The following is a 140,784-nucleotide window of genomic DNA, read 5'->3' as shown; positions in this document are numbered from 1 at the left end:
TGCCCTTTTCCCACATTCTCCGCACTTCTCCGCCCCTCCTTGCCCTTGTCCGCCCCTCTTTGCACTTGTCCGCCCCTCTTTGGCCTTGTCCGCCCCTCTTTGCCCTTGTCCGCCCCTCTTCGCCCTTGTCCGTCCCTCTTTGCACTTGTCCGCCCCTCTTTGCCCTTGTCCGCCCCTCTTTGCCCTTGTCCATCCCTCTTTGCCCTTGTCCGCCCCACTTTTCCCTTATCCGCCCCTCTTTGCCCTTGTCCGCCCCTCTTTGCCCTTGTCCGACCCTCTTTGCCTTTGTCCTTCCCTCTTTGCCTTTGTCCGCCCCTCTTTGCCCTTGTCCGCTCCTCTTTGGCCTTGTCCGCACTTCTTTGCTCTTCTCCGCACCTCTTTGCCCTTGTCCGACCCTCTTTGCCCTTGTCCCGTATTCTCCGACCTTGTCCGCCCCTCTTTGCACTTGTCCGCCCCTCTTTGCCCTTGTCCTCCCTTCTTTGCTCTTCTCCGCACCTCTTTGCCCTTGTCCGCCCCTCTTTGCCCTTGTCCGCCCCTCTTTGCCCTTGTCCCGTATTCTCGGCACTTCTCCGCCCCTCTTTGAACTTGTTCCGTATTCTCCGCACTTCTCTGCCCCTCTTTCCCCTTGTCACGTATTCCCCGCACTTGTCAGCCCCTCTTTGCCCTTGTCCGCCCCTCTATGCACTTGTCCAGTTTTCTCCGCAATTCTCCACCCCTCTTTGCCTTTGTCCTGTATTCTCCGCACTTCTCCGCCCATCTTTGCCCATATCCCCTATTCTCCGCCCTTTTGCGTCCCTCTTTGCCCTTGTGCGCCCTTCCTTGCCCTTGTCCGGCCCTCTTTGCCCTTGTCCGCCCCTCTTTGCCCTTGTCCCGTATTCTCCGCCTTTGTCCGCCCCTCTTTGCCCTTGTCCAGTATTCTCCGCCCTTGTCCGCCCCTCTTTGCCCTTGTCCGCCCCTCTTTGCACTTGTCCCGTATTCTCCGCACTTCTCCGCCCCCTTTGCCCTTGTCCGCCCCTCTTTGCTCTTTTCCGACCCTCTTTGCCATTGTCCGACCCTCTTTGCACTTATCCGCACCTCTTTGCTCTTCTCCGCCCCTATTTGCCCTTGTCAACACCTCTTTGCCCTTGTCCGCCCCTCTTTGCCCTTGTCAGCCCCTCTTTGCCCTTGTCAGCCCCTCTTTGCCCTTCTACGCCCCTCTTTGCCCTTTTCCGACCCTCTTTGCCCTTGTCCCATATTCTCCGCACTTCTCCGCCCCTCTTTGCCCTTGTCCGCCCCTCCTTGCCCTTGTCCGCCCCTCTTTGCCCTTGTCCGCACCTCTTTGCACTTGTCCGTCCCTCTTTGCCCTTGTCCGCCCCTCTTTGCTCTTGTCCGCCCCTCTTTGCTCTTGTCCGCCCCTCCTTGCCCTTGTCCGCCCCTCCTTGCCCTTGTCCGCCCCTCTTTGCCCTTGTCTGCCCCTCTTTTCTCTTCTCCGCCCCTCCTTGCCCTTGTCCGTCCCTCTTTGCACTTGTCCGTCCCTCTATGCCCTTGTCCCGTTTTCTCCGCACTTCTCCGCCCCTCTTTGCCCTTGTCCGCCCCTCTTTGCTCTTCTCCGCCCCTCTTTGCCCTTGTCCGCCCCTCTTTGCCCTTGTCCGCCGTTCTTTGCTCTTCTCCGCACCTCTTTGCCCTTGTCCGCCCCTTTGCCCTTGTCCGCCCCTCTTTGCTCTTTTCCCACATTCTCCGCACTTCTCCGCCCCTCCTTGCCCTTGTCCGCCCCTCTTTGCCCTTGTCCGCCCCTCTTTGGCCTTGTCCGCCCCTCTTTGGCCTTGTCCGCCACTCTTTGCCCTTGTCCGTCCCTCTTTGCCCTTGTCCGTCCCTCTTTGCCCTTGTCCCGTATTCTCTACCCTTGTCCACCCCTCTATGTCCTTGTTCCGTATTCTCCGCCCTTGTCCACCCCTCTTTGCCCTTGTCCCTTATTCTCTGCACTTCTCCGCCCCTCTTTGCCCTTCTCCACCCCTCTTTGCCCTTCTCCGCCCCTCTTTGCCCTTGTCCGCCCCTCTTTGCCCTTCTCCGCCCCTCTTTGCCCTTGTCCCGTATTCTCCGCCGTTGTCCGCCCCTCTTTGCACTTGTCCGCCCCTCTTTGCCCTTGTCCGCCCAACTTTGCCCTTGTCCGACCCTCTTTGCCCTTGTCCCATATTCTCCGCACTTCTCCACCCCTCTTTGCCCTTGTCCACCCCTCTTTGCCCTTGTCCGCCCCTCTTTCCCCTTGTCCGTCCCTGTTTGTCCTTGTCCCGTGTTCTCCGCCCTTGTCCGCCCCTCTTTGCTCTTCTCCGCCCCTCTTTGCCCTTGTCCGCCCCTCTTTGCCCTTGTCCGCCCCACTTTGCCCTTGTCCGACCCTCTTTGCCCTTGTCCGCTCCTCTTTGCCCTTGTCCCGTATTCTCCGACCTTGTCCGCCCCTCTTTGCCCTTGTCCCGTATTCTCCGCCCTTGTACGCCCCTCTTTGGCCTTGTCCCGTATTCTCCGCCCTTGTCCGCCCCCCTCTGCCCTTGTCCGCCCCTCTTTGCCCTTGTCCGCTCCTCCTTGCCCTTGTCCGCCCCTCTTTGCCCTTGTCTGAACATGTTTGCATTGTCCGCCCCTCTTTGCCCTTCTCCGACCCTCTTTGCCTTTGTCCTTCCCTCTTTGCCTTTGTCCGCCCCTCTTTGCCCTTGTCCGTCCCTCTTTGCCCTTGTCCACCCCTCTTTGCCCTTGTCCGTCCCTCTTTGCACTTGTCCCGTATTCTCTGCCCTTGTCCGCCCCTCTATGTCCTTGTTCCGTATTCTCCGCACTTCTCTGCCCCTCTTTCCCCTTGTCCCGTATTCACCGCACTTGTCAGCCCCTCTTTGCCCTTGTCCGCCCCTCTATGCACTTGTCCAGTTTTCTCCGCAATTCTCCGCCCCTCTTTGCCCATATCCCCTATTCTCCGCCCTTGTGCGTCCCTCTTTGCCCTTGTCAGCCCCTCTTTGCCCTTGTCCGCCCCTCTTTGCCCTTGTCCCGTATTCTCCGCACTTGTCCGCCCCTCTTTGCCCTTGTCCCGTATTCTCAGCACTTGTCCGCCCCTCTTTGCCCTTGTACCGTATTCTCCGCCCTTGTCCGCCCCTCTTTGCCCTTGTCCGCCCCTCTTTGCTCTTGTCCGACCCTCTTTGCCATTGTCCGACCCTCTTTGCACTTATCCGCACCTCTTTGCTCTTGTCCGCCCCTATTTGCCCTTGTCAACACCTCTTTGCCCTTTTCCGACCCTCTTTGCCCTTGTCCCATATTCTCCGCACTTCTCCGCCCCTCTTTGCACTTGTCCGCCCCTCTTTGCACTTGTCCGCCCCTCTTTGCCCTTGTCCGCCCCTCTTTGCCCTTTTCCGCCCCTCTTTGGCCTTGTCCGCCCCTCTTTGCACTTGTCCCGTATTCTCCGCACTTCTGCGCCCCTCCTTGCCCTTGTCCGCCCCTCTTTGCCCTTGTCCGCCCCTCTTTGGCCTTGTCCGCCCCTCTTTGGCCTTGTCCGCCACTCTTTGCCCTTGTCCGTCCCTCTTTGCCCTTGTCCGTCCCTCTTTGCCCTTGTCCCGTATTCTCTACCCTTGTCCACCCCTCTATGTCCTTGTTCCGTATTCTCCGCCCTTGTCCACCCCTCTTTGCCCTTGTCCCTTATTCTCTGCACTTCTCCGCCCCTCTTTGCCCTTCTCCACCCCTCTTTGCCCTTCTCCGCCCCTCTTTGCCCTTGTCCGCCCCTCTTTGCCCTTCTCCGCCCCTCTTTGCCCTTCTCCGCCCCTCTTTGCCCTTGTCCCGTATTCTCCGCCGTTGTCCGCCCCTCTTTGCACTTGTCCGCCCCTCTTTGCCCTTGTCCGCCCAACTTTGCCCTTGTCCGACCCTCTTTGCCCTTGTCCCATATTCTCCGCACTTCTCCACCCCTCTTTGCCCTTGTCCACCCCTCTTTGCCCTTGTCCGCCCCTCTTTCCCCTTGTCCGTCCCTGTTTGCCCTTGTCCCGTGTTCTCCGCCCTTGTCCGCCCCTCTTTGCCCTTGTCCGCCCCACTTTGCCCTTGTCCGACCCTCTTTGCCCTTGTCCGCTCCTCTTTGCCCTTGTCCCGTATTCTCCGACCTTGTCCGCCCCTCTTTGCCCTTGTCCCGTATTCTCCGCCCTTGTACGCCCCTCTTTGGCCTTGTCCCATATTCTCCGCCCTTGTCCGCCCCCCTCTGCCCTTGTCCGCCCCTCTTTGCCCTTGTCCGCTCCTCCTTGCCCTTGTCCGCCCCTCTTTGCCCTTGTCTGAACATGTTTGCATTGTCCGCCCCTCTTTGCCCTTCTCCGACCCTCTTTGCCTTTGTCCTTCCCTCTTTGCCTTTGTCCGCCCCTCTTTGCCCTTGTCCGCCCCTCTTTGCCCTTGTCCGCCCCTCTTTGCCCTTGTCCACCCCTCTTTGCCCTTGTCCGCCCCTCTTTGCCCTTGTCCCGTTTTCCCGGCACTTCTCCGCCCCTCTTTGAACTTGTTCCGTATTCTCCGCACTTCTCTGCCCCTCTTTCCCCTTGTCCCGTATTCACCGCACTTGTCAGCCCCTCTTTGCCCTTGTCCGCCCCTCTATGCACTTGTCCAGTTTTCTCCGCAATTCTCCGCCCCTCTTTGCCCATATCCCCTATTCTCCGCCCTTGTGCGTCCCTCTTTGCCCTTGTCAGCCCCTCTTTGCCCTTGTCCGCCCCTCTTTGCCCTTGTCCCGTATTCTCCGCACTTGTCCGCCCCTCTTTGCCCTTGTCCCGTATTCTCAGCACTTGTCCGCCCCTCTTTGCCCTTGTACCGTATTCTCCGCCCTTGTCCGCCCCTCTTTGCCCTTGTCCGCCCCTCTTTGCTCTTGTCCGACCCTCTTTGCCATTGTCCGACCCTCTTTGCACTTATCCGCACCTCTTTGCTCTTGTCCGCCCCTATTTGCCCTTGTCAACACCTCTTTGCCCTTTTCCGACCCTCTTTGCCCTTGTCCCATATTCTCCGCACTTCTCCGCCCCTCTTTGCACTTGTCCGCCCCTCTTTGCACTTGTCCGCCCCTCTTTGCCCTTGTCCGCCCCTCTTTGCCCTTTTCCGCCCCTCTTTGCCCTTGTCCGCCCCTCTTTGCTCTTGTCCGCCCCTCTTTGCTCTTGTCCGACCCTCTTTGCACTTATCCGCACCTCTTTGCTCTTGTCCGCCCCTCCTTGCCCTTGTCCGCCCCTCCTTGCCCTTGTCCCGTTTTCTCCGCACTTCTCCGCCCCTCTTTGCCCTTGTCCGCCCCTCTTTGCCCTTTTCCGCCCCTCTTTGGCCTTGTCCGCCCCTCTTTGCACTTGTCCGTCCCTCTTTGCACTTGTCCGCCCCTCTTTGGCCTTGTCCGCCACTCTTTGCCCTTGTCCGTCCCTCTTTGCCCTTGTCCGTCCCTCTTTGCCCTTGTCCGTCCCTCTTTGCACTTGTCCCGTATTCTCTGCCCTTGTCCGCCCCTCTATGTCCTTGTTCCGTATTCTCTGCCCTTGTCCACCCCTCTTTGCCCTTGTCCCTTATTCTCTGCACTTCTCCGCCCCTCTTTGCCCTTGTCCGCCCCTCTTTGCCCTTCTCTGCCCCTCTTTGCCCATGTCCGCCCCTCTTTGCCCTTGTCCGCCCCTCTTTGCCCTTCTCTGCCCCTCTTTGCCCATGTCCGCCCCTCTTTGCCATTGTCCGCCCCTCTTTGCCCTTGTCCGCCCCTCTTTGCCCTTGTCCCGTATTCTCCGCCCTTGTCCGCCCCTCTTTGCCCTTCTCCGCCCCTCTTTGCCCTTCTCCGCCCCTCTTTGCCCTTGTCCGCCCCTCTTTGCCCTTGTCCCGTATTCTCAGCACTTCGCCGTGACTCTTTGCCCTTGTCCCTTTTTCTCCGCACTTCTCCGTCCCTCTTTGCACTTGTCCCGTATTCTCCGCCCTTGTTCGCCCCTCTTTGCCCTTGTCCCGTATTCTCCGCCCTTGTCCGCCCCTCTTTCCCCTTGTCCCGTATTCCCCGCACTTGTCAGCCCCTCTTTGCCTTTGTCCGCCCCTCTATGCACTTGTCCAGTTTTCTCCTCAATTCTCCGCCCCTCTTTGCCTTTTTCCTGTATTCTCCGCACTTCTCCGCCCATCTTTGCCCATATCCCCTATTCTCCGCCCTTGTGCGTCCCTCTTTGTCCTTGTGCGCCCTTCTTTGCCCTTGTCCGCCCCTCTTTGCCCTTGTCCCGTATTCTCCGCACTTCTCCGCCCCCTTTGCCCTTGTCCGCCCCTCTTTGCTCTTGTCCGACCCTCTTTGCCATTGTCCGACCCTCTTTGCACTTATCCGCACCTCTTTGCTCTTGTCCGCCCCTATTTGCCCTTGTCAACACCTCTTTGCCCTTGTCCGCCCCTCTTTGCCCTTGTCCGCCCCTCTTTGCCCTTCTCCGCCCCTCTTTGCCCTTGTCCGCCCCTCCTTGCCCTTGTCCGCCCCTCCTTGCCCTTGTCCGCCCCTCTTTGCTCTTGTCCGCCCCTCTTTGCACTTGTCCGCCCCTCTTTGCCCTTGTCTGCCCCTCTTTGCTCTTGTCCGACCCTCTTTGCACTTATCCGCACCTCTTTTCTCTTCTCCGCCCCTCCTTGCCCTTGTCCGTCCCTCTTTGCCCTTGTCCCTTATTCTCTGCACTTCTCCGCCCCTCTTTGCCCATGTCCGCCCCTCTTTGCCCTTGTCCACCCCTCTTTGCCCTTGTCCCGTATTCTCGGCACTTCGCCGTGACTCTTTGCCCTTGTCCCTTTTTCTCCGCACTTCTCCGTCCCTCTTTGCCCTTGTCCCGTATTCTCAGCACTTGTCCGCCCCTCTTTGCCCTTGTCCGTCCCTCTTTGCCCTTGTCCCGTATTCTCCGCCCTTGTTCGCCCCTCTTTGCCCTTGTCCCGTATTCTCCGCCCTTGTCCGCCCCTCTTTGCCCTTGTCCGCCCCTCTTTGCCCTTGTCCCGTATTCTCGGCACTTCGCCGTGACTCTTTGCCCTTGTCCCTTTTTCTCCGCACTTCTCCGTCCCTCTTTGCCCTTGTCCCGTATTCTCAGCACTTGTCCGCCCCTCTTTGAACTTGTTCCGTATTCTCTGCACTTCTCTGCCCCTCTTTCCCCTTGTCCCGTATTCCCTGCACTTGTCAGCCCCTCTTTGCCTTTGTCCGCCCCTCTATGCACTTGTCCAGTTTTCTCCGCAATTCTCCGCCCCTCTTTTCACTTGTCCGCCCCTCTTTACCCTTGTCCCGTATTCTCCGCACTTCTCCGCCCATCTTTGCCCTTATCCCGTATTCTCCGCCCTTGTGCGTCCCTCTTTGTCCTTGTGCGCCCTTCTTTGCCCTTGTCTGCCCCTCTTTGCCCTTGTCCCATATTCTCCGCCCTTGTCCGCCCCTCTTTGCACTTGTCCGCCCCTCTTTGCCCTTCTCCCGTATTCTCCGCCCTTGTCCGCCCCTCTTTGCACTTGTCCCATATTCTCCTCACTTCTCCGCCCCCTTTGCCCTTGTCCGCCCCTCCTTGCTCTTGTCCGCCCCTCTTTGCTCTTGTCCGCCCCTCTTTGCCCTTGTCCGCCGCTGTTTGCCCTTGTCAGCCCCTCTTTGCCCTTTTCCAACCCTCTTTGCCCTTGTCCCATATTCTCCGCTCTTCTCCGCCCTTCTTTGCACTTGTCCGCCCCTCTTTGCCCTTGTCTGCCCCTCTTTGCTCTTGTCCGCCCCTCCTTGCCCTTGTCCTCCCCTCTTTGCCCTTGTCCGCACCTCTTTGCACTTGTCCGTCCCTCTTTGCCCTTGTCCCGTTTTCTCCGCACTTCTCCGCCCCTCTTTGCCCTTGTCCGCTCCTCTTTGCCCTTGTCCGCCCCTCTTTGCCCTTGTCCGCCCTTCTTTGCTCTTCTCCACCCCTCTTTGCACTTGTCCGCCCCTCTTTGCCCTTGTCCGCCCTTCTTTGCTCTTCTCCACCCCTCTTTGCACTTGTCCGCACCTCTTTGCCCTTGTCCGCCCCTCTTTGCCCTTGTCCGCCCCTCTTTGCTCTTTTCCCACATTCTCCGCACTTCTCCGCCCCTCTTTGCCCTTGTCTGCCCCTCTTTGCCCTTCTCTGCCCCTCTTTGCCCTTGTCCCATATTCTCCGCCCTTGTCCGCCCCTCTTTGCCCTTGTCCGCCACTCTTTGCCCTTGTCCGTCCCTCTTTGCACTTGTCCTGTATTCTCTGCCCTTGTCCGCCCCTCTATGTCCTTGTTCCGTATTCTCCACCCTTGTCTGCCCCTCTTTGCCCTTGTCCCGTATTCTCCGCACGTGTCCGCCCCTCTTTTCCCTTGTCCAACCCTCTTTGCCCTTGTCCCGTATAGCCGGCTATAATGCTGCCTAATGCCATTCGGGTGATTGGGTTGATGATTTTTGGGTCGTTTTCATTTATAGGTACAGAGCAATAGTATGGCTTTGAAGAAGGCGTTTGTTGAGATGTGCATAGGGTTATGGCAATTTGGTTGTTGGAGAGTAGTGGGTGTGTGCGAATGAGTAGGAAGATTCCAGCTACAACTATTGTGCTTGAATGTAGCAGGGCGGATACTGGGGTTGGGCCTTCCATGGCGGCGGGTAGTCATGGGTGAAGTCCAAATTGGGCTGATTTTCCTGTTGCGGCCAAGATTAGGCCTAGCAGTGGGAGTGCTGGGGTTTGGTTGTTGGAGAGGGTTTGTTGTATTTCTCAGGAGTTCTCGTGTGTTTGAGTTTTGGACAGTGGTGATGTGGGTTGGGGTAGCTCCTCGTTGTGTTTATGGTGGATGCAAGTCAGGCTATGCTTAGGATACGGTTTCAGGTGTACTTGTCTGCTTTTTACCTCCTCCTGGTAACTGTCCCCTTGAGTCACTCAGAAATGGGGATTAGAAAACTGTACTCAAATTACCATCTTACATTTCCAAGTTAATTGGAAATATTTATTACGGTATTTTTTCTTATTAAGGTAGCCAGCATCATCCTGTGCACTACTGGCTAGATGTTATGGTACACCCTAATGCATTTCCTTTGAAAAGCCTTTTGTTTTCCCTTGATGATTGATACAAAAGTCTTCCTCTGAAAAGCAATGCAATGTTTACACATGATTGAAAACAGCGAAAATTTATCAAAATACTTTTGCTCAACAGTTTGCTAACTCTGTGCATATACATGTATTTATTTCTCTAATTCTATTATAGAAGGATGCAACTATCTTTGGTTCTGCCATTCCTAAGGTTATACAGAATGAAAAGTATAGCCAAACTTCACGTACTCTCCATATCCTTTAGGAAAGGAAGTAGCAGCCTTAATGGAAAACAATAGAAAATTTGATGCTAGAACCTGTTGCACATGCACTTTTCTGGAAAATCATTTGTAGCTGGGTTTCGTGTAAGCTACCTGCATAATACTCACCAATTTTGACCCACTCAGTCATGTTTGCAGACTAATATTGCCTTGCACTAAGCACCAGTAAATTTAACCTCAGTAACACTGCAGGGTAGATTTATTCCCATGTCTTTTTCACAATAAAGAGTGCTGTTTGTTAGGCTCTACTGTTGACTTTTCCTGACAGATGTAGGTGATGTTTCTGATGCTTCATTACATTTTCAGTAATTTTTTAAGCAAAGCAGGGAAGGGAAACTTAAACATAAATGTAAGCAAGGTCCTATCCTCCTCTTTGAAAGGTTGTTGGGTTTTTTGGCAACAGGCATAACTTGTCTTTGAAATCTTAGCACTAGCATGAAGGCCATTTTCAGGACAAATGTTCATCTTGCCTTCTGGACCACTGCATTTCAACATGCAATCTACAAAACACATTAATCTGATCTTCAAAATGAAAGGGGTAACAGATACAAAATATATTTTCATTTATTCTATTCTCTGGCAGGCAGCATTCAAAAACATAGAAAGCGGGAAAAATAACCCAAAGAGATTACATAGGTTTCAAGTAAATAAACCCTGAGAAGCATTGTTTAAGGCAAAAGTAAATGTAAATATATAAAACCCTCTATACGTTACATAGTGAGCTACACTTAGGAAAAGCACTCAAGGAGTTGCATTAAGCTCCCTAGGGCTAGAAGTGCTGATGAGTAGGAAGACAGATCTCTTGTGACCCCATGCTAATATCTAGATTTAGACATGACTTAATTTTATTTATCAGCTTCTTAAAAAATAGTAGTTATTGCTCAGGTAATTTTTGGTGTCCAATTGATTGTACAGATTGGGTATAAAGGCATTTTAATATAAAGAAATGGGGAAAAAAAAAGAGTACTAACAGTTTCAGACTAGGATCTTTCCTTGTGGAACTTTTAAGACAAAAGAGAAATTACTAAGTACATCTTGTCAAAAAGAAAGACTCTTTTCCAATTTTATTGGCATAACTCTTTTCAAGCACAAACGCTTTACAAGTGATATAATTTAAGTAGAGAAGTAAAAACATAGCTATATTTCTATGCAATATTTACATTTTAATTCACCTCTGATGCTATTAAAACGTGGGGGCCCAATCTAATAGCAGTATTAAAAGGACCATGTTCTGCAGTGCTTATCATTTAATTGCCTTTCCCTTAAATATTAAATGATAAACATGAATTTTATATTTTTTATTTATATTTTCCTTTGATAGGAATGGTTGGACTCGATGATCCGGTGGGTCTCTTCCAACCTGGTTATTCTATGATTCTATATTTTCAAACTATGAGATTTTGAAATAATTATGCACTTAATTTATGTGCTCAGTCTGATATCTGAAATCATTACTTATGTTTAATCTGATCAATATTCATTTTCTTTCGCTATTCTCAATTGCAGAAGTTAAACCTAGCAGACAACAGAGCCACGTTTAGCAAAACATTTCCAAGAAGCAGTAAAACATACTAAGAGCTGTAATTTGCTTCCTGCTACTGCTGCTTTGTCTGACTCTAGCACAGCTAGATTTCCACTGTCAGGACCAAACCAGACAGAACAGGTTGTGAACGCAAAGTTGTATCTGACTAGTGATAAAGTGGCTGTGTCTAAATTCCCCTGGGAGAAACTACATCTTAGTATCAGTATTCAGGTAATCCAGTTAGCTAACAAAATGAGCTTGAGGCAAGAAACATTTACCAGAAATAGAAAAAAAAAAAAAAAAAAAAGGGAAGCCAAAAAAGTCATTTTTGACAGCTACTTTGAACATGAGATTTTAGCCCATAGCAAACAAAGTGCATGAAAAAGACAGTGGTTTTCTCCACTGTTCTGCCACTGTGTTCATAATTTTTTTTAAATGATAGAGACAGGACTTTTAAATAATCTACTTAAGACAAATTTCTGGAGGCAGTATGTGAATGAACAATACACTTTTGCCATAGTTTAGTGTCAGAAAATAGGGTATTCCACGCTGCAATGCTCTGGTGTCTCAAATGAGGGAAAGAAGAAAATGCAGGAGAAAAATCACACTCTACAAAGAAGAATGCCGCAAGTATGTAAGTTGTGAGGTCTAATATATTTGTCTAAATGAGCACATATGATCATGGACTATCCATGGAAATATCCCAGGGATCACTATTAGGGAAAGCTGCCAGCAGTGGAGGATTAGTGGAATTTGACATCGGAAACAAAGAGGGCGATGAAGACAAAGGAGATGTTTACAAAGGCTTGTAGCGATAAGACAAGGGGGAATGGGTATAAACTGGAGAGGGGCAGATTTAGGCTAGACATAAGGAAGAATTTCTTCACCATGAGAGTGGTGAGGCACTGGCACAGGTTGCCCAAGGAAGTCATGGCTCCCCCATCCCTGGAGGTGTCCAAGATCAGGTTGGATGGGGCCTTGGGCAGCCTGAGCTAGTGGGAGGTGTCCCTGTCCATCACAGGAGTATTGGAACTAGATGATCTCTAAGATGACCTTCCAACCCAAACTATTCTATGATTCTATGACTTGATATTTGCTACAACTACGTACAAGAAGTTACTGGCTGCTTACTTTCCTAGCTAGTTTTGTATAGATACCTAAAAATCAGTCTTAGCACATTCATTTACATTGCATTACATTCTAATTAGCAAATAGTTAACTATAAATTTAGCTAAAGGGGAAGAAAAGTAGTCTCAATTTATTCTTTCAGAAAGGTTTAGTCCCACGGAAATGAGAAGGCTTCAGGGATGGTCCGATCCCAGTTCTTAACGTGGATGTATTCACCCACAGATCTCCGCTAATCTGCAAAGACACACACTGTATCTAGTCCCTGGCCACGGAAAATCCACAGGGAAAAGCTGGCGGAAACAGCTCTCTGCCCCCTCAACATGCACAGGTAAGGCGGGGGGCAAGAACACCCTAGAGCAGCTCCCAGGAGCCTGGAACAGACCCCAACATCTAATTGAAACATAGCTGTGTTGGTAGGTGATGGCCATCAGACTCCTCTGCCTGATCTTCTCCAGAAGCCTCAGGATGATCCCACAGGTGAGTCATGAGTGAAAGAGCATTTACATTTTAATATTCTGTTCCTATGAAATTTAACTTAATGTTTTCTTGGTGGGTGCTCAGAAACAGTGAAGAGCAGAGAGAGAATGGGTTGGCTCAGTGATGTGCCCAGAGTGCTCTGCCTTCTGAAGTTGTCTTTGCCAGCCTCTCCCACCCTGCACTCTTCCCAGTGCTGGCTGCAAAGCCAGCGGGTTTGTTAGGGTTGAGTTTAGAGCAGATTTGAGCTCCAGGGAATCCTTCCTCCGGACAGTCCCACATGGTTTAATTTGGATCAGTATCGTCCAGACACCCAGTAGCTGTGTGCACAATGCTCCCAGATGGAGCCACCTCTCAACATCCTTGTGGCTCCACAGGCTCTTCCCCTGGTGCCACTACTGCACACCATACTCAGCACCGGTGAGGCCACCCCTCGAATCCTGGGTCCAGTTTTGGGGCTGTCACCAAAAGAAAGATGTTGAGGTGCTGGAGCATGTCCAGAGAAGGGAAACAAAGCTGGGAAGGGTCTAGAGCACAGGGGTTATGAGGAGAGCTTAGAGGGAACCTGCGCTGTCCCTCTGCATCCTCTGTACCTGAGCCGTGCTGAGGCTTTACCTTTCTCCAACGATGGGCAGTGCTGTCCCACCCCGGGGAAGCCCACCATGCCAGGATAAATGATTGTTTTCAAGACAATCCAGGTCCTGAACCATCTCGTGGGAAGGCATAAGTGGGACACAAGTCCTGAAAATTAGAAGCATGCAAGCAGTGCCCATGCTGGAGAAAAGGCAAAGGGGAAGAGTGGGGCTAAGGGGGTCTCCTGAGAGGGCCTGGCTCCATTCCCTTGGGGCGTGGGAGAATCGGGGGTGGCATTCCCTGATGCAGGGATGATTTTTGTTGGTGTCCCTCAAAGGAGCAACTGGTCAAACAGCTGCCATCTCCCATGCACTCTCCATTCAGCCTTCTGAGCTGTGTTCAGTGGGACGACTTGTCCCAAAGGGTCAGAGGGAGACTCCATGCAGCACCCTCCAACAGCCTCAGAGAGTAGACGGGGAGAAGGGTGAATGGTGGCCAGGAGCGGAAAGCAAACCCATGGCAGTGGGAGAATGGGGTCATGGCTATCCCGGAGTGTAAGCAAAGCTGGGAGGAGAAAGAGAGGCCCCAGAGTGCTTTGATTTGCGGTGGCTCTGGGAGTTTCCTTTGTTATACTGAAGCCACAGAAATGTTGCAGCCCCAGGATGCTGAGTGCTTCAAAGGTGCTGACAAAGTGAGAAAGAACCTTTCCTTGCCATGTGTCCTTGCAAGGCTTCCTGTGGGATCACCAGGAACGCACAGGACATGCTGACATGCAGAATTGTTCCCCTAGGTGTGGGCAGCCAGAAAAGCTCCAATGCTGTGATTCTGGGAGATTTCTGGAAGTACTGCACTGGAGGAGGTGTGGTCATCTTGGGCTCCGTGCTGTTCGGGATGCTGTGGTGGGTTCTTATCTGTCTGCAGAGGAAGAGAAGATGGTAAGTTGTGGGGAGGAGTTTTTGCAAAACTTTTGCATTAGATGCTGCTCCTGGCCAGGAAGCATTTGGAGGCTGAGTGTTCTGGAGCACCCAGGAACTTCCTGGCCAGGCTCTGCTGAGATCACTACTGTACAGCATTTGAACTGGTGTTGATTCAAGGGTTCTCTTGTCTGAACCCCCTTCTCACTGAAGGCAGCATTAGTTCAAAGTGGCTCTGCCTGGATAAGAGCTGCCGCAGTGACAGCCACAGACAGAGCAGGGACAGAAAGGAAAATAACAAGGGGTGGCTTTGCTGTAGGAAGTGAGAATCACAGGGGCCACATCTCCCCCCAGGGAACCTCCCAGCAGAAATCACCCTGAAATCACAGATTTTCACATCAGCCAAGATATCCCAGCAGCTCAGACAGTGGTGAGGAAGCTTCCCAGCCTTACTTTGGAGAAGGAGATTGGCTGTGTCCTATCTGCACCCAAACACCACCAGCATGCATGTTCTCAGCACAGAGAGGGGGTTTGTCTGTGCATCTCTTTGGAGAGATGACAGGCCAAGGCTGTCATGGTGTCTGGGCAGGGGTGGGCAGGGGACCCGAGTGCTGGTCTCTGCCAGGCATGCTGAGGAAGGAGAACAGGAGGCTCTCCTGGCCCTGCAGTGCCATGCTCAGAGCATTTGCAGAGGGCTCAGGCAGGCACAAGGAACACAAAGAAACCCTGCAAGTGTTTTGAGCCCAGGTAACTGAAATGAATGATCAGTATTGGAAGTGAAATGAACAATGCCAGCAGCTCTGTTGAGAACTTAAAAGGCTGGGAAGTGAACGATCCAACCATATTATTTCCAGGATGCTCCAGGCTACCCTGAGAGCACAGAAGGAGTCCGTCCTCCTGGAGGCTCTGAGGAAACAACCGGCACAGCTGCGAGCATTCCTAGTTCAATACAGCTATGACCCTTTCCATGGCCCCAGTGAGCATCCTGAACTGGAGCTTCCTCTGGTTGCTGGACAGTATGTTTACGTCTTTGGAGACATGGATGAAGATGGATGGTATGTGGGAGAGCTGAGTGATGGCACAAGAGGATTCATCCCCTCCAATCTTGTTCAAGAAGTTTCTACCGATGAACCGCCTGTTGACATCAGAGTCTCTCCGGAGACCTTGGTGTAAGACAGAGATGCTGTCTGTCCTGTCTACCTTTATTTCCTTCTTATTCTTTCTTCTTCCTTCCTTTCCTTCTTATTGAAGTTTTATTAATGATTTCTGTGCATAATCTCGCTCTCTGTCCTCTGTATCTGGGAGCTGAAAGGAATATGAGCCAGCTACTGGGGACTGGTGTAGGACTGGGTGCCAGGTGCCAGAGTCAAGCAGAGCATGTAGGCACCCGTGGCTTGTGGTTCCCAGTGCAGCTCCTGGCATGAGCAGGGGATCTCAGTGAAGCTCCGGGAGTGAGTGAGAGTCTGTGTGTCTTGACAGTCACCAATTGCTGAGCAGCAGCACAAGTGAAGTGAGTGAGGGGACCTTATCATAGAATAACCAGATTAGAAGAGACACACTGGATCATCGAGTCCAACCATTCCCACCAGTCTCTAAACCATGCCCCCCAGTACCTCATCCACCCGCACCTTAAACACCTCCACGGAAGGCGAGTCAACCACCTCCCTGGGCAGAACCTAATGACCAGTGCCTAATGACCCTTTCAGTGAAGAATCTTTTCCTTATGTGGAGCCTGAACCTCCTCTGGTGGAGCTTGAGGCCATTCCCTCTCATCCTGTCCCCTGTCACTAGGGAGAAGAGGCCAGCACCCTCCTCTCCACAACCTCCTTTCAGGTAGCTGTAGAGAGCAATGAGGTCTCCCCTCAGCCTCCTCTTCTCCAGGCTAAACACCCCCAGCTCTCTCAGTCACTCCTCGTCAGACTTGTTCTCCAGCCCCTTCACCAGCTTGTGAGTGTCTGCATTTTCCCCAGACCTGGTGTGCACAGGCTGGGCATGCACACTCACCAGCAAACTTGAAGCAGGACCAGCTAGGGTCTCAGGGAGGTCGGGTTCGGGCTGAGTTACAGGGAGGGAGAGGGCCCCTAGGAGATGGGTGAGTGTGCGGTGCCTGCAGGAGAAATGTCTGAGGGCTGCTTGTTGGCAGGGAGCATCAGGACAGAGAAGCCAGTGAGCAGAGGACCCATGGGGTGGGCAGGAGGGATGGGATCTGGGCAGGGGGAATTAGGGACAGAGGGGCCTTGGCAGCATGCGAGGTATCTGTGACCATGGTGCTCGTGCACAGCAAGTGCTGTTTGTGCTGCACTGGTCTCCTGCTGCCCCTGCAGCCCCAGGGCAGGAGTGGACACAGCTGTCTCTTGGTTTGATGCTGATCCTGCCCGTGGGTGTTGCTGCCCAACAATGCTTCACTGGTAGCAGTCAGTGTGCCTGGCCATGTCCCTGCCCTCTCCCCTCTGTGTCTGTGTGTGTAGCTCAGATGCTGCCTCAGCCCTGGCACATGAAATCACGCCTTGAATCACGAGATCTGGTTCTGATGAGTAATGCACTGCGGCTAGCGGGCATTTCTGGGTGAAGCGGCTTTTCCTTTCTGTTTCAGCAAATCCAACACAAAAGGTTTATTGCCATCTGGCTGGGTTGACAGAGAAGCTTTCACAACTGCTGGGTTTGGATATTTCAGTGTCTGTTGTGTTTCCAGAGTCAGGAACCTCTTCCGATTTTAGTGTCCTCTGTACCTGAGGGATGGTCATTGCTGCTGTTTGTGTTTGTTTGTCATAGAATCATGGAATCATAGAATCATCAGGTTGGAAAAGACCTCTTGGACCATCCAGTCCAACGATTCCTATCTGCCACTAAACCATGTCCCTGAGCACCTCGTATATACGCATCTTTCAAATACGCCGAGGGATGGTGACTCAACCACCTCCCTGGGCAGCCTGTTCCAGTGACCAATGACCCTTTCTGTGAATTTTTTTTTCTGATGTCCAGCCTAAACCTCCCCTGGTGCTGATTGAGGCCATTCCCTCTTGTCCTGTCCCCTGTCACTTGGGAGAAGAGCCCAGCTCCCTCCTCTCCACAACCTCCTTTCAGGTAGTTGTAGAGAGCAATGAGGTCACCCCTCAGCCTCCTCTTCTCCAGGCTAAACACCCCCAGCTCTCTCAGCCGTTCCTCATAAGGCCTGTTCTCCAGCCCCTTCACCAGCTTTGTTGCTCTTCTCCGGACTCGCTCCAGAGCCTCAACATCCTTCTTGTGGTGAGGGGCCCAGAACTGAACACAGGATTCGAGGAGCGGTCTCACCAGTGCGGAGTACAGAGGGAGAAGAACCTCCCTGGACCTGCTGGTCACATTGTTTCTGATCCAAGCCAAGATGCCATTGGCCTTCTTGGCCACCTGGGCCACTGCTGGCTCATGGTCAGTTGCTGTCAACCAACACCCCCAGGTCCTTCTCCTCCAGGCAGTTTCCAGCCAGACTTCTCCTAGTCTGTAGCACTGCACAGGGTTGTTGTGCCCCAAGTGCAGGACCCGGCATTTGGCCTTGTTAAACCTCATCCCATTGGTCTCAGCCCAGCGGTCCAACCTGTTCAGATCCCTTTGGAGCCTCCCTACCCTCCAGCAGATCCACACTTCCACCCAGCTTAGTGTCATCCGCAAACTTGCTAAGGGTGCACTCGATGCCTTCATCCAGGTCATTGATAAAGACATTGAACAGGGCTGGACCCAGCCCTGAGCCCTGGGGACACCACTTGTCACTGGCCTCCAGCTGGAGTTAACTCCATTTTCCACCACTCTCTGGGCCCTCCAGCCAACCAGTTTTCCACCCAGGAGAGTGTCCACCTGTCCAGGCCAGAGGTGACAGTTTCCGAAGCAGAATGCTGGGAGAAACTTTGTCAAAGGCTTTACTGAAATCCAGGAAGATACATCCACAGCCTTTCCCTCTTCCAGTAAGTGGGTCACCTTGTAATAAGAGGTGATCAGGTTAGCTTGGCAAGACCTGCCTTTTGTGGACCCGTGTTGACTGGGCCTGATCACCTGGTTCTCTTGCATGTGCTTCATGATAGCTCTCAAGATGCTGGCCTCAAGCTCCGCCAGGGGAGGTTTAGGCTGGACATTAGGAAAAAATTCTTCACAGAAAGGGTCATTGAGAACTGGAACAGGCTGCCCAGGGAGGGGGTTGAGTCACCTTCCCTGGAGGGGTTTAAGGCACGGGTGGACGAGGTGCTGAGGGACATGGTTTAGTGTTCGATAGGAATGGTTGGACTCGATGATCCAGTGGGTCTCTTCCAACCTGGTTATTCTATGATTCTGTGATTCTGTGATTCTATGATTCTGTGATTCTAAGATCACCTGTTCCATGACTTTTCCTGAGGTCAGACTGACAGGCCCTGGATCTCCTTCCAACCCTTGTTGTAGACGGGCACAACATCAGCCTCCAGTCCAGTGGGACTTCCCCAGTCAGCCAGGACTGCTGGAAGATGATGGAAAGGGGTTTGGCCAGCACATCCGCCAGCTCCTTTAATACCCTTGGGTGGATCCCATCCGGCCTCATAGACCTGTGAATGGGGATTGCAGCAGGGTTCCATTTAGAACGAGGATTGGTGGTCCACCAGGTGGTGCAATAAACAAAAAAACTCTGACAAAATATAAAATTTGTAAAACACCTTGTTGCAATTAATGTTGTTCTTGAGGGTGTGAGAAGTGGGATGAAGTGATGTATGCAGATATGTTTTTCACTTTGCAAAATCACCTGAAGTGGCGAAAGAATGTGGTAAAATAATGTGGTCCGGGATTAAGAAACAACTGGTGTGCACACTGTATAGGACACGATCACCCAGGACCTGGTGTTGTACCTGAGCTTGAACGATGGGGACCTGAGGAATTTACCCTAGAGCATCCACTAGTTAAAATAAAGCTAGTGAATAAAGGTGAAGAGGTTATATTTTTGATAGATACAAGAGCCTCTGTGTATATCGGCAACGGATTCCTGAAGATAAAACTAAAATTTTGTGATTGTAATCAGACCTTCTGGCCAAACCAAAAAAGCATTCTTTATGCAGTCTGCTAAGTATTAATCGGGTGCACACAAATTTGTTTGCTAGAAGCCCCTAGACCACTGTTGGGAGGAGAGTTATTAAAACAATCAGAGGCAGAAATAATATTTGGATCAGACAGAATAAAATTTAAAGTGAGAGATCATCAACTAATGAAAGTATTGAGTTTGTCTTTAATACAGGTGGAAAAAGAAACAACGGTAAAAGCAGAGAATTTTGGAACAGGTTTATCCAGCTGTGTGTGCTTCTGAAATACCTGGCAAGGCTAGAAATATAGAGCATGTGAAGTTAAAATTTACCCCTGTGAGTGTCAGGCAATACCTTCTACAATCAAGTAGATTGCAAGGGGATAAAAAAATATTAGTGACAAATTTTTGCAATATGGATTATTAAAAGAATGTGAATCAGAATATAATACTCCAATGTTGCCTGTAAAGAAACCAGATGATAAAAAGCTACAGATTAGTGCAAGATTTAAGGGCCATAAGTACAGAAGAACTACATCCAGTGGTGGCAAATCCCTATACCTTGCCAGCCAAATTAAAAAAGTTCAAATGTGGTTTACCATACTGGATTTGAAGGATGCCTCCTGTAAAGTCAGACTATGTTTATATCTCTTTGCCTTACACATTTTGTCTGAGGACTCCCCACCTGTGGCACCAGCTTGTCTGTAGTGCCGGGTGCAGCAAGAGGGCCGTGCGGGAGCGGGCATGGCTCTGCTTTGCTCAGCTGAGATCGGGACCCAGGGCTGCCCGCAGTGGGTGGAGGGGATGCAGGGCGGCTCCTGCCCTTCCTGGACCCGCCAGGCTGCCAGGGCCAGACTCGCCAAAAAGACACGTGCAGATGGGGGTCAGACGGGCCTTAGAAAAGGACTCTCAAGGAACCAGGCAGGTGGTCGGTCGGTCTCTCTCACTCCCGTGCTCACTCTCACTCCCACGCTTCGATTGGACCAGCCTGGACCACGCGGCTTGGAAGAAGCTGCTGCTGTCACCATAGGTTCCCGAGATCTGTTGTCGCCGCCAATGTGGCACAGAGTCACGGAGTTACGGAATGGCTGGAAGGGACGTCAGACCCACGCAGTTCCAACGCCCAGCCATGGGCAGGGACACCTCCCACTGAATCCGGTTGCTCCAAGCCCCATCCAGCCTGGCCTGGAACACCTCCAGGGATGGGGCAGCTATGGCTTCCCTGGGCAACTTGGCCCAGAGCCTCCCCACCCTCATCATGAAGAATTTCTTCCTAATCTAAGTCTTCCCCTCTCCAATTTGAAGCCATCTCGCCTTGTCCTGTCCCTCCAGGCCCTTGTTTAAATTCCTTCCCCAGCTTTCCTGGAGCCCACAGCCAGGCTGAACAACCCCAACTCTCTTCTCCAGGCTGAACAACCCAAACTCTCTCAGCCCATCCTCAGAGCAAAGGTCGTGGTGCATTTCCAGCTTGTTCCCTGTCAGACAAAACCAAGCAGGGACCAGAGTGCAGAGAGCAACTGCAGGGTATTTCACTCCTCACACTCCAGGAAAGGACATCTGTATCCTGCAAAACAAAATGCAAATAGAGCACTGCACCCACCCATAGCCCGTCCTCCACAATCCAATCCCCTCGCTCCTTCCCCTCCGGTGACCAGCACCTCCCTGTCCAGACTGAGCACACAGCGGCACCAACTTCACAGACGGAACGCAGCACAAATGCTCCTCAATGTACCAAGGGGCTGCCTGGCTTCCCCACGCCCTTCCAACACTTACTCCCCATTAACACTGCCGGGGTGGAAGGCTGCTGTGTGCGGAGCCTGAATTTCAAGGGAGACTCGGGAACTGGAAATTCAGAGTTCACAGCGCCGTCCTGCCTCCTTTGCCCCTGTCCCAGCAGCACCTGATGCTGCTTCATCTCCAGGCTTTCCCATTTCTTCCCCCAAAGAAATGCAGCAACAAATTGCCAGGACAAGGGCTTCATGCAAGGGCAGGGGGAGCAAGCGATGACCATGCCTTTTTTTCCTGGACCTTGAAGAAATCATTTAGCTTCCCCTGTGCACATTTATTCATCTGAAAACTGCATTAACGCCTGCTGTTCCGAAGCACAAGAGCTTTACACTGGATGGACAACGAGCGTTTTATTTGGCACCTCCTGGCACTTACATGGCTCAGCAGGAGGCGCTCAGCGGCTCAGCGAGACGAACCGGCCAGCTCTTGTACTGAGGCCCCGAGGACTGGGACTGCAACGCGGGTCTCAGGACTGGCCCGTGGGTTCTGCTTGCCCTCTGGACAGAGCTGGTCAGAGAGGCCCAGAGGATGGTTGGTTAAGCCACATGGCACAGCAAGTTAACCTACACAGGACAGTGAGTTAACCCAGACGGCACGGAGGGTTAACCTACAGGGGATGGTGAGTTAACCCACATGGGACGGTGAATTAACACACAAGGGACGGGGAGTTAACTCACACAGCATGGCAAGTTAACCCATGTGGTACAGCAAGTCAACCCACGCAGCACAGTGAGAGCAGCCCTACGGAAGGGAGAAGTCCACGGGGTCCGGCAGCATCTCAACAGGTTTGTGCTGAAGAAAAGGCAAGGAACATTTCTCATTGACTCAGGTGAATTAACCATTCACATATATTTGCTGGAAAAGAAAAGATTCTATACATCTGAGCGAGGCTCTGCTGAGCCCGAGAGATGAGCATCATCTGGTCACTGGATTAAAAAAATAAAATCTGACTTTTAAACCTTTTTCTTTCTATCCATGTCCACGAGCACAGAGAGTTTATTTCATTAGCACAGTTGGTGATGAATGTATGTTTGTGTGAGCAGCCATGAAACCCCATGAGGATTTGGCATTTGGTTTGGGTAGGATGGAAAAGAAGAAGCAGCCTGTTACACCTTACAGTCTGAATAATCCACAGAGATACCGGGTGCAGAAGGGTCACAAAGTAGCAGTCAGAGAGAAGCCTGAACACCCCGAGATGCAGCATACATGGCTGAGAAGGAAGAACAAGGTATAGAGCATGCTGGCTAAAATCTAACTTTAAACCCTGTTCCTTGCGTACGTAACTCTGGGAGACCCATCCCGTCACCAGAAACGGACTCTGAAGAGGTTTCAGTATCCATTCACAGTAAGGCTTTGGAAATAGATGAAGTTTTATAGCATTTGTATTTTAAGGATTTAGGGTAAGTACATGTTCCTCTACTGAATAAAAAGAAAGTTAGTACTTAAAAGATTCAAAAATATATCGATCGTGATTTTTTTTTTACATAAATAAATTATATTGATTTTGGATTTAACAGCTGAAAAAAACCTTTCTGCTTCCACTGGAGGCAAAACTGAATAAAATGTTAGTTAAATAGAGATAGCAGCATTTCTAAGAAATCTGTCGATAGGGATACAGTATCTATGCTAGAGGGGTGTTATTAAATAGAACATGTTTCGTTATCGGGGCGGGGGGGGAATTATGACTGGTTACATACTTAAAAAAATCATCCAATCCAGGAAACTGGGGAAAAATTCCATGAAAATAGAAACCAAATGCTTTTAGACCATGGGTAACAGACTTCTTTGAGATGCTAATTTTACCATGTACATAATTTATAATCCCAAAGGTATAAAAGACAATGACAAAAAGCATCATAAATAAATAATGCAAACTGAAATAGTTATGTCAAAACATTTGGACCATCTGATAAATTAGCACAACTGTAACAGAAAATAAGTAAAAAATACAGTAAATTGTGAGAACCAAACGTGAAACTAATGCCTAGCGCGCTCCCAACTCCTCCCAGCCTCTCGCCGCTACAGACCATGGGGTTATCTCAAGTCTCAAACCATGAGTTGCAAACAAGAACAAACCCAAGTGAAAGAAAAGCAAACGGAAGAGTGAGGGGCAGGGGAGGTCAAGGAGTTGCCTGCGGAGGTCCTCCAGAGCCGTGGGGCTGGTGGCACTCAGACCTGTCAGTGTAAAATGCAGACGGCAAAAGCATTCGCCAGCGGGGTGGGACTGGGAAATACTGTTCAACAGCAAATGTGATGGACAGAAAAAGCCAAGGTCGTCTCTTCACCATCTAACGCTACAGACGAAGGGACTCAAGCTCTGAAGGTCTCAGCAGTCCCCCTGTGAGGGCTGCCCGGAGGAAAGCCTTGCCTTGCTTGCTGGAAGGATGCTGTGTTGGGGTAAGGAGTGGAAAGTATAAAAAAACCAAACAGCCTCAGTGTTCATATAAGAGCATTACAATCAGCGTGGCCTGTTGGCGGCTGGAAAAAACCACCTGGAGAGCACGTAAAGCTATAGCTGAGAACTACTGCCACGGAGAACAAGGGGTGGGCAGGGGGTGACCGAACCGGCAGCTATAGGTACAGGAAACCCAAGAAAGTCATGCAGATGTGCAAAACCTTTCCAGCTCAAGCCAAAAAGTGCTTTTAACTATCAAGGAAAGGGCAACTAAACCCCACTTAACGTAAAACCAAACTTTGGTTTTAAAAAACACAAAGAACGTCTGCATCGTCATTGCACTTGCTGCAGTTTGTCTCCAGACCTCTGAGGTGGGGGCCGATAAAGAAACCATATCACTACCAGGTACGCTTCTGCCTTTCAAAGAAACAAATATATGCAGTTTCAATCATTAGTTATATACTTCTGTCTATCTACTATTCTAGTAACCATGATAAAATAGGGAAATACTTTAAATCAAAAATACACATCAGCACTTACTATAGCTGTGCTTTTACCCCCAAAACAGGCTGTATCGGTCAGTGTCGCTGTAGAGAGAAATACCCTTCTCTGGGTGTAGACCAAGAGGTAAAGATTTGTCTTTTGCTCTTGGTTTGTTTGCTGCTTTTTCTTCTCAAAGGAGTGAGCAATTAGGGGGGTGACCGAGTACTGGATTTGCTACCGCTGGCTGGGATGAACAGCTGGAAAACAGAACGAGAATTCGGTGCCTCCCATACTAGCTAGACAACACTGTTATCTAATAAAGTGGCAAGACCCTGCAACTATTAACATGTAGTATTGTCACCAGAGTTTTTTCTGATGGGGAATTAGGTAGATAATATTACTCATGGAAACACAGGTTTATGAAGGCGGAGCGGGGCAGGAGGGTCAGTAACAAAGAGTTTATGGGATAAGAAACTCACAAGCCACAATCTTTCTGTGTGTTTGTTTTTCAATGAAACAAGAGTTCTAATTGGTATCACGAGCTGCTTCACGCTCCTCCTCTGCTGGTCCACCCTGCTCCCTCTCTGCCAGCAAAGGCGGAGTTGGCTCTGTACAGTTCTGACCATTCGCAGCTTTTTTTTCCGTCGGCAAGACAGTTTCTGGGTCTAGGTTTGCCAACTCCCCTTTCGCTTTCTTTCTCTTCCGCTTCTGGCTTTCCAGGTTCACTGCATCTGAGTGCCTGGTTTGCTGAATGCCGGGCAGTGCCATGCCGATGCCAGGGGAAAGGAACATAGAGGGATAGATCAGTCCAGGAGACATCCCTGGGATAAGAAACGGGTTAAAAGCTACAGGACTACTGGTAGTTATTGCGGATTCTGTCTGATTAGAAAATGAACTAGGACCAGGCTTCTCTTCTGAGACAGTTTCTTTTTTCACCTCCTGGCTGCTCTGTTTATCCTCAGTAGCTTTCTCTGCGCTGGCTGTACCACCTTTCGTTGTGCTTGTTAACGAAGTCGGTGCAGTCGCAGTACAAGTAGTTGCCATGGAGGGGTTGAGAAGTCCTCCAACGCCAAACATCTGTGGGACGGTGGCCATGCCCGGCAGCATCATAGGCAACATGCTCAGGGTGCTTTTCACATCCTCGCCAGAGGGCACCGCCGCAAATCCAGCAGGAAACCCAACCAGCCCAGTCAGAGGGATCCCTTGCATATTTCTCATGTTCTGAAGTCCTACCAGATCCATCCCAGCAATCAGTCCATTCATGAACAATGGTCCCATTCCAGAAGAAGAATCTGCTACTATGCCGGGGCCTTTAATGAGTTCACTGCGGGGCCTCCTGCCCCTCCGTCGGGGCCCTGTGTCACGGAGCACAGGCTCGGCTAGGATGCGATTGAATTTGCTTTCTGGTAAGTAGCCCTGAAAACGAAACACACACAACAGAAAATACCTGACAGTTATTACTGCATCAATACAAATCTGGTGTCTCTGTGCTTGCATCTGCGTCCCAGATAGTGTCAGCACAGAAATGTTTGTCTACGTGATATGGAATTTGAGAGGTACACACAACTTTTCCCCAAGGGATGCTGCCAAATGCAAAACCACCCTCGCTCTGCCCTGGGATGATGCTGCAGCGTCAAAGTGCACAGGAAGAAAGGAAGGAAACACATTGTTACGCCACATTTCCACCCAAGCAGCTCAGCACCTGTTCACAACACGAGAAGCACCGGGGCAGCTCTGTGTCAGGCATCAACTTAGCTCCCTTCCCAGCTTTAATCAGTATCAGGTGAAAAATCATATCTTTTAGGTGCAAAGGGCCAAATTTTCAATGCTCTGCAGGACAGCAAAGCTGCATGGGATGACACACAGAGAGTGGACATGTTGGCTGAGGAGCTCCCAGCTTGAGCTTTGCTCAGATGCCAGGAAGGTTCTTCTGAGCATTAAGACATGAGACCAAAACCCAGCGGCCACAACTGGGCAAGACTGACTAGTTACCCAGAGCAGTGAGGGGGATCCAAAGCACAGTTTAAAACTCCATTTTTTCACCATCCTCATCACAGACATTTAATCATTTCCCTTTGTGGCTCCCTTGGGTTTCAATATTACCGCTCTTTGAATCATTTCCAATAATAGTAGGTAGGAAAAGTATTTCCCATCGACACCTGCAGTGCACAAAGTTGAATCTGCCCAAAAAGGGGAAGAATCTTCTGCTCTGCTCTCACTGGCACGGGGAAAAACCTGCACGGGACCATGATGGCACCTGGGCTTCACGAAGCAGCCGACTGAGCAGCTGCCCGAGCGCCTGGAGCAGCCAGACGTCCCTCCGCATGCCCCTGCCAGGAATGATGCGCGCTCACCAAAAGCACTGGGGTGATGGGGCTCAGGGTACGAATGCTAACGGGCATGTAGCTGCCAAATCAGGGTGCAGGCGTGGTGCCAGGCACCCAGCCATTCCTGCTGGCACAGAGACCATCCCTGCAAATGATGGCATGGAAGAGCTGCCAGCTCACGTCGTGCTGGCCGCCCCAACAGGGCGCTGCCGTCAGCCCAGACCTGGGGTTGTTTCCTGGGGAGTGGGACAGACCATGCCAAATCTCTAGTGCTAATTAAAAACAAATTTCAGATCAGTACAAACCTCTAAGCCAACTGATTCCCTCCTCAGCCCCCTGCAAGGGCATCACAGAAACCACTGCAGCCCCTAAACCAGGGAGCAGGCGAGAGGATAAGGCCAGCCTGCAGGGCAAGGAAGGGCAATCTAGCAGCTCCATGTGCCAGAGAGGAGAGCACTCCTCCTTTGCAGGCTCTGCCATGCACCAGGGCAGGGACAGTGCGAATGGAGGTGGTGAGGTGAGGCTTCATCCTACCACTCTCATTGAAAGTGCCTGAGCCTTCAGGCTTGGTGCTCTGGGGGACTTTCAGCAGGCCCAGAGCTGCACTGAGTTTGCAGGAACTGATAAAAAGCCTCAGTCGGGGATGCATTTAAAAATCTGACCTCTGAGAATGTGTTTTGTCCACTCCCTGTTGCCCAGCACCTGAGCTGGGTTGCTGCTCCTAGGGCGTTTCTCTTGCCCCTGCTATTTCTAAGCAAACCAAGGCTTTCTGGACAGTCCCCATGAGCTGCTGAGCCCTGTGCCCAGGGCGCTGAGCCCCTGCCCTCCTGCCCCTGGCCACACTGCTGAGCTGTGCCATGCGTCCAACCTCCCTCTCTGCCACGCGAGCATTCCCGGTGCTGCCAGCCCTGCAGCTATCCCCTCCCACATGCGGAGCACAGCTCCTGCCTTGCAGCTCCCAGATTCTCACTGGAGAAAGGTTGTGGGGATGGGGAGGGGAAAGAAAAGATGACATGATACAGATTTCTCCAAAAGCTCTAACTTACTGAAAGCTTAACAATGTCAGCCCAGTCAGCTGCAACAGCATACTCCAAGTTTGCATCAAGCCACCTTGGCAATTCCTTCAATGCTGGTGCTGTGGCTCCCCCTAACTATAAAACACAGCAAAAGGATGACCTCTATTGCAGAAAGAGTTATGTAAAATAACACAAGAAATATGATTACACTTCCCCTAGCACCTCGCTTTGGGCTGCAATTCAGCTGTGGCATAGACTCTCCCCTCGCTATGCATCTTTGCAGGACGTGGTGCGCACCCGCTGCCTCCAGGTACACGGTTCAGGGAGAAAGGGCAAGTCCAGCCTGTGTGGCCCATCACATCTCCCTCCCTGCAGCAAGCAATAGGGACAGAGCTTCCTGGAAAGCCACATTTGGAACCAGGCAAACCCCCCAATTCACCCAAGTCTCCAGCCATCACGGGGGTAACAGAAGGAGACATAGACCTGGCTGAAACAGCCTCATTCTGTCTCACTCTTTGGTTTTGGGTTTAGATATGATGAATGTCACATCGCTTTCTGACTTAGTTCAGCCCTGGCTGAACTGAATTTGAAAACTGAAATTTAAAAACTCAATTTAGGTGAAAAAAACCCTGAATGCCCCTGCTCACTCAGAGAGGTGAACATCAGTGTACTCGAGATTAAACTGCCAATAAGGAAATCCATGTTCCTTGCTCTGTAAGCAAGGAAAAGCCCTTCACACCCCACACTTCCCACATGCATAGCACTCAGATGGATACTGGTCTGCTCTGCCTGCACCTCAGAAGGAGGAACAAAGCAAAGATATTTGCATGGCAGCATTACAATTTGTGGCATCGTGCAGTGAATTCAAGGGGAAAATTCAAATCCGGAATGGGAAGCACCAGCTAGGGCTGTGCTCATTGTGGCTTTAAAGCCAACAGCTGAATCCCTGTGCCACTGATGGGTCTGGGTGCCCTGGCAGGGGTGAATGCTCAGGCTTTCCTTACTTAACACAGAAAGGCACTCATTTCACAGGGCTGTGTCCCTTTGGGCACAGATGTGTCACAGGACAGCACAGATCAGCGACATGTTCCAGACTTGTCCCATCCATGGGCTTCTCTGGATCAAATCTCCCCACAAGTGAGTTCAGGGTCTGTTCAGCATTTACAGACACCAAGGGCAGAGCACAGCACCAGCCTTCGCTTACCCGCCGTCCAGTACCCTTATGTACCACAGGCACCCGTTCGTCTCCTGTCAGCGCGCTAATATCCAATTTGCTGGGGTCCTTGCAGCGTTGCCTCCTCTGCTTGGGCTTGTCTGAAAAATTCTGGAGTGCAAACAAGACAACGTTAATGAGATGAGATGAGATGGCTTAATGAGCCTGGACAGCTACAAGCCCTGCAAGAGAGTGGTGCAGATGAGCTCCTGAGGGACAGAGGGTCCCTGCAGGCTTGAACGGGAGCAACGTAAGCAGTACATGCTGGTCTCTGCCATCAGGCCAGCTCTCTAATGAGCACCACTGATTTCTGTAGGTATAAAGGGGTTTCCAGCATACCCCTCTTACTGCTTCAGTAAGCTTACTGCTTTTCAACTCCCCTGCAACCCTAAAACTGTAACTGTAACGTGCTGCTGATTCATATACATGCATCTGTGAGTGAGGCACTAACGACAACCAGGAAAGAAAGGGAGAACAGGTCTGTGTGTGCCATCTCATGTCAGCCTGATATAGCTACCTGCATCTCACCAGCTCATCTCTGCTTTGTTTCGCTCCTATTTCAGCTGCTGCACCATGTTTCTTTGGAATCAGAGCCCTTCAGGACTGCAACCAACAGAGTAACCACTGAGCTGCTGCACACCCACTGCCTGCACTGAGTCCCGGCATCAATGTTGCTTTTTAATGAACTATTGCAGGTTCTGATTCCTGAGAGGCAAAGAAAAGCCCCTGAGCTTGGCCTGCCCTTCAACAGCTGAGCTGCTGCAGTGCCACAAAGCAGCTTTCACTCCATCCTGGAGAGAGGACATCTGCCCTGGTGGGTCCTGCAGGGCTGGCCCAGGGCACTGGGGCTTTCTGGGAGCAAGAGGTTCTCAAGCAGCACGGCCAGAGTAGGCGAGCTCAAGTAAGGCCCTCATGGAAGGCAAGGGCAATGGAACAGAGTGGGAAGGCAACTCCATGCCTGCTCCACCACCAGACTGCTTCCTGTGGTGTTCCTAGGAGTCTGGCCTTGGGAACAGAGCCTCATGTACCTCTGGACTTTGAAAAGCAAAGGCCATCCTGCCTGAGCAAACACTGGGCTCTCTCACCTCTAACAACCTCCAAAACACTAATGGCTTTGCCTGCACTCCAAGCTCCAGGGAGTCCCTGTCTCAAGCACACTCTCCTCCAGGACCAAGAAGCGCAGTCGTTTATGTATTCCCACTACATTTCTCCCTGCTCTGTGTTATAGCCTGTGCTCTGCCCACAACATGGGCTAAAGGGCTAAATAAGCTGAAATCTGGAGCAAACCAACTGTGAAACCAAAACATAGATGCTTATGAGACAGCAAGAAGAATCAGACAGACTTTGCCCCCTAATCTCTGACAGCTCCTGTGACTACCTCACTGCAGCCTTTGCAGCTGGCAACGCAGCCACCTCGAACTCACATTTAAAACCAAGAGGTTTCCTCTTGTCTGGGAACCTTATTTAATAAACAGCATTGCCTAAAATGACCCCAGGTGGAACGGAGCAACACAGAGAGACCGTGAGCACTCCAAATCCCTTTTCCCATTTCTCTCCCCATCCCTGGTGCTTCTGGAAGACACTGGACTGGGAGATGGATGTGCTGGAGCTGGAGAACAGACATCAGGGGAGGGCAAAGGCTGCACTGCAAGACACTGTGGAAGCTGGAACTCAAAAGCAAGCACAGAAAACCAAACACACACACAAGACAGGCAGATAGATAGACGTGCCACCAACGGCCATCCTTACTGTGCCAAAGCCAGGAACGTCAAGTGTGTAGTCGGACTGCTGACGGAGCCAGTCGAGGAGACTCTTATTCGGGACAGCCTTCTCTGCTTGGCTGCCTGCAGCTGGGACTGGCTGTGGAGTTGAAGTAGCAGCAGCCGGCCCATCAGAGATGGGACTGTTCTGGGGGGGCTGCAGCTGGTCTTCCTGAACATCCTGACATGGAGGGAGGAGCAGGGAGAGAACATCAGTAGCACGCGGTGATGCGTGTGCACCCAGACCAGCAAAGCTCTCAACACACGTCATCTGCTCCCATTACAGACTCATCCACATCCTCCCCATGCCTGCTCCTTCAATCATCACCCACCACTGCATCACACTTCCACTCGGTCCCCAGCACTGGTGGCACAGAGGGCAGGGAGAGTGGGCAGATGCTTCCCAACTCACCTGGAAACACCCTAGTAATCAGGAGGACCAACTTCCCCCCACATCTCTCCTAGCCTAGAGGGACTGCTCTTGTTCCCAAAGCCCCGTTCTTCTCTCAGTGGATCCCAGGGTAGAAGAAGAAAGGATGCAGCAGGCTCTTGGCCACAGCTCCAACACAGTCAAGGACCTTTCCTCATGTTCCCTAACCCCAGATACTCTGGGCAGAGTGCTGCAAGCCAGAGGGAAAGTTTCCTTTCCTTCCTGGAGCAGTATCTGCTCCTGTCTGCTCTAGCGTGAGCCAAGCTGTCCTGGAGGAGGCCCTGCATTGCCATGGGCAGCACAGCTTGTAAGGGAGAGCTGGACCACGAGACAAATCATGCTGACCCCATCGGGGCCATGTGGAAGAGGTGAGCACTGACCCACCTGCAGCCTGGTTGGAAGAGGCCTCTCCTTCAAGAAGATGAGGTCCATCCCTTCTACATTTTTTCTCCTGCCTCGTCTCCTCCGCATGGCAGCGTCTTCTCTTCGGGCGCTGCCATTTACGATTTGTCCCGTGACAGGATGGATCAACCCTGCCTGCAGGATGCCAGACAAGTCCATGCCCAGGGAGCCCTGGAGGGTGTTCACAGTCCCCAGTTTGGGCATGTTTGTGTTCAGGGAGAACGGAGAAGAGTTCCCTGGGGACCCGTCGGAGGCTCTGGACAAGTCCACCGCTGTGTCACGCCAGCCATTCAACACAATGGGTGGATGGACATGGGTTGCTGCTAGGTGCTCCAGGCTCCTCTGTTTGGCATCTCTGTCCACCTCGAATTCGTAAGGCCTCCTGTGCTTCCGCTCATCCTTTGCAAAGGTAGGGGTCAGGAAACCTTCCTGTGTGCATCAAAGCCACGGAGACGGTTATGGCTGCTCGTGCACTACCCAGGGACCACAGCTCCTCAAATCAACACTGAGCTAACAGTCAGGCTCTTCTGCCTCTCTGTGGAAGAGTGGAAGGACGCCCTTTCCCAGGCACATCACGCTTCTCTTTCCCTGTGTGTGGGTGGTGTGGGAGCCAGAACCACCCCTGTGTAGTGGGTGCTCTGCCAGCTGCCAGGTAGGCGGGCTGGGGTCCCAGGCTAGTAGCTCCCGTCTCCGCGCTGTGTCCAACAGCGAGAGGAGATGAGGGGAAGCTGGTGACTGATGGCAGTGCCCTCTCCAATGTCACTTCCTGTGGGACACCAGGGCACTGCCCCCCTTTCCCCAGCCACGCTGGGTGATCCAGCATTGACTGGAAGCCCCCCTCTACAGCTATGGGAGCTGTGCAGCAGTCGCCTCCCCAGGAGGGAACACAGCTGGCGGGGGACTGAGAGCACAGGGAGCTCACTGGGAGCCCTCAGTAGAGGGGACCAGGCAGCTTAAGCCATGTGCTACACACCAGAAATGGCACCGAGAGGCAGTATAAACCCAGCTCCCACTGGAAAACTCCTGAGCAACTCTGGGCTGTGATTTACTCCAGAGTCCCTGGCCTATTCCGGCCTGAGGGTTCCTGCACCTTTTGTACCTGTGAGATTAACACCCCGTTATTGAAGCTGGGATCGGGGGCTTCTGACTCAGCAAAGCTGCTCCTGCTGCCGGCATTGCTGGCTACCGCTGGAGCAGCCAACAGGCTCTGTGTCTCAAACTGCTGGCTGGAGGAGGGCCACTTGCCCTTCAAGATGGCATGGCAGATGTTGTCAATGCGGTTGATGATGACACGGTCCTGCAAACAGAATGGGACAGTGGCAGGCTGGGACTCGAACAACTGACTTGCATGTCACCTCAGGATTAAAGACAAACCCACCCCTGGGGACCTCAGCACGGTGGGGAACGGCTCCGGGACAAGTGTATCCATGGGCGGAGGAGCAGGAGGCAGAGCTGGGGCTGCGTGAGCTGGTAAGGACTACACAGTAACGCAAACAGTGTTCATTTTAAACTCACCTTAGGCCACTCAGAGAAGGAGTAAAGAGTCTTCTCCTGCAGCAGCTGGGCTATGGTTGGCGCACGGGCATTCTGAAGGTCATCGATCTCCCCAGGCAGGACAGAAGCAGAATTCTTGCTCTCCTCCTCCAAATACTTGTCTGGACCATCTGAGAAAGCGACAGAGAACAGAGCCCATCACCACCCTGCTTCTGTGTCCTCTCAAGGCAAGAGCAGCCCCTCACACCTTCCCAGCCCAGCACCCAGCTGTCTCTGCAGAAGCCCCATTCCCCAACCAGCTTCCAAGAAAGCCCTGGCTCACAGCAGGCAGCCCAGGCTGCTGAGGAAGGGCCAGTACTGCCCTGCACAGAGACTGGGGGGCTTGTATAGTAGTGGCCCCCATTCCTGCCCATCCCCATACCCTGTGCTGGTGAGGAGGGCACATGTCTTTCCAGGAGGAGCTGCTCACCAGGCAGCGCCCTGCGCCAGGAGGGGAATGGTGTCCTGCACTCCAGGGGATGCTCATAGCAGGACTGCTGGGGCTCAGGGTGGGGTTGTGGCCAGCCCCATTGGCAAATGCAGCCACCAACCCTTTGTCCTGCAACCACATCAGAGGGACTCCAACTCCCTACTCTGAGGGCTCAGCAACCCCAAGGCTTGGGCTCTGCAGGGAGGACAGCAGGGCCCTCCCACCCCAGTCAGAAGTGACTGCCAGCCAGATAGAGCGCTCAGGACAGTACCTTGACTCTGGTTGCTGCTGGCTTTCTCCCCCTTGTCTCTCTTCTCACACTCTTCATGTTTCACGCCCTGGGACTCGGGGTGCAGGGCCTCTCTGCAGCTTGGCTGCCGCTCAGCTCCTTGGTCCCAGGCCTGCGCCCCGGCACAGGGGAGCTCTGCCCTTGTGGCCCCCGGCAGTGCTGTGGGCAGGCCGAAAGCCTGGGCCTGACCTGGTGAGTGCTGCAGGATGCTCTCCTCATCCAGGCCCTGGTCCTCCCTGCCCTCTGGCCCGGGCTCCCCCAGTCTTTCTGGTGTCCCCAGCCTCAGAGACTCTCTCTCACCATTCATGTCTTCTGGGCAAGGGTTCTCAGGTGTGGGGAGGCCAGAGCTCTGTTCTTCAATCCCCAGTTCATGAGCCTCAGGGTCACAACCAGCCCTGCTCCTGGGACCACTCAAGCCTTCCACAACTTCTGCTGCTGCCTCGAAGTTATCATCATCCTCTTCTTCCTCCTCATCCTCCTCACTGTGGCTCTGACTTGGTACCGACTTTGTCTCTATTCCTTTCTCCTGCAGCAGATTGATGAACCTCTGCTCAGGAGCAACCTTTATTTCATAGTTATGAAGGCTGGAACTGTAAAGCCCCACAGTTATGACCCCTTCCATGGCACTGTGCTCTGGCAGTGCCGCCTCAGGCCTGGTGAGGTCTCCCTTCTGCTGCAAGGCTTCGCTGAGCTCTGCTGGGATGCTCTGCGAGGGGTTGCTTTCAGGGGTAGAAGGTGAAGGGTCAATCTCTTCATTCTGACCATCCATTCGGTCACAGCCCCCCTGCAAACCCTCCCTCAGGGCATCTGCATCGCAGCTGGATGGGTCCTCGTCCCCCTCTAACTTGCCCTCGGAGAGTTTAGCAAGGCTGCTCCCAACATCTGTGCAACTCGGGCTGTCTCGAGCAAGAGAGCTCTGCTCGCTGTTACAGGCCTTCTCATCACACATCATGCACACCAACGACTCCGGCAGAGAGCTTTCATCATAGTTACTGGACATGAGGTCCCGGACTTTAGACATGAATGTTTCACAGCAGGAGTCCGGAGGGCTGCCCCCAGCCTGAGACATGATGGCATCTGCAGTTTCTAGCTTGACCTGGCTCTCGCCTTCATTCTCCAGGGGTTCATCCCCCTGCAGCGGTTGGTCCACTTGGCTGTACAGAGGGGAAGCATAGAGTTTGGAGTTAGTCTGGTAAAGGCAGCACAGTGTTTCTGGCCCCGGGAGCCCCGTTCTTTTATTCTGGGCATAGTTCCTGTAGGCATCTAAAAAGGACAGCTGGGGGTCATTCATGATGTAGTAGTCGGTGCGATTCAGGCCGTGCCTGGCAGTGCCGATCAGCAGGTCTCGATCATGTTTGCCACACTCCCACCACACAGGCAGGTAGAGGCTCGGCCGGCAGAGCTTGAGCCGCTCGTGAAGCTGCGGGGATTTGAGCACCTGCTCACGCACTTTTCGCAGGAGCTCGATACGGTAGAGCGTTCTGGCGGCGCGTTCCTCAGTGATGGGCTCCACATAGATGTCAGGGTCGGGGGGGCCTGCAGCAGGGACAGAAACGCCAAGGTGTTATAGAGACTGAGGAGGATTGCTCAGAGGCCGGGAGAGCAAGGGGAGCTTTAACTCTTGCTCAGACTGCAGATGAGGAGGTGAGAGTGCTTGTAGCCACTGCTGAGGCTTCTTTTCTCAGTCTCACCACCGTCCATTCAATTGCCACCAAATGGACTCATGGGAGTAAACTCCCTCAATCTCAGCAGCTGGGCAAAAGAGGCACTCGGCCACAGAGGATTTTAGAGCCTTGGTTGAGCTCTGCATCATTAATGCCAGCAGTGCTGGAGCTGCCTGGACCATCTGCTGGAGTGGCTCCCTGGGATTGGAGCTTGGGGTGGCCCTTCAGCAGGTTCTCAGGGAAGGGAGTTCCCTAACTCATCAGCTCTTTTGAGAAGAAACACATACTTAAGGCATTAACGCACACAAGGCATGAGACTCCTGACAGGTCTGAGATGAAATCCTTTCTGTTGCAGCTAGAAGCAAATTGCTTTGTGTTTATACAAGCCCCTAAGCAGCTTTTCATCTGCCATGTCCTGCATGGATACCAGAGCTCTGGAGGGCACTGAGAAAAGGGTTTGGACTCACTTTGCCCTGCAGCAGAGCTCTCTGGTCGGCTATGCCATGGCACAGCCACTGTGCAGACTCTGCTCAGCGCCCGCAGGGATGCTCGGAAAGAAAGCAGCAATACAGACCACCCAGACAACCCCTAGCTCCAGTGTAGAGATGTGATCTGCTGCTTCTCCTCCTTGACATCCAGACGTGATTTCATGGGAGAGCTCCACAAGAGCTATGAGAGCATGGGCTGGAGCCCCCAGGGCTGCCGTGCTTTCCCACTGCACTTGGCAGGCAGCACACAGTGGTGACAAGGAAGCCAGAAATCCGTGTGGCTTCTGCAAGCCCACAGCCTGCCTGCTCTCTTGCTGCCTTTGACTGTCCCTGAAACTTCTTCCTGGCTCCCAGGGAACCATTTCTGACCTGTGGCTACATTACCCACTCCCTGGTCACGCAATTTCCACTCACCATCCTCTTTCCACAGCGGGAGACCACAGACATTCTTGCACATGGCCACGAAACTGTAAAAGTACTTCTCCAGGCTCTCGTCTGTCTTCTTCTCCAGTCGAGAGATGGCTCGGAACTGGGTCCAGTCAAATACCTTTTTCTCCTGGTCATAGACAACCCCAAAGGAGGAGACAGTGCGGTAGAAATCTGCCTGCTCCCTCCTGGTCCACCTGGGCAAGGAGAAGACATGAACACCACTGAGACATATTCTGGCCCCAGCACAAGCAAGGCGCCCACCAGAGAGGACTATCTGGTTACTTCCCACCGGTTTGGAGATGTCAGTAGGAGCACATCAGGAGATTATCACAACCTGAGACCCTCTGCCTGGTGACACACAGTGAAGAGGACCGAAGGTCACAGGCCCTCTGGCTCTCGGTTCACTGTTGAAATAACACTCTCAGCTGTTTGAAAAGCCACCAGGTGCAGCTCCTGGATGCACTGCTGATGGGGCGCAGGCACCAGCAGGTTCTGTGGAGGCACAATCCTATCTCACCAACTCACTTCCTATTACATTGAGTTGTCTCATCACCTCCATGGAAAGGCCAACTCTTAGTACCAGGAATTAAAAAGGACGGTCCTGCAGACACAGCTTTCATCCCGCCTCTTCCAGAGGAAAACTGGGACCAGGGTTCACCACCATAAGCGTCCCAGTAATGAACACCACCCACTCTGCTGACTCCTGTGACCCCTGGGTGCCAGGGCTGGGTGTCCCTCCTTCCCCGCTGAAGGGAAGCGGTCATGGTGGTGGGGTTTTGGTTACAACACTGGTAAAGCACAACCCGCACTCTGGCCTGGACCCTCTGTGCCTTCACCCCCATCAGGACCACCCTAGGAGCGATCCAGAACACAGACAGTGAGGAGCGTCCTAGGCAAATACAGACCCAGGCGCAGAGAACATAGAGAAACAGGTCCCAGAGCACAAAGCAGGGTGCAAACTGCAGGGCAAGTGCAGGAGCAGGCAAGTGCTGTGGGTCAAAGAGAGCTTAGAGTCAAATCTTAGCTCCTCTGAACTGCAGGTCTGAGCCAGTGCCAGCAGGGAGTTGGAACATGACAAGGGAGAGCAGACTGCGTGACAGCACCCACAGCACTGCCTGACTGACCAAAATAGACCGGGACCAGCATCCCCAGCCATGCTCCCTGCAACCCTGAGCCCTCCTCAGTGATATTTTGTTCCAAAAAGGAGAAGAACAAGAAAGTGAATTGAAAAACAGATGATCCAAATCAAGAACCTCAATGGGGAGTTTGTAGAAAGACCTCAAATGAAAGGCTGGTGAGAAACTGCCCAGGACACTTCTGGGAGACCCTAAAAAACCCAAAGCCCACAGAACATATGAGCAGGAAACGCCAGGCTGCTGTGGTGCCCCCAGCACAACCACTGAGGCCCTTGCCTTGGAGAGGGCATGGTACAACTAGAAGAGGGACAGGGAAGATCAGTGGGCTGAAGTAGCCTCTGTATGGGGAGGTCATGAACAGAGAGCGCAGGGCAGCCCAGACACCCAGCGCTTACATGGGCCCCCGTGATAGGGCCAAGTTCCCAGGAGACAGAGCCATGGAGGCCTGCTGGGCACAAAGAGCCCCTGTGGTTCAGGAAGGCCCAGGGATGTGTTAGAGGCAGCGACGGAGGCAGCATCACCTCACTGCACCTGCTCCTGGTTTCTGCAGAGTCCCTCAGGGTGCCAGGATGGTCCCACCATCCTTCCATTTACTGGGACACAAAAAACACAAGAGCACGTCAAACCCAGGATATGGCACCAACTGGCTTCCAAGGCCATGATCAGGAGGCTAATGTAGTGTCCGAGAGGCACTGGGGTCAGAGCTGCAACGCACGTGAGCTGTGACAGTGCGGGTCCATCACCCCTCATCCACAGAGTCAGTTTGGTGACTAACTCAGTCACTCTAAGTAACTTCATTCTCTGAAAGCTACTGCATGTTTTTGAGACAGTTCCTCTCTAGCAGTGATCACGCAAGGCACTGCGATGCAAAAAGGCCAGTGCTTGTACTTATCCCTATTGCAAACAGGCCATCCTTGACCTGGCAAAAAAAGGGACGCACTTTCAAGGAGGGGCAGACAGCACGGGTGACCCCAAACTGACCAACAGATGATTCCACCCTATAGGCGTCACGCTCGGTATAAAGTGAGAGACCACAAGGGTCTGCCCTCTTCTGCGATAGCTAACATCCAGTGAGCACCTTGTCTGTCTTTTCCTGATGTCTGATCCATGAATTCCTGAATCCAGTTCCTGAGCCCAGCTGTGGACCTTTTCCCTAATGTCTGTTCTGCAGCATTTGTGGTGATGTGTGGTCATCGAGGGGTGGGGTGGGAGTGTGACTTCCTATATTTGTATATATGTTATAACTTTCTAATAATTTTCATCATCATTATTATTATTATCATTTCATTACAGCTGTAGTTTCCAACCCACAAGTCTTTTTTCCTCTGATTTCCCTTTCCCCTTTCCCTGGGGTGAGAAGGCAGGGATTTGGGAGTCCCATCTGCTCTGTCTTAGCTGCCAAAATTACCTAGGCCGGGGCTAAACTGTGACGCAAGTGCTCAACTCAGCTCAGCAGCACCCACTCCGTTGGGGCTGGGGGTGATCCCTGGCCCAGCAGATGCTGGATTGAGACCTGAAGATCTATCCCTTCCCTTTCTTTCACTGTTACACCGACTACTACCTGCAATCCACAGTGGCTGCTACCTCCTGGCTGGGCCAGCTGCTGGAGACATAAGGCTCCCTCGTGACTGGAAGCAGCGTTCCCTGCCCTGGTCACGCGGGCAGTTGCCTGCACGCCAGTCGTGGGGACGGTCACCTGGGCAAACCCAGCAGGCAAGGATTTTAATAGCTTAAAGTAGCTTTGGAAAGGACAGGCTGCTGCATTACCTTTTCTGCATTTCTTTGTTCACCGAGTCCATCTCAGAGGCTCTCCTGAACACCTCGTCCTGCAGCCAGTATCCATGGTTACCGGGCACCAGCATCTCAGCACGGGGAGGCAGCTCTTTGCGGTTGCAGCGCTGGTAGACAGTGACAAGCCTCCGCAGTCTGGCTGTGAGGGCAGATGAGACAGGCCAGCAGGATCTGTCTGAGTCGGAGCCATCCTGGGCTTCAAACATCAGCAAGGACATTAGTATTTAATGCGCACTCCAAGCCATAGGTTCCCACATCCCTCTGGCTGCCTCCAAGAGCTCCCTCCTGCCTTCCCTCTCCCACAGGAGAAAGCAGGGATCACAGTTATGAGTTAAGGGCTGTTGTGACCATCCCTGGGCCTCTGAACCCTAAAAGCTGCTGCCTCACAGCCTCACCATGGCTGGGCTTCCTTTGGATAGAGCCCATGGGCAGAGATCAGGGCAGGAATGATGCCTCTGGGCCAGGCCATGCCTAGAAGAGGACTGCAGCTCCCTGCTCAGCAGTGGGGCCAGCCCATGGCATCTGCCAGCGCTGCCCCCTGCAGAGACCCCTCACGCTCATCTCATGCAGGTAACTGCATGGACAAGGTTGGGCCAATGGCTTCTGGCTGGAAATATTTTTTGGGACCCCGGCTGCCCCACCACAGGGCCTGTTCCTGGGTGTCCCTGCGTGGGAGGGCCCCTGACAGGAACCTGCCCATGTTAAACTCCCTCACCCGCACAAAGAGCAGCGCGACCCCCAGCCCAGTGCGGGTCCCTCCCACCCAGAAGCACTCTGGCTCCAGCCGTGCTGCGCCAGCCCCTGGAAGGCAGACACCACACTGGGGAGGGATGGCCTCACCTGGCGCTGGCTCGTCCCGCTTCTCACTGGCTTCGCCCACCCCAGCAGCTACCATGTCCTGCGGAAGGAAGCCATCAAAGAGGGCTCTCCAGCCCCGTGCAGAACCCCGTACCAGGGGTATAGGGAGGGTATAGGTATAGGGAGTATAGGCAGGGTATAGGGAGGCAGGACAGGCAGGGCTGTATGTCCAGGCCCTTGAGGTCAGCCACTGGCTGTCCAGGATTAGAGCAGCACAGGCAGAGGAAGCAACAGCTCTGAAAGGCAGTGCTGTCCGCTCTGGGCCTAGAGGGGAGGTCCACCAGAGACGTGGAGTGGGGCCCCACTGCCCAGAGCAGCAGCAGTGTGACAGCGTCTGCTCTGCACCCCGCTGTGCTGCTTCATTCACTACTCTGGCTCTCCTGCAGCACCATTTCTCTTGGAACGCTCCGATTCCTTTGCCAGGGCCCCGTGTGACTCCTGCAGACAAGTGTGAGAGCCGGTACCCCTGGCTGCCCCCAACCCTCAGTCCCCTCAGCTCCCCATGGGGCAGATCCTGCCCAGGTCCACAGGAAACACAGGCAGCCGCAGAAGCTGTGCCTCTGGGAGCAGAGACCACAGAGACAGCGTGGGGCAGAGCCCGCACATGGCACAGCAAAGCTGGCACAACATGGGCTCTCCAGCAGCGCTGGCTCCCTGGTGCCCTGCAGGAGAGCCAACCAAGCCTGCACGCAGGGCAGGAGGGCAGGCCTGGCAGCAGCAGTTATGGATCAATCACCATGAGTCCTGCTCACCTCCTGCTTTGGCAGCCCCTCCAGCTTTTCTCCACCGCTCTCTTCCTTCTCCATGCTGCCCCTGGGCAAGAGAATGAATCAGTCCTCGGCAGTGGCAGCACAGCCACCCTGGCTGTACCACAGAGAATTGGTCCTTGTGCCAACCCTCTGCCTTGCACCTGGGAGCATGTTCCCCCGCCTTCCCTGCTGCCCACAGTGCTCAGACACGCAGTCTGCTTCTTCCCCCATCCCTGCGCACTGCTCACCCCACAGCATTGCCCCGCTGCGACCATGAGGGAGCCAGGCAGCCCCTGCCCACCTTTCAGCAGCATCCTGGGCACCATCGCTGACGCCCTGCTCTGCAGAGAGCAGCTTCTCGTCCGGCATGCCAACCTTCTCCAGAAAGCAGAGTGCTGGGTCCGCCCGCATAGCATTATACCGCTCGTAACCTGCCAACCACCACACACCATCAGGGAGGAGAAACAACACCAAGCCAGGCCACAGCCTGGTTCAGGAGAACCTCCTGCTCTGTGGGAAACAGCTCCCCACCTGGCTTGCTCTCTTTGTGCTGCTGTGAGAGCAATTCTCACACCAAGAAATTCACAACACTTCTCCAGAAGCTGCTGATTGCTCTGCAGCCCCTGGGCAGCAGGCAGAGAAAACTCAGCATTTCCACCCTACTGGGCAGCCCTGGTTGCTGTGCAGAGTACTTGTGGCAGCTGCAGCTGGCAGCAAACAGTCCCATGGCTCCTGGAAGCCGCAGGTGGATTCACAACAAGGCTGAGATGCCAGGAGAGGCTCTGCACCTTCCTCCCCACCCTCATGTGACAACTGCACATTGCAAACCACAGGAGTCTGCCAGGAGACCAGGCACGGCTGCCCTGGGCATCACGGTGTGTTGGCCCAACCACCCCAATTAGCTCCTGGAATGCTGCCTTGGTCCCTCGTGCTGATGGAACATCCCCAACAGGTACTGGAGCTCTGGACAGGTGCTACATGTGGGGCCTTTTCCTGCAGACAAGCTCAGCACGCACCGTGCTTGAAGACGCCAATGAGCAGGGATTTATCGGCTTCAGCATTCCACCAGTCCACCGGGATCTCCACGTAGTCAATGTCTGGCAGCAGCACATCCAGCTCCCTGTGGCAAACAAGGTCTGAATGCCCCTCTCCCAGCACTGGAGCACACTGGGCACTGCTGGGCGAGGGAGAGAGGAGCTATCGCTCGCTGGCTGGGCGACAGCTACTGCATGCAAGGCTGCCCTGGGGCCCCGCTGCTGCCCGGACTGCATGCCCCTCTGGGGTCAGGGAGCTGGAGCCTTGGCTCCTCCACAACCCACTGCCTTCTCCATCCTCTTCCTCTGGAGATGGGGAGGCTGCACAGCCACTCTCCCCTCCCACCCAAGCCATACCAGCAGATGGAGATGCTATCTAATCTGAACAGCATCTGTCAGGGAAACCACTTCAAACCCACCAGCACGTCTGGTGGGGAGCTGCAGCGTTCCTTCCACACAGACTGGTGCTGTTGGAGCTGTGCTGGGGAAGGCAGCAGCCCCTGCCCTAGGAAATAAAGCTCCACAGATCACCCTTCTCTTTGAAGCACCGAGAGCTGGGTCTGCGCAGGAAGGTCAGGAGCTCGTAGGCTGCGGGTTTAGTGGCAGTAACAGAGCCCTTGTCCTCTGTGCTGAGAAGGGAGTGCAGGCCACAGCGACAGGTGCTGTCCCTGGGAACCTGGCACAGTCTCTGTGGGCTCCCACTCTGGATTAGAGGCAAATCTGTCAGGCAGCACATGAAGATGTTTTCCTGCAGGCTGCAGGATGTCCCCAAGGCCTCAGAGTTGCCTCAACAGGGCTGTCACAGCCACAGTCCCTGCTCAGGAAGAGCTGCCACATAAGGATGAAGTTTTGCCTGAGCATGACTTCGGGTTTTGGCCACAGGGTCTGACTCGCCTAGAGCCGCAGTGAGCCCAGACGTGGCAAGGCTGGATAGCTGCACAGTGCTTGAGCACTGCCACCACCTCCTCAAGATGCAGGGTTCACCGCAAGATCTCTACCTGGCAGGGGTTCCCTCGAAGGCTTTGTCCGCAGCCTCCCCCAGCACTTCAGCCTTCAAGTAGTAGAGCATTCGCACCCGCAGCAGCACCCTGTTCCGGGGCAGTAGAGAGGAACACAAAGGAGCTCAGATAGCAGCCCAGAGCCTGGCCTCATGACCCTCACCAAAGCATTGGCTGGGGCATGCTCCAAGGGTAAGCAAGGCCAGAGAAACCTGCTCAACACCATTTTTCCTCCATTAACGTGGGAGGACCCACCGCCTCAAAGTAGGATGGGCACTGGCCACGTGGTGTCACATCTCAGCACCCAGCCCTGCCATCTGCTGTGGCCAGAGGCTCGCTGCTCAGGACAAAACTCCCGTTAGCTTGAAGAGCACCCACCAGCAGCTGGAGTATGGTGGTCCTGTGTGCACTGTGAGCCCTTTGTAGCTCCCTCCCACCCTCCCCATGCTAAAGACCCTCAGCCCATGGTCTCCACAAGCTAGTGGGGGCTCCCGCACTCACTTGTTGCAGTGCTGTTTGAGGTGCTTCTTGTAGCTGTCATCATGGAGGACAACCTCGGGGTTGCAGGTGGCGAGCCAGTCCGCATTCTTTATCTCAGGAAGAAGCATCTGGTTCTTCGTCTTCTTCCCCTTCCTACCTCTGGGCACTGGCGCTGACAAGCCTGTAAGAGCAAGGGGCAGCAAGTGAGCACAACGGGGCAGGCCGGGCACGGGGTGAGGCACGTCTGCCAGGCAGGGCAGCTGAGAAGTGCCCGGCTGCAGGTCAGTGTGGGAACAGAACAGGTAAGGAGAAACTATGGACACACTGACATGACCTTGCAGCTGGGATGTAGGAAAACACATAAATCATGCTAATCACTGCCTGGTCTTGTGTTTAATGAGCAGAGCTCTTATGTTTAGATAACACATGCCTGACAGTCTCACTACAACATGCTGAGATTCCAGTTCTGCCCAGAGAAAGATCAGAAGGCCCTACGCTCCCCTAAAAAAGAGGGGAAAAGCAGCAGTTTGCTGTCACACTTTCTCGCAAGGACCAAGCTCCACGGTGCCTGTGTTCACGGCTGCGTTTCCTCTGCCCGGGTGCTGTTCAGAGCTGCCCCAGTTCATGAGCAAAGACCGAGCTCTGCCATGCCCGGGCTCCTGGTTACGCTCCCTTTGCCCGGCAGCTGCCCCGGATCATGAGGTAACAGGAATAAATGTACTTCTCCTTTTATCAGTGGCTTTGTGGTGGTTCCTGTGCTCTGCCTGCATTTGGCTCACACATCGTCGAGACAGGCTGGGTGAAGTGCACAGAGTAAACTCACAGCATGGGAGGCTCCATCTCCAAGAGAAACTTGGGGATCACCATAGACACTGAGCTGCTATGATATCTCCACCAAAGATATGCTCCACTGAGCTCCACTCCACTGAGAGTTCCCACAGCAATGCTGAGCCCAGGGGATAACGTGGCCCACAGATGTATAAGAACATCACACAGAAGCACAGAAGGGCCTTGGTCCTGGGCACATCTCTTGGAGCCTCACCTAGACACCACAGACAGCTCAGAAGTTCACCCTCTGGGGAAAACACAGGAATCTGGGATAAGAGCTCAAACAAGAGGTTCCCAGTTGATCAAAGACCAGAAGACAATCCTGACCATCTGATCTGATCTGATCTGATCTGATCTGATCTGATCTGATCTGATCTGATCTGATGGGTTGTTTCCTATTCCATACACCAGGAGGAGGGCTGTGTGGGAACCAGATCGCTCCAGGGGGCATTTACATTTGGCAGAGACACTGAAGGGAAAAGGAACATAGTCCCATCTGGTTGACAGAGATAAAATGAGATCCAGTGGCTGAAGCTGAAAATGAAAAACATTTTCAACCTTGAAATAAGATGTGAGTTCACAGCAGAAGATTGAAACAACTCCTGGTGGGGTTACTATTGTTTGGAGTCTTCTGAGAGGGATTAGCTGCCTCCCTGAGCAGGGTCCTGCAGATGTCCACATCTGCATACATGTGTCAAGGGGAAAGAAGTGCTTCAGTACCACCCCATCCATCTGGTCTTGCAACACTAGGGAAGAAGATCACTGTGTAATCAACACCTGCACGAAATTTGCAACTCCATGACAGGACACGGGCTCCAGCCCACGCGGCTGTGGGATGCCTGCACTAGGCACCAGGGCTCCTGTCCTCAGCACTGAACTGGCCCGATGAACTCTGGGCTAACGCTGCTTCCTCAGCAGTTTGACCTCGTCCAGGATGGAGGGCAGGACAGAGCTGCATCAGAGCAGAGCTCTGAGCTGTGCTGCCCGTGTGCTGTGCTCGCAGTCACATGGATACAGGATTGAACAGGAACAGCCCCAGAAAACTACTGCTTTCTGCCCATCAGGGAGGCCTTGGTGCATGTCTTGCCTGGTCAGCTCTAGCAAACATGAGTCCTTGGTGAGCCACAGCAGTGCCTGCCGCGTGGCTGCTCTGCATGGAAGGGCTCTGCTCTCCTCCAGCTCCTGAGCCTGGGCTCAACCGTTTCCTTGTTCCTCTGCCCAAGACCACATGCAGGTTTCACAGATGGGAAATGCTGTTCTGAAGAGCTGATGGAGAAGCTCCTGGTTGCTTCCGCCTGCTAAGTATCCAATTTTTAGTGCTGCTCTTGCACTGAAGCATTCCTGATCCTCCACTGCAACTTCAGCCTCTTCATTACTCGGCATTATCTAAATCAAGCTTGCTCATACCAGCCAATCTGTTTTTAACTCTTGCTCTGCTCCCACAGGGCTCTCAAGTCCCATCCCTACGCTGCTGTGGGCTGGGCTGTGTGGCAAGGGAGGGATGCAGCACCAGAGTGGCTTGGATTGCAGAAGGTGGCTGGAGTAACGTAAGGAAGCCACTGAAGGCTATGTGCTTAGACCTCACACTGTAAAGCCAGTTAGACATTTCCAGAGAGCAGGAAATGGTGTTGTCAGGTATTTAAGCATCAAGTACCACGCAGCACGCTCTCAGGGCTCAGCAGCAGCACTACTCTAAGAGAGTCTTCCCCGTGCTCCACCACCTCGAAGCAGGAGCCCCAGTTTCAGCTTGGCTCCCTAATGCCAAAAGCAGCCTGGAGAGAACCAGCCTCCTGCCTACTTACCTTGCACCGCAGATCACGAGTGCACAACAAGCAGCACACAGCCATGGGGCTCCAGCCTCCCCAGAGCACCAGGGTCTCCCCTAGGTGGCCCTTCCAGACCAACTCACCTGTTCGGAAAGCCACAGGATGCAGACACGGGGCTGCTCGGTCAGCACCGAGTCCTCTGACGCGGAACGGGCAGTGGCCACGTGTCCCAGGCCACAACTCATCCGCTGATCTAAGGAGTCAGCACCGGCTCTGTCTTCATATTATCAAAGACGGCAGCCACTATGGCTGCATGATGCCAATTACAACATGGGCTTTGTTTGCGGTGCTGCTCCAGCCCCAGGGGACCCCTACAGAGAGCAGAGGCTGCCCTGCAGGCCAAGGGAGAAACTACAGCACCCCGCTGAACAGTCAGGAGAGCAGGGCCAGGGAAGGCTCTGCCTGATTGAAGCTCAGGACACACTGGAAACCACCACCCAATAGAAAGCAGATGCAATTTAAATGGCTAGAAATTGGAAGGGGGAAGATTTAGATTAGACATTAGAAAGAAATTCTTTACAATGAGAGTGGGGAGGCCCTGACCCAAGCTGTCCAGGGAATTCGTGGCTGCCCCATCCCTGGAGGTGTTCCAGGCTAAGCTGGATGGGGCTTGGAGCAACTGGATCCAATGGGAGGTGTCCCTGCCCATCGCAGGGGGGTGGAACTGGATGGGCTTTAAGGTTCGTTCCGACTCAAATCATTCTATGATTCTATGATTCAATTACAAACTGGACATGCGGTGTGATATGTGGGCCTCGCACACACAGAGAAACAAGTGCACAAGTCCTCTGAACAAAATCTGAGATAAAAGGTCCTGCTAGAATGAGAGAAGGCAGCAGCACCTGGGTAGGATTCTGCATTGCAGAGGTCTCAAAGACAAAGCAGCGCTGCACCCACCCATTAGGGCAGACACTGCAGACTGGGACAAGAACCATGGTGACGAGATAGAAGCTGGAGACATGGGGTGAGATGGCAGCACAGACTGCTCCACCAGCTTCCCTGATGCAGCCATGAGTGTCATACCTGGCTGTCTCACTGCTGGCAGTAGGGCCAAGGCTGCCAACAGGCACAGGGAGGTCCTGCACAGCGATCCATAGGATGTCCTGAGGAACAGCCAGGCATGTCTGCACTCTCAGTGCAATAAGCATGCTTACACCTATCTCACCCCATGCGTTCACAGTTACCAGTACCCCACAAGCTCCCTCTTCACTGTCTCCCCACACAGGGAAACCCTGGCAGTATTTACAGGACAGGAAAACACAGCAGCACCCACTTGAGAGCAGAACGGCACCTCTGCTCCCACCACAAGGCAGTCTTTGCACCAGCCATGGCACTGCAAGGCAGAGAACAGCCTCCCTGAACCAGCCTGCGCCTGCTGCTGGCTCTGAGGGCCCGTGTGGAGGCGAGTCCCTTGGCAGCCACGTTCTCCGTGCAGAGAGGTGCAGTGCTCAAGCACAACTGCTTGCTGGCCGTTTCAATCAGCTCTGCTTTGACTCTGCAGGCTCAGTCCCATAGGCTGGCACAGCAGCGACAGGTACAGGTGCAATGGCAGAGAGAACACGCAATACCTGAGTGATTCTGCAGAGCCTGGTTCTGGCCATCCTTTGTCGGTGTGATGAGATCCCAGATAAAACTCTTTATCTTCTCATCCCCCTTGTAATGTTTGACGCAATACACCAGCAAGGCCCGACAAATCATCTCCATGTCCTTCTCATTTAGGTGCCACTTAAACCGCCCATGGGTCAGAATATCTTTCCAGCGTCCCCAGCTGGAACAGAACACAGAAAGAGTGAATGCTCCTGTGCAGCTGGAGAACTTGCCAGCACCTCTAGCCAGAAGCTCCCCCAGAGGCACGGCCCTGCCAGCTCCACTGGAGAGGGCTCTTCTGCCTTCATGTTACAGGAGAAGACAGGGGGTGAGGTTTGCCCAGGACTGAACAGGGCAGATGCAGAAGTGGACTCTGGAAGCAAAAACTGACAGCTCATGCTTTGCCCCCTAACTCTCCTTCCATCCCAAATGTTCATTTAGAGCCCAGGTCCCACCAGGGAGTTCCCTGCTGGAAAGAGGGGACACTGCAAGCAAGACGGACAGTAGCTGAGGCACCCAGTGACCTGTGTGTATTCCAGGGCAGCTGGAGGCCATGGCCGTGCTCTCTGAGAAGGAGCAAGACTGACCCGAATATGAGCAGGTTCTTCTCCACACGGAAGCACTCAGCCCGCAGGTACCGACGTGTCTTCTCATTGAAGCGTCGTGAGCGTGTGGGTCGCTCGTCTGAGTCACTGTCCAGCTCGGAGAACTCCATCAGCTCGTCCTCTTCAAAGGAGTTGTAGTGTTTGGTTTGCTTCCGCACGCGGGGCCTGTCGATGACCAGGCTCTCCTATGAGGGACAGAAAGCACATGTTCAGATTTGGGCAGAAATGGTGCCTCAGGGTGCAGTGTGTCCTCTCCTCCACGCTGCTCCACTGCTCTGCTCACGTCCTTGGCTCCCGGCTCACACCCCGGTGCCTTGCCTTCACCTTCCCACTGGGATACCTGCTCAAAATTACCTACACAGGGCTGTGCCCACACACCCGAGACAACTCCTGTCCAGCACAAAATTCAGCCTGGACAATGGCAGGATGAAAATCAAGCCCTCTGGGTTCAAACTGCTGACAACCAGCAGCTGATTCAGCTCTGAATCACAGTCCTGGCCCTCCTGGCACTGCCTGCACTGAGCATCATGCTGGAGGCGGTGTAATTTCTGTGCTGGGGGAAAAAGTGGGCTGGAAGAGAGGAAAGGCAGCTTCCAAGATGAAGCAGGAAGGAGCAATAGGAAATTAAATAGCACGTACCTGCCTTCTCTCCTTCCCCGCTTTCCCCTCTCCCAAAACCTTTGTGCTGTCAGGGCCAAACCCATCTGTCCCGCATGACCTTGTCTGCCCTCTTCTGCTCAGGGAAGAATCATGGAATGGTTTGGGTTGGAAGGAACCTCAAAGACCTTCCAGTTCCACACCCTCGCCATGGGCAGTAACACCTCCCACTGGATCTGGTTGCTTCAAGCCACATCCAAGCTGGCCTGGAACACCTCCAGGGATGGGGCAGCCACCACTGCTCTGGGCAGCCTGGGCCAGGGCCTCCCCACCCTCACAGCAAAACATTTCTTCCTAAGACCTCATCTCAATCTCCCCTCCTTCGGCTGAAAACTGTTCCCCTTGTCCTATCCCTGCACTCTCTGATCAAGAGCCCCTCCCCAGCTTTCCTGGAGCCCCTTTCAGTACTGGAGGGCGTCTCTTAAGGTCTCCTGTGAGCTTTCTCTTCTCCAGACTGAACAGACCCAACTCTACAAGCCTGCCCTCATACGGGAGGTGCTCCAGCCCTTAGATCACCTCCGTGGCTGGATTCAAGCTCATGTCAGCTTGCCAGGCCTCCTCCAGAGCAGTCAGGCCAAATGCTCCACTCTGCCCAGGGTGCCAGGGTTCCCATGGACTGGGGTTTGAGTTGGGGAATGGTTATGCAGCTACACCCACAAGTCTATGGGGCCGGATGGGATCCACCCAAGGATATTAAAGGAGCTGGCGGATGTGCTGGCCAAACCCCTTTCAATCATCTTCCAACAGTCCTGTTGAACTGGGGAAGTCCCACTGGACTGGAGGCTGATGTTGTGCCCGTCTACAAGAAGGGTCACAGGGAGGATCCAGGGAACTACAGGCCTGTCAGTCTGACCTCAGTGCCAGGGAAAGTCATGGAGCAGGTGATCTTGAGAGCTATCATGAAGCACATGCAAGAGAATCAGGTGATCAGGCCCAGTCAACACGGGTCCACAAAAAGCAGGTCTTGCCAAACTAACCTGATCACCTCCTATTACAAGGTGACCCACTTACTGGAAGAGGGAAAGGCTGTGGATGTATCTTCCTGGACTTCAGTAAAGCCTTTGACAAAGTTTCTCACAGCATTCTGCTTCGGAAACTGTCACCTCTGGCCTGGACAGGTGGACACTCTCCTGGGTGGAAAACTGGTTGGCTGGAGGGCCCAGAGAGTGGTGGAAAATGGAGTTAACTCCAGCTGGAGGCCAGTGACAAGTGGTGTCCCCAGGGCTCAGGGCTGGGTCCAGCCCTGTTCAATGTCTTTATCAATGACCTGGATGAAGGCATCGAGTGCACCCTTAGCAAGTTTGCGGATGACACTAAGCTGGGTGGAAGCGTGGATCTGCTGGAGGGTTGGGAGGCTCCAAAGGGATCTGAACAGGCTGGACCGCTGGGCTGAGACCAATGGGATGAGGTTTAACAAGGCCAAATGCCGGGTCCTGCACTTGGGGCACAACAACCCTGTGCAGCTACAGACTAGGAGAAGTCTGGCTGGAAACTGCCTGGAGGAGAGGGACCTGGGGGTGTTGGTTGACAGCAACTGACCATGAGCCAGCAGTGGCCCAGGTGGCCAAGAAGGCCAATGGCATCTTGGCTTGGATCAGAAACGATGTGACCAGCAGGTCCAGGGAGGTTATCCTCCCTCTGTACTCCGCACTGGTGAGACCGCTGCTCGAATCCTGTGTTCAGTTCTGGGCCCCTCACCACAAGAAGGATGTTGAGGCTCTGGAGCGAGTCCGGAGAAGAGCAACAAAGCTGGTGAAGGGGCTGGAGAACAGGCCTTATGAGGAACGGCTGAGAGAGCTGGGGGTGTTTAGCCTGGAGAAGAGGAGGCTGAGGGGAGATCTCATTGCTCTCTCCAACTACCTGAAAGGAGGTTGTGGAGAGGAGGGAGCTGGGCTCTTCTCCCAAGGGACAGGGGACAGGATGAGAGGGAATGGCCTCAAGCTCCACCAGGGGAGGTTTAGGCTGGACATTAGGAAAAAATTTTTCACAGAAAGGGTCATTGGGCACTGGAACAGGCTGCCCAGGGAGGTGGTTGAGTCACCTTCCCTGGAGGTGTTTAAGGCACGGGTGGACAAGGTGCTAAGGGGCATCGTTTAGTGTTTGATAGGAATGGTTGGACTCGATGATCCGGTGGGTCTCTTCCAACCTGGTTATTCTGTGATTCTGTAAAGTGACAAGGGCTTCAGCCAGTCGGCCCTCCCCCGCAGCAATGCCTGAGGCCCAGCACTTATCCCTTCTTGAGCCCAGCAGAAGCACATAGCTCCCGCCTGGAGACCACGCCATGTGGTGTCAGATCAGCTATGGGGCACACGGGCCCTGAGCTGGATTCTACCTTTTCATTCTTGGCGTCGGTATCGAGCTCCGCTATCTTGGCCCACTTTTGCCAGAAGTTGGGGTCATCCAAGGAAATGTCAGTTCTGTTCCCTGAAGCTACGAAGCTGGCCTGGGAGTGAAAGAAGAGGAGTGTACAGGGTGCAACCCGTTATCCAGATGTGCATTCCTCAGAAAGAGATCACCAACACATCTGTCTGCAGTCCAGCAGCCGTGTCCCACCACCCCCCAGGAGCATCCCTGCAGAGCCCAGTCCCACAGCAGCAGAAGAGAGAGGCTGGAAACAGACATCGACTGACACTGCAGGAAGGTTCCACAACTCTTTTTCCACAGCACGGGAAGCCCAGGTCTCCACTTGCATCTCTACCTGGTAAAGCACCACACCAGTATCTTGAAGGGCAGGAGAGGTGACAGACTCCAGATCACCGAGGCTTTGAATGCACCTGTCCTCCTGTAGGAGAGGCCTGACCCTGCCCACAACAGCCCTGAGCCGAGGGTCCAGCTGTGGGCACGGCTTGCTGCCCCGGGAGGAGCCCTCTACCCCACAATGCTCTGGCTGGGACACAAGAGCAGCTCTGAGCCCATCCATGTCACCAAGTTGGTGACAGAGCACTCCCTGGCACTTCTCAACACCTGGAGGACAGCTATGCATTCTTCCCAGCCTGAGCCAGCTTCCACTGGCAAGCTGATTGCTCCCAGACAGCTTTACATCACCCACCCAGGCTAGTGCCCCCGCCTCAATGCTCTGCTGGCACCAGAGAGACAGGAGACCACGCTGCTGCCAGGCCCCTGTGTCCTCCTGGACACAGCAGGACAGGCAGGAGAGTTTGGCCTCCACACAGCCATGTGTCACACACAGGTAAAAGACAAGCCCACCACCACTGCCCTACTGCCCTGAGTGCATTCCACACCACCCCAGGGGTGAGTCCCCTTCCTTCCCGACGAACACAGCACACCTTGGCAAAGGTGGAGCCCTTCCCCTCTGACTGGATCGTGATGGTCTGTGTCCTGCGCTGGAGGATCTGATCAATGTCTTCCTCGCAGAACTTTGATCCTTCATCCTCCTCATCCATGAGAGCGCCATAGGCACCCTTCCGCAGTAGGTCCTCCACCTCCATCTTTGAGAGCTGCTGAACCTACACGAAACACGGGGGCATCACAAAGGGGGCCAGCCTGGAACCTGCACAGCAGGAGAAGGCTCTTCCCCCTGCCCCAGCATGGAGTGCAGAGATGCCTCAAGCCAACCCAGACCTCCTGCTGCTGCAACAAAGAGGTTGCTTCAAAACTTCATCTGAGGGACTGTCCATGTCACCCAGACAGAACCACCTCTGTCCCACAACCCTGTGGCAGCACCAGGCCAACGAGCAGCAACGTGAGTGCGTGGGACCAGTCCCTTTCTCCCCCGAAGCCTGCCCAGGTCTCTGCTCCAACCTGGCAGTAAGTTGCAGGGGAAGGAGGACAGCTCTACTGCAAAGTCTCCTGCCCAGCCCTTCTCTGGCAGCCAACCTACCCCATTGGTGCTGCCCTTGCGGTTGATGTCCTGCAGCACAGCCTTATCCAGGCCCAGCTTAAGGCTGGCCTTGTCGAACATCTCCCGCTCATAGGAGTTCCTGGTGATGAGGCGATAGACTTTCACCGCCTTGCTCTGCCCGATCCGATGGCAGCGAGCTTGAGCCTGGGAAAGGGCACAGTGTCAAGCATGGTGAGCCCAGCAGGATGTAGCACCTCACATCAGCACCCACCCCTCACCCACCTGAGGCACAGCTCCCACCCATCAGAGCCCCCAACCCAGTGCCTGGGGCCAAGTTGTCCGGGCTCTGCCAGAGGGTGCTGGTTAGTGCCAGGCCAGCGCAGTTGTGGAGCATGAATTGGAGATCCCTGCACCCGTGGGCAAGGGCTCTAGCTCTGTAGATCTAGGGAGGACCCAGCACTTCACCCACTCCAACACCAGGTATTGACAAAGTGTTTCTCGGCCTTACCTGTGCTTTGGGCCACTTCGTGATCTCCTGACACACCCGTCCTCCCTGCACTGCCACGAGTTCTCCCAGCACTGCACGCCACACGCAAGACACTGGGCACTGCTGCCCTTCCCACTGCAGGTGCCGTGCCGCAGCACCTGCCGGCAGCCTGGCCCAGCCCAGGCCCTTACCTGGAGGTCATTCTGTGGGTTCCAGTCGGAATCAAAGATGATACAAGTGTCGGCAGCGGTGAGGTTGATACCCAGCCCACCTGCCCGCGTGCACAGGAGAAAGACGAAGCGATCCGAGTCTGGTTTGCAGAAGCGGTCAATGGCAGCTTGGCGCAGGTTCCCACGCACCCGCCCATCGATGCGTTCGTAAGTGTACCTACTCCGAGAGGGAAGGGGTGAGAGCAGCATCACAGCGGGGCCTCACCTGGCTGTGGCTTACAAATCCCTTCCTGATCTTTCCCCTGGGCTGTCTGTGGGCACAGACCTGTGCACACGTGGAGGCTCAGGCCTCATCAGCCTGTGTGCACTGTCGTTATTCCCAAAAGCCGTTCCGCTTATGATAGTAAAATCACCACAACCCCATGCACAATGCACAGATATGGGGCTCATGGAGACCAGGAGCAAGGGAAGGGCCTATTTCCATTTGGTCACTCCAAGGAGTATCCCGGGGCAATGCATAATGGACAGGTTAGAGTGGGCCAGCTCTGCATCCACCAGCAGCAGCCTGTAACTCAAATCCTGGAATTCCATGATGTGATCCTGCAATTCCTTCCATAAGAAGGATGTGGAACTGTTGAAACAAGTACAGAGGAAGTCACAAGGATGACTCGAGGGCTGGAGCCCCTCCCATATGAGGACAGGCTGAAAGAGTTGGGGTTCTTCAGCCTGGAGAAGAGAAGGCTCCAGGAAGACCTTACAGCAACCTTCTGGCACTGAAAGGGGCTCCAGGAAAGCTGGGGACAGGCTTTTTACAAGGCCCTGGAGTGACAGGATGAGGCGGAATGTCTCTAAATTGGAAGGGGGAAGATTTAGATTAGACAATAGGAAGAAATTCTTCATGGTGAAGGTGGGGAAGCCCTGGCCGAGGTTGGCCAGGGACATCGTGGCTGCTCCATCCCTGGAGATGCTTAAGGCCAGGTTGGATGGGGCTTTTGAGCAACCTGATCGAGTGGGAGGTGTCCCTGCCCATGGCAGGGGGGTGGAACTGGATGGGCTTTGAGGTCCCTTCTGACCCAAACCATCCTGTCATTCTATGATCCTGTGGTACGCGGGCACAGAATGGCCAAATCCCCACCCTGGGCTGCTCCCGTTCCGTATCTGCAGTGCAGGACGGAGGTGACATGGGGCTCTGGTGAATGCTGTACTAACCGCCTCTGAATGAGATAGTCTTCCAGGATGTCGAGGCAGCGCACCATCTGGGAGAAGATGAGCACCTTATGCCCACCGGCAATCAGCTTGGGAAGCAGCTTATCGATGAGCACCAGCTTCCCGGCTGCTTGGATCATCGCCTGCAGCTGGAAGTCCGGCGCCTCTGGGCTGTGTGTTTTACGGAAGTCTTCAAGGATCTTCTCCTCCGCCCCTGCCAGGTGAGAAGGGACATGAGCTGTTGGGGAGGCTGGCAGTGCAGCTGCCCCCAGCCTCATGTCCAGAGTGACATCAAGCCACGACATGAGAAACAAAACTCATGCAGTTGGTTGGATCTAGAGAGGCTGGCTAGAACTCCATAAGCTCCTCCACTCCTGTGACTCTTCTTCTTCAGGGTTTGTACCAGCTCTTGGCAGAAAAAGCCAGACTGGAATGCTGGAGAGGGTCCCATGCCAAAACACCCCCAAACATAGTAAGCCTCGCAAGATCCTAAGGTGCCCTCCAGCACCTCTGGGGAGCAGGACTGCCTGCGAGGACAACAAGGCAGACCTCTGCATCCTGTGCTGGGCCTGGGTGCACAACCACACCAGGAACAGATGGTAGGAGGGTCTGTGCTGGCTTCCAGGCTCAACCAGCAAAGGTTGCAGTGATATCCAATCCTGGCCCCACCTCCTGTGCACAGCCCTCACCATTGATGAGATACGGGTGATTGCAGCACTTCCGCAGCTCCATCATGGTGTTGATGAGGTTGGGCATATTGTGCTGGTTGGCACCCTTGGAGAGGAAGGAGAAGTTCTTTTCCAGGATGGCCCGGTAGTATTTCTTTTGGATATTGGTCAGCTCCACCTCAATGATGGTCTCCTGTTTGGGTGCCAGATTCTTCTCTACATCATCTTTCAGCCGTCGCAGCATCATGGGCTTCAGGATGGACTGCAGCTTCTTCACCTGCCAGAGCAAGCACAGAGATTCACTGCCCTCTCTGTGCAGCAAGCATGTGGTGGCAGCAGCAGAGGGGCCTGCAGCACTGGAGCCTCCCCAGGCTGGAAATCCAGACCTCATGACCATGGAGCTGAGGCTCTGCTGATAGCCAGGACAGCTTCATGTTCTGGCTCCCCTGGGGCGGACACATGAGCGACCAAGCCTGGGTCACTACAGGCTTCTGCTGCCAGCAGTCCTAGGTAGAAGTGCTTCAGGAGAGTTGAGAGCTTTGACAGCAGCTGAGATGATGGCTGCTCTGTGTGCCCATGCCCTCAGAATGACAATTTCTGTGCAATCTCCACTTAAGCCACATTCAAATGGCAGTGACAGCCCAGGGGACTGAGCTGTTGTCCATGACCCACACTCAAGAGGAGCTTTGGAGCTCAAGGGGAACCTGACAAGGGCAATTGGCACACAGACTTACTGTTCTCCTCACTCCTCCTACACTTGGTCTCAGGGACAGAGCAAGTGGGAATGCCGGGTGAGCTGTGCTGCTCATGCATGGGGCACAGGGGCTACGCAGAGAGCAGAGTTCTGCCTTGGCACAGGCTGGCCTCCTCTCTCCACAGCAGCACTGGGGGCTCTGTCACAGCTTTGCTTCTCCCGCCATGAAGAGTCCTATACATCTCCATGAAGCACATGTCTGTGGGCGTGCCTGGCAGGGTGACCATGTGTCCCAGTAGCCTGTGCTAACAGGCACCAGTGCCAATTTTATAGGTACCTGCTCCTCTGTCTTCAGGTCTCCAAACTCTTCCAGGAAGGCTGTCTCTGAGGGGAATTGCTGTGGCTCCAAGAAGTTCAGGAGGCTGAAGAGCTCCTCCACTGAGTTCTGAAGGGGAGTCCCTGTCAGCAGCACCTTGTGCTCCTGGGTACATACAGAAAACAGTTTGAGGCCTCACACCCACCAGCCAGGTACAAGGGGTCTCAGTGCAATGCTCCCTGTCTTCCAGCCTCTGGAGCCCTCTGGTTGGCCTGGGGACACACACACTCCCTGAAAGGCTCTCCTGACCATGGTGCCAGCACCCTGACCCAGCCACTGCCACATAACACTGTGGCTCCCAGAATGCTGCCCTGGATGTGTCCTGGTCCAGCCCTGTGCAGCAGCAACGGCCAAAACCAAGAGTCCCACAGTGCCCACAGGCTTCAGCCCTGCACAAGACCCTCAGGAAGGGCTGTGCTGGCATTGAATGGGGATGCTGACAGAGCCCAAGCCTCTAAGCAGTATGACCCTCTCCAGGGCTCGGGTAGAACAAGAGGAACTGAGACTCAGAGCCACACGAATCCAAGGAACATCAGGGACCTGCAGCTATGGCCAGTTCCAAAATCAGCAGGGGCACATACGACTGTGTCAAGTGTGCATGGGGAACAAGAAGCTTTTATCGGAGGTTCACCATGTAGGAACATGCACAATAAAAGGGGACAGGGTCCAGAAAACCCCTCAGGTCTGATGGTGCAGCAAACAGCAGTGTTGCCTTTTCCAGGGCTGGAAAGGAGCTGGGCATCCAAATTTGTTTCTCAGAGCAGCTCACTTCACCACACAGTCCTGCACCCCCATTCCTGACTGATCCCATGTTTGCAGAGCAGTAAGAAAACAGCTGGAATACCACAGCCTTGCTCATCCCGGGGTACAAACACACCACGTCCAGAAGATGCCGTGCACACCTGTGGCCAGGAGGTGCACATGGCTGGGAAGGCATGGGGGAGCCTGGCTGCTGTGGGCTAACATTCCACTTCAACAAAAAGGAGTTTGTGAGGGCTGCAGGGCACCGGTGCCCCACCCATCAAAGGGCTTCCCCATCACTGCAGCTGCTTCAGCAACCTGACGGGTCCTGGATGGTTTTCTCCCTGATAGGGAGCTCTCAGCCCTGGCACCAAGTCCGAGCAGCTGGCAGTGGCGTCTGATCGCCAGACATGGCCATCTTGATCCCACCCTGCTCTCACCAGAACCTGGGCAGGACATGCTCACCAAGGCCATGAGCTTCAGCCCTTCCAGGAGTTTGCAGTTCCTGTTCTTCAGGCGATGTGCCTCGTCAATGACCACGCAGCGCCACTGGATCTTCTTCAGTTCTGGGCAGTCAGCAAGGATCATCTCAAAGGTGGTGATAACCACCTGGAACTTGAAGATCCCAGGGAGAGGGTTACCCTATGGAGACATAAACCATATGTAGCACTTGACTCGTGCTGGGTAGCAGGACACTGTCAGACATCTTGTCAACAGATCAATGTTGACATCTGGCTTCTAGCTGGGATTTCCCCAGATTTGTCTCTCAAGCACCTGGCAGGTTCCTGCAAGCCTCCTTCCCAGCCACAGGCTGCATCTCTCCAAACCAGACACTGCTTCAGGGCAGATAAACAGGCCTGCACAAGAATTATGGCTCGGACTTTTCCCCTTTCTGCATGAGTTGGGCTTGTTCTTCACTCATACAGAGTGCACCCAGAGCTCACACCAGGGGCCTGAAAAGATCACCTTTCCCTTTCCAGATGAACCACAAGCTCCACATGCAGCTTGGTGCTTCCAAAGTAAAGGAAGGCAAGGCCGGGGATGCATGCTGGGAGTGTTGTGTGCCTCCCTCACCTGTGCATCCCTGTACACCATCTCGTACTGCTGAATCATCTGCCGGCTGATCTGGCTGCCATGGTAGACGATGGCATTCATCTCTGTCCAGGTGCGGAACTCCCTCTCCCAGTTGGTGATAGTGGAGAGAGGTGCAATGATGAGGAAGGGGCCGTGGATGCCCATTAGGAATATTTCTGAGAGGAAGGTGATCGACTGGATTGTCTTCCCCAGCCCCATCTCATCAGCCAGGATGCAGTTCTTCCTGCAGAGACAGACAGGGGTAGGTGAAGGTGTGTCTCAGGAGCACTGCCAATACCTCCTTGATGGGATGTCGGGCACATCACCTCCATGCACACCTCCGACCCTGCAGCACGGAGGCTGGGGAGACATTGGTACAGTGGCCCAAACCAGACTGGGTAAGCCAGACCATCCGATTTCTGGCAAGATTCAAGGTTAGTGAGGAAGATGTTGTTCTTCGAGTGTACACCAGGCAGCGGAAGATGCACCTGAAAGCCTGCTACAGCTGACAACATGCATAGTGCTGCACTCCTGCCCCAGGAATGAGTCAGCAACAGCCTGGCCAACACCAAAACTCAGGTGTATCTTGGGCCCTACTGTCTCCAAGATTCACCAGCATTTACCAGGGAGAAACATTTGTAAAGATGCAGTTGCAAAGTTAAAACAAACACAGTGTTTCCAGCAACTGCCTGCCCTGCCCAGCACTGGAAGGCTTTGGTGCCTGCTCTGCCAGGCTCCTGTCTGTCAGCTCTGCTCCCCCGGCTCTGCTGCTCCCATGGCTGCACACACCAGGGCCCCACTGCCATAGGACTCCTCCAGCCCCATCTCACCTGTTATACCAGTTAAATAGCAGCCAGTTCATTCCCTCCAGCTGATACTCCCGCAGCTGGTTGCTGTTCTTATATTCCCGGGACTTCTCCAGTTTCTGCCAGGACTCAGATGCCGGGCGCTCCTAGGAGCAGAGAGTAGGAGGAAGGTCCATGGAGAAGAAGAGGCTAACCCTCAGCAAGGCCAGATCCTGCTTCTGGGGCTGTGCATCAGGACAACACTTCAGAACAGTCATTTGCAGCAGATTCACAGCAAGGTCCTGGCCTCCGGATCCCACCCTCGGATCCTGCTAACTAACCCATATGGAAGGGACGATATGAGGCTTGCACTGCAGCAGCAGCGACAAGAGGGACAGCACTGCTGGGCCTCGGCAAAACACAAACAGCCCCTGCCTGCCCAGGGCACCGAACTGCCAGCCAGGTACGTTACCTCTGGGTACGTTACCATGTGCTTGATTTCTGGAGGGATTTGGAGGGCTTCAAATTCTTTAATCTTCCCTGGGTCAACATCCTCCTCCAGCTCCCAGGTGCTCTCCTCATAGGGCAGCGAGCACCACTTCACCAGGTAGTGGGTCACCTCCTGTGGCATGGAGAGATGGGCTCAAGACACAGTGCAGGCTCACAGCCACTCAGACCCAGCATGCAGGCATGGACAGGCTCAGAAACAACACGGGCTCACAGCTGCTCAGATCTGGCACGCAGGCACAGATGAGCTCAGAGACAGTGCAGGCTCACAGCTGCTCAGCTCCAGTGTGTGGGCACAAACTGTGACTGAGAGCAAGCCCTGGGGCCGGCGGGCAGCCCTCCATTCAATTCTGTGCCAAGGTATCCCAGGGACTGGGCTCAGGCTGCACAAAGCTGGAAAAGCCTCAGGAGGCTCAAAGGTGACATGCAATGCACAGCGTGGGTCCGAGTCTCCTGCCAAGGCTCCCTCCCTCCACAGGTCATGCAAGCAATGCAGCCACTCACCTCCCCAGTGTCAGGGTCCTTTGTGTGAGCCACCTCCAGAATTCGATCTACCTCTACATAGTCTGGGTTGAACAAATCCTCATCAGGCTGTGAAAGCAAAGAGTAAAAAGAGACTTAAGTTCAAGGTGGTTCCAGGGTTAAACAGATGGCAGGCATGAGGAAACAGCTGTGGGACATCTGTCCCCAGGATGCTGCTAGCTGCGCACAGCACACCAAGTGCTCTGGACACAGGTACACGACATCTGTCTCTGAGCAAGGAGGACACGGGAGCCCTGCACAAGCAAAGCTCTTGCTTTAGTGCAGCCGCATGCTCTGTGCTGCCCTTGCCGGGAGGCAGGAACATCCTCTCCAGCCCACTTGGCCCCAGGGTAGGAAGCCCTGAGCTGTATGCTCCAGCCTACATGCGGCATCCAGAGCTGTGGCTGACACAGTACAGAGCCACACAAAACACCCAAAGCACTTGGAATGACACGTTGTGCTCTGTCTCTGCCTTCCTCTCTCCCCACCTCCAGCTCAGCAGTCACCAGCAGCAACTACCCAGGAGGCATTCAGGAGCACCCAGGCTTTAGACTAGCAGTCCTCAGACAGCCACATTGTCTGGGGCTTGGGAAGGAGGAAAACCAGGCTGCTCCATTCACAGCTCCCCAAGCCCCAGTTACGGACATGAAAGAGCCTTCACTCCTTGCTAAATTGTTAGTGGTACAGTGCATTCCAATACAGACTTCTTGTCTGCATCCTGAGAAAGACCCAAACGAGGCTTGGGAGCAAGAAATGTGACACACACCCCCAGCTTTCCAACTACATCCACGGAGATCTTTGTAGCTGACTGGCCTGATTTACACCTGTAAGGGGCAGTTCGAGGAGATCCAACAACTGTCTCCAGAGCAGCAAGATAAATTACAGAACACCTTTCATATTAAACAAGATTAATCTGCTTATATAGCAGAGCAGGCAGAAGCTGCCCTAAGCCCAAGTATTTATAGCTCATTCTCTCCCACAGCGCCTCTGCTCCACCACAAAAGCACCCACAGCACTGCACTCTGCCCTCCCTCCCACTGAGCAACGTTTCCAGGGCTGGCAGTGCCCGGCAAGTGATATTTGTTACCCTGCCCATACCTCTGCCAATGACACCATGGGTGCTCAGGGCACTGTCAGGGCCTCTTGGCTCCGGTGTCCCTGCCCAATCCCTCTCTTGCATTGTTCAAACTAGCCTGGAAGCTTGAGGTGCCACACTGCTGCCTGGGCATTGTCATGGTGCCAGCGAGGGTGCACAGGCAGGGCTCAGGGCAGCATCAGGGACAGCTGAGCTATGGCAGAACCCTGCCTGGCCACCGCCAGCCCTCAAGTTTGGCCCTGGAGCTGCTCTTGCCTGGGCAGGTAGGTGCCAGAGGCAATCCTCAGCTCCTGGCCAGCTCAGCCACTGCACTGGGCCCAGACGGGCCCAGGTCAGGCACAGACGCACTCGGCTCTTACCTCTGTAAAAATGTGCTTCATCTGAGCCTGCTTGTTGCGGAAGCGCTTTATTTTCTGGGAGATCCTGGGGTCCTTCTCCAGCTCCTCCAGGGTTGCCCACTTACAGTGGAGGTAGGAGCTGCAGAGTTAAAAATCACAAATAAAATGTAACCAAGAGGCTTTGGGCCAGATCCCACCCACCACACAGACTCAGGGGATCTCCCAGTGACCAAGAGAACGCAGTCTATGCCTGGCCATGCAGAACCCTGGACTGGAGGAGGCCACAGCCCAGGTCACAGCCAAGGCTGAGCCCTGCAGTGGCACTCCTGATCTTACCACCAGGGTGGGCCCAGGACAGTGGGACAGGTGTGTAGGGACTGCAGTCAGGATGGAGGGAGGTGGGAGGGCACAGCCCTCACTCTTGCACACACAGGGCCCACTTCTAGAGAACAGAGCACAAAACACTGCACGTACAAGTTCCTGTACTTGACGTAAAACTCCTCCATCTCAAATGCCAGGCCTCCAGGATGAGTCTGAAACCAAGGGAAGGAGAGTTAGTGCCAGTCAGAGCCTGGACAGGACCTGGGCTGCAGGCAGGCAACCCCTGTGCGGCCACAGACTCTGGGCCAGGTGAGGCCCATGACAGCAGGACTCTGGCAAGCTGCCTGCCCTGCAGGCCTGGTGGCCCTGGGGAACACGTTGTGAGACCACCCTTGAGCACGAGGGACTCAAAAACTCCTGGACATCAGCTCATCCTGACTCCTCTCCAGAGGCTCTCTGGTGCCCAGGGCAGAAGAGGCACCACACTGATCCACACCCCAGTGAGGTGCCAGCGCAAGCACGCCCCAGAAGCACTTGCGGAGCGCAGGGACAGAGAATGGCACAGCAGCACTGGCTGCTGCTATGTCTGCTGTCCCTGCTGCACAAGGCAGACAGGTTCCATCTCTCCTCTGCCCAGGGTCCTCCAGCCCCACTGACATCTTTGCTACTTACCTCCTTCTGAACCATCCTGGAGGCAAGGATCTTCTCAATGATATTGGCATCATCCTCAGGAGGTTCCTGGGGACAGGAAAGCAAAACACTGTTTTCCCAGCTCATCCCGTGGCCCTTGGCATCCTCCCAGCACAGAATGGCTGCTGCTCCTCTCCCAGGGCAGGCAGAGCCAGCACAGCAGGAGATGGGAGAGCTGTGATGGGAAATCCTCGCTGGGTGTGAGGATGCAGGTGCTGCCAGCCCAGTTACACTCACCCTCTCCCTATGCTATGTGGGCCAGCAAGACCACGGTAATGTTGTGTTTAGCTGTGCAGGTCCTTCCAGCTGGACTAGGGCAGCCAGCAAGGGTGGCAACCCTCCCAGAAAAGAGGAGGGAGGTTGGGTGCTTCTGCCTCGAGGCTCAAGGAAGGTATATGTCAAAACCCGCCCATCTCCTGCTCCCAGACATTCTCCACGCCAGATCTCTGACTTGCCTTGGCATTTACACAACACTACAGCACAGGATGCCCCAAGGGCCCCAGAAGAGCAGTGAGCAGGGCTGTCGGACTCTGCCACAGGCATCCTCATTGCTCTGCCTGCCCATGGCCACAGCACGCTGGCAGCAGCACCTCAGCCCCACTGCTGTCAATGCAGCTCTTCCTTGAATGAATCACAGAATCATAGAATAACCAGGTTGGAAGAGACCCACTGGATCATCGAGTCCAACCATTCCCACCAATCTCTAAACCATGCCCCCCAGTACCTCATCCACCCGCACCTTAAACACCTCCAGGGAAGGCGAGTCAACCACCTCCCTGGGCAGAGCGTTCCAGTGCCTAATGACCCTTTCAGTGAAGAATCTTTTCCTTACGTGGAGCCTGAACCTCCTCTGGCGGAGCTTGAGGCCATTCCCTCTTGTCCTGTCCCCTGTCCCTTGGGAGAAGAGCCCAGCTCCCTCCTCTCCACAACCTCCTTTCAGGTAGTTGTAGAGAGCAATAAGGTCTCCCCTCAGCCTCCTCTTCTCCAGGCTAAACACCCCCAGCTCTCTCAGCCGCTCCTTGTAAGACCTGCTCTCCAGCCCCCTCACCAGCTTTGTTGCTCTTCTCTGGACTCTCTCCAGAGCCTCAACATCCTTCTTGTGGTGAGGGGCCCAGAACTGAACACAGGATTCGAGCAGCGGTCTCACCAGTGCGGAGTATAGAGAGAGAAGAACCTCCCTGGACCTGCTGGTCACATCGTTTCTGATCCAAGCCAAGATGCCATTGGCCTTCTTGGCCACCTGGGCCACTGCTGGCTCATGTTCAGTCGCTGTCAACCAGCACCCCCAGGTCTTTCTCCTCCAGGCAGCTTTCTAGACAGACTTCTCCTAGCCTGTAGCACTGCATAGGGTTGATTAAAGTGCAGCCTCCTTTCCTCTGCAGGCTTCAACTCTGTCATGAGGAAATGACCCTCTGAGACCACGGAGACCTCCTGCTGCCTTCCCACAGGCTCCCATCCAGCTCCTTCGCAGTGAGCACATGTACTTTGCTGGAGGTGGCCCTAACACCATTCTGCTTCCAGCTCTGAAACCACAGACAGAGGGCAAGTGGGGTGGCTGAGGTTCTCCCAGCTGTGTGCTGTGGCAAGTCCAGTCCCACTGAACAGCAAAGGGTGAGAGAGCCAGGCTTGAGCCAGGCTTGAGCCTGGCTGTGCTGTAGCAGGAGAGGCACAGAAAGAGGAAGGGGAGAGGATAGACTGCAAAAATGTGGAGCTTGCTTGAGTATTACGAATATCAGTTTTGCTCTGGCTGGGAGATGGTATGGCAGCAGGAAGAGGAGCCAAGTGTAGAGCAGAAAGGAGGAGGGCTCTGTTCATCTCCTCCAGACAGAGGCAGAATCTGGTCCAAGGCAAAGCAGCCCAAAGATGTCTCCTTGCAGGGGAAAGCACGGGGCAGGCTGGGCAGGACTGACAGCCAGGGCATCTCACACTGCTCACCCAAAAGCCTCTGGAAAACTCAACACAGTACAGAGGGCTGCAGCAACCCCTCTGTGCCCCAGCCCTCAGCCACCCTCCTGCCTTGGCTACAGAGCGGGGCAGGACACTGGACCCAGCACCGCAACACAGCGAGCAGGGTAACAGCAGCTCTGCCTGGGCCCCTCAGCTGCAGTCCTGTGGCCCAGAGCAACATTGCCCTCTCTGTGGAGCTCTGCCCCACGCCAGGGTAACGTGGCGGAGGGGAACAGGAGGAGATGCTCCTGATGCAGTCACTGTGTGATGCCTGCTTCCCCATGCCTGGGCATCTACTCTGCCACCGCTGGGCTCCACCATGACCCTGGCCACAAAGGGTTTGTGTGAGCATAGGTAGAGGCACGCTGCTGCCATCAGAGCCACTTCCATCACCCTGGTGCTGGGAGCTCCCATACTGACCAGCTGGTTCACACAGGGCCGTGGCTCAACACTGGCAGCCTGCGGGCTGCTGGAGGAGCTCTGCACCGCTCTGGAGAGCAGAACATGGCCAGCAACCAGGAGGGAAAGCTGCAAGTCCAGCCTGGGAAGAGCAGCCCTGAGGCCTCAGTGCTCCTCTGCTGCACTGCCCAGTCAGTCTGGACCCTGGGAGCAGCAAGGGCCAAGCCTGCTTATAGAAGCCCTGCGCAGCCACTCAGCAGAGCCTCGCTGCCATCAGACACCATCCTGAATAACTCAGTCGGAGTAGGACAAATTGAGGTGGGGGCCCAGGGCTAAGAGGAGAGCAGGCTGGCAGCATGGACACTTGCCAAAGGCAACCCATTCCCACCTACTGCTTTGAAAATCTCACTTTGAGTGATCACTGCCAGGGGCCCAACTGAGACACAGCCCCAGGCAGCAGCAGAAGCAACACCGGTGGCACCACTTTCAGAGGGTGTGTGGCAGTGCTTGGGACAGGCAGGGAGCTGGGAGATCGGCAGTGCTCAGGACAGGCAGGGAGCGGGGTGTGTGGCAGCGCTCATGACAGGCAGGTTGTTGTGAGAGCGGCAGCACTTGGGACAGGCAGGGAGCATCAAGCTAGGTCTTATTTACTTATTTAACAACAGAGTTGACTAATACCCACACCAAAGCCTTGTGAAGAGGGGACTAGAGAGGGACATAGGAACGTTCTGAATACAGTTAGTGATCCTTATTAATAGCTGGCAGCTTTGATAGCAACCAGAGAGAGGGAATGAGCTGCAGGATCCAACCCACAGGCCGGCAGGAAGGAGCCGGCCAGCACCCACCAGGAGCCAGCACTGAACCAGTGGGCACAGGAGCAGGGTGGTGAGGCCCGGACTGCAGCGACACTGGGCAGTCCCTGTCACACTACTCTGATCCCTGCCAAGCTGCCCAGCAGATCCACTCGGCTGGCAGGTGTCAGACTGGGCATCTCTGCACTCCCAAGCACTGATGGAGAGCAGCAATGTGGGCAGAAAACAATGACCTGACACTTACAGAGCCCTTGACTGGCAGACCCAAATCAATAGACTTAACCTCATGGTGAAGAGCTCCAGACACAGGAGCAAATTGTGGGCATGGGCAAGGGCAAGGGTCATGCCTTCAGGGACAAGTCCCACTACACGACAGGTCCCAAAGGCCTTGGGCTCCAAGCAGAAGGTGACAGTTGGAGCTGCGTGCCTCTTACCCACCCCTCTGTGCACTCACAGTCCCTGCAAAACCAGCTGGTGCCCTCCCAGATAGACATGCTTACACCCCATTCCTGTGCTGGCATCCCCCACTTCTTCAGAGCTCAGCACTGACACCCTTGGGACACCTGTCGGAGGCCCTATCACCCCAGACCCACACCTAATCCTACCTCTGCCTGCCACGCCAGAGTAGAGGCGGAGAGAGCAGAGGTTCGCCCAGCTCCCAGCACAGCTATTGTCTCGCCATCATCATCCACCACCTTGAAATCCAGGTCCTCATTGTACTTCCTCCTCTTCACTTGCCGTCCCGAGCGGCGTTTCTGCATGTGGGATGAAAAAGGCAAGGAGATGAGCAGACCAGGGACATCCTCTGGGTGCAACTGGGGGAAAGGGCCAGTGCTACCTGATCTCCAGCCCAACTCTGCCCCAGTGGGATGGAGGTGGGGGGAAGAACAGGCAGACCTTGGAGGTCACTGTGGTGTCCATCAAGGCGTGACCCACATGGCCCCATCATTCCCCAAGACCTGAAGCAAGGGAGCATTTAAGACATGCGCAGCCCCTCAGCCCTGCAGGCCAACCTGCCTCCCTGCACTGTACTGGGAAAGGGGAGTTGCCAGGAGACATGGAGGAGCGGAAACTCAAGGCTGAGAGATGTGCAGTGCCCAGAGCTGCAGCATGAAGCCAACTGAGGGCCACCAGCTGACTTCCATTACTCAGAGGCAGCCAGGATTTTCCCTGCTGGCAGCTAGTCAAGGGCTTTGGACATACCTGGCTGTCGGCCGACTCTGCAGACTCCTCTGGGCTCTGCATGGATGGGCTCAGGAAATCCTGATCCAAATCCAAACTGTCCACTGGTATCTCATTTTTCCTCTTCCCTTTCTTCTTCTTCTCCACAGGGGTGTCCTTGCTGCCAAGACAGACTGACAGTTAGACCTTGTCCTCAGGATCCCTAGCAGAGCCAGCAGTCACCCCCGCGGGGCTCTGCTCCCTCTGGATCACCCAGAGGCAGCTTGAGGCTCTTGGGGCCTCCCCAGCTGGTGATGGTGATTAATCACCATCAAATGTTTCTCCATCCAATTTAAGTACACTGAGATGGAAGAGTCCACCTGCCCCAGCCTGGTGTGGGGCAGAAAGAGGCTACCCCCAGGCAGGAGAAAAGCCCCCTGAAGACTGTAGGAGATGGAGTTCAGCTCATGGCCAGCTCTCACTGCTCCTTTGCAATGGGGAGCCCAGATGCATGAAGTCAGAACGTTCTGGCTAGTGGCCTAGGCATGGCGATAAGCCAGGAGGAACCAAGCCAGCCTGGTGCCCCACTCCTCAGACCACAAAGTCTCTACAGCAAAGCTAGGTCCTGCCCCAGAGCACAGCAGCCTCTGCCTCCTCTGTCTGCTGTGTGACCGGGACAGGGACCCACAGCCAGCACAGGGAGGGTGTCCTCACTACCAGCCCCATCAGGCCAGGGCAATGTGGTGCCTGCTCCAAGCAGAGCACTCACACGCGTTCTCTGCTGATAGAATTCGGGAATATAGGTCAGCAGCACCAGAGGCAGCCTATGTCCTAGTAGCCCGGAGACAAACCTGAGAATCTGAGAATCATCGGCCATCTTGCCAGCCACCTCCCGCGTGGGCCACAGAACACGGCCAGAGCCCAATAAAACCTAACAGCAGCAGAGGCAGAAGCTGTTCATGGTTTGTCTTAGAATCATAGAATCCCTAGGTTGGAAAAGAACTTTGAGTTCATGAAGCCCAACCGTACTGTCCACTACTAAATCCTACTCCTGGGCACCTCCTCTACCCGTCTTCTAAATCTCTCCAGGGATGGGGACTCTGACGCCTCCCTAGGCAGCCTCTGCCAGTGCCAGAGAACCCTTTCAGTGATGAAATTTTTCCTGCTGTCCAATCTGAACCTGCCCTGGTGCAACTTGAGGCCATTCTTCTTGTCCTGTCGCCTATTACTTATCACTTTGTGAGCTTATTGTCTTCCCTGAGCCCTTCCAAGTCCCCTCTTGAGATGGCAGCAGAGCTGGCCAGTGCCCTCAGCGAGAATCATACCCTGTGAGGGAGGAGGATGCAGGTCCCAGGCTCCCACTAGTGCGATGGCCACCGTGGTGGTCACCACCACCTCCAAGGGAGGCTGTGTGCTACCCAGCCACTGTCCTCCAGGCTCAACTCACAGAGGTGATTTGGGCCCTGCTCCCATTGAATCCCAGCACCTTCCTGCAATCATAAAACATGTGGAGATGCAGCACAGCCCCATGGCATGGTATGAGGGTCAGAGCCACCTGCCCCCTGTAGCACCCAGCACCCACACAACCTGCCTGCACACGGGGATGTGCCCAGGAAGCACCAGGGTAAGAAACAGCTGCTCCTGATATGCCCATCCATCCTTACCCTATGGAAGGAACACCTTTAAGGGGATGCTTTCACAGAGCTGGTGCCCATTCCAGCGCTGAGCAACATCCCAATCCTCACTCACATCTGTCCTCTACGCAGCCCAGACCCACACAGCAGCAGAGGAATGCGCAGTTTCAAAGCCGTGGCCAGGTTTTACCCCTATTTCGTGAGAAAATTCACTGCTCACCTGGGACCAACAAAACCCTAAGTTAAAAATCTGCTTTTCAGGCCAAAAACACCCTGGTCATGCACTCACGATTCAGTGAGAGGCACTGAAAACATGCTGTGAGCATGGCTCCCAGCTGAGCAGGAACTCCCCAGATATTGATTTGTAAGTCACAATTAACAATGGCTTCATTCAGGAACCAGGCTATGATTAGAAATAATTTATAAGAAATTATGCCACCATTATCTGCCACTTAGAGGGCTCCCAGCAACCATTTAATCCGCATAGTGCTCAACTCACCTGCCGTGTGCCTCTCCAGGCACTCAGCGCCTGCCCCAGGAAGGGGCACAGGGACACACAGCCCTGGTCCCTGCGGAGCTTCCCATGACATCCAGGGGTGCCCGCACCCAGCAGCCACTCCTCCTGCTGGTGTGTTTGCTGGTGGCTGTCCCAGAGGCCGAGGTGACAGCCTGAGAGAAGGGAAGCTGCAAGAAGGACCCACAGGCTGCACTGTCCAAGAACCAGGGTGGACTTAGGTGCTCCTGGAAGGTGCAGGTGAGCAGGAGGAAACACCACGGGCTCATGCCTCAGTGGAAAAGTGCATCAGGAAGGCATTGAACTTTGCAGCACTCCTGGACTCCCACACAAGGTTTCTTATGGCTGGATGATGTCATACGGAGTTATATTAACTGGTCTTTTTTTGCATGAAGTGAACTCTTCAACAGGGCTCCATGCACCAGCCTCTGGCACAGCGAGTGGATCCCCCTCCTGGTGCCCCCACCCCCTTGCAGGAAGGACCAGGTCTCCAGCTCTTGGGGTCCCCACCACAACCCCAGTCCAGGGCAGTGACCTCCCACCAGCTCCCATGGCAGTCGCACTGTCACAGGTTGCATTTAGTGCCCTGGGAAGGTGCTGTCAGAAGCCAAAGACCTGCCAGGGTGGCAAGAAACTCCTGGACAAAGGCCGCAAGTGCCTCCAGGAGCCCAAATCTCCACAGTCTGCTCTTCCCCAGGTTTCCCCTGCTTCAGACTGGTCCCAAGGGTCCCATCTCAGGGACCACCTCCCTGAGCTGCCCACACGGCAGATGTGTTATTAGGAAAAGCTGCTAGCTGCATCCCTTATCCCAGGATTCTCTCCAGTGCCCAATGCTGCATTTACATGGGCTCCATCCTTCCCTTCCTTGCCTCCAGCCCCCCTCCTTCCCTCCCCACCTCCGTCCCTCCGCTGCAGCCCTTCTCGAGGCCTTGTGAAGCCCTTCCCTCAGTCTCCCAGCACTCTGCTCAATCTGTCCATTCTCATCTGATCTGGCTCACTGGCCCACAATGACGCGGGTGCTTGGCTTCCTCAGGTGCACAGCCCCAGGCTCCAGGAGGACCAGAACTGACAACGCTGTGCAGCTCAGGGACCCAGCAGGGGGCACGGTGCCCGGCTCCCACCCTGCTGAGCTCCCTGCTGGCCTGGCATTGGAGCCTTGCTGCCCTACACCTTCTGTTCACCACCAGCCCATGCTGATGGCACCAACGGCCACCCTGGCACCGGCTCCACAGCCCTGGCCAATTTTGGACCCAGCTGCCAGCAAGCTCCAGAGGAGCAGGGCTGTGGAAAAGCCAGGGCTCAGTCACACATGCCCTACAGGCAGCCATGGTGGGAAGCAAATCCCACAGACGCTGGGACTCCCATCCTGGTGACCAATCCCAGGACAGTGCCCTTGAGAATCTCCACCAAACTGGTGCTGCCTAACAAAAAAGGGCTTTGCTGAAAAATTCCCAGCTAGCTCCTGCACTAATCCCGTTTGCAGCAGAAGTATGTTCATTTTATGGATTATTTACAGTTCCCGAGGTGGGTCCAGCTCGAATCAATAGCCCTGCTGTACAGGACTCTCCAAAAACATTTGTTCTTGCCAGTCCATAACAGCAAACCCAATGCTAGTGCTGCTGAGACCTGCTCTGCTAACTGCCCACATTCCCAACTAAAGACAAATCAGAGTGAAAAAAAGCAGAGGTTCTGGACAATCAAGCTGCTAATTAAAAGGCTGAGAAATTACCAGAGCAGTGCTGTGGGGCTGTGCTGTACAAGGGATCCCCACGACTCCCTGTCTACCAGCTTCGGCAGCCAGCACAGCTCTGCAGCTGCAAGGGAGGGACAGGTCCTGCCACCCAGGGGAGGCAGAGCAGACACTATGTGCCCCACCACCCTCCCAAACCTGAGCCCAGGGAGGGTAGGCTGAAAGCCCCTGGGTGTGCGAGGACCTTCACTTCCACAGACAGCCTGGGTCAGGTTCTTCTCAATCTCATAGCCTCTGCCCAGGCCCCAAGACAGGCATGACAGGCCCTCTACCACACCGCTCCTTGCTGTCCCGCTGAGATACCTCCCAAGGTCCCTCAGCACAAAGGCCAGGCCAAGGCAAGGCCCAGACTCTAGTCCTCTTCTGGATCTGGGGGTCTCACAGGGCTTCATCCCCAAAGGGCACCCACCTCTCCTGTCTCTACGTGGCCAGAGAGCTCATCCCGGCTTCCCAGCCAGCACACCAGCCTTCAGCACGTGGACCCGACACAGTGTGGTGGCCCAGCACAGCTCTCCTGGCCAAAGCTGCTGCGAGCCTCCAGCACCATCCACATCAGGTGCCGAGACAATGTCACACTGCCACCCACCTGCTCTTCCTGGTCCTCGCTCTGGGGGCAGGCTCAGAGCTGTTCTTCTTGTCTTTAGGCTCCTTGGGGGTTTTGGGTTCCCGAGGTTTCCGGGGCTTCTTGGTCCCCTCCCTCTGCTTGGGCTCCTTCGGCTTCTTGGGCTCCTTAGCCTTTTTAGGCTCTTTTGGTTCTTTAGGTTCTCTCCTCCTCTTTGGTTTCACCTCCACTGCTGCTTTTTCTCCCGCTTCCTGCTCTCCCAGATCCTTTTTCTTCCGTTTCTTCTTCACACCCGTGCCCCCACCCCCACTGTCCTGCATCCCGTTCTGGGAGCTCGTCCGCTTCGGGGGAGCCGCATCCAGCTCCTGCTCAGGGCACTGGCACTGCCCACCCGTGGCTGTTGCCTGGTGGGGCACTTCCTCCTGCTCCTCACCGCTGCCAAAGGGGTCCTGCGCCTTGCACTCCCAGGCATCCGACATTGGGGAGAGGCTCAGCACTACGAAGCTTGGCGGCTGCGGAGAGAACAGAAAGCTGTCAGGTGAAGGAAATGCCATATGCAGAAAGAGTGGGCGCTCTGGGCAAACCACAGATCCAGTGAGGCTCTCATCACCTGGGTGCAGTGCGAGCAGCCATCCTCAACACACAAGGGACTATGGCCAAGGGCCACCACATGCCGATGCAGGACCAAGGGAGGCACCCCTTCCCTGCCTGGTTGGAGTCTTTTCAGTTCCCACTAGCCCACACAGACCCCGACCGAAGTGGCCGGGCCAGCACAGCCCTGATCCCACCTTCCACACTCCACCCTGCTGAGACCCAGAGAGACCCATGCAGCCAGGCCACCTCCTGCCTGCTGCCCAGAACCAGATACAAAATCTGGAGCAGCAACCCCGGCTCCAAGAGCAGCTCAAGCCAGCAAGGCTGGCAGGGGACAGTGCAAGGAAGGGAACTGCGGGTGACAGTTCATAATGAGGACCAGAAACATCCCTTGCAGAAGCTGCCAGAGCAGGAGAGCAAGGATGCACAAAGGGCCAGGCAGAAGCACGGCTGTGTGAAGCAAGGATGGAGAAGGTAATGCTTCAGGCTTCACTTCAGCTGCTCTGCTGGTCATTTGCCATCCCCAGAGCCTGCTATAGCCAGCCCCTTACACCCCGTAGGCAGCCCCCTGCATCCTCAGCCCCCTGTACCCTCAGCCCCCTGCACCCCAAGCCAGCCCCTGCACACCCAGCCAGCCCTCTGTACCCTCAGCCTCCTGCACCCCCAGATAGCCCCTGCATGCCCAGCCAGCCCCTTCCACCCCAGCCAGCCCCCTGCACCCTCCGCCCCCTGCATGCCCAGAGAGCCCCCTGTACCCTCAGCCCCCTGCACCCTCTCCTCTCCTTGCTCTCTCGTGGTATCACTGAGCCCACCACCGCCCCATGCCTAGGCCGCCTCTGCCCAGGAGTACAAGCTGCTCCTCCAGCCCCACAGCAGGAAAGCAAACCTCACAGCCTTTGTAGTAGATGGCAAACTTTTCACCCACGACCAGACGATCGACTCCCCTTAACGCAACCCCGGGTCATTATCAGACGGTCCTGATGGAGCCGCGGGGCCCTCCCCAGCCTAGCTGGCCACCGCGAGCTGGCAGACTAGCACAGGCCCGAGCCCAGCAGCATGCCTGGGCCTGGGGAGCTGCTCCTGCCAATGGGTGTTTGGTGGTAGCCCCACGGGACATGGCTCGTCCTGCCAGCCTGGAGGTGGCCACAGCTCCAGGGAAGGCAAGTGGCCTAGGAGACGCAGGTAGTGCTCACTCTGGGCCTGGGATGCTGGTTTCTTCATAACCCGCTTTGCTGGTCCTGAGGTGCCAGTGCCACCAGCAGCAATGCCCCAGCCTCGCGGATCTCAGTGCCAAACCCCGAGCTCTTCAGCCACCCCCGAGCTGCAGGAGGGAATGGAAATGGCTACATCCTGTGGGCTGGAGCCCATTCGGGTGGTCTAGGCCACGGCACTTGGATTTCTGGTTGGAAAGCAGTAAAAGCTGTCTGCAAAGAGGAGAGAGTCCAGATGCCCTTGTGGTCGCCTGTGAGTGGAGCTGCCCACATGCGGCCACCTGCAGCACCCTGCCCGCCTGTTCCTGCAGTCCAGGATGGGACAAGCAGCTGTCCCATCACACGGACAAGCCATCAAAGCGCACTCAAGCAATGAGGGGGAACCTAGTCTGGGCTAGGAGAAAATCCGCACTAGAGATGCTGTCGATGAGACCAAAGGCTGAGCAACAGAATCAGTCCCACCTCCGCATTCCTCAGACCTCACAAGCCGGGGATCAGCTGAAACAATTTACTGGATTAACTACAAAGCTCACAGAGCCCCAAGAGCCTGGATCTCCATTTGCTTCTGCCCTGAGCAGCAGCCAAGCGCAGATACCTGACAGAAAGCAAATCTTTAGCATCCTCTCACAGCAAAAGGGTGAACTCCTCCTTCCCAGGAACAGCTTGGAGCTCCTGAGTCTCCAAGGGGCTGCCTGCTTCCAGGTGGATCACCCAACGAGAAACAGGCCTGGACACCGCAATTCTGGTGCTGTCCAAGAGCAGGGGATGTTGCCTCCCCTGATGGAGAGGGGTTCCTCAGCTCACCCACAGAACAAGACCTGGAGTGGGAGCGATGCTGGAGCAGCTCTGTCCTCACAGGCTGTGCCTCCAGGAGCTGAGCCAGGATGGCCAGGCAGGGGGATGTGCGTCCCTCTCATTGTGTGCACCAGCAGTTCCCAGCAAACCAGCATGGAGCAGGAGTGCCAAAACTGGCTCATGATTTCCATCACCTGACACCACCCAAGTGGTCCAACACTCCCCCCTGCCACATCTGCCACCTGCATGTCCAGCCACAGAGCACAGGCAGGTCCCACTCAGTACTGCCTGAGAAGAAGGCAGAAGCCTTAGGCACTAGGGTATGGGATGGGCTGATGGAGCAGTAGGCGAGCAGGGCTCATGCCGTGACCTGCTGTGGACTCTGTCTCAGGCTGGTGGTGTGGCACTTAGGCAAATGGGGAAGGGCATTTCAGAGATGACATCCCTGCCTGCACAAGCCCTGCTGCTACAGAAGCCTAATCCTTTAGAGAAATAACCACAAGCAGTCAGAATGTTTGTAAAAATGCAAGCAATTCTCCTGCTCCTTCTGAATCACCTCTTAGCTGTTGGCAGCCCCTCCAGCCTCCAGGCCAGCCCATCACAGTGCGAATACAGCAATGTTCACCCCATCACAGTGGGAACACAGATGTGCCCAGCCCAGCACACCTCCCAGGCCCCCAGATCCAGCAGTGCCAGCCCTTTGTCACAGGATGCCCTGAGGGCATCAGAGCTCACAGTCAGCTTCCAACCAGGGAGCAGTGCTGGTACCAGTCAGCAGCACTAGTCTCCAGCTCCTAGAGCAGGCTCCACCATGGAAGGGCCATCGAACTGTGGGCCCCAGCAGTTCCTGGCTGGGGCTTGCACAGCCAGTGGGACAGAGGGGCAGGAAAGCAGGCTCCTCCGCACTGACTGCAGGCAAGGTGCTGCCATCCCAGAAAACCTCCTGCACACAAGGCTGCTGGGTTCGTCTCAAGGGGAAAAGGCAGCACACCATGCTCCTATGAGATCCTGTCATCCACACAGGACTGTTCTGTGAGCACAAGCCTGCAATCAGAGCTCAGGGCACTGCTGCGAGCCACTGCTGCGAGGCTCAGTTTATCCTGGCTTCTTGACAACAGGAAAAGCTTCAGAAAGCAGTGCCAGCATTCTCCGTGTTCCCGCGTGGCTTCAAAACACATCGCAGCTGCGGCAGCCCGGCCAGTCCTTTGAGGCAGGAAGAGCACACTGTCCCCATGCAGCAACGCTGGAGCATCAGCTGCTGCTCCTATGCCACAGGGAATCACCCCTCTGCTCCCAGACAGTGTGCAGCTGGAGGGCCCGTGTCACAGCAATGGGGACATGGCACTGCAGGGAGCCCTGCTGCAGCAGCGGAGTGGCCTGGGACACAGGAAGATGCTGAAGGGAGGTGAGCAAGGGGCCGCTATGGAGGGGCATCCGGGCCTGGCTGCCATGCTTTGCTGTGTTTTTTCCCTTTCTCAGGGGTGCCTCCGCATGGCTGCTGCCTGCCCTTACTGTGGCAGAGCAGAGTTGCGAAAGAATTGGATATTAGGAAAAATTTCTTTACCAAAAGATTGGTGAAGCATTGGAACTGGCTGCTCAGGACAGTGGTGGAGTCTCCATCCCTAGAGGTGTTCAAAAACCATGTAGACGTAGTGCTTTGGAACATGGTTTAGTAGGCCCAGTGGTGGTGTGTTGATGGTTGGACTGAATGATCTTAAAAGCCTTTTCCAACCTTAATGATTCTATGAGTCCCCACAGGCTTGGCCACCATGGTCTGCAGCAGCAGCCAGCAGTGACACGTTACCGTGTTCAGACTCCCTTCACAGGGAAGAAACTCATCCAGCTATGGGAGCCTGAACCTGGCAAATGGTAGCCCTGTCCACTTGCTGCAGCAGCCAAGGGCCACTCCAGGCCAGTGCTCTGATCCTGGGGCAGGACAGGCAGCATGCTTGGCCCTCCCATCTGCCCAGGCTGACAGTGGCTCGGGAACTCCATGGCAGGACTGCATCGGGATCATGGCACTTCAGACCGTGCAGACCCAGCTGGAAGCATGGGCGCCAAAGCTAGCAGTGATGTTCAGTACCACAAACTGGTAAGGTATGGGAAAAATCCACTAGTTTTGTTTAAATCGTGGTGCTCTGAGATGTGGCTCCTAGTTATTTCAGTGTGAAGGTACAAAGGAGGGCTTCCTCGTCACCCATTCTATCGCACTGCCTGTTTTGTCGTTCTCCACCACCCCCTTTTCCCTGCAGAGCTCTCCCGGCCCAGCTAAGGTATGGGTGAAGTTCACTCTCCTTGCAGCCCATCTGCCTGCTCCACCCCTGCCCCTCAGACCCATCAGGAGGGAAGCACGCTGCCAGAAAGGAACCACACAGCACCAGCAGGGCTTCTGCTCTGTTCCTTCTCCCTTTTTGAACTGCTGGGACAACTGGCAGGTGGATTCCAAACTCTCTGCCAGCAGTTTACAGCCTCCTCCGGGAGCAGGGAGCCCCGAGTGAAGAAACGCTCAGGGCCGTTTCCTGATATTTGGATCATCTGAAGACTTTTCTACTCTTCAGACTCCGTTTCCATTTTGGCATCTCAGATGCCTGCAGACACCAGCCGGTGGCTTCTCCCTGTGACAAGTTGTAAAAGCAGAGGCATTTTTCCTGTGCTTTGCTTCCTGCTCTTCAGCCAGTCACAACTTCTCATAAAGACCTTTTATGAGGACAATGCTGAACTGCTTTAACAGCATCCAGTAAGAAATGTTCCCAGCAGTTGTTCAGGAGCCCATGAGCACTGCACCAGACAGACCAATCTCATGCCCACAATCACAGAATCATTAAGACTGAAGATCTCTAGGCTTATCCAGCCCAACCCCACTGTACCTGCTAAACCATGTTCCCACATGCCTCAGCCACATGGTTTTTGAAGCCCTCCACGGAAGGAGATTCCACCACTGCCGTGGGCAGCCTCTGCCAGGGCTTCACCACTCTGTCAGTAAAGACATTTTCCCCAATATCCAGTCTAAACCTCCCGGGCATGACTTGAGGCCATTTCCTCTCATCCTGTCACTTGTCACTTGGGAGCAGAGCCCAGAACCCATATCACCACAACCTCCTTTCCAGAAGCTGCAGAGAGTGATGAGGTCTTCTCCAGACTAAACAGCCCCAGGACCCTCAGACACTCCCCAGCTCCTCTCTCCTTCTCCAGACACGCTCCAGCCCCTCAATGTCTTTCCTGTAGTGAGGGGCCCAAAACTGAACCCACGATTTGAGGTGCAGCCTCATCAGCCCCAAGCATAGCGGGACAATCCCTTCTCTGCTCCTGCTGGCCATCCCATGGCTGACCCAAGCCAGGACACTGCTGGCCTTCTTGGCCACCTGGGCACACTGCAGCTATTCTTAAAATCCCCGGTGGATTGTGTCGACTAACTTTGCTTTACAAAGGCCACGCTGACTATTCACAAGTGCAGCATTTTCATAGATCTTAGGAAGAAATGTTTTGCTGTGAGGGTGGGGAGGCCCTGGCCCAGGTTGCCCAGAGCAGTGGTGGCTGCCCCATCCCTGGAGGGGTTCCAGGCCAGGCTGGATGGGGCTTGGAGCAACCTGGTGCACTGGGAGGTCTCCCTGCCCATGGCAGGGGGTTGGAATTGGATGGGTTTTAAGGTCCCTTTCAACACAAACTATTGGATGATGTGCACTGCCTTACCTGCCTGTCCAACACAGAGGATTGCCTGTATGGGGGAGTCTTGAAGAGGGGAAGAAGCAAACACGACCTCTTTCAGGTTCTGGCAGGCAATGCCCTCCTCGGAATCAAACAGCTTCCCTATGCCTGGTACACCTTTATCCTTAGAGCTGTGCCTCGGCACTACCTCTCAACTGGCACTTTTTGGTGATGATTGTAACATTTTACATTTTCAGCATATACTTTTATGTAAGGTTTGTACATTTTTTTTTATTCCCAGAGGAATCCTCTATCAATTACACTTCATACAGTAAAGGAAGTCCCTCAGCAGCAGCTGGAGCACAAAGCCCTGTCCCATGTGTCAAACTCCTGTCAGAGAGAAGGTCAGGGGAAAAAAAACAACATTTGAAATCTCCCCAGGGAGCTGCGAAGGCTAACGGAGAGCATCAATAATTGCCTGAACCCATCAAAGGGCAAAGCCAAGGATAGGGTGGGCCTTAATGCTGTGTTTCCTTCACTTAATTGTTTCATTTCATCTATAGTCCAAATTGGACTCGACTTTCAGCACTTAGGGGAAAAGAGCGACTGGAGATGGGAGGCAAAGTGACTCCTGATCCTGCTCCTCCAAGGGCTCCCTCCCCTCTCCCAAACTGAGCCTGCGAGATGCATCAGCCATCTCGGCCCAGGAGAGCATGCAGGACCTGGACCCCCTCCAGAGCTGGGTCTACAGGTACATGAAGGATCAGTACAAAAAATTCCCCTGGCACATGTGCAGGGAACTCAAGAGCACAGGAGTTCAGCAACGTTTTCCCCACACCTGCCCAGGGCGCGCACCAGCCCCAGCGCCAGCAGGACTGCCTGCGGCTGAGCCAGGTTCAGATCCTCACCTGCACCAAGTGCTGCTAAGAGAATGGAGGAGAGAAACGAGACAGGACAGCAACAACAAAGAGAAGGTGGGGAGGGGACTGGGGACAGGGAAAGGGCAGCTGGGCCAGAAGGTCAGAAAGATCCTAGAAAGTTAGGGAATGAGAGTCCCAAGGAGAAAGGGAGACTGGAGAACGGCTGGCAGCTTTGGGTGAGGACAAGAGAAAACAGGGCCCAAGCACATGGAAGAGGTTCAGTAAAAAGGGTCAGGCCTGTCTGGCTGGGGCCAGCACCTTGTGCCCAGCCAGGAGGGAACCATCACACACCCAGAGCCCTGTTCCCTTCACAGCCTGTGAGATCACATCATTATCCCTGCCTCCAGTGCTCCTACTGGGTGGCCCAGCACCATCTTCTGCCCCGTAAAGGTGTAATCTATTATTCAGCTGATGCTTTTGCCATGGGATCTCTGGAAAGGTGAGAGCAGAGAGCAGCTCCTGGGGACTTGAAAGGCAAAAGTCAGAGGCCAGTACTGCTGGGAGACACAGTGGGGGTGAAGCAGACATCACACCAGCACTGCTGGGTGTCAGAGCCTCCTCACCAGCCACCATCACTCTCAATCCACCCCTATGCCCTGCAGCACCACACGACATTGGGGGTGGGAATGGGAAAGGAGCCACAGTCCAATGTCCACTCCACTGCCCACCCTGCCCTGAGCCCTGCAGGCTTTCCCCCCAGGAGCACAGCATTCCCAGCACACCAAGCTCTGCTGCAGCCTGAGGGCCTGAACCACAGCTCTGTCCTGTGAGGTCACGGCTTGAGCCCTTCCCATGCTCATGGCCAAGAGCAAAGCCAGCTCCCTGGCTGCTGGGCTCAGCCAAAATCCACACAACACCTCCTGCTGGGCAGCGTGACCAGAGCCAGCAGCAGTGACACTCGCACCAAGCGCCAGTGCGATTCAGGCCCAGCCATGCCTCCCTGCAACCCCAGGAGAAGCAGGACGTCTCTGCAGAACCCCTGCCTTCAGGGCCAGGGCACAGCTCAAACCCTGCAGGGATCTGTCCTGTATGTGGAGTGTCCAGAGCGACACAGGGCTCACTAAAGTGTTCTGCTCTGCAGATGGGGGCCAATGCCTGCGGGCTGCCTGGCACCCCACTGCTTGGCTTTCCCCTGGGACACTGACCAGAGCCACTGGCCAGGCTGTTGCCATGCCAGCAGCCCCAGCTGGGCACCATCACACAGTCCTGTCTCCCTGCTGGCCACGCTGGCAGCTACCGGCCCACTCCATCCACGCAGGTGGCCGCAGAGCCCTGAGGCGGGAGCAGAAATGGCACTTTCACTCATCCACAGCATTTCCACAGGCTGCTGAGCTGCCCTCCCCAGCATTTGCAGCCCCACCGGTGGCGTGCACAGTCCCAGTTGTTGCATTCCAGTCACTGGGTGTCCACACCCCTTGTTTCCAGCTCTTCATGCAATGCAGCAGAAGCTAAAAATACCCCAGTGCCACCCTCCATCACGTCTCTGAGCAGGCTCTGCAGTCGCCATGGGATGTGCGTGACAGAGGTGGGGCCTGGCTCCATTCCCGAGACACTCCAGCGAGACACCGCCCTCAACAACAGCCGGGAAGCTCCGTCCTGTGACTGATGAAGCCCCAGCACCAGGCACGCCTGTCCCCACCGCCCCAGCACCACGCATGGCGGGGCAGAGAGCAGCGCTGCTGCTCTGGGCTGCCCAGGCTGTCCACTACACTCAGCCCTCTCTTGCAGGGCAGGAAGGAATGCAGGGCAAGATCATGGAAGAAGAGGGCCTGCCGAGCTGCATGCTACCATGAGTCGCAGCAGGGCAGGAAGCCCTCGCAACCACGGGTAGGACGAGCATGAGCGCTCCTGGCTGCGGGTGGAGAAGCAGGGCACCTTGGCAGCTCACTGCTCACCCTGCCCTCCGGGCTTTCAGAGCAGGAGCCTACACACTGCTCGGCAGAGGAAAACTCCTCCATGCCCCCCGCACCAAAGGTCAGTGCATCTCAGAGTCCCGTCATGACAAGAAAATCCCAAGATGGGCCCCACGGACACATCCTGGGACATCGGCTCCCACCACTGCCAGGGCTCTGCTCTGGCCCAGGGAGCTTTGGAACAGGCCTCGGTATTGTTCGCAGCAGGCAAGACATCAAAGCTCATATTTTGCCTAAAACAGACCCATGAAATTCAGGAAAAACCTTTGTTTTACACCATGAGTGCTTGAAGCAAAGGCAAGTGGAGCTCCCACACATGCTCCCAGGGTCCGCATGCCCCAGGGCCTCCCTGCTGCCAGGGCTGCAGAGCGGCCACACGGTGCCCAGAGCCCTGAGTGTTTCCCAAGCCTCCCCACACCACCAGCCACACACTGCTGGAACTGGGCCATTCCCACTGCCTCTGAGCCCAGGGTGAAATGTCAGCAGAGCCTCCCAGGAGAAGGCAGGAGCTAAGGGGTCCCTGGGCTTCCCATCCCCTCCCTCTCTCCCAGAGGCGAGCAATGCTGCTCTCCTCTTACAGCATGTGGGATGGAAGCATTTCCATGGCTCCATAAGGAGATTTCCAGGCGCTCTGGGACAACTGCACAGATTTTAGTTCATTTCTCAGGTTATTCACCAAGTCAGAGCTTGGCAGAAATAAGCAAGAGCAGAAGACACTTCAGTTCCCAGGGAGGAGCTGGATACAGGCTGAAGAGGCAGCCCATGGAACAACGGCACTGCTGAACCCTCAACGAAAACCCATTGCTCACCATTGCTCCTGGGGGTAGCTAGGCTCCCCTCTCCTACCCCCACCAGCAGACATGGCACCCTGGCACAAAGCCCTGAGAGTCACGAGGGGAGTGACAGGTTTCATGAGCTAGTCACAGCTTGGTGACAAACCCACCAGATTCGCGTGCGTTCCTAAGGCATAAAAGTGGTGCAAAAACAGTCCCAGCCTGCGCTGACAACAGCCGCTCAGCTAGTGCTCCAGTTGGCAGTGCCCTGCCTGCCAAGCCATCCCAGTCTGTGCAGGAAGTGTGACACAACTGTGGGGGGCACCATGGAGAGGAGCTCCTGCCAGTGCAGCTGGATGTGACAGCCCAGCTCACCAGCCCACACTCCGCAGAACACTGGTGGTGGCCAGAGGCAGGACAAGGCATTTGCTCAGGGCAGCCATGGACTTGGGAAAGCAAAGAGCACGTCCATAGCCCATTCTCAAAGGAAGCTGATAGCTCTCCTTACAAGGTGAAGGATGCCAGCACTTTGCCAGCCTTTTTAACCATGGGTCTGAACCTACACAACGACCAAGACAGAGCTTTGGCATGAGAGAGGCAGCTGGTGAGACACATACAGAAACGCATGGACCTAGAGTCCTGGGAAGCAAACAAGTACCTCATCTTCTCCATAGAGACTGCTCAATGGATACTCATGAAGGCAACAGCTCTCCTTGATGCCATGAAGAGTCTGTTTAGAAGCTGTGGGCACTCCTGGGCTCAGGTGTCCATGGGGACGTAGAATGGCACCTCTTGCTCATTTTTGCTCCACAGCCGCTTGGCAGCCTCAGCAGAGTGTGGTAGAGAGCCATCTACCTTGGGAAGCAGTCACGCTCTTCGCCACATCTCTGGGGAACCCCAAGTACTCCTAAAAGACCTGCTTGGCCAGGCTTTCTTCCAAAGACTGAACCCACAGCAGCATCCTGAGTGCTGCCCAGCCCCTTCTGGGGACAGCCCAGCACAGCCCTTGCAAAGCTGGTGACCCCAGGAATGCTGCAGCCTGCTCCTGACATGCTGCAAGGTTGTCCTATACTGCTGCTGGTTCAGAGCACCCAGGAGATGAGCAGCTCAGTGCCTGCTCCTCCATGCTCATGCCGGAATGCCTTCAACTCCTTCCCAGACTTCATCTGCAGGAGCAGTTTCACACAACACTTTGGAAGCTGAGCCCTCTAAAATCTCCAGACACTGAGGGAGGACAGTTTTGCCATGCTTAAAACCCATGGCATTTCCAGCGCAGCCAGACCTGCCCTATGAGTACAATGGAGTGGTGGGAATTTCTTACCTGGGCTTCGCTAACAGTGGAGTGACGTCACTCACCCACGCCCCAGAGCATGCTGCTCTCCTCCAAGCCTTCCCCTGCCTCAGCAGCAGTGATCCCGCAGGACCCGCCACACTGCCCTCCTCCTCACCTTCAGGCTGGCTCTGCTTCTTCACAGCATCTTTAGGCCACACTGATGAACTCCCCACTTCCCATAGTCCCAGTGCTCTATCCACACGCCTTCCTCCAGCCGCAGCATCTGCCTTACTGCAACCTCCTTACAGCACCCCTTTCCAAACCCTTCCCTCCCTTCCTCCTCCCCGTTAACCTGCCGTGACAGCACGATCTGCAGCTGCCCCAAGCAGCATCAAGAGGCTGTTGCAGAGCTGGCAAGAAATGGCACCAGCTCCTGCTCTCCAACAGATTTATCCCTTAGCTCACTGCTCAGTTTAATGGTTTCCCATTAAAGGCTGCACGGACACAAATCAGCTCCAGGCGGACTGGTTTCTTTTACACCTCTAGCTGTATTTCACCTGGCAGGCAAAGCAAATCTCCATGCATGTAACAGGTCCTTTCCCCTTACCAGAGCGCCAATTGTCAGGTTATTCCTCTGCACATGGTGTATATAAAGACCACTGGCTCATAAATCAGACCCGGGAGCAGCAGGTAGTTATGATCCAATGCGGCAATTCCGAAATGGCAGCTTGGTGAGATGGGATTATTTACGAGCAAGGGAGGACTCCCTAGCCAAGATCTCACGGCCCCGCAGAGGTGATCTTCCCTGACCTCTCCGCTGGTGCCAGTCCTGGAGCATTGCATTATAAGCAGCAATACGGCAAACACACCGTTTGTAACATGAGATTCAAACAAGAACCAACAGTAGGGACTTCAAGGGAAAAGACAGCTCCTCCCCAGGGAAGAGAACCAAACCAGAAGCATTTCCACTACTGAAGATAAAACCCACCTTGTCCAACTGCCCGCACCAGACTCAGGTCCAATTCATAGAATTATAGAATCATGGAACGGTTTGGGTTGGAAGGGACATTAAAGCCCATCCAGCTCTATACCCCTGCCATAGGCAGGGACACCTCCCACTGGATCAGGTTGCTCCAAGCCCCGTCCAACCTAGCCTTGAACACCTCCAGGGACTGGGCATCCACCACTGCTCTGGGCAACCTGGGCCAGGGCCTCCCCACCCTCATTGTGAAGAATTTCTTTCTAATGTCTAATCTAAATCTTCCCCCTTCCAATTTAAATCGATTCCCCCTTGTCCAGTCACTCCAGGCCCTTGTAAAAAGCCCCTCCCCAGCTTTCCTGCAGCCCCTTTCACGACTGGAAGCTGCTCTAAGGTCTCCCTGGAGCCTTCTCTTCTCCAGGCTGAACAACCTAAATTCTCTCAGCCTGTCCTTGTAGTGGAGGAGCTCCAGCCCTCGGATCATCTCCATGGCCTCCTCCGGACCTGTTTCAACAATTCCATATTCTTCTTGTCTTGGGGATTCCAGAACTGAACACAGAACTCCAGGTGGGGTCTCACAAGAGAGGAGTAGAGGGGGAGAATCATCAAGGTGCAGCCCTGGCTCGAAATGCCAGGTCCCCTGGTTCCCTCCCCACCACACATCAACCGCAACACACCCCTCAGAGGACACGGTCCCCAGGCCTCACCAGTTGAGTTGGGAGAAGGAGAGAGGGTCACAAACCTGCTTTTCTTTATTCTGTATTTTCATTATCATCAAATCTGGGATGAATGTTAGTTCTGCAAGACACAATACAAAAAACTTTTCAGAGTAAAGAGGCTGTTGAACCTGCGTGCTCCATCGTTCCACAGCCCTCCTCAAGGCCACACCAACCCTGGGGCTGCTCAAAGCCACAATACTGCAGGAGTGAGATGGTCTCCAGGACAAGCTTCGGGACATCCACTCCACTGACCACAGCAAGGAGACTGAGCACACATCTCCCCACAGCTCGGTGCTACCTGAACAGGACCAGCCTTGCAGTTGCAATCTTAGCACGAGTGGTGTGCCTGGGGCTAGCAGAGGGGCACCTGCACCTCCCCACAGCCCCAAACCACCCCAGGCACGCAAGATTCGCACTGGACGCTGCCAGCCCTGCTGCAGCAGAGGGAAACGGTAAACAAATCAGTCTCTGCCAAGCAGGAAAGACAGCAGTAAAAGACATGGCAAGGATGCAGGCACTGAGGCAGGCTGTGAGTCCTGCTACCAAGGAACAGCTGCCAGGGGTACAAGGACAGGGTGAGCAGGAGCGGGAAGAGCCACGCTGGCAGAGACCACATCCCCAGGGAGCCACAGCAGCCCTCGGAGCTGCAATGGGACAAGGCCCACAGGCTGAATGGCTCCTCAACTCTGTGCTACAGCAGCACAAGAGAACTTTGTGTGAGCAGCACCCACCTCACAGCCCACAGGAGGAAGGAGGGCTGCAGGCAGAGGTGATTCCCAAGCAACCCCACATCAGGCCTGGCTGAGGAGCTATGGATGCAAGCCCAGCTCTTAGCAGCACCTTAACTCCAGGGACAGAAATGACCCCTCTGAGCAGGTCTCCATGCTGTCCCCTACCAGAGGAGGGGACCAACAAGGGATCTGTGGCAATGCAGCCCCCCAACAGTTCTCTGGGGTGGTCTGCTCCCCTACAGTCTCTGCATCACAGCTCAGCAACCTGCAGCCTGTGGCTGTGGCCCAGCTCAGACAGCAGCACCTTTTCACTGGTCTCTCCCTGCTGGCACCGCCTGAGCCGTGTGCCCAAACGCAGAGACCCAACACCCAGCAAACCCCCCTGGTGGCCACACACCCTCCATATGGGGACACACACACCTGTCCAGGCCAGATTTCCCTGGGGACGTGGCATGGTTTGGACACCGTTAGATGCAGGAGAAAGCCAAGTTCACTGCTTCCTCCCTGAGAGGCCAGAAGCAGCCCCATCACACGTGAGGTCAGCATCAGGAATGGCACCAATCCCAGGTGGATGGGGTGCTGCTGCAGCTCCCCAGGATGAACATGCTCAAGGTGCCCCATGTCACCCTTGGCGGAGCAGCTGGCGTTGCCCGGAGCCCCTAAGAAGATGCTTGGTGGGGAGCCGGCACTCAGCAGTTGTCAGCTCCCATCAGGCCAGCAACCAGCGCCAAATTGCCCAGAAGGATTTGACGAGTGTTTGAGACATAGATCCAACAAACACCTGCCTCGTGTTTCCCTCCCATATCAGGCAAACCCTACTCCACAGTGACGCGAGAGCTGCCAGACCCACTTGGCGCGAGGGCGCAGCTTGCGCCACCATCAATCCACGCCCCCCAGCACCCCAATAAAACCCTCCCTCCGCGGCAGGAGCACCCTGCTCGGCCCAGACCTCACCAAACCCCAGAGCTATCTCCCCCCCTACCCAGTGCTGCTCCTCCCAAAGCAGAGAGGCCAGCAGGTCCTACAGCTGGGCAAGGGGGGACGCATTCTGCACACCAATGCTGGTCCATGGCTCACTCACCACACCAAGGGGAAGAGGCAAAGGCTTCCAACTCTGATCCTAGATATGTGGCACAGGCCAGCCCAGCGCATTCCACATAGAAGTCAAGCATGGTGTCAGTAAAGATGAAGCATCCAGTGCCACCATCTGGGAGGAGAGGATGGCACAGGACTTCTCCTCCTGCCAGCCCCTCTTGCACTCCTCCAGCTGTGCTCCACAAGGGCTTGGTGGACAAGGGGCTAAGTCAGGCTGGGAGGTGGGTGCAGCTGCACCAGCAGGGCTCTGCGGGAAGGAACAGGTGTTTTCCACCCGAGCAGCTGTTGTAGCTCAGAACAATCCTGCCAGGCTCTGGGAGTGAGCAGCCTCATGGCAAGGGTTTGCCCAGAACCAGAAGTGTTGGAGATGTGGGTTTGACTCAGTTTTCACAGAGGCCTTTGGGTTCACAGAATCACAGAATCACAGAATAACCAGGTTGGAAGAGACCCACCGGATCACCGAGTCCAACCGTTCCTACCAAACACTAAACCATACCCCTCAGCACCTCGTCCACCCGTGCCTTAAACACCTACAGGGAAGGTGACTCAACCACCTCCCTGGGCAGCCTCTGCCAGTGCCCAATGACCCTTTCTGTAAAGAATTTTTTCCTAACGTCTAGCCTAAACCTCCCCTGGCGGAGCTTGAGGCCATTCCCTCTTGTCCTGTCCCCTGTCACCTGGGAGAAGAGGCCAGCACCCTCCTCTCTACAACCTCCTTTCAGGTAGTTGTAGAGAGCAATGAGGTCACCCCTCAGCCTCCTCTTCTCCAGGCTAAACAACCCCCAGCTCTCTCAGCCGCTCCTCATAAGGCCTGTTCTCCAGCCCTTTCACCAGCTTTGTTGCTCTTCTCTGGACTCTCTCCAGAGCCTCAACATCCTTCTTGTGGTGAGGGGCCCAGAACTGAACACAGGATTCGAGGAGCGGTCTCACCAGTGCCGAGTACAGAGGGAGGATAACCTCCCTGGACCTGCTGGTCACGCCGTTTCTGATACATGCCAAGATGCCATTGGCCTTCTTGGCCACCTGGGCCACTGCTGGCTCATATTCAGTCGGCTGTCAACCAACACCCCCAGGTCCCTCTCCTCCAGGCAGCTTTCTAGACAGACTTCTCCCAGTCTGTAGCACTGCACAGGGTTGTTGTGCCCCAAGTGCAGGACCCGGCATTTGGCCTTGTTAAACCTCATGCCATTGGACTCAGCCCAGCGGTCCAGCCTGTTCAGATCCCTTTGCAGAGCCTCCCGACCCTCCAGCAGATCGACACTTCCACCCAGCTTAGTGTCATCCGCAAACTTGCTAAGGGTGCACTCGATGCCTTCATCCAGATCATTGATGAAGACATTGAACAGGGCTGGACCCAGCACTGAGCCCTGGGGAACCCCACTTGTCACTGTCACTTGTCACTTGTCACCCCACTGTCACTGGGTTGCAGAAGACTCCAAGGTGCTGAGCTCACCCTCCTTGCCTTCATCTGCCAGCCCCAGCCTGTGCCCAGCAGGTCCTGCCAGAGCCCACCCAGCCCCTCTCGGCTCTCAGGGCAGGAGATGCGCTTGCCCTGGCTCTGCTTCCCAACTTCCCACTCATAGATTTCTTCTGGAGTAACCCAGAAGAGAGACCCTGGGCCTTGTGAGCACTGGCACTTGACTCTTGCTCTCTGTTTTGTCTTCATTGCCAAAAGGCTGTCATCTCCCTCAAGCTGCCCCTTCATCAGAGCCCTGCCCAGCCCTGGGGTCCCATTTGAGCTCCAGGAGGTCTCCCGTCACCTCTTTGCTCCAAGGACTCACTCCTTGATGCTTAACTATGTGTCCCCAGGCAGATATCGAGGGGTTTTGCAGGCAAGCCCAGAACAGAGCTCACACAACACAAAGAGCTCCCATTCCTGCAGGATGAACCCTGGCACCTGGCATCATGGCACTGGGGTACCTGTGCCTCCCACCGGCACAGCCGTGAGCACAGCACCAGCACGGGAGCCAGCAGTGCTGCCTTCTCCCTACTAGGAGAGCAGGACGCGGACAGCTTTCATGTGCACCACTCCAGCAGCCACCATACCTCACCAGCGTGGCTCTGGCCTCATCCAGAGCCAGGGCAGAGCCAAAGCAGGCCCAGAGAGACCAGGAGGGCCCGCGCCCTTTGCTACCACCTAGCAGAGCCAGGGCACGCAGCAGAGCGCAAGGGTGGCTTCACTGAGACCCAGGAGGAGGCAGGGAAGGAGAAAGGCTCAGACACCGTCTGCAAGGCAGCAGTTCAGCACCACTTCTAGCAAGAAAAAGCCAAGATAAATCCCTTGCTACAAGTCATAACATCACAGAATCATTAAGGTTGGAAAAGAACTCTTACCTCATCCAGTCCAAGCATCAGCCCAGCACTCCTGTGCCAGCTAATCCATGCCCCCAGGTGACATAGCCATACGGTTTTTTAACCCCTCCAGGGACGGAGACCCCACTACTGCCCTGAGCAGCCGTTTCCAGTGCTTCACCACTCCGTCAGTAAAGACATTTTTCCTAATATCCAAACTAAACCTCCGCTGGCACAACTTAAGGCTGTTTCCTCTTGTCCTGTCACTTGTTACTTGGGGAAGAGACCAGCATCCACCTTACTACAACCTCCTTTCAGACAATTATAGCAAGCCTCTTGGTGGCCTACAAAAGTTCACTCCTATCACTCAGCTCTGGGTGGTATTTTTCTTAAAATAAACCAAACCTTATACATTGAGGGTCGCACATGTTTGGTGGCCTAGGTCTGAGCATGCTGACCACCTCTGTACAGGATAATCCAGGCTGCTCCGTGCAGCTGCTCCCGGGAGCAGTGGAGCTGCAGCAAACATCAGCTTCCTGCTCACTGCCCTGGTGAGGAGCCTCTGTCTGGTCCTGCTGCTCAAGACGAGTATCCTGAAGCAAGGCAGGGATGGTTTAAAGCTCATTCCTGTGTGTGGCATGCTCTTAGAACTGTCTGCACTTTTGTACCCACAGGCATTGTCCAGCCAGCCCAGTGCTGCATGTTCTGAATCCTACCCTTGCCCAAGTATTCAGCGCCTGGGAAGCAGCAAGCAGGGTGGTGCTGGGGCAGCAGTGGATGGGAGCCAAAGCTAGTGCGGTGGGACTGAGCTAAAGGCTGAGGGCACCAGGGTCCAGCCCTGGCCTGGGCTCTGGAGAGGCAGCAGGATTGGTTTGCTTGCTCACTGCGGTACCAAGCTTCCTGGTATCCTCCTGCCCTCTCCTTCAGCTGCTGGCAACCGCCTGGATTACCCCCATACACAGGTAGTCGGCATGCAGGCTCCTCTGCTTGCTGACCAAGCCAGGATCCTGCTGCCAAAGCAGCCTCCTGCCTGCAGCCCGCTGTGCTCCTCCCTAGGCACTTCTGGACCGGGTTTGGAGTGAGGATAGGTCACCCGCTCCTAATATCCGCTTTCCCAGGGAGTGCACAAGGATTCACCTGCACACAGGGCTCACAAATAACTTTTACAAGGTTCAAGTTATTATCAGGAAGGACTCTGGCAGTTCCCTAAGCGTGGCTGGCTGCAGAGTGAGAGGCTGCCATCCTGGTTTGGGGAAGGCTGCATTAAACTCTGTGCTGGCCAGGGACCAAAAGTCATCACCACAGCCAGTTGTGCATCCAGACACCAGGGAACCTGGAGCATTTAACACATTGTATTGCAATCCTATGGAGCAAACAACTTCTGCCATCACCTGTTAGGGGACAAGCTGGGGAGAGGGAAAGGACATGTTCCTGTCTGCACAGTGCTGTGGTCTGCTTTTGCCTGCTGTATCCTGAGCATCTCACCTGGCCTCAGAGCCAGGAACTTGTTCAGCGTCCTGAAGGGGAACAGCCACCTGCTAGGGAACCACTGGCTTGCGGATAAGTACATTCAGAACCCCATTTAACTACCCATTTCCATGCTAATTATGTATTTGCAGATTAAAACTCTATAATCTCAAATCTCTTCTCTGCAGCCTGAGGATTGCTTTTCCCAGTTCAGGGGATAGGGCTTGCTAATACGTGGCACATGTGCTCCCAGGACCCTGTGGACACATGCAGCGCTCCTGCCACGCAGCCCCCAGGTCCGGTCCTGCGGGCACAAACACGAATGCATGGGAGTGCTTGGTGAAATCTCTGCCAGCTCACTGCGCGGACGAGGGGAGCGACCGTCCGTCACGTGTGTACACACAGCTCCACCACAGCACGACCTTGGGAGGGGCTCACTCTCAGAAATGGGAGACGTTCTCAAAATGACCTCCAGATGGAGGAGAAAAAGGGGTTGAAAACGAGCGAACGCAGGAGGGAGCTGCCTGATCAGCCTGTAAAGAGATGGATCTTTTCCGGGGCTAAAGAACGGGTAACATCCATTTCAGAAACACGTGAGCCAGGTTTGGGAGAGGACGTCAGCGTATGGAGGGGAAGGAACACAGATCGGCAGCGATAACAGGGTGATCCCCAAAGGCATGTGTGAGCCAGGCTGTCTTGGCCCGCGCCAGCCCCAGCGCTCACAGGGTATCCAAGCTGGAGCCCAGGAACCGCAGAGCCTCCACCACGCTGTGCCACCCAGGACCCATGTTAACTCCCTCATGTGAGCAGAGACAAAAGTAAACAACACTTTGAGACCATGGAGTCAGGAGAGGCTGTGTGCTAGGAGTGCGTTCAGCACTATCACAGATAGCCCAGAACAGCCCCAGGGCTGCCCAGGTCAAAGTCATTGGAGAGCAGCCGCCACCGAGGGTGCTTTTCATGATCATACCTGATGGACAGACAGCCTGTTATTACCTATGTCCTGTTGCATGTCAGAAGGAGAGGAGGGTCATAGAATCATAGAATAACCAGGCTGGAAGAGACCCGCCGGATCATCAAGTCCAACCATTCCTATCAAACACTAAACCATGTCCCTCAGCACCTCGTCCACCCGTCCCTTAAACCCCTCCAGGGAAGGGGACTCAACCACCTCCCTGGGCAGCCTGTTCCAGTGCCCAATGACCCTTTCTGTGAAGAATTTTTTCCTAATGTCCAGCCTAAACCTCCCCTGGTGGAGCTTGAGGCCATTCCCTCTTGTCCTGTCCCCTGTCACTTGGGAGAAGAGCCCAGCTCCCTCCTCTCTACAACCTCCTTTCCAAAGTGCCTTTCCCCTTTTCCACCACACAACACGTCTTCACACCAGAGCATCCAGTTTCATGCTTGCTCAACACCATGTGCTGAAAACCCAGCTCTGAGCACAAAAAAAAGCCCACTTGTGCACTCGCCCTCCGGTGCAATCTGACCAATGCACGAGCTGGGCGAGACAGCATGGAGCACTTCGTTTGTCCCTGCAGCTGCCACAGCACCACCAGACCAAGAAACACGCACCTCTGCACCCAGCCACCTAGGAGAATTGGTGCCAGGAGAAGCAGAGACAGAAGTTCTGGAGCAAGAGGTACCCCCTTCTGGACATGGTGGGAGCAGGAACGGGAGCACAGCGCCCAGGGAGCAGCTACACTTGTCCCTGAGAACAGCAGAGAAGGCACTAAGGCAAACCCCCAGCACAGGATCCTGGCATGCAGGCCTCGCTGTGGGTAGGACGAGTTTGCTCAAAAGAGCCCACAGGAGCTCCTCGGGGTCCCGCTCTGCCCAGCACCTCCCTGTCACTGCCCCGGGTGCCCCACATGTCCCTCCTGCATCCGTACGAGCTGAGGGTGCTCAGGGCACCCTATGCACAGCCTTCCACATGCCAGGCAAAGAGTTTACAGCTGCACCAGCAACACATCCTTCCCAGCCCATAAAAACCTCTGAAGCATGGAAATGAAGCACTAGGTGCTCAGACAGCACTGCGACAGGATCAAACCACGCTGGAGAGGCAAGTACACATGGGCTTCCATTCTCCCTGCACCTTCCTCCGTTGTTTTAAACCACAACATCCCCTTGAAATCTGGTTCCTAGCTGACACTCCAGCCTGGCTCCGTGTTCCCTTCCCCAGACATCTTCCAACAGCCAAGCTACAGCACCGTTTGACACCAAAGCTCCTGTCAGGGCTCTCCATATGCCACACAACATGGCCCTGCTCCTCTGTGCTTCTAAGAGCCTCCTCTTCCCGCTCTATCCAGAGCTCCCGTGAGGGCCAGCACTGGAATGGGAAGCTTGGCTTCCTGCACCTATCTTCTATCTCTCTTCCTCTGAAGATATAAATATATCCTTTCTAAGGAGCTATAAAGAGCAGGTGGGCAGCCCCATGCTGCAGAACCCAGAGGAACGCTGCACAGCTGGCTTTGGCTCTCTGCCGCTGCTCCGCGTGCCTGGGGCAGTGCTTTGAGAAGGGCTGTCCTGAAGTTACCAAGGACTGAAGCTGGAAAAAACATGGCACTCACTCTTTCCGTGCTCAGATCCCAGCAAAACCCAAGTCAAAACCACGCTTGCAAGGGTCAGCAATTTCATGGCAGATCCAACGCTTGCAGGGGCTGGCGTGACAGAGCGAACAGGGCACCCGCAGGAGGCTGGGGGAGCTCAGAGAAGCCTGGAGAAGAGCTCCTCTCCAGTCCTCCAGCACAGGGCATACAGGATCCTGCCCAGCGTGCCGCTGCATCTCATGTCAGACTGCATCGCCCAAGTAGGTCCTTAGCCATCCCAAGCCAGCCTCACCAGGGACAGCTTCCAGCCTTTCTTCTCCAACCACACTGAGCCATCCCGCAGCAATAAGGCATCCCCAGCTTTTGATTAAGCCTCTGGAAGTGCATCCCTGGCCACGCTGCCTGACCAGAACAGAGGCCAGCTCAGGAGGACATTCCACGGCTGGCCTGGCAGATGTTTTCCTCAGGCCTATCTATATCTGCCCAAAGAGCTGAATATGCCCTGAACACCACTGTTACCACCCAATCTGAGAAGTCCTCAGGCCCACAGCAGGCACAGAGCACTCCGAGTGTGCCTCAGTGTCCCCATGGGCACTGCCGGTAGTGCCTCCCGCACGGCTGCTGAGGCCATCCCAGTATTTGCACTGGAGCAGCTGTGAGGTTATGAGAAACCTCACAAGTCACAGCACTGGAAGCAGGAAATCTAGAAGACGGTCACAGGACACAAAAGAATTCCTAATATGTGGTCTGTAGTGATAAAACAAGCAGCTCCGCAGGGTCCCCTCCACCTACCAGAGGGATCTCGGGTGACCTCAGCCATCACCCACAGCCGGCTCCAAGTCATGACCCAAAGCAGTGCCCCAGTTTCATGGGGCAAGCGTATCCTTGATCAGGTTTTGAAATTTTAAAGACACCGAAGTCTCAAACAATGTGCTCTAACACTGATGGCATGTCCGCACTGCACAGCTGCTGGGCAGTTAAGCAGAGCGAGCAGCACAGCCCTGCTGCTCCTCCTCACCTGGGACGAGGCTGGGGGCACACACCTCCCAGCCCTCCAGGCAGAGGGAAATGTGGATGCAGCGGCTCAGGGTGCACAAAGCTCCTGAGCAGACACCAACCATGCATCGGCCCCACAACCCTGCTTCCAAAATTAACGGTGCTCAGTATTACTGCAAAAGAATAAATAATTTCTGATACTCATCACCTTGTGGGACAGCAACAGGGGGCTCTGCGCAAAGTTCGCTCACAAATTTTGAGTTTGCTCAAAGCAGGTCCAGGGAGGTTCTTCTCCCTCTGGACTCGGCACTGGTGAGACCGCTCCTTGAATCCTGTGTTCAGGTCTGGGCCCCTCACCACAAGAAGGATGTTGAGGCTCTGGAGCGAGTCCGGAGAAGGGCAACAAAGCTGGTGAGGGGGCTGGAGAGCAGGTCTTACGAGGAACGGCTGAGAGAGCTGGGGGTGTTTAGCCTGGAGAAGAGGAGGCTGAGGGGAGACCTCATTGCTCTCTACAACTACCTGAAAGGAGGTTGTGGAGAGGAGGGAGCTGGGCTCTTCTCCCTAGTGACAGGGGACAGGACGAGAGGGAATGGCCTCAAGCTCCGCCAGGGGAGGTTTAGGCTGGACATCAGGAAAAAAATTTTCATGGAAAGGGTCATTGGTCCCTGGCAGAGGCTGCCCAGGGAGGGGGTTGAGTCACCTTCCCTGGAGGGGTTTAAGGCACGGGTGGACGAGGTGCTAAGGGGCATGGGTTAGTGTTTGATAGGAATGGTTGGACTCGATGATCTGGTGGGTCTCTTCCAACCTGGTTATTCTGTGATTCTATGAAACCCTACTCCCATTGGGAGCCACAGCTCCCACACAGCATGGCCGAGCCACCTCCTCAAAGTGCTCCGGGCAACCTGGGCCAGGGCCTCCCCACCTTCATCATGAAGAATTTCTTCCTAATGTCTAGTCTAAATCTTCCCCCATTAAATTTAAAGCCATTGTTGCTCCCCTCAGCTGCAGAGGATCAAAATGGTGTCCCACGGATGGGCGGCTGTGGTCAGAGCCAACCTCAGCTCTCACACTCCTCACCACAGGCACTTCTCTGCTGTGAAATCTTTGCAGGCCACCTTTGAAAGCCACCTAAGAACTCTAACAACCTAATACAGGCTGCAAATCCAGTTGTGCCCATAAAGATGCTCTTTACATCGGCGCATGATGCCAGCTCCAGAACGTTCTGGCTTCTTTGCAGGGCAGCACAGGAGCGCCTGCCCTGCACCCCACAGCAGCCCCACTCTCCCGGCTACAGGAGCGTGAGGTGCTCTCAGGCCTCAGCTCCATCCCACCACACCATCTCCCATCCAAAGAGGATCTGAAAGGACACAGATGGAAGCACTCACATCCCCAAAATGGGACAATGCAGGCTGTGCAAGCACTATTAACTGAACTTCCACAAGTGGCTATTCCACAGGAAAAGCCTGGCCCAGGAATGCCATGTGCCAGCAGCAACACCAGGATCCAAATTCAAAGCCTGGGTCCCAAACAAGGAAGGAGCAACCAGTTAGTGCTGGCCCCCGCACCCTGTATCAGCCCTGCAGACAGGAGAAGGCAAGTCTGCTGGCCGTCCCCACCTAGGACAGGGGAAAAGGGGAGAGAGTGAATGCTGCGTAATCCCTGTCCAACTGCTTGACTTCAAAATAGCAGGTTTCTGACTTAAAAAAAAATAAAATAAAATAAACACGCAGAAATTTGCACATAAAAAGTCAAGGTAGCACAAAAGGAACCCCAAAACATTTGGCCTGGCAGAAGGCTCATCCGGCAGCCCTGCTCCAATGGGAAATCACAGGTAGGGCTGAGAAAGGCAAAAGCTGCAGTTTGAGAGGGGTTGGAAGTGGCGGCTGCTACGAGACCTGGGCTTGCAGGAACCTTCCACAAAGATGACCTTGTCTGACGCTCAGCCACAAGATTAGGGTCAGGATAACGCTGAGACAAATGAAGTCCATGGCTGCAGCTGGAGTGGAGCTGAAAAGAAGCAGCAAAAGTACCTGGCAGCTGCCAAGAGACCTGGGCTAGGAGAAATCACTGGTCTAGGTCATCAGTGGGAGAATTCTCTACAACTTCCCAGGAAAATCAGGGTCACGGCTGAGAAAGGGAAAACCCAGAGGTGCAGCAGCAGGGGGGTGAGGGAGGGTTTGCCTGAGCAAAGTGGGGCTTTGCAAGAGGCCTCAACTGGGAGAAAGCCTTCATCTGGGACACGGCTGGGGGCTTGGCACCGGCTCCATTGGAAAACTGGGGTCAGGGTTCAGAGAGTGAGAACCTCTCAAGCTCATGTGCAGCTGAAAAGGGACTGCCTAAAGGAAGAAGGGCTGCCAAGAAGTCTGGGCTGAGAAACAGCTCAGAGGGCTTCCCTACAGCTCAGCTGGATAACAGCTCTGAGGTTCGGGGGTTGACAGGAAGGTAAGGTTACACTCACAGCTGGGGAGGCGCCGCAAAGGACTGTCAAGAATCAGAATCATAGAATCATTTGGTTTGAAAAGACCTTTGAGATCATCGAGTCCAACCATACCCGTCCACTACTAAACGAGATCCCTGAGCACCATACCCGTCCACTACTAAACGAGATCCCATCAAAAGATGGGCAGCTGAGGTGCTCAGGGATCTCGTTTAGTAGTGGACGGGTATGGTTGGACTCGATGATCTCCAGGGATGGGGACTCCACCACCTCCATGGGTGGCACTCTGCAGGGCCTGAGAACCTTCCCCAGGAAGAAGTTTTCTCTAATATCTAATCTAAGCCTCCCCTGCTGCAACTTGAGGCCACTTCCTCTCATCCTACCGCTTGTCACTTGGCAGAAGAGACCAGCACCCAGCTCTCCACAACCTCCTTTCAGGCAGTTGTAGACAGTGATGAGGTCTCCCTTCAGCCTCCTTTACCCCAGGCTAAATAGCCCCAGATCCTTCAGCTGCTCCTCATAAGGCTTGTGCTCCAGCCCCTTCCCCAGCTCCATTCCCATTCTCCAGACACACTCCAGCCCCTCAATGTCCTTTGTGTAGTGAGGGGCCCAAAACCAAACCCAAGATTCAACATGAGGCCTCACCAAGAGACCTGGGCTGGGAGACACCGTTTGCTGGGAAACGGCAGGGCCCTTCCTTGTGGCCCAGCAGGAAAATGAGGGTTGGGTGAACAGGTAGAAAGCCAGGTGTTCCTGGTGGTGCCCCAGGCTGAGCCAGCTTTCGAATGAGCTGCAGGTCGGGATCTTCCCCACAGTTCTGCACAAACTCAGAGTTTGGGTGGAGTGAAAGCACGAACATACAGCTGACACTGGGCTGGGGCTTCAGCAGCCACGCAGGGGCTGCTGAGAGCTGGGATGCATCCCAGCTTCCATCTGGGAATGGTTGTGGCCTGTGCTATTGCTCTGTGGGAAAAGGGGAGCCAGAGCCAGGGTCAGGGCCGAGTGACAGAGAAAGGCTGGAGCTGCTCGGGGACTGTAGCTGGACAGGGGCTGCCCAGAGACCAGGGCGTGGGGAAATCTCACCTGTGTTTCCGCGTTTAAGGGCTCAGACAGAAAGTGAGAACTAAGGTTAAGGCTGACAGAAAGCGAAAGCCTGGGGTTTCAGTGGGAACAGGGTTAGAAATGGGCTGCCAAAGATTATCTTAGATTGGCAAGAGCCCTTGTACAGCAGGGCTTGTCAAAAGGTTCAGCTATAGAGTTAGGGGTAAGCGGAACGCTGATGGAAAGAGAAAGCTTAGAGATGTGGCTAGAGCAGGGATGGAAGTGGGCTGCCAAAGCAAAGTGGGGGCCTGCAAAGAGACCGGGGCTTGGAGAAACCTGTGGTCTGGAAAACAGCTCAGCAGCTTTCTTTAACAGCTTCCCATGGAAAAGGAGAGTCAGGTTGGAGAGAGAGCCTGGAGCTGCAGACAGAGTGGGCTGCCAAAGGAAACGGTCAGGAGACCTGTGCTGGGAGAGGTCTCTGCTCTGCAACGCTCCTTGAGCACCATGCTGACCCATTCCCACGAAAAGGAAGGCTCAGGAGAGGACTGAAGGATGAGAGCGGCCATTGGAGCAAGGCTGGGAGGTGGCAGCTGAGACACGTGGGATGAGAGAAATTTTTCCCCGTGCAGTGCCTGAGGGTCCTCGTATCACAGAATCACAGAATAACCAGGTTGGAAGAGACCCACCGGATCACCGAGTCCAACCGTTCCTACCAATCTCTAAACCATATCCCTCAGCACCTCGTCCACCCGTGCCTTAAACACCTACAGGGAAGGTGACTCAACCACCTCCCTGGGCAGCCTCTGCCAGTGCCCAATGACCCTTTCTGTAAAGAATTTTTTCCTAACGTCTAGCCTAAACCTCCCCTGGCGGAGCTTGAAGCCATTCCCTCTTGTCCTGTCCCCTGTCACTTGGGAGAAGAGGCCAGCACCCTCCTCTCTACAACCTCCTTTCAGGTAGTTGTAGAGAGCAATGAGGTCACCCCTCAGCCTCCTCTTCTCCAGGCTAAACAACCCCAGCTCTCTCAGCCGCTCCTCATAAGGCCTGTTCTCCAGCCCTTTCACCAGCTTTGTTGCTCTTCTCTGGACTCTCTCCAGAGCCTCAACATCCTTCTTGTGGTGAGGGGCCCAGAACTGAACACAGTATTCGAGGAGCGGTCTCACCAGTGCCGAGTACAGAGGGAGGATAACCTCCCTGGACCTGCTGGTCACGCCGTTTCTGATACAAGCCAAGATGCCATTGGCCTTCTTGGCCACCTGGGCACACTGTTGGCTCATATTCAGTCGGCTGTCAACCAACACCCCCAGGTCCCTCTCCTCCAGGCAGCTTTCTAGACAGACTTCTCCCAGTCTGTAGCACTGCATAGGGTTGTTGTGCCCCAAGTGCAGGACCCGGCTCAGCAGGAGAATGGGACAAGGTCTGAGTGAAAGATGGCTTCTCCATGTAAGGTAACAAAGAGACAGTCATGCTAACAGGCTCTGCCCTCCTTCGTCAGGTGCACAGAGAACAGAGCACACTGAGAAACAGCATTTTCTGAAACCAAATGTTTGTTTCCAGAGGCTGAGGCCCTGCTGAGGCCGGCTGAATTCTTACAAGGACAGGTAAAAGATCAAATTCTGCCTTTTTTTGTAACCTCTTCCTCAACAACAACATCCCTTCTTGTTGAAACCTTACACAAAAGCCAGCCTGAGGCACTGCAAAGCTTTGCACTCCAAAACAGGGAGAGCTAGACAAGAATTATTCCAACTGCGCAGGGGAGCTTCATCACAGGGAGCACCAACACCAGCTAGGACGCAACTGCATTAAATCCTGTCTTGCAGGAAGGAGCTGCAATTAGACCAGCCAGCCAGTCTGACAGCCCCCACAGCAAAGAGCTGAAAACATCGTGTGTGTGAACAAGCATTAGAGGACTGTGCCCACAGGTCACAGATTCTGAGAGCAGGCAACAAGATGAGCCTGCAACCATCCCAGCTGCTCTCAGCTGAGGTCCTATGTGCCTCTTCAGAGACTCTGCTGGAGGGTTCTCACAGCTTAAACTCCAGCTGACCATGCGATGCATCCCCCACACAAGGCTGGGCTAATCCAAGTTCACAGATCACCAAGATACTGGACAAAAAGGTGTCCTCCAGGTAATATAACCCACACAGGCCAGGATCAGCCAAAGAGAGCCAGTCTTTGGGGTCTAGGCAGGAAGTCACTGTGGTGGAATGATGCTGGGGGATGAACCTTCGGCTCAAGTTGAGGCCCCTAGAAAGGTATCAAGGTGCTGGAGTGCATCCAGAGAAGGGGAACGGAGCTGGGAATGGTCTAGACCCCAGGGGTTGTGGGAGTAGCTGAGGGCCCTCTGGCTGTTCATCCAGGGGAAGAGGAGGATGATGGGAGACCTCCTCAGTCTCTGCAGTACCTGGAAAGGAGGTTGTGGCGAGGCAAGTTCTGCTCTCCTCTCCCAAGTAACAAGCAATAAGACAAAAGGAAACAGCCTCAAATTGTGCCAGAGAGGTTTAGATGGGATGTTAGGAAAAATGACTTTACTGACAGATCAGTGAAGCACTCGAATCAGCTGCCCAGGGCAGTGCCAGAGTCTCCATCTCTGGAGGAATTTAAAAGCTGTGTGGATGTGGTGCTTTGGGACACAGTTTAGCCGTGCAGTTCGCAGTGTTGGGTTAAAGGTTGGACTTGATGGTCTTAAAGGCCCTTCTCAACCTGAACAATTCTGTGGTTCACAAAAATTGGGAACAGACCCCAAAACCAGTAAGGCACATGGCATAGTCAGGGGCTGCCCCTGCCTTTCCCTTGGGACCACATGCCCTTCCCTTTCCCCATCTCCCACACAATCACCACCAAGGACGAGCCCCATAGATGACTCTAGACATACTCTCTCCGAGTGCAGGCGTGCATTCCCCCATTGCAGGCTTTCACCAACGTCTCTTCAAGCATTCTGCTTCCCAACAGGACCAGATGCTCCAGAGCAGCCCCTCAGTCACAGACACAAAGGCACTTCAGAAAGAAAGTTTTATTCAGCCTTTATCCAAAGAGCAACTTTCATTTCCTGCAGCGAACTCACATCTGCAGCGCAGCGAGGAAGGTGGGAGTCAGCAACTTGGAGCACAGTCCTGCTTTTGCTTCGCCTTTGCTTCCCAGCTCCGCTCCCCTATCTATTGTGTCCAAGCCCTGCCCTCCTCTCTCTTTTCTCACCATCCCAGGGCTCCCAGGCCCCCCACTCCCTCACACAGTCCTGCCTGTTCTCCCCCAGGTGCCATCCAGAGTCAACAAAGCAGAGGCCTCAGCACCTGCAGAAACTGGCATTTGCCCCCAAATACCCCTTATCCATCACGGACAAGAACCGTTGCACTTTACTGGAGCAGATCCCTGCAGCACGGGGCCATGTTCACTGCCTGGGAGAGGCAAGTGCCTTCCTTCACAGGGAAGCATGGACAGATTTGATCTGTCAAAATGAGCTGAGCCAGGAACCAAAGTGGTCAGTTAAAACAAAAACCAACACCCAACCATCAGGTCCTCAGAGACAGTCAATCATCTTCAACAGGATGAACAGAAGGGACATCTAGTTTTCTCCAAGGGAAGAACCACACACAACAGGAGCTTGGATTCAAGAGCAAGCAGTGATCACAAGCCACCTCCTGAAGGACACAGGGCCCCCCTGGGCATATCTGCCTGTGTGCCAGGAACAATGGTAATAACACAAACCAAAACTCTGCTCTTTCTTTTCACCTTCAAAGTAGGAATTCTGCACCGAAGCCCCTTCAAAGCTGCTGCAGAAGGGAATGGAAACGGGCAGCAGCCTTGGGTTGCACCACAGACACCAACAACAGTCACCTGTAAGGTCACATGTGCCACTACAGCATATATTTATTTCAATGCCAAATTTCAGACCACAGCCACAGCAAACACTCAATGACACAACCAAGCATCCAACACTAAGCACATGTATACACATTTTTATGAAGTCATAAAAAAGACTAGGGGTGCTGGGGGATGAGAAGCTCCATGTGAGCCGGCGACATCCACTCACAGCCCAGAAAGCCAATCCATGTCCTGCGCTGCATCCAAGGCAGTGGAACCAGCAGGGCCAAGGAGGGGATTCTCTACTCCACTCTCGTGAGACCCCACCTGGAGCCCTGCATCCAGTTGCGGAGTCCTGGGCACAGGAAGGACACGGATCCATTGGAGCGAGTCCAGAGGAGGTCATGGGGATGATCCGAGGGCTGGAGCACCTCCCGTAGGAGGACAAGTTGAGAGATTTGGGGTTGTTCAGCCTGGAGGAGAGAAGGCTCTGGGAGACCTCAGAGCAGCTTCCAGAACTGAAAGGGGCTCCAGGAAAGCTGGGGAGGGGCTCTTGATCAGGGCGGGCAGGGGAAGGACAAGGGGGAATGGTTTTGAGCTGAAAGAGGGGAGATTGAGATGAGGTCTTAGGAAGAAATGCTTTGCTGTCATGGTGGGGAGGGCTTGGCCCAGATTGCCCAGAGCAGTGGTGGCTGCCCCATCCCTGGAGGTGTTCCAGGCCAGGCTGGATGGGGCTTAGAGCAACCGGATCCACTGGGAGGTGTCTCTGCCCACGGCAGAGGGTGGAACTGGATGGGCTTTGAGGTTCCTTCCAACCCAAACCATTCAGTGATTCTATGATTCCACTACACTTGCTCCAGCAGGGCTCTGGGACACTGGGGTCCCAGGCCAGAAGGGATAAGCCTCTGATGCCTGCTCGGGAAGCAAAGCAACCCAAGCTCCGTGTTCCCCCTTGCACCATGGCTGAGGGAAGGAGCCCCTCCAGCAACCAATTTTGGCCCAAGGTAAGGGCCCACTGTCAACCACCCAGACACTGCTGGCTCACAACACTGTCTGAAATCACACTGAAAACATGAGCTGGGGTCCATGCCTCAGCTGCCCACCCTCATGAGGAACTAAAAGCCAGGATTTTGAGATTAGCAGCTTTCCCAGCCACTTTTTCAACAAGGCAGACTGGAAGCTGAACTCATTCTGTGCTTCAAAACATTCAAGGCACACAGGAGTCCCTCACTGCAGTCTGGAGGCCCCTCTGCTCGTTACAAAGCACAGAAGCATTCTAGGACAGGACACCCAGCTCCACACACACTCCCTCATCCCCTACCTGAGATGCTCTGGGCTGAGCCCACTTGTCAGCCATGCACCCCACGGGTCCTTCCCAGGCGCAGGAGCAGCACCAGGCACAGCTCGGCAGGCTCAGGCTCCAGGGAGGTGCCAAGGACAAGGTCTCACTGCAAGCAGCTCTTTTGAAATAGAGACATCAAGATGCATTCAACCTCCATCTGTAAGCAGGATTCTGGTGACCCTTCCAGATGAGGGATGTGAGCCTTGCTCACCTCCCCAGCATCATGTGGCCTCTCTCTCCTCCCTCCTACAGGTCTGATTACAGCAAGGATCCTTTGAAAACACGGGTCCCAGAGAGGCACAGCCTCCACCAGCCCCAAGGCCAAGCAGAAGGCAGACAGATAAAGGAGAGAGGAGAACTGCAGAGCCATGCCATGAAATCGCTGCTTTTCAGATGAGCAAACCTGCTCTGCTGAAACGCCTCAGGAAGTGCTGAAAATCCTTGGTGTTTGGGCACAGCTTGAAGGAGATGAGCTCAGTCAGGGTGCCAGGTCTGAACCTGCCACCCAGGCCTGCAGGTCAGCAATGAGCTGGTCTCAGGGACTGCAGCCAGCCCAGCTAGAGAAGGGAGGGTCAGCACCGTGCTGCACTGGTACCAGAAGATGTGCCAACTGCCCTGAGAAAGGCTGGCAGGGGTCAGAGTACAGACTGGTGCAAAGATACAGATCCCTCCAGAGCAGGAGCCAGCACTCCCAGTAGTGCAGAGCTGCAGGCAGCTCCCACAGGCACAAGCCCTTCCAAACACAAGGCAGCAACAAAGGGCACTGAGAACGGAGCAACCAAGGATGTTCAGAAAATGGTTTCACAAGTAAGGGTCCTCGGTTGTCTTCTGCCCCACATCACAACCCCTTTGCCAGTGTCACCAGCGTCCTTGCATGCACACCCCACTTTGGGGTGCCTCACACAAGCTGCAGCAGCAGCTCTTTGGGTGCAGGAGGTGCTGCTCCCAAGAGCTACTCTGCTCCCCACTGCCTGCTCTCATGGTGGCAGCAGCCCTTGGCTCAGACACAGAGCAGCAGCGCTTCATGCCTTACAACAAACTTAAAGCCTTGAGGAAAGCGGAGAGCCATCAGCAGCTATGGCCTACCGAACAGAAACAACACCGAGCCACATCATCTTTGTATCAGCATCAGGCATCATACCTCCCAGACCTTCCAGGTCTTTGCAGAGGTAGGGCATTAATACTGCTGCTGCAGCAGAGGCTCCTGCAATCCTGGTACTCAGCACAGTAGAGGCACAGGAACAGCACTGGCATCTCACGGTGTGCCCCACTGCACAGCCCAGAGCGCATCTTGAATCAGCAATGGACCAGCAGCACACCAGGCCAAGCTGGACCGGCGTCCTGGGTGAGGGGCCAGCTTGGACAAGCTAACATGGATCATTCCTAAAGAAGCAAAGGTGCCTGCATCTGCCTGAAGAGGGCTGGGGGAAGTAAGTACTGGTCATTGCTTGCCAAGAGATTAGCTGCGTTGCCCTGCTGCTCCTGCCCTAATCACTAGTACTACAGAGCAGCAGGCGACAAGCCAGGATGGATGGGCTCTGGCAGGCTCTCTCAGGCAAGCAGGAGCAGAGGTCTGCAGGGCCTGGCAGCACTTGTCCATCACAGGGGCCTCTGAAGCACTTTCCACTCTCAGCAGCTTTGCTGTTTGCAAGGCAGACAGCAAGGCTGGGGACAAACAAGCAGGGTTCAGACATCAGCCACCCTCCCTGCCTGGTGCATCAACACCGCAAGTAAGCAGCAAGAGAGGACATGCGGGTCCAGCTGGGACAGACAGAGCAGAACTCAGAGCCTGCACTACCCTTCATCCACTTAGCTCAACCACCATCCTTCTCCCAGACATCAACCAGCAGGAAGAGACATCTGCAGTCCCTTGGTGCTGTTTACTTCCTGCTACCTTATAAATTCCTGTTTCCAGGCAAGGTTGCACAGACACATTTCGGCCGGCAGAGCTACTGAAGCTTGAAGCCTGAGTATCTGTGGTGCAATCCAGAGGGACTCAGGCAGCCACATTCCTGTAGGCTGCACAGAGAAAGGGTTCTGCAGAGCCATCACACTGCCACCGGGTTTAGAGAGGTGTTCCTGTTCACCTGGGGAGACCAGACAGGGCAGACAGCCCTGACCAGAGAGCTGCCTGCAAAACACAGAGCAGGCAGAGCACGGGAGGGGGGAAAAGGAAATACAGCAGCAGAGTGACGCTTCTCTTCCTGGCTCCTCCCAACCCGGATTAAGGAGGGCTGCATGGCCCAGCAAAGCCTCCTCTGCTGGGCAAAACAGCAACGCAGCTAGCTGCTCCTCCACATCACGCTCCATCACCCAGGTGCTGCTCTGTGGGATGCTTTCAGAAGGAGAAGCCAGGCTCATCAGCAGCCGGCAGGCTGTCACGACAGCCCTGGCAGCACGGTGCCCGGCTCTCTCCCCACAGCTCTGGTGCAGCAGCTTTTGTTTGTGTCTGCAGCTGCTCCGTGCATTCGCCATGGGAATCCAGGCTGAAACTCCAGCCGCGTCGAGTGCAGCAGCAGCCTCTCCGCCTCCACTCGCGCAGCCTCACAGCTCGCCGAGCATGCGGAGCCGGCAGGCAGTGCTGCAGGGGGCACGGGCCCCTGGAAAGTGGCCTGCAGAGCGGGGAGCTGCATTCCCAGCCCTCCGCAGTGCCTCCCCCACACCCTGCCACCAGCCCCTGTCGGGGGCAGAGAATGCAAATCTTGGGTTGTAATCTTTCCAAGTTAAAAATAACCTAGTAGTTCAGTGAGAAAGAAGCAGCAGCGAGGCAGGGGGCTGGGGAGCCTGCGAGCGTGATGTGAGGCAGCTACAGCATCTGTACATTTTTCCTTCCCAAGCAAAGGCTGTGAGGGGCAGCTCCCAGCTCTGTGCACGCAGCTATGGAAGCAAGGCCCTTTCAGCATCACAGCTGCAGAGGTTTTGCTGAGCCACCAAATGCTCTTGGTTTCAGAGCTGCCCCCACACACCCTTACCGCTCCCCGGCCCCGGTGCGCAGGGGGCACAGGTCCCGCTCCTCTGAGCAGGACAGAGAAAGTAAAAGGAGAAAGAAGTACATAAAGCAGTCTGAATGATCCAAAGTTGGGGAACAAATGCCCCTCAGGCAGGTGTCCATGCCCGGGGCAGGCCGAGCAGAACACTGCCCCAACAGCCGGCCCCAGGGGAGTCAAGGCCACGCTCGGAGCAATTTTCAATCCTTAAAATAACTTAATTTTTAAAAAACAGAAGGCGGGGAATTAACTGTGTTCTGTGGGGCCAGGGAAGCCAGGGGATCTGCGATAAGGACACCCACCACAGGTGGCAATGCTACCAGCCACCCGTGCTGTGCCTTCCCAGGACACTCAACTCCCACAGGGGAACCAGCAACAAGACTTTGACAGGCAGGCAAGAAAAAGCCCCAACCTCTCTGCCACATGCTCCAAGGGACAAAGAATATGGCGATGTTGCACAGCATTCCCCATCCAAAAAGCCTGCTCAGTACCAGCACTTCTGCTCCCAAGCCCCCCCGCCCTGCGCAGGCAAGCTCTCAGCCCTAAAGCGACAGCCACATCAGAGACCCCCAGGGACGGCGCTGTGCTTGCGCATGGAGGATGCTCTGTCGGCACCCAGCAAGCACAACAGCACATGCAGGCTGGGTGCAGCCCCCGGGAATGAAGCTTCAGTCAGCTGCACTTCATGACACTCATGACAGGCTCACGTGGCTGAAATGGCAATAGCTCCTTTTTGGAGGGTTTTCAAATGCAGCTCCTAACCCAGACTGCAACCACAATGACCTTCAGCAGATATTTCAGAACTGCGTAGTGCACACAGCTGAGAACTGAGGGCTCGCATAGACTCAGAGAGCACAGCAGCAGGCAGGGACCAAAAGCACCTGGGGAAGAAAAAGCCGTAGCTGGAAATACCTTTGGGTTTGTTCAGCAAAGGCACAGCATGAAATGCAAAGCCATGCACGGTCAGTCAGCATACACACGAAGACAGCACACTCTGGCTTGTTGCTAAAGACAGGGAAACTAGGTCTGAGTTCCTCCTAAAATGTATTCTTCTACCACCTTCATGGCCAGCTCAAAATGAGGGGACACACTGCTCCCAAAAGGCACTGAGGGTTAAGAGGTGGCCATCTGCTGAGCGGACATGCACCCAGCGTGAGCTGCACCCCATTCCCCATATCATTGCGCTGGGGTGCAGGAGCTGCCATGAGCAAGACGGGTTTCTCAAGCACACGTCTGATCAGCAGGACAAGAATCTCTCTCCAAACAGTTGCCCACAAGCCGCAGGCACTGGATTTTAATCCTCAGCATCAGCAAGGCAAAAACCAGAGGCTCAGCACCCACACAAACAGGGAAGGGAACGGAGGCAGGCCAAGCCTGCCTGGCCTCACAGCCGGCACCCGGCAGGCTGGGCTCCGTGGGTGGCAGGGTCATCACCCCCTCAGGGGTGCCAAGGGCCAAGATTTCAGGGGTGAGGGTGGTTGTGAGGTGTGTGAACATGTGCAGTGCTCCAGTGCAGGCAGGGTCCTGCAGCAGCTCCCTGCAGGCAGCACCCACCAGCACGACTCATGTATCCTGTCGAAAGCATCACCAGGCTCATGCTCCTGCCACGTCAGCAAAGCCGATCGCACTGATGTGGTGTTTTCCAGACCTCTGCTCCCCATCAAATACAAACATGCTCTGGTGTGACATCTGACCCAGGCCACCACACAGGCCAAATTAACAGCCCTGTTTGCCAAATCTTAACAAGCCTCTTCTCCATTACCAGTGCCAAGTTCTCCTTCCACTGATTCACAAGCCCTGGGACGCTGACCAAGCCAACAAGGAAGAGTATAATTGGGGTGTCCAGGGAACAGACTGTGCCAGGGGCCATAACGCCTTTCCACGTCTCCCACCACACTCCTAGCACTTCATTTCCTATTTTAAAAGACAGACACAGATACTGCATTTTCTCATGTGCTGCAGGAGAGTCCCACGTTATGCAGGCCAGTACAGTCTGTGGCGGACTGCCCCAACCACAGCTTCCCACACAGCTCCTACCCAGCCGCAGGTAGCGCACAGCCCCTCTCCTCACCTACCAGGAGCCAGAATCTCATTCCTTGGAATGGCAGCTCAACCCAGCTGCAGGACCAGCTTCCCGGCAACCAAAAATATGCCTAGTGGGCAACTCCTCTTCCTTAGCCTGGGACTGCACACCCGATCTGCTCCTCCACATGTCCAGCAGCCTCAGTATTGAGGGGAGTGTGTGCTAGAGCTGCCACGGAGACTGTGCAAAGCTTCGCGTCAGCGACAACACAACCCCAGCCACATTTCAGATGGAAATGGGCAAAGTAGCTCTGAGGACACACTCTCAGCACCAGAGGCAGGCTGTCTTCTCTGAAGCGCCTGGCTGTTAGCCCTGGGCAGAGATAGGATTGTAGGCTCAGCTCCTACTGGCTCCCTGAATCAGCAGTCGTAAGGAACCAGGCTTCCCAGTAGCATAAGGAAAGCCTCTTCCGAATTACTGGACCCATGGGAGCACAGGGGTTATGGCAGCTGCCTCAGAGGCTTCTTGCAACAGGGCAAATCCAGCTGCTCTCCAGCTATCGGGAGGGCAAGTGTTTTCAGCAGAAACCAGTGCCCTGCACACGCTGCGTATTTTCCTGCTGCCTTTTCTTTCTCACGTACAAGCACTCGGAACTCCACTTTGCTGCCCAAGTCCATGCTCAAGGTCATCAGCCTTGTTAAGATGCCACCAGGCACATCATTTAGCCCAAAGCACCTCTGTTAATACGAAAAGTGTACAAAAGCCAGCTCAACCAGTAACCCTGACCGTCAGCCAACTCCAAGAGCCTTTTATAAGGGTACTGCTTGCAAGCTACACACCCAAGAGCACCCGACTCCAGCTATCCCACAGCAGGTGACCAAAAAATGAGATGGTATTCCTGAAAGCACAGATCTTGCTTTTGCTTTTGTTCATATCCTGCACAGCAAACTCAAGCTATTGGAAAACAGCTGTACCGCATGGCAGACAGGTCCTCAAAGGCAATCATGGTGCTTTGTGCCTGTTTTCCAACTGTAGAATGTGGGCTGCTGAGAGGATGAACAAGCACTTGCAACACACCTCAGCACTTGGCTGCAGACACATACGAAAAGCACATGTGACACCCGTAGCAGATTTCCTGCTGGGATGGCAGAGCAACACTGGCCACAGCTCTGAATGGTGATGGAGACTCCACTGCAGAGTCTGGTCTGGTGGAAAATCACCTCAGCCTTCTGCAGCTGAAGCTCCCTGCCACAGAGACCTCCATGGTGATTGCCTTTACCCCTGCCAACCATCCAGCTGGTGTCCACACTCCCCAGTTTGCAGCTGTTACTTGCTGGCTTTCAGTTATTCCCTGTTGCCCTCTTTCTATAGCCACGGTAAAGCAGAAGGGTGACCCAGGCTTTGCATCCTCCTGCCACCCTGGCCCTGCTTCATCCATGGAACAGCCCATGGGACCATGCCCAGAGAAACCCATCCAAGCCAGGAGCCGAATGAACCATGGCCAAGCCACCAGCAGCTGGGCCACAAGACCACAGTCAGCATTTTAAGCATCTCCAGAGCCTCACAAGCAAGACGGACACCACAGCTTTCCCAAATGCCTTGCCTGTGCACAGGCAGCGAGTGGGGAGGGCTGTATGGTGCATGAAGAGAGCCCAGGGCCAGACTTGCTTTGTCCACCGTGGCCACATCTCACATCGCAGTTCCTGAGACTAGGCACTGAAGGCTGATTCCAGGCTACAGCCTGGCATGTGATGAGTGAGCAGCTCTCCTTCAGGCTAGGCAGCACTGCCAGCCTGGTTCTAGGGCTGTCAAAACCCAGGACAAAGGACATTCAGCTCAGACTGTGCTCTCACACACAGGGAGTGCTGGAGGGGGGGAGCAGCAGGGACCTCAGGAGCAAAAGGACATTTTGCTGCACTGCTCACTCCCCACATACAGGACATCTGCACCACTGGCTTAGAGAGGTCACTTCCCTGACGCTGCCCTGCAGGAGAGGAGCTCCAGCACACACCAACGCTGCCCCCTGCCAGCTTTGCACACCCAGAAAGGGCCACGCACTGTGAGAGCCAGGCTTGTTCCTCAGCACCCAAGGAAGGCACCATCCCAAACAACCACACCCTGAGAGCTTACTGTAAGCTGGGGCGAGGTCCCGCAGCTCAGGGCATCTGTTCTGCCTGTACAGCCTAAGAGAAACCAGCAAACCTCGGCCCAAAATAGCAACAAACAGAAATCTGCTGTTTGCCAGGCCTGAGAACTTGCACGGTGAAGCATCAGACCTGTTTTCCAAGAACAGGGAGAGAAAGCAAAACGTAGCAAACTCTCCTGATACAACACAGAACAAGAGCATCCTTCACAGTGGCACGGATGCCCCACAGCCCTCAGGTCCACACCCCTACAGACACCTCTGCTTCAGTTACTCTGTCCTGGAAGGCTGTAACTCCCTGGTGTTGACCCCCAAGGGCTTCCAGTTTAATTTGAATTTAATTCTCTGGGATACGAGTTCTCCACAATCTCAGCTGAAGCTACTTTGAAGGACAAGCTCCAGAATTCAGGTGCCATCCGTAATGAGACATTCCTCTCAATCATCTCTATGCTTCCTTGCATTTGTGCCTTTTACATCATCCCACGAAACACTCCCACATTGGAGGGACAGAAAACCACCCAAAAGAAATTAATCGATTCCTCATGTGCAAGTGCTTGAAGTTTGGCAACACCAGGTTTGGTTCCCCTTTCAGCTACAGGCCATCCTTTAGTGCGCTTGAGTGGCCTTTTTAAACAGTGAGCACTCAAAGTTCTGCCCAGACCTGGTGCAAGTAAAGTGCTATGGAAAGCACATCTAGAGAGACAGCCCCTTCTTGTCCCAGCTCATAGAACCCTTCCATCAGAGGGCTCAGGCTGCAGTGCAAAGCATCAGCCTCGCCAGGCTGGACATGGAGGGAGCAGAGCTCTCCTGCCAGCACACGCCACGCTGCGGCCGCTAACACTGACTGTGGAGCACTAGCCTTGCAGATCCCTTGTCCACAGCAGTGCTGGGACCTCAGAGCACACCAAGCCCCTTCACACATCACCATGGGTCTCTTCTGCAGTCAAGCTGCACAGATACAGAAGACACCCACCATGGCTGCACCCCTCCTGTCACCCAGCACGAGCCTCATGGGGTCAGCTAGACAGCTGGCAAGCATGTGGCATCAGCTGCACCAAACCACCAAGTGACTCCGATCCCCGCTTGCCTGGCAGGCCTCAGATGTCTATCAGTCTCCTTTGACATGAAGGCCATGCAAGCAAACTGGACGCAGGAGCAGAGCACGGGCCCCACAGACCCATGTCCTAGCCCACTCTCACTGCACATATCCATCAGAAGTCCATGCCAACACGGTTTTCACACCTCCTCTTCCTCCGTACCTGGACGAGCCACTCACTTCCTGAGCCCTTCCTTCAGCAGGCACCTCTAGAGAAACTAGCATGCAAAAAGGCCCAGAAATCCACTTCTGCTCTGTGTCAGACATTTCCCCCTCCCAGCTCAGGGTGGCAAGAAGAACAAGAGGTAGAGCTGCATCCAGGAAAGCGTCTAGGAGCAATGTCCAGAGCTCCTCAGACCCAGAGTCATGCCCTGTTTAGGAGAGCAGCCAGCATGGAGCCTGTCTGGGGACCAGAGCAGCATCTGCAGATACCTACAACTCCACACAGTGCACCATGCCCCGTCAGATGTGGGCACGGCCATATCTATTCAAACACACACAGCCCATAGGCTTGCAGTCACACCTTGCTACAGGGCTCCCAGAGAAACTCTGCTCCTTGAGATTACAACTGCTAAAGCTTCAAAGAGCCTGTGTCCATGGTGACTCACTGCTTCCTTTGCCTTCTGGATTCAGGTCCCTAGTCCTCACTCTCAAAGCACAACATGGGACTAGTTCAGTTCCAAAACAGCAGTGTTATTCTCAGACAGAAATTCTCACCCTCCGAAGCAAGGGGGTGGAGCAGTCACTGAGACCGGCCCACAAATCCGTAACCACTGCTCTGAAGGAATCAGAGGAACCACAAACCTCAGCACCTTCCCAGTAAGGGCAAGCCTTGCTTCAGTCTGCCTCGCTCAACTATCACCACCCAGAGAACAGACAGCGCACAGTCTCTGTCTGCGGTGGAGGAGAGAAACCTGCCGTTATGTATGCACAACAGTGCATGCCGGGAAAAGCTCAGATACCCTGGTGAGGGGCACCCTACAGGGACTGAGAAAGATCACTGAGAAACTGGGCTTTTGTCTGCCCTAAAGCAACAAGCAGAGAAGCATACAAATAAGAGCAATGCACTGTGTGTTCCTACAGCCCACTGCTCTCCTTCCCGGGCTAAGGAGCACAGCATGCAGCAGGGATGCATCACGCACATAGACAGAAGTCGTCAAGAGAGAATGGCGCTCCCTTCTCCGATCCTCAGTTAACATACACCCAACATTCAGCTTCATTTTACGTTAATTATCTTTTAAGTTCAACCAAAGCAGATGAAACATTCAGGGTTAAAGGCATTACGTGCATAAGACCTAGAGAACTCAAGGCAGCAGCTCACACAAAAATAGCAGCTTTCACAGCACATCTACAGCAAAGCACTAATGTTTATTCTTGTATGTACGAATAACTTTAATTCTGCCTCAATGCACATATATAACAAGGCACTGATGTTCCTTAAAGACCCAATACTTCACCTACCTATATGTCAAAAAAGTAGGAGTCTCTGTAACTTTGCATCACTCTTGTTCTTGAGTGTAGCACACCAGCACAGTGCTAATGCAAAATTCACCTTCAAAGGCAGCCACAGAGCATGAGGGACAGCACAAAATGAACACCAGAAAGCACAGAAACAACTCGGTTATCCAATTTCCTTCATGACTTCCAAAGACAGGTATAACAGCTGAAAGTTTTTTGAAGGAAACTCAACTCTGTCCACAACGGAAGTCTATTTGTAGTGCAATACAGAGGGACCAAAGCCCTCAACAGTGGCTGCTAACATGGTAGCTGAGGTCTTTCTCAGCTGAAGTCCTGCTTCTGCCTTTAAAGAAACACAAATGAGACCTCCTGGAGGAAGAGGGGTCTAGTCCTCTAGGGAGTTTTAGCAGCCCTGTGGCAGCAAGGGAAGGGTTCAATGCCAGCAGGCCAGGCAGGGACATGGCTGCTCCTCCCCACCTCCTGTTTGCACAGGCATTTGGCCTGTTTGGCCTGGGGTCCCACAACCATACGTGTGCCCTGCCCCTCTAAGTGCAAGAGCTCCCAGGCTGCACCTTGAACAACACTTTAGGACCATGTGTGATACTGAACGGCAGAGCCTTGCCACTCGACTGCCCACCTGTCCTTCCCTTGCAGAAACATGCACATTCATAGGGACATACAGACAGTTCACTGGCTGGGCAACACAGCCTAGCCCCAGGTATTGCCTCCTTTCACCTGAATGTGAAGCCGGACTCAGCGAATCATAGAATCATAGAATAATTGGGTTGGAAGAGACCCACCGGATCATCGAGTCCAACCATTCCTATCAAACACTAAACCATGCCCCTTAGCATCTCATCCACCCCTGCCTGGGCAGCCTCTGCCAGTGCCCAATGACCCTTTCTGTGAAGAATTTTTTCCTAATGTCCAGCCTAAACCTCCCCTGGCGGAGCTTGAGGCCATTCCCTCTCGTCCTATCCCCTGTCACTTGGGAGAAGAGCCCAGCACTCTCCTCTCCACAACCTCCTTTGAGGTAGTTGGAGAGAGCAATGAGGTCTCCCCTCAGCCTCCTCTTCTCCAGGCTAAACAACCCCAGCTCTCTCAGCCGCTCCTCATAAGACTTTCTCTCCAGCCCCCTCACCAGCTTTGTTGCTGTTCTCTGGACTCGCTCCAGAGCCTCAACATCCTTCTTGTGGTGAGGGGCCCAGAACTGAACACAGGATTCGAGGAGCGGTCTCACCAGTGCCGAGTACAGATCCCACAGATCCCACACTTTTATGGAAATATTTAGGAAGCATAAACATGCTGCAAACTGACAGCAGCAAGAGGAACTCTCCCCTGCTTTTGGCACACTCACCCCAAAAGGAGGCAATGAGTTTCCTGCAGTTCAGCCCACACTTCCCAGGGCAAAGGGCAGAGAGTGCCAGGCAGGCACCAGGCTTCACCAGGAGGGAGCTAAACTTAATTGCACCAGGTAAACTACAAATTAAATAGCCAGAAAGCCACCCCAAAACAACCAACCAGATAACACTGCCTACACCAACACAAAGTTAGGGCTGCACAAAGTCAGGGAGGGCAAAGATACACTGCACCTCCTCGGATGGATGTTAACACTGCTGCCAGACTGCTACAGAGCAGCAGTCCTCACAGAGAAAGCAGGCCTGGAGAGTGCGATGTGCGCCCTGCAACCAAGCCAACACCTCGTCATCCTGATCCACACTCCTTGATCCACCCTATGCACCATGGTAAGCACATTTCCAGTGCCCACGGGAAAAACAAAGGGGGACTGGGACTTGGTTCCAACACTTCTCACTTTCTTTTCTGGACTGAAAGAGTGTTTTGCTCCTATGAGAGCAGGATTTTCCTCACCCCAGGCTGGGAATCCCCTAGAAGCAACAGGCTGCAGGAGGGAAACAGGCACCCCTTAACCTCAAGGCACTGTTTCCTCCACCAGCAGAAGGTCCCTGCACAAAGGATGGGTCAAGTGCTCCGCTGACCTCCTCAGTTACAACAGCTCCTCTGGGAGCACCGGGCGCAAGGGCAGGGGCCCTACATCCAGACACCAAACTCCCCCAGGTTTTAGCGGAGTTCCTGAGGAACTGAGTGCGCTCAGACATTCCCCTGCGTGCAACCACAGCCTTTCCCCAGATAACTGTCAGGGACCTGCCTCAAACAAAGCCCAGCCACAGCATCCCAGGTATTTCCCACTTCTTAGGCTGACAGGACACATCCAACAGAACAATGCTAAAAATTAATAGCCATGTATTGGCAGATTGCTAGGCTGCATACCAGATTTTCCCATATAAGGGAAAGTTGAAGGCATTGTCCTATCACACGGAAAACATACAGCACCAGCCTGAGATACTGGAAAGCATAACCCGAGGCTCCCCGTGTCACAAGCTGACCCCCACAGCAGCTTGTTTCTCCCTTTCGCTGACGGTTTGGTCAGCTTTCCCAGCTCCATTATTTCCGCAAGGGCTCATGTCAGTAGTTGGCTGGGACAAACACAGCCCAGCACAGCACTCGCAGCACTTCCATACAGGATTTTGGTCCTACCACACCAGCACTGCAGACAATGGCAGTGCCCTCATTCCCAGGGTGAAGTGCAACTCTGTATGGGGTTCAGGGCGCTGAGAACTCACAAAATAAACTCTGCAAGCTGCCACAAACGCTACTACTCGATCACATACTGATCACTTGCCTTGACCCTTTCCACAGCCCAGCAGTCCCCATGACTCTGCCTCTGCTCCCACGCACCAGGTTGAAGGCACCAATGCCCAAGGCTGGCTCTGTTTTCCCAAGCAGGAAACGGGAGGAGACAGGAGACCTGCTTCCACTACTACATAAGCAATGAAAACAAGCCCTCTCAGCTTCCCTGAAGCCCTGCAAGACATCCAACCACCGTGCTTGCCAGTGTCTCTTTAAGACCATTTCAGAGAAGCCTCCCTACTCTCTACACCTGCCTGCTTTCAGACCCAACACACTGAGTCCACATTCCTGTATGGAAGGCTCACTCACAATGCAAGGCTGATCATCCCTCTCCCCTCCTTCACATGGGTAAGCTTCTCCTGCACACTGATGTGCATGATACCAGCTCTTATCTCTGCAAACCTGAGACAGGCCAGGACACCACAGCTTCATGCAAAAAACAAAGGCCTGCTCTGGCAGCAAGCTCTCAGCCTCGCCATCTCGCAAAAAACAGTTCCCTTGCTTGTGCAAGCCCCTCCTGAAACAAAACAAACCATTAAAGCAAAACACTTTGCATTATCCACCTGTAAAAGTTTATGTCTTTGGATTATTACAATTACAATTCGGGGTGGGGGGAAGATATTTGCTTCCTGTTAAAGAAATACAGTAAAAAGCCATCAGGAAAACAACATTCCTCCAAGAGCCCCCTCCAGCAGACCCTGAGAACACCCCCAGCACTGACCAGCAAGGCGAACGCTGCCATATCCAGAGCTCAGACAGACCCCCTCTCCCATAGCACCCACAGGCAGAACAGAGGGAGAGGTAAACTCAAGCCACAAAAGAGGCACATGCTACCAAACCAGAGTGCAGCACTCAGAACATGGTAATGAGGGACCCTGACAGCACCTTCAGCAAGAGCTGTGCCTTATTCACATGCTGCAAGCACTGAGAAAAGCACAAGAGCCCAAGTTTCACAGATCTCCACTGGATGGCTTTTAACACATACATGCAAGCTCTCGGCAAGGGCTGCAACTGCCTTCTCAGCAACAGGGCAAGCAGCACTTCTCCTTGGAGGAAGGAGCCATGGCTATGAAATGGGCTTCAACTTCACAAAAGTGAAAATGATCCAAGACCAGTTTTTCTCCAAGTCCTCTCATGGACTCTGGCTTTTATTTAAGGAATAACAATCCATACTTCCAGTTCCACTGTGCGCCATACATACAGAAGTTTTGACAGGATGCAACCCTGGCATTATGATGCTTCAAGCAGGAGGGACAACATCCAACCAGCTTCAGCTACAGCTGCTGTGCGCATCCCACCTTTGCAGCACAGGAAGCTCAGCCATACATCCCGCACTCCTGAAGGACCTGCAAGTACAGGCAGCCACACCAGTGTGGAGACGATGAGCAGAATTAGCCTTCCAAAAGCAAACAGACAACATTCTGCTTTTTAATGAAAGAGGAATCGCTTTTCCACTAAACAGGTGAGAAAGGAACCTAGCAGCAGACCTGAACAAAACCAACCCAGCTGGAGGCCAGAAGCCTCGAGAGAAACAACCTATTTACTCCAGGAAAAATTTATTCCCAGAGCAAAACTATGCTGCAATTGCTTCATACTCCAACAGCTGTACCAAATCAACAATTCCTCTGCAGAGCAGCACAGCACAGCTCCTGCGTGAATGAGGTAAACAAAGAGCGAGGAGAGGCAAGGCAGCACTTATTCCTGTGCCATCACCCAACGGGGCCCAAAAGCAACAGCAACACAGCACGGCAGGGAAAATACTCAGAGAGCCCAGCGTTCCCTCTCCTCTGATAACACCCTAACCCTGACCCCACACCAGTTAGAGACACAGACGGCACCGGCTGCCAGAGCCCCGCAGCCCTACAGGGGAAGGGGTCAGTCAGGGATGAACCTCTGGCAGCCCCAGGCACGTCCCCCTGCCCAGGGCAGCCCTCGGGCAGGGATTCCAGAGGGGGCTGGTGTCTTCCGCCAACCTACAGGTCATCGCCAACCACCTCCCCTTGTTCTGCGACCCCAAAAGCGTCCCCTGCATTTCCCAGGCAGGAGGTAAACAAGAAAAAAACAAACAAACAAACAAAACACCAAACTTGAGCTTTTGGCTAAAGGCATCCGAGCTCACTGAAGAAATAAATCAGGCGCTGAATTCACTGACAGCGTCTCCGAGCCCCGGGCCCGCAGCAGGCCCAGCCCAGCCGCCCTCCCCGCGCCGGGGCACCCGCCGGGCCCGGCCTCCCCGCGAACCGGGCGCAGCGGTCGGGAGGCGAATCAATAAGCGCCGGCGGCTCCCACACGGGCGGGCGGCGGCGGGCGTTCTCGTCTCACCCCCACCCCGTTCCGGGGCGGCGCTTCTTTTGCGGCGTTTACCCTACGGATCGAGCCTCCAGCCCCCCGCGATCGCCGCCGAGGAGAGGGGGGAGCCCCGGCCCGCACGGCGCCGCCAGCGGAGCCGCGACCCGGGCTCGGGGCCCGCTCCCACCCGGCCGCCGCGGGCCCGGCCCGAGCCCCGCGAGCCGCCTCCTCCCCCCGCCCCCGCGCCGCCCCGCGGCCCCGCACCGGGCCCGGCCCCGCGCGCGGCGGAGGACGAACCGCGGGGCGCAACTCACCTAAAATGGCTCCGCGGCCGCGCGCCGCTATTATTCGGCGAAGTTTCGCCCAGAGCCCCGCAAGGACAGCCGGCCCCGCGCCCGCCCCGCCCCGCCGCCGCCCATTGGCCGCCGCCCGCGCCGCTCCCGCGCCCATTGGCCCGCGGCGCCGTCAGCCGCCCGCGCCCCGCCCGCCGCCCGCTCCATTGTGCTCCCGCTCGCGGCCCGCGGAGCGCGGCGCCCATTGGCCGCGGCGCCGCCCCCGCCCCGCGCGGGACCCGGATGGGAAACGGCCCCGGGGACGGCGGCGCTGGCTGGGCCGCCGGGGCGGGGGGAGGGGGAGCGAGGGGCACCGGTTCCGGCTGAGCTGGAAGTACGGGTGCCTGGAGAGTGCGGGGTGCCGCCGCCTAGACGGCGGAGTTACCGGCTCCCGTTCAGCCGGGAATGCTGCTGTCCAGAGAGCAGGGAATACCGGCCCCGCTGAGCCGGGAAAGCCGCTGCACGGAGGGCAGGGAATAGCGGTTCTGACTGAAGCAGGAAGGCGAGTCCCTGGAGAGCGGGAAGTGCCACTGCCCAGACAGCAGGGAGTACCGGTTCCCGTTGAGCCAGGAAAGCTGCTGCCTGGAGAGCAGGGAATACCAGTTCTGATGGCACCAGGAATCATAGAATCATAGAATAACCAGGTTGGAAGCGACCCACCGGGTCATCGAGTCCAACCATTCCTATCAAACACTAACCCATGTCCCTTAGCACCTCGTCCACCCGCGCCTTAAACCCCTCCAGGGAAGGGGACTCAACCCCCTCCCTGGGCAGCCTCTGCCAGGGACCAATGACCCTTTCTGTGAAAAATTTTTTCCTAATGTCCAGCCTAAATCTCCCCTGGCGGAGCTTGAGGCCATTCCCTCTTGTCCTGTCCCCTGTCACTTGGGAGAAGAGCCCGGCTCCCTCCTCTCCACAACCTCCTTTCAGGTAGTTGTAGAGAGCAGTAAGATTTCCCGTCAGCCTCCTCCAGGCTCAACACCCCCAGCTCTCTCAGCCGTTCCTCATAAGGCCTGTTCTCCAGCCCCTTCACCAGCTTTGTTGCTCTTCTCTGGACTCGCTCCAGAGCCTCAACATCCTTCTTGTGGTGAGGGGCCCAGAACTGAACACAGGATTCGAGGAGCGGTCTCACCAGTGCCGAGTCCAGAGGGAGAAGAACCTCCCTGGCCCTGCTGGCCACGCCGTTTCTGATCCAAGCCAAGATGCCATTGGCCTTCTTGGCCACCTGGGCCACTGCTGGCTCATGTTCAGTCGCTGTCAACCAACACCCCCAGGTCCCTCTCCTCCAGGCAGCTTTCCAGCCAGACTTCTCCTAGTCTGTAGCTGCTCAGGGTTGTTGTGCCCCAAGTGCAGGACCCGGCATTTGGCCTTGTTAAATCTCATCCCATTGGTCTCAGCCCAGCGGTCCAGCCTGTTCAGATCCCTTTGGAGCCTCCCTACCCTCCAGCAGATCCGCACTTCCACCCAGCTTAGTGTCATCCGCAAACTTGCTAAGGGTGCACTCGATGCCTTCATCCAGGTCATTGATAAAGACATTGATCAGGGCTGGACCCAGCACTGAGACCTGGGGACACCACTTGTCACTGGCCTCCAGCTGGATTTCACACCATTTCCCACCACTCTCTGGGCCCGGACATCCAACCAGGATGCGAGTACCTGGAGAGCAGGGGACACTGGTTCCCAGAGGACAGGCAATGCTGCTGCCCGGAGCAGGCCGAGCTGCCCGTAGCCAGCTCAGGCTCAGCCTTGGGTGCAGGCGCTGTGAGCCCTGGGCCAGGGGAGCCTCAGCCCGGGACAAGCCTGCCCAGGTGGACATTGTGCTGGAATTCTCACCCATTCCTGGTCCCACCACGCCGGGGGCTTTGACCACAGCCAGGGCCACTCCTGCAGCTCAGCCCCCTCCTTGGTGCGTGGGACCCTCGGGGCCACCAGTTCCAGAAGCCCAGACAGGCACAAGCTGCTGGGGCAGAGGAGCAGGATGGCAGCACAGAGTCACCCATCCTCCTGCTGGGCAAGGATGCTCTGAGCCTGTTACCCCCAGTACGAGAAGGGGACGCAGCTAATTAGCTGTGCTGGGGCTGATGAACTGAGGGTAGTGAAGCCTTGGCACAGCAGTGCTGCTCACCAGGCCCTGCGGGTGCTGGCACAGCCCTGCACTGCGCCCCTGGAAGGCTCATTCAGCACTAGCTGGTGCTGTGTCCTGTGCTGGCTGGCTGGCACATTCCTTTACGCCTCCCCACTCTCCGCAGCTGCTCCCCTCTTGGCTGTAGCTCTTCCACCGCTCCTGGAGGGCTCCTGTCCGGGAGCAGGCAGTCCTGCTGGGCAGCGCTGAGGTGCCCTGGAGGGACTGTCACTGCACAGCTGCAGGTCAGACACAGAGGACACATCCAAGGGACACAGCTCTATCACAGAGCTACATCCACCCCATTCTACACCTCCTCCAGGCCCCCTGCACAAACTAGCATGACACTGGGCTCTTCCACACGAGGCAGGACTTCCTTCAAACAGTGAAACGTTGGAATAATCTCCCCAGGGAAGTGGTGGATTCCTCTACACTAGGCACTTGCAAGGCTCACATTGACAGGGTGCTCGGCCATCTCATTTAAACTATATCTTACCTAAAAGGTTTCACCAGATGGTCCCTTCCAGCCTGGCATTCTGTGATTCTCCACAGCATTCCCCTTCATCCTCTCTTACTTACTCCAACCCACATCTTCACTCTGCACCCTTTTTCCTCCACCTGCCTGGCTCCTTGCCCATGAATAACACTGGTGGATGCTGCTGAGATCTCACACATATGTTTTGTCTCTCCTGTCCCCCAGGTTCATATGCCTTTTCTGTTTCTACAATGTCAACACATGTGGTGTGTTCCTCTCCAGTGCCTTCCCCTTTCCCTAGTCCTGCCTACTCCTCTCCTCTAGCCACCAGGCACTCCTGTACCTGATCTCTTTGTTCTCATCCTGCGTTGGTCAACCTTTGGCCAGCCACCACCATCTTTTGCTGTATCCTCCCACTGTCTCCAGAACAGCATCTTGGCCTCTGGATGAAGAATGCCTGTAAAGGTGGCATTAATTGGTACTTTATGACCAGAAAACCAAAGCAATTTATTTTCAGATTAACCACTTTTTGGTCAGTTGAACTCAATGGCTAAGGGTGGTTGTGACTCATTGCTGCACATGCAAATAGGTGGGCCAGTTGTTAGGAAACAGTAAGATGCAAACAAATCCCTCCCAGATGAGAATTCACATGGCAAATATCACTAGGGAAGAGATTTTGCCACCTTCATTACAGAATTGTAGATATGTTGGTAAGACCACCGGAGGCTGTCTTAGAGATTTCCAGAGGTTGCTTCCCAGCACCACATTGGCAACCAATACAAGATGAGCTCAGCCGTGGCTCTGCCTGTCTGAGCTGTGACACCCTCCACGGCCAGGGATTCCCTTGCTGGTCTGGTGGTCTGTGCAAATCATAGAATCATAGAATAACCAGGTTGGAAGAGACCCACCGGATCATCGAGTCCAACCATTCCTATCAAACACTAACCCATGCCCCTTAGCACCTCGTCCACCCGTGCCTTAAACACCTTCAGGGAAGGGGACTCAACCACCTCCCTGGGCAGCCTCTGCCAGTGCCCAATGACCCTTTCTGTGAAGAATTTTTTCCTAATGTCCAGCCTAAACCTCCCCTGGTGGAGCTTGAGGCCATTCCTCAAAATGCATGCATGAATGTCCACTGTGTCCATGCATGAATGTCCACATGAATGACTTACAGATGTGTGTCACCCCAAAGAGGAAACATGTTACTGTGACATATTTAAAACAATGTTAGCTGGAATCAGGAAAAGCAAACTGCAGGTGAAGGTGGTTACTTGCAGCATCTCAGCTAGGCAACAGAGAGAAACATGAGAGAAAGCAATCAGAAAATTAAAGAGATAATACACTTTGTTGCGTTTCTCAGAATGTCAATAGGAAAGGCAGAGGCTGATCTACAGTCAACTCTCCTGTTGGGACATAAGCTCTTGGGGTGCCTATGCCTTCTGGCCAGTGACGCTGAAGCGGGAGGTGCGTCATCATTTGGGGCCTGGTGGCACCCAGGATATGCTCCTGCTTACAGAGAGGTCCTGAGGACTTCTGAGATCTGCAAGGAGCCAGGTACAGGCATCTAGGCTGTGTTCCAAGCTGGTGACATGAGTCATGTCCCCTGTGTGACTGGTGCAGTGACTTTGCTGCCCACTAGCACCCACAGCCACACGTGAGCCACTGTGCGCAGCTCTGCGCCTTGGTGCTTGAAGACCAGCGAGCTTGCCACTGGGTACAGAGACCTCCAGCATTGCACGTCTCTTGCAGATGTCACTGATCTATCCAAGATGCAGCTTTTGCAGCAGAAGGTGCAGCCTCCCCACCCAGGAGTGCTCAGGCTGAGCTGCAGCACCATGCTGAGCTATGTCTGCAGGCTAGTGCCAACCATGCTGCTTCTCCTGGACAGGAGTCCCATAGATTTTCAGTGCCTGTTTAATATTCCGTGGCAGTACAGATTACACAGGCACACCTCAGTGCCGCAGTGCATTCAGCTGGGCGGTGTGTGTGCCCAGGCTGGCACACCACAGCTCTGGGCAGCATCCATACAGGCACACACACCATGCTGGGCATTTGCTGCCGCAGGGATGGGCACCAGCTGCTGTGGGGACAGCTTCAGCAGCAGAAAGGAAGGGGTCCCTTGAGGCTGAAGAAATGCTGAGTATTTCCAGGCTAAACTTGTCCTTTTGCAGAAAGAGATGTGTGCCTGCCTGGGTGCAGCAGAGCCCCTGATGCTGGGGTCCCTGCCCTCTAGCTGAAGCGGCACCTCATGACAGCAGCCCACGGAGGGAGAAGCTTTCCTCTGTGGTGGCAGCCCTCACCCAGGAACAGGGCAGCCACTCCACAGGTTTTGGAAGCAGTCTGAAGAGGTCATTAAGGGAGCAATTAATTGCTGTTAAGTCTTGGGACTCAGGGCTTCATATAATCATAGACTGTTTTGGGTTGGTAGGGACCTTACAGATCATTCAGTTAGCCTCAACTGCTTGCACAGCAGCTCTTTGTTTGTTGTGGCCATCTGTGCACTCAGACATCTCAAAGGGGTCCTTCTCTTGCCTGGTTCTGGGGAGGCTGATGTGTTTCTGATGGTTACAGCATCCTTACAAGCCAGTGGCTTTGCTGGGGCCTTCGAGCTTTTACTTGCAAGACAGCCTTCCCAGGCTGTCATGGACATTTGGCCCACCACAAGGTGAGTGAAGGATCCTTCAGCTCCTTTCACCTGTGTATTCCTCCATGTCAAAGGCTTGGCCACACAGCACTGGGTCCTGACTGGAGGGAAACATCAGCTCTCAGCACTACCACCAAGTTGTTCTGTCCAACCTCCATCCATGCTCTCTGTCTGGAGTTTGGTAGGAGCTGAGGACCAGGAGCTTCAGTTCTCCTGTCTCTCTTTGATGATCCCTTTGTACAGCAAGGGTACATTTGACCAGAAGCTCTCCAGAAGCTGTCCTGCAGTTTTTATAGTGGGCACACAAGACTGTTTTCAAGTCGGGACCTTAGACTCTGAGACACATAAGTCCCTGTCAGATGCACATCAGCAGACGACTCTGGTTTTACTACACCCTTTTTCTCCAGAAACACATTTAAGACAGATGGCTCGTAGTGATGCAGGCCTGGACACAGCCACCAGGACTGGAGTCATCAGCATGAATAGACCATGTTCTGGCCAGAGCGAGGGATCACAGCCAGCGTGGACGTGATGAGCCTGGCAGACAGGACAACTCAAGCATCTTTGAGCATCCTCTCCCATGCATGCCAGAAGTGGGACAGGACAGTGCCAGTCTGTCACTTCAGACCTGAGTTTAAGTGTGACAGGGCTGCAGGGCTGCTAAGCCTCTGCTCTTCTGCATCCAGTGGTTCAGATGACAGAAAGCTCAATGTGAGCCTTGGGGTTTGTGTTCCAGTACAAGAGCCCTGCATCTGTGAACCAGACACCGTGCAGAATCATCTTGGAGGGCTGGAGACCCACTTGGTCTCTGGCCTGTGGTTCAGAGTGGAGGCTGAAAGCAATTGTCAGAGGTCATGTAAAATTGTAGAATCTTAGAATAACTTGGATTGGAAGGGATCTCAAAGCCCATCCAGTTCCAACACCCCCTGCCATGGGCAAGGACACCTCCCACTGGATCCGGTTGCTCCAAGCCCCATCTAACCTGGCCTGGAACCCCTCCAGGGATGGGGCAGCCACCACTGCTCTGGGCAACCTGAGCCAGGGAGTCCCCATCCTCACAGCAAAACATTTTTTCCTGAGATCTCACCTTAATCGCCTCTCTTTCAGCTCAAAACTGATCCCCCTCGTCCTATCCCTGCATTCCCTGATCCAGAGCCCCTCCCCAGCTTTCCTGGAGCCCCTTTCAGTACTGGAAGCTGCTCTGAGGTCTCCCAGAGCCTTCTCTCCTCCAGGCTGAACAACCCCAACTCTCTCAGCCTGTCCTCCTGCGGGAGGTGCTCCAGCTCTCAGATCATCTTCATGGCCTCCTCTGGACCCACTCTGACAGCTCCATGTCCTTCCTGTGCCCAAGACTCCAGAACTGGACACAGGGTTCCAGGTGGGGTCTCAGCAGAGCAAAGGGGCAGAATCCCCTCCCTGGCCCTGCTGGTCCCACTGCTGTGGATGCAGCCCAGGACACGGTTGGTTTCTGGGCTCTGAGTACACGTTGCCAGCTCACGTGGAGCTTCTCACCCACCAGCTCCCCAAGCCCTTCTCCTCAGGGCGACTTCCACTCCAGTCTCCACCGGGGCTGGGTTTGTGCTGGGATTGCCCTGACCCAAGAGTGAGACCTTGCCCTTGGCCTTGTTGAAGCCCATGAGGTTCACACAGCCCTGCCTCTCCAGCCTGCCCAGGACCCTCTGGATCCATCCCTTCTCTCCAGCATTTCAACTGTGCCGCACAGCTTGGTGTCATTGGCAAATCACGTTTGTTATAGAGCAAAACTTAATGTGTCTGTCTCTCCCCTAGAACAAACTCCCTTAAGTTTGTTCAGGAGTGTCACAAAAGAGATTTTTTGATTTTGCAAAGATCAATGCTTTGGGACACACTTTGGCTAAAGCCATCTCTGCCCACATCAGCCCTAGATGAAGATATTCTGTAACGCTGAGCATCTGAAGGCTGGAGCTGTGAGAAGGATGATCCAAGGTTGTGCTCTGGCTCCAGAGATGGGGGGGACGTCCACGGGACCACAGCCCAGTGTGCGGCACAGGGAAAGCTGCCTGGGACCCACCACCCAGTAAAGCTTGCCCAAGGCTCTGCAGACAGGCCACAGGGAGAGCTACCAGACCTTGCTGAGGATGCTGCTGCCGCCCAAGAGCAGATGTGTACCCACTGCTTGTGTTGGTGGCCCTGCCTGTGCACGAGTTCATCAGCTGCAGCCACAGACCCTCTTCAGCAGGTGGGGAGCGTGGCGCTGTCAGAGGCAGGAGCCGGGAAGCAGGGATGGAGGCTGTAGAATCACGCTGGCAGAAAAAGAATCAGTTACGTTTATAAAGGGAAGATTCTGCTTAGGAGCACTTGATGGTGACAGTGACACCCAAGCAACCTGGGCAAGGAGGAGACGCAGGTCCAGCTGGGGATGGGGGTGTCAGCCCAACCCCTGTCGTGCTGCAAAGTGGGTGAGAAATAGAGCTCAGCACCCGAGTGCCTCTCGTGAGGCAGCAAACCAGAAAGGGGCTGGAACTACAAGGCAAGTGGGCAGGGAACCCCCTTTCTGCCAACCACAGCTGGGGTCGGGTCCCAGACAGATCCATCCAGCAGAAAGGCAGGAGAGTTACTCTGATGCAGCAGCACGCATCCTTCCCTGGCTGGCTGTTGAAGCACACCTGTGCCCCTGTGAAAACCAGAGCCTGCAGGCAGCCAGAAGGGGAAGGAACAGACTTTTAGAGACCTGTGCAGCCTGTATGTGTGCATGAGTAATTAACCAGCATCGAGGCAAGATTCTGTGTATTAAAGATCAGTGCGGCAGGTTTGGTTAAAGCAGGCTCACTTCCCAGTGCAAGGTCTGAAGTGTGGCTCGGAATCCATGTGGGATGTTTGTATGCCTCCGCTTAGGCCCACGGGCACTGCAGGACACTCCAACTCCAGGAGCCACCCTGGGCTGCCTGTTACTGGAATTCCGGTACATCAGATGCCCTTTGCTGGAGCCGGCAGCAAGAAGGTGGCGAGTTCCTCTGTGGGCAGCTGAAGCCATGGCTGAACTGTGTGGGACTGAAGATGCCCAAAATGCATCTCAGCCCTAGCCCTGCTGGTTGCCTGCAGTTATGCTGCCCACGTTCCCTGCTGCCAGGCTGTGGCAGGAGCAGCCAACCTCCAGCCTACTCGGGGAACCCCAGGGATCCCATGGGCTGGTGTCTCCTCTTCCTTCGTTTAGGGAGTCTGTGAGGCAGGCTTCAACTGGAAACTCTCCATTCAAGGAGGGAGGTTTCCTTGGATGTGGTTGGTTGAGGAAATTCGCCTGCCCTCAGGAGCTTTCATCAGATAAATTACACGGCTCCCATAGTAAATTTTCCTGTGGGATTATTAGGCCATTTCCTGGGCTTTGCTGCCACAGGTGATTGATGGCAGAGGAGATGGGGTGCTCTCAGGAATTGGGAATTTGCTGGCCGGCCACCCACACCATCGTGGTTCCCTGGCACTGAGCTGCTGTGCACGGGGCTGTCCCTCGTGCTGGCCTTGCAGGGAGCTTTGGCATTGCCATAACCCTGGAGACCATCCGGCACTGCATCCTGCTTATGATGCCAGCGTACATTTGTGATGGACCATGAAGTGAGGACCCAGGAGCCTCCTTCCCTGCAGTGCCCCATGCGCCCCGAAAGAGGCAGTCCCACGAGGCTGTCCCCAGGACTGAGCGTCACAGCCCACCTTATCCCACAGACATCCTGCAGGGCACAAATTACACAAGAAACTTCATGGCTATGGAGAACTTAGCCTTAATCTTCTTTTACTGCCACTCTTCTGTGCCTGCAGTGCCAGACTGGGAGGGAAAGGACTGCACAGACAGCTGTGATGCACTGCATTCTTCTGCCCGTCGCCTGCATCAGCACTCACAACCCTCACTTTGTGGGCTCCACACAACACTGCCATGGCAAGCAACGATGACAGGAGCTGTCATCCTCATCTGGTTTAACCTAAACCCAAGGCCACCCTGTGGGCAGCAACTTTAGCTGGTAAGAGAAAAGTTTGCCAACAGCTGTTTCCCAGTGCTCTCAGTGGGATTCCCCAGGACTTTTCTGCTCAAGTTTTGTGGCTCCTGTTGCTTCCTGCCAGCTCACAGGTACTTCTAATCACTTCTCCAGTTAACAAGCAAAAGGTGCTTAACATGCTGCTCGTTGTTAGCCAAGAAGCAGAGCGTTAGTCACTCACCTCCCATCACTCACCTTCCTCCTGAACTCTGCTCGTCCTGTGCGTGCAGCTGCAGCAGAGCCATCAGCCATGGCCACCTCTGGATGAAGACAACAGAATTAATTTCTCAAATTCGAATTACACAGCCCTCAGCTCTTTAAACGCTCTTTCCATCCCAGCACGTTTTCCTCTCACTGACTCCAATTCATTTTGCTTCCAGGCAGGTTTTGTCACCAGGCTCCACTTTCCCCAGGCTCTTTTTGAGCACCCAGTACAACATGGAGTCTGCTGCCCAAATGAGCTTCGTCTGTGTTGCTTCACCCCAAGAATTCATTGCTGTGACCTCTCCAGCCCTGATTGCACTGTCAGTTCCTGGGGGGAGCTGGTGTGATCCCCGACGCCAGCACCTCCCTGTGTGGCTCTGTGTGATGATGCAGGTGTTGTCCCTGTGGTCTTTATGGACCCTTCCATCCCTTTGGGTGTTTCTGGGTTATTCTCAGGGCCTGTCTGGTTGTTCTACCTTTCCTTCTTCAGTGGCGATGAAGCCAGACAGACCAGAGTTTTAAAGGTTTTCTGTACACTTTTACACAGAAATGGTACAATCCTGGACAGGAGGGAATCTCTGGGACCAGCTGACACTAACACCATGCTGCTTGGGACCTGGCTCTTCAGAAACCTCAGTGATGGAGATTCCAGCCTCTTCCCCTTATGACTAGGAATATTTTTCCCAGAGCCTATCTTGAAGTTTCCTGTAATAATTTAAGCCTGCTTCTCCTTGTATTACCCAGCATGGGCGGATTAATCCTTTCTTCATTGCAGGAACAATTTACATTCCTGCGGATTGCTGCCAGAGCCCCATCCACTCTCGCTTACCAATTAAGCAGTCCCACGTCTTGCTGGTTTTTCTTGCCGGTCATGTTTTCCAGGTCTCTGACATCCTTCCCTGGATCCTCTCCAACCGACCCAAAGGGCAATGACCAGACACAACTGCCTTTCCAGTCGCTGCTTCCCAGTGGAGCGGAGAAAGGCAGAGCCATCTCCAGCATCTCTGAAGCCCTCCTAGCCACACATCCTGATGTTGTATTTGCCCCTTTTTTGCTGTCAGCCCCCTGCTCTGCTGCGATTTATTAGAACATCAGGTTCCTCAAATTACTCACTTGCTTCTTGCCCCCCATTACTTGCTCATATGATGGCCGGGTTGTGCTGGGATGCTGCTGGTGCTGGGCTGTGCTCGGTGGTATCCTGCTCCCTGAGCCTGTTTATCTAATTTGTCAGTGAGAGCGGCATGGAGGGAGAGCTAAATGTTAGGAAACTGCCTTCCAACATAGTTCCCACTCTTCCTATCTTCCTATTTTGTCTGCAAGTCCTGTATCCTGTTATCTTGCCTGCCAGCAGCTGCAAGGAGGTGGTTATCCAAGCTGGAACAAGCACTCATTTTACAGCAGAGTTAGGCTGAATACAATCTGCAGCTTGCTTCCCAGCTTCTTTTATGAACCTGTGTCAAAATTCTTACAAGCATCAAGATACACACGAAAAAACCCAGACTGGAGTTGCCACAGTTTGCCCATAAGAAGAGGGCATCAGCAGACTCTTCCACATGCAGTCCTGCAGGATCCTGGGGCAGCTTCACTGCTTTCCCAGGTGTTCCCAGAAGAGCAAAGCTGTGCTGACCGCTCTGTGATTTTCTCTTCTTTTTCAAGGGCTGCACAACACTGCTCTTCTGCTGCCCCAGCCCAGCCAGTTTGGGCTATACTCCTGCTGCTTTTGGCTCTCCTGCTGCTGGATCTACGGGCTCCTGCGGAGAAGGCTGCCAGCTGCCTACACGTCTCGCTCTCCCCAAGCTCCCCAGCCCCGTTCCAGTGGAGCTGTTGCCCATTTGCTGCTGCTCATTGCGCAAGGCGGCTGACCCAGGCTGATCCAGTGAATGCCCCCAGTGCCACAGTGTCCCCATCACAGGCATCCCCTTCCCACCTCAAAACCATCAGCCCCGGCTTTGCCTGTCCCCTTCCACCCCACACTGCATTGCTCACTGAATCTGTTTTCTCTTCTCTGTGGCCTTCTTGATTGTGCATTCCAAGCTGATGCATCTACATTCAAACCTGCACACCTGCTTCCCAGCCACCAGATCCAAGGCCCATGGTTTGGTGAGAGCATAGGACGCTCTCCGTCTCACCACGGCCTTTGACATGGTGTCCTGCAGCCCCCTTGCAGCCAGGCTGGTGAGCTAGGGGCCGCAGGTATGGCCAGTGATAGGGGTGGGAGAGGGCTGGAGTGTGGGACACTTGGGGTGCACAGGGACAGGATGAGACCCAGAGAGCTCGGGGAACTTGATACAAGGATAATAAATCTTTCCCCACGAGAGTGGTCAGCCCCTGCCCCTCTCATGGAGCTTTGGGCTCTCTGTGGAGATATTTGAGCCATATCTGAACAAAGCCCCCAAGTGCCCTGGCCAGACTGCCCCTGCTCAGAGCTGCTTGCTGGCTCAGGCATCCTCAGAAGTCCCTTTTCTTGATCCAAAGCTCCATCTCTTTCCCTCTGAAAGACAAGGAGTTCCTTCATGTCTCAGCCACATTCATCCTATGTATTTCCACCCCCACCCCCCTCTTGAGGTTAGAAGCAAAGCCAGAGCTGTTCTCTTCCAGAGAAAGCCAGAGCAGACTCTTCCTCCAGAAAATCACTTTCAGTGCCTTGGGAGCATTTGCTGGACGGTCTGTTCCTGCTGTCCTGATTCCACACCCACCACTCAGGCAGAGGCATTCCCCATCACCGTGGTGTCCCAGGATTTGGATGAGCATGACAACTGTGCACCAAAAACCCCGTCAGTGCACGTGCCGTGGCAGGAGGGCAGCCAGGCTCTACCTGGATTGCAAACCAAATGTACTCAGCCTTAGAATACAAGGCAACACATTCCTCCTTAATCCCCTGCCTGTCTTTCCAGAACAAGCTGCATCTTCTCATATTAATATTCCAGTCATGTGGCTGAGCCCACCAAGCCTTTGTTATGCCAATTAAATCATAATATTGATCATGCATTGAGACTTCCAGCTCCTTTTGTTTATCCCTCCTGAGCGCCCCGACAGGGCAGGTGTGCAGTGGGCTGGCTCCCTGCCCTCACCTGTGCACTGGAAATGCCACTTCCCGGATCATCTGCAGCTTCTTTGAGCTGCAGACATGGGGCTGCAACCCCACCCGTGTGCTGGAGCCAGCGCTGGTCCTGTCCTGGGGGAGCTGAGCAGCACTGGGGCTGTTGAGGCTGGCACCCTTTCTCCTTCCAACCCCGGGGCCAGGAGGTGGAGTGAGGGTGGCTGAGGAGGAGAGAAGGAGAGCAAGCAAGGAGCATCCAGGGTGGGCTCTGAACATCATCTGTCTTTGCAGAGCAGCTCCCAGAGCTGCTGGAAACAGGGGTGACCCTGCCTGGGGACTGCCCGTCCCCACACAGGCGGCATGGCACAGGTCCAGCGGGAGGCACAGGGCACCCCAGGCCCGTCTATGCGGGCTGCAGGGTCAGGGAACGGGGCAAGGAAGGGCTCTCTGTGTGTGTGCACGTGTGTGTGTGCATGTGTGTGTGCGTGCACGTGTGTGTGCGCCCCTGTGCGTGACCAGCGTGTCCATCCACAGCAAACTCACAGCACGGCACTGGAGCCAGGAAAAGCCAGGTTTGGGTTATTCCAGCTGCAAGGCAATACTTGGGCATTTTAAGGATCTGGTGCAAATCTAAGATCTGGATACGATTCTCTAGGGTGTGAGCCCTCTCCTGGAGCTTTGTTCTTCATTGTTTTGTTCATTGCTTTTTGATAGGAATGGTTGGACTCGATGATCCGGTGGGTCTCTTCCAACCTGGTTATTCTATGATTCTATGATTGTTGGCTCCAGCTTGGAAAAATGAGCCCCTGCCAGACCTGCCCGGAGCAGCCTCCAGTGAGGGGATACTCCCTGCCCACACTGTGCCAGTGCAGCTGGAGGACTTAAGGCAGGGCCTCGTTCCGAGCCATCCCACAACAGAGCCCAGGGAAATCAACAGTGTGAAGGAAAATTAGCTCATTAAACAGCTATCAATGCAAATGTGAGGAGCACTCACCTCCTCCCGTTGCATCCGTGCAATTGTTTGCTGGGGGACCAGAGAACCCAGCAGCAGAGGCCGTACCCGCTGCCTCCCCGCTGTGCCCGGTGTCCATCCTTTGGCTGGACAGCCCTGGGCTGTGTGCACAGCGGGCGGTGGGATATGCCGACCGGCCCTACCAGCTCCTTGGCATGGGCAGCATCGTCCCCTGCTGCCAACATCTGCCTTTTGTCATAACCCTTTGCAGAGAATTAAAAACCCATCGGGACACACAGAGGAGAGCAGCCAAGTTCCCTGAGCACTGCCCAGGGCCAGGCTGTTTCCAGGCTGTTTCCACAATTTTCCAGGGAGTTTTTTTCCTTGTGGTCCTAGAGGACACGAGCAGGGTGTGAGCCAGCGGGGTGGCCTGGCTGCAGGGGACCAACGGTACCCAGGGCTGCAGGGGCCAGAGCTGGGCTCTCCACTGTGCAGTGGGGGGACAAGGGACAATGAGCTGGGATGCTGGGACAAGAGAGGATCAGGCTGAGGCAGGTGATATCCAGAGATCCCGTGAGTGACCCTGTGATCCTCTGTACCAGATTCTCTTCCTCTGAGCCAGGGTCTCTGATGAAGACGAACAGGGAAGAAAATAATAAGGGGATTTTTTAACGTCTCGTATTTCGAGGCAGCAATGCTGTGCTGGAGCTGAATTCCATGTGACAGGGAAGTTTCCTCTCTGAAAACAAAACTGATTTTTGTTTTCCTCGGTGGAATGAAATGATTTACTCCTTTTGGAGACTTCATAGCAATTCCTAGGGAATTAAAGCAATTAGATTCCTTATCGTTTTGTTACAAACCCTGGCAAACCAGCGCAGTTATTTAGTGGAAATTAATGGCACAGAATATTTCCCATTCTCCATATGGGCAGTGGGCTGAGCTGTAAATCGCCACCACGTGCCCCTTGCCCCTCCAGCTCTGCTTTCCAAGCTGTTCCCACCGCAGGGTGAGGGACTTGTTTGGTGCCTGCAGTCGCCTCTGCCTGGCCTGGTGTGGGACTTCATGGTCCCTGGGATGGCACCCGAAGTGCCCCTGGCACCCCGTGGCGCCCCACACCACGCAAGCACGGTGGGCACACACACGGCTCAGGGGCATCACTGCTGGGGAAACTGAGTCAGGGTGGCCAGGCCATCACCTCGTGCCCGACACCAACACTCCCTGCCCAGCACGGCTGTTGAGGGCCAAGGCTGCTGGCAGCATCTCCCACCCCTGCCAGCCAGGGGTCTGCAGTGAGAGAGAGAAAAACAAGCTCGCCCTCACCCCATCCTTGTGCTCTGTGTCAGCAGCACTTGGACATGACCACAGTGGGGACATGGTCCCACCTAGGCATCGCTGAACACCAGCCCTTTCAGAGAGCAAAAACCAGAGCCAGGAGGGTAGCAGTCAGCACTGGCTCATAAATGAGGCCTCACTCGCCCTGTTTTTTCCCCGTTGGAGGGACTTCTGAGAGGCAGACAGTGATGCTGTCACTGGCAGCGCCATCCCAGAGAAAGGAGGGTGACAAGACAGGGTTTATTGTGGCCCAAAGCAGATAAGATATAGGGGAGGAGGAAAAACAGGGATAGGACAAGGCTAGAGCGAAGAAGAAAAACTTCGGACACATCTTTTTGGGGCAAAAGTGCGTGTTTCTGGCAGGACCAGTCAGGCAGGTGGGAAGGAATTGGAGCATGAGGAACGGCCACTTCCAGCAAGTTTCTGGCAAGGGCAAACTCCGGGGGTGTGGAAGGGGGGGTGTGGGTGGGCGGGTGTGCTTTGAGGAGCCCCTTGTGCTTTCAAGCCGAGGGACCCTGAAGGAAGACCCTAACCTCAGCCCAAGGGTGCAGCACGTGCAACATCACGCAGAGAGGTGTCCATGCTTCCTCACAGCTCCACAGTGTCCTCAGCCATCACCCCGCCCCACCGCTTGCCAAAGGTGACCCTGTGGGCCCTGTCCCTTGACTCTGGGGGACCCTGGCTCCTGTGGCTGTGCAGGAGGTGCCTGGTGTTTGGTGCCTAACAGAAAAAAAATAGCTTGTCAGCTGCTGCCCCCTCTCCAAACACAGATGGCTTTTACAGCCAGTGTTGGGCTGTGTGACGGGGCTCCTGCTGCTGAGAGCAGTTGCAATGCTGCAGCTCAGCTGCTTTCAGCCCCTGCTCCCCCTGCACCACCCCTGACAGTATCAGCCCTGTTTGCACCGTTTCTGTGTGCACCAACCCTGCCAACACCATTCCCTGTGTGCACTGTCCTCAGGCAATCATGGTCAGTGGCAGCTCAGAGGTGACCATGTGCTATGGCAGTTTTATTGCCATCTGAGCTGCTACCTGGAGCCCTGTGGTGGAGGAGCACACGGCTGGGCTGGCAGCACCTCTGCTCTCCTGCTCCAGCGCTCTAGGAATCCCTTGGTTTGTAATACAAAGGTTGGGGCTGGGCCATTGGCATTGACAATCGCCTCGCCACTCATGATCTCCATCTCTCTGGAGGAAGATGATCATAGAGAAAGATCCAAGTCAGGAGCAAAGGTGTGTGCCTCAGGTGGTGAGTCCATCTTTGCTGAGCCCGAGGTGCTGTCCTGCACTTCTTGTTGCACTCTTCCCAGGGAGATCTTCAGCTGCCCAAGGTTCAGCCTGGACCATTCCCTCTGAGATGCTCTTCTCCGACACAGGTCATTTATCAATGATCTGGATGAGTGGATTGAATGTACCCTTAGTAAGATTGTGGATGATGCTAAGCTGGGAGAAAGTGTCAATCTGCTTGAGGGCAGGGAGGCTCTGCAGGGGGATCTGAACAGGCTGGACCGCTGGGCTGAGACCAATGGGATGAGGTTCCACAAGGCCAAATGCTGGATCCTGCACTTGGGACACAACAACCCCATGCCGTGCTTGGGGGAGAGTGGCTGAAAGCTGCCTGGAGGAGAAGGACTTGAGGGTGCTGGTCGACAGCCAACTGAACTTGAGCCGGCAGTGGCCAAGAGGCAAATGGCATCTTGGCTTGTACCAGAAACAGCGTGACCAGCAGAAGCAGGGAAAGGATTGTGCCTGTATACTCAGCACTGGCAAGGCAGAGGTGGCTGTATGGCCCTTGCAGAGTCACTCAGTCTCGTAATTAGGATGCGCCTCTCTGCCTTGTGCTGTGGAAACCTGGAGTGAGGGCTGCTGCTCACAGGCAGCGCGGGTGGGTCACGGCCTCTTGCATTGCCTCCCCGTTTCTCTGCTCCGTCCCCAAGCATTTGGCTGGTGTAGGGGGAGGACAGGAGGGTGGCACTGCTGGCCGTGTCCACCCTGCTGCTCACTTTGCTGCCTGACATGCGGTGTTCCCAGGGGAGGTTTTTGCTTCAGTCGAAAGATAACAAGTGAAGTCAAATAAACCCCCAGCAAGTTCTTCCCCTGCCTGCCCGCAGAGCTGGGGCTCCCCATCCTCCCCACCATGGGCTCACAGAGGCTGCCCATGCCCATGACCTTGGCACTGGCTGCTGTCACAGAGCTGGGGACGTGCAGCTTTGTCACATTTAGTCACACTTTAGCAGGACTTCCCTGTCCGCCGTGCAGTGAGAGGGTGTCAGCACAAGCAGGTCCCCAGGAACCCAGCATCCACTAGCTGCCACTCCAGGGTCCTCTGCCCCAGCACCATCCCCACTGAGGAGAGCCCCAAGCAAGGAAACGCTCCACTCCAACTCCCCCCTCCTGCAGCAATCAATGGCCAGGAGCATTGCTGAGCACCCGAAGAGCTAAGCAGCTGCTTAGGAAGTGAATTGCTACTTAATTACACAAAATTATAAAGAAATTCACTTTGAGAGTGATAGCGAGTCTGGTCTGAGGTGAAGTCCTAATAACGTGACATTATTCTGCCTGGGAAAGTCAGCTGCCACCGTGCCAGGGGTTGTGCTGGCGCTGGGACCTGGTTCAGCACGGTTTTCCTGCAGCAGGTTCCTGCAGAATAAGGATGGGGCCGTGGCCCCAGATTCCCCAGACTCACCAGGAGCATCAAGGGGACAGATCAGCCTGGTGACTCTGAACCAAATAACTGATCCCATCCCAGCGCAAACCAACCTGTAATTATCATCAGTGTTTCAGTAACGGCACCACCAGCTTCACCGCGGTGGATGTGAACTTTAAGGCAGAAAAGGTCTGGATTCCCAAGAGAAAAAAAGCTCCTGGCAGGCAATATGCACTCACAGCCCAGAAAGCCAACGGCATCCTGGGCTGCATCCAAAGGAGTGGGACCAGCAGGGCCAGGGAGGGGATTCTACCTCTCTGCTCCACTCTTGTGGTACTCCATCCAGAACCCTGCATCCAGCTCTGGAGTCCTGGGCACAGGAAGGACACGGATCTGTTGGAGCGAGTCCAGAGGAGGTCATGGGGATGATCCGAGGGCTGGAGCACCTCCCGTAGGAGGACAGGCTGAGAGAGTTGGGGTTGTTCAGCCTGGAGGAGAGAAGTCTGTGGGGAGATCCTAGAGCAGTTTCCAGTACTGAAAGGGGCTCCAGGAATGCTGGGGAGGGGCTCTTGATGAGGGAGGGCAGGGGTAGTATTGGGGGGAATGGTTTTAAGCTGAAGGAGGGGAGATTGAGAGGAGATATTGGGAAAACATTCTTTCCTGTGAGCATAGGGTGGCCCTGGCCCAGGTTGCCCAGAGCAGGGGTGGCTGCCCCATCCCTGGAGATGTTCCAGGCCAGGTTGGATGGGACTTGAAGCAACTGGATCCAGTGGGAGGTGTCCCTGCTCATGGTAGGGGGTCAGAACTGGATGGACTTTGAGGCCCCTTCCAACCCAACCCATTCTATGATTCTATGAATCTATGATTCAGACAACTGCTGCCTGCAAGCCAGGGGGTGAGCTGGAAAAGAGCTGTCGGCAGGTAGGTGAGTTCATCCCAGGCTCCTGAAGCACAGCCAGCCCCTGGTTAGGCACGACCTACAGACCCTGGCCTGACCTGTGCTGCAGCATGGCCAGCATCACCATGGATGGGAAAGCACCTTCTCAAAGCAGATTTTCCTCTGCTTTTCTCAGTTTTCCCAGATGTTTGTGGGAGGACCCGGACCCACAGAAGGGAACCCCAGCTGGATGCCAGTGACAGAGGGGACAGGTCAGAATAAAAACAGTGGCAGAACTCCCATCAGATGCCTCACAGAAGTGCTGGGGAGCCATGAGGGGGTCTCAGTGTCCTGCACTCACTCCTGTCAACCCACTGGTTCTTGGAGCGTGAAACCTCCAGTGGAAGCCGAGGGATGCTGCTGTCAAGTGTCCGTGGCTGCAGGGGCTGTGTCTGATAGTGAAGGCTCCTCACAGCGCTGCGAGGCACCTACCCAGCTCCCAAACTCCTGCAAGGTGCCAGGAGCTGCTCCGGGTGCACCAGAGCTCGGGATCACAGGGCACATCCTGAGCAAGGAGGGGTCCTGGGGAAGCGGAGTCTGCAGCCTCTCCTGCCACTCCTGCCACCCTCCCACCTGCTGCCCATTGCCGCTGTTAAAATAATTCTACAAAATAAACCTCATTTGGACCCTAACTGTATTTTCTCAATCTGGAGGGAAGCGTCCTGCAGTCAATAAACAGCCGAGTCCCGGAGGGCTCCTGCTGCCGCGGCAGGCGCGAGCCATCGCTCTGCTAACGAGCTAATGAGAACAGCATTTAAAATAATCACAATATTTCTTTATTTGCATGTAAAGATGACATAATAAAAGATAATTAGCAGCATGTGAAGCAGTTCTACTACTCAATTTTCTCAGTTTAGCTAATTAATTATCTTTGTAAAATGCATCATTATGGCTAATTTTAGGAAATCTGGCAGCTGCAAGGTCAGAGCGAGAACAATTTCAATTTGTAATTGGAAGAAACATGAAAGTGAGTCAGATAATCTTTTATTAGATAATAATAATAATGGATCACATGGGCACATATATTAAGTACTTTGAGAGTCAGAAAATGCACCGAATCATTTAATAATGTCATCAAATGGTGCTTCCATCAGGGGCTGCTGAGGCAGCGCAGGGCTGTGTACCCGCCTGGAAGGACTCGGTCCCCGTGCCAGCCTGGAGGAGCCTAAGTCGGGCCCTGGGGCCGAGGCGCTGTGAAGGGGCTGCTCGGGACCCCGAGCCCCAGCCTCCACCCCAGGCCCTGCCAGCAGCCCTGCAAGGGGCTGGGACACCGCACGGCAGCCAGCGCTCTGCAGGGACAACGCACTGCAGGACACGTCTAACCCAGAGCCTAACCCAGCTCCAGCGGCTCCCTGCGGACCGTTGTCTCCATGGTGAGTTGTCCCTGTGGGAAGTTGTGTCCGTGGAGTTGTCCCGCGGAGAGTTGTCTTCACAGAGCGTGGTCCCAACAGTGACGTTTCCCTGCGGAGATTATTCCTTCTGCAAAGCTGTCTTCATGGGACACGACTCTCCATGGTAAGTTGTCTCTGTGGAGAATTGTCCCCGTGGAGAGTTGTCTCTGCACATAGTTGGCCATGAAGAGTTGGCCCCATGGCCCCCCTTGTGGTTTTACCATCCAAAAGCAGCCTGATGCCCCCAGACCATGGTGCCAATGGCCCCTCCCGTCCCACCAGCACTGGCTCCAGGGGCAGCTAAGGGTGCCAGTCCCTCTGCTGCTGGAGTGAAGTGGCCCATCCCAGCCTTTCCCAGTGAAATCTTAGTATGAAACCCAGCGTAAGCCCCCGAGCCACAGTGCATCCCCTCTTCCCGTGAACGGGAGCGTGGCAAACAGGTGCAGGGCGTGTTAGAGAAGCGCGGGGCGTGTTAGAAAAACAGGGCAGTCTGAGCAGCCATTTGAGCAGGCGAGGCAAACCGGGGGGCAAAGAGAGGGGCTGAAGGCTGGCCAGGAGGGACCGAGGACCATGGTGTCCACCCAGCATAAAATTAAAGCTGCTCCAGGTGCTGCTCCCGCCAGGATGGATGTAGCCACCCAGACAGAGCCTCAGTGGGCACATGCAGCCACCCAGACACGGGGCTGCAGGGTGCGCCCCCTCTCCCACTGACAGTACTGATTTCCTCTGTGGAAGCTGTGCTTGCGTGGGGGAACTCCTCTGCTTGGCCAGAGCTAAGGGAGGAAGGAACTAGGTTAAGGACCATTAGGGAGTGTGAGAGGGAGACAGAGCAATGAACAGCACCCTGTGCTCCCTCTCACAAACTAAGCAGACAGCCCGAGCGAGCACAGTTGGGAACTCCCCATCCACTACCTGTCATACTGAGGAGGAGAAAAAAGACAGGGAATAGCAGCAAGTTCCTGCCTGGCGCAGAGAGCGTGTCACCCCCATACAGACAACAAGCCCCCAGGTTCCCTTGCAGAATAGATATGAAGCGCTGAAAGTGGAATTGAACTCCACAGAGAAACATTCCCTAGGCTGCACTGTCCTCAAATGACCATCAAAACAACCTCTGAGACAAAGAAGAGAAGGGTGATTGTCTTGTGGGATTCCCTTTTGAAGGGAAAGGAGGGCCCGATCTGCAGACGGGACCGACTGCACAGGGGCCTCTGTGAAAGGCATCATGAGAAAGCTTCCCTCCCTGGTAAAGCCTGCGGATTATTGCCCTCCGTTAGTGTTCCAAGTAGGTAATGATGAAATCCAGAGGAGGAAACTGAGGGAAAAAGAGGGACTTCAGGGCCCTGGGGAGAATGGTGAAAGGCTCCAGGGCACAAGGAGCGTTTACCTCCACCATTCTAACAGCAAGGAATGAAGAGGAAGAGAGCAAGAAAAATCAGTCAGTTAGTACCTGACTCCAAACTTGGTGTGAGGAGCAAAACTTTGGGTTCTTTGATCATGGACTGGCCCACACACCTCCAGGTTTCCTTACCAGGGATGGGGCACGCTTTTCCTCTATGGGTACAAAAATTCTGACCAAAAATCTAGCAGGGCTTTGAACTAGATGTGAAGGCGGAGGGTGATGAAGCCAGGCTAGACAGGAGTGAGCCTGGAAATGGCACTCCTGAGAGACAGTGCACTGGCAAGGACCTCCAGAATATAAACTCAGAGGAGAGTGGTGAGACACTGGCCCAGGTTGCCAAGGGAAGTTGTGGCTGCCCCATCCCTGGAGGTGTTCAAGGCCAGGTTGGATGGGACCTTGGGCAACCTGGTAGAGTGGGACGTCCCTGCCCATGGCTGGGGGGTTGGAACTAGATGATCTTTAAGGTCCCTTCCAACCCTAACGATTCTGTGATTCTATGATTCCCATCACAGCTCAGCTAGGGCAAAGGCAGAGCTGGGCCACAGCTGCAGGGCCAGTGGTTTTGACACAATGCACAGAACACAGCAGAACGTAGCATTGCTCTGGCAGGAAGCAGAAAGCAGGTTTAAACCCCACATGTACCTTGAAGGCCTCTACTCAGCTCCCCTTGGCCACAGTGATGCCCTGGGTGCTGCCCGCAGCTCCTGGAGAGGAGCTAGGAATGAGCAGCACACAAAGCCACACTGTCCCCCAGCTGAAAGCCAGGACTGAGACCCTAAGGATGCTCCTGGTTGCCATGGCAACATGCTGCCCTTCTCCGTGATGCTGGGTTGGGCTGTTGTCACGGCGATGACCCCACCCACACACCTGGGATGCTCCGCCCGTGTGGCCCATGGACATCCCAGCGTTATTGGCACAGCCCAGGGACACTCCGGTGGCACTGAAATGGGCTAGGAATCCTTTGAGAGCAGCAGCACAGCCCAGGGACACCCATGGCACCCACCACCAAAGCGGGTTCGCTGGAGGATGCCCCCAGCCACAGCTCAGACCGTCATCGCCCTCCTGCCAGATGCACGGTCACTGCCAGCAGCCAAATAACATTTTTTCAGCTTAAAGCCGAGAAACCAAATTACACTTTAACCTGGAAAATTATTTGTAATTCAATTTGACTCCATTTACGGTCAGAATTAGCAATCCTGCAGCGAGAAAACTGGGTGTCTTGGGTGCCAGCGTGCAGCACGGCTCCTGCTCTGTTCCACGAGTTTGTAGGAATGGAGCGAAAGAAGCCCAGGGCAGAGGGTCCTAGCCGGGAGACGGCTCCCTGGCATCCCCCGTGGCAAAGGCCCCAGGACACTCTGCTCACCTGGGCTGGGAAGCACACGTGTGCAGGATGGCTGCCATGTGCCCCATGGAGCTGCTGCCCACAATTAACAGCAAATTAGAAATTAATTGCACTTTCTGGCAGTGGCAGAGGGGAAACCAACTGCCCCTGGGCTTCTCCAGTATAGGGAGGATACAGATCTGTTGGAACAGGTCAAGAGGAGGACACAGAGATGATCCTGAGGGCTGGAGCACCTCTGCTCTAAGGACAAGCTGAGAGAGTTGGGGTTCTTCAGCCTGGAGAAGAGAAGGCTCTGGGGAGACCCTAGAGCAGCTTCCAGCACTGAAAGGGGCTCCAGGAATACTAGGAGGAGCTTTTTACAAGTGCCTGGAGTGACAGGATGAGGGGGATTGGCTGTCGATGGGAAGGGAGAAGATTTAGATTAGACATTAGGAAGAAGTTCTTCATGATGAAGGTGGGGAGGCCCTGGCCCAGGCTGCCCAGAGCAGTGGTGGCTGCCCCATCCCTGGAGGGGTTCCAGGCCAGGTTGGATGGGGCTTGGAGCCCCTGATCCAGTGGGAGGTGTCCCTGCCCATGGCAGGGGTGGGACTGAGTGGTCTTTAATGTCCCTTCCAACCCAAACCATTCTAGGATTCTATGATTCTCTGCACTGCAGCCACTCCTGCTGCCAGCCCTGGGTGTCACTCCTGTTTTCAGAGGCGTGTGGTTCCTCGGGAGTGCTGCACACCACAGCCACCTCAGGACCCTGTTCACTGCGGGGGCACCGGGTAACCTGGCAGCATGAGGAGCTTTAGTGACAGCCACCCAAGCTAAGGGCCCATGCCCAGAGGAAGCCGGGCAGCAGAGAAGCCACTTGAGTGGCCTTTAAGATCCTGGGCCTGCTGGAAGCTGAAGGCTGGTGGGCGCTGCACAACCCCACTCCCACGGCCTCTGTTGAAGGAAAGGCACCGTCATTCCCAGGCCCTCAGCACATTCCTCTAAATGCAGCGGCAAATGGAGGCTGCGGAGAATCTCCAGCAGTGGATGCTGGGGAAACGCAGTAATAGAAGATGAGGAAAAGGCTGAGGTGCTGAACGCCTTCCTCACCTTCGTCTTTAACAGTCAGACCAGTTGTCCACTGCGTACCCAGTCCCCTGAGCTGGGATGAGGAGCAGAACGGAGCCCCTGGTTTAGGACTCAGTGTACCACATGGACCCACGGAAGTCCATGGGGCCAGATGGGATCCACCTGAGAGTACAGAGGGACCTGGTGGAAGTTCTCATCAAGGCATCATTTATCCACAGTCCTGGCTCAGCAGGGTGGTCCCAGCTCTGTGGAGGTCAGCAAACATGACGCCCTTCTACAAGAATGGCCGGAAGGAGGATCCAGGGAACGCCAAAGCCCGTCAGTCTGACCTCGGTGCCAGCAAAAGTCATGGAGCAGCTGTGACCCAGTGAATCCACAGCCAGAGCTCGTCACCTCCTTAGGACCTTGGAGATGGCCAGTGGGGGTTTAGCTCATGGGTCCAACACTGCAGGGGCATAGGCAAACCCCACCTCCCACCCCAGGTTTCCCAAAGTTTTCCTGATTCCCCAGAGCCCACAGCGTGCTTCGCCTTCGCAGGTGACGGCCCTGATCCAAAGAACTGGGCAGTTCCACTCAGCTCAGCCTGCACAGCACCAAGAGCCGCCTCTGACACTCGCAGGACTCCACACTGGGCTTTACCCACTTGGCTTCACCACAGCAGCTCCCCCCAGCCCATGCAGGGCGTCAGTGGAGCCAGCGGCACGACAGGGAGAACGATGCCTGAGATACGAACCAGTGCATTGAGCAGCTGGAGAACACTGCATTGTAGGAGCATCGACTCTGCCTTCAAAAGCTGTTTCCATGTGTTCATTACCCACTTCATTGAGATGCAACATTATCACCTTTAACACCAGCTGGCGCACTGTTACCGAGCTGCTGTGGAGCAGAGGGCGCACGGTTTTACTACATCCCTCTGCTCTTTCCCTGGGAAACACCTCTACAGGCTGATGATTTCAACCAATAGCACTGGAAAACATTGACAACTGTGAAGTTTCTAGATAAGAATCTTTAAAATTTATTGGACTAACTGTGTTACATTCAATAATTGATGTGTTTCTCTTGGACAAAGAATTGGCATAAATACAAACAAGCCTTTGTGTGCCTTCCCCTAAACAAATAAGAGATAAAGTACTAGAGACAAGGGAACATAGTTCACATCTTCATATTTACATTTCGTCTTTACTTTACAACTCAGTGCCAGGAATATTTACAGAAAAAATACAATAAGAACAAAAAGATCATGTCTTGGCAACATACAGAGCTTCATACAGATTGTGTGTGGTCTGAAGCACAGGATATCTGGCATTCTCAGTTCCAACTG

General features: G+C 54.6%; 1 protein-coding gene across 5 annotated transcripts; it reads right to left on the bottom strand.

Annotated features, from left to right (window-relative positions):
- Positions 1–24,021: 24,021 nt before the first annotated feature.
- On the bottom strand, positions 24,022–116,033 carry CHD6 (chromodomain helicase DNA binding protein 6). 5 transcript variants are annotated; one of them, XM_069872176.1, is made up of 38 exons: positions 115,898–115,989; positions 83,157–83,212; positions 70,336–70,823; positions 65,894–66,032; positions 65,296–65,445; positions 61,515–61,580; positions 60,996–61,054; positions 60,543–60,660; positions 59,070–59,156; positions 58,531–58,680; positions 58,104–58,225; positions 57,274–57,517; positions 56,665–56,841; positions 55,420–55,563; positions 54,410–54,665; positions 53,724–53,934; positions 52,536–52,731; positions 51,897–52,061; positions 51,343–51,522; positions 50,388–50,498; positions 47,381–47,583; positions 46,775–46,974; positions 42,574–42,733; positions 42,073–42,162; positions 41,057–41,160; positions 40,342–40,471; positions 40,044–40,104; positions 39,274–39,331; positions 38,410–38,629; positions 35,492–35,700; positions 32,908–34,461; positions 32,189–32,337; positions 31,773–31,970; positions 30,656–31,102; positions 29,831–30,022; positions 28,073–28,192; positions 26,899–27,003; positions 24,022–24,941 (listed from the first exon to the last, which is right to left on the bottom strand). In XM_069872176.1, the coding sequence occupies exons 2-38, from the start codon at positions 83,187–83,189 to the stop codon at positions 24,051–24,053; spliced, it is 8,187 nt and encodes a 2,728-aa protein (XP_069728277.1). In that variant the 5' UTR covers positions 83,190–83,212; positions 115,898–115,989; the 3' UTR covers positions 24,022–24,050. The 5 variants fall into 5 exon arrangements, with proteins under 5 accessions (XP_069728277.1, XP_069728278.1, XP_069728279.1 ...); XM_069872177.1 differs by having other exon boundaries at positions 58,546–58,680; XM_069872178.1 differs by lacking the exon at positions 83,157–83,212 and having other exon boundaries at positions 115,898–116,033.
- Between the last annotated feature and the right edge of the window lie 24,751 nt (positions 116,034–140,784).

This window comes from Phaenicophaeus curvirostris, chromosome 18 (assembly GCF_032191515.1).
Source record: "Phaenicophaeus curvirostris isolate KB17595 chromosome 18, BPBGC_Pcur_1.0, whole genome shotgun sequence".
Taxonomy (NCBI): Eukaryota; Metazoa; Chordata; class Aves; order Cuculiformes; family Cuculidae; genus Phaenicophaeus; species Phaenicophaeus curvirostris.
This window is presented reverse-complemented; position numbering and strand designations above follow the sequence as displayed.

Bases quoted from the DNA above. Each gene is read 5' to 3' on its own strand.
- CHD6 (XM_069872176.1), bottom strand. From the start codon at position 83,189: ATGATAATGAAAATACAGAATAAAGAAAAGCAG. The intron at 56,842-57,273 runs GTGAGGGAGGCA...ATGTCTCCATAG, and splicing joins TGGTGTACAGGGATGCACAG to GGTAACCCTCTCCCTGGGAT. The intron at 32,338-32,907 runs GTACTGTCCTGA...TCGCTTTCTCAG, and splicing joins CAGCAGCAACCAGAGTCAAG to ATGGTCCAGACAAGTATTTG.